At 42.9% G+C, this 144,179-nt stretch overlaps 1 protein-coding gene and 1 long non-coding RNA gene across 12 annotated transcripts in view; one reads left to right on the top strand and one right to left on the bottom strand.

The window, feature by feature from the left end:
- The window catches only part of LOC138633574 (uncharacterized), a 16,211-nt gene extending 1,001 nt beyond the window's left edge, over positions 1-15,210 (bottom strand). Inside the window, exons 1-4 of one of the 2 annotated variants that reach the window (XR_011311895.1) lie at positions 14,948-15,210; positions 9,572-9,866; positions 4,268-4,537; positions 1-837 (exon numbers count right to left, since the gene is read on the bottom strand). The exon at positions 1-837 is cut by the window's left edge and continues 1,001 nt beyond it. This is a non-coding gene — a long non-coding RNA (uncharacterized lncRNA). Of the gene's footprint in view, positions 838-4,267; positions 4,538-9,571; positions 9,867-9,960; positions 9,976-14,947 lie in introns of those variants that run through there. The other variant, XR_011311896.1, reaches the window with a different exon arrangement.
- A 25,251-nt stretch (positions 15,211-40,461) lies between these two features.
- Positions 40,462-143,449, top strand: mef2d (myocyte enhancer factor 2d). 10 transcript variants are annotated; one of them, XM_069719897.1, is made up of 13 exons: positions 40,462-40,704; positions 79,243-79,688; positions 89,252-89,455; positions 105,050-105,187; positions 112,474-112,699; positions 116,184-116,240; positions 124,986-125,164; positions 127,181-127,201; positions 130,808-130,925; positions 131,391-131,562; positions 133,366-133,434; positions 138,066-138,116; positions 141,722-143,449. In XM_069719897.1, the coding sequence occupies exons 2-13, from the start codon at positions 79,635-79,637 to the stop codon at positions 142,161-142,163; spliced, it is 1,731 nt and encodes a 576-aa protein (XP_069575998.1). In that variant the 5' UTR covers positions 40,462-40,704; positions 79,243-79,634; the 3' UTR covers positions 142,164-143,449. The 10 variants fall into 10 exon arrangements, with proteins under 10 accessions (XP_069575998.1, XP_069575996.1, XP_069575999.1 ...); XM_069719895.1 differs by having other exon boundaries at positions 127,181-127,210; XM_069719898.1 differs by lacking the exon at positions 105,050-105,187 and adding an exon at positions 104,793-104,918 and having other exon boundaries at positions 127,181-127,210.
- Positions 143,450-144,179: the final 730 nt, after the last annotated feature.

The following is a 144,179-nucleotide window of genomic DNA, read 5'->3' as shown; positions in this document are numbered from 1 at the left end:
TGACTGTAATATCTCTTTCAATATATTAACAACGGGAGCGTAGGCTCCTCAGAAATCATTTCTCTCAATGTCGTCTGAAAGAATGTCTATAAAACCGGTAGCCCAAAAAAAAAATTAAATAAAAGGTCCAACGTAACGATGAAAGGGTCTTTACCCAATACAAAAAAAAAGGGAAGAACAGTTGCATAGAGTATAAAGACGACAGCTCACTCCTTCGCCACTGTGTCGGCCGACACATGGAGCTGTCCAATCGCAGTGCAGTATTATTCACCGCTGCCGTGGGTCTCACATTCACGTGTCTTTTCGAGTCCTAGCAACTACAACAAAAACGGAGCAAAAACGTGGGCTACGCCTCATCGAATACAACCTACAGCAAGTGGAGCCTATGTGAGTTAGAGGGAACAATTACACTGCTTCCTGTCTAGGTTACATTGTTTATGGGCAAATATACAAGATAATAATTACAAAATTCAGTGACACACCTTAAAAAAAAAAAAAAAGTACAAATAATTGAATAAAGTAATACATCAGTCACAATCGTGGACCAGTTCGTCCAGCTGACGTTCTGTCCCGAGTCCCTGCAGTCGCAGTCCAAAAGGCGTTCACAAACGGGCCGGGTTGACTGTCGGGGTCGAACAACGCGTCAACACGGCAGCGTCGAGGAGACGCCAAAACAGAGCTCCGACGTCGCGGCAGGGATCACCGTGCGGGCCGCGGGCGCCCGACGCCGTCCCCCGTTTACTCCGGCCCGAAGGCAGCAAACGAAGGAGGAGTCCCCGCTGTCCCTCCATCGTTTGTTCCGCCCGGCCCGAATCCTCCCGAACCGCCGACATTCACCTGCGAAAGAGAAAAGACGACGTCAGGCCAACAGAAACACGCCGCGGGGCCAGTTGGGGATCGGTATTTGAGACAGCGGACTTCCAATTTAGGCGAACCCGAAGCGGACTCGCCCTCGTCGATTTTTAAACACGGGCAACGAGTTATCGGAGGGTGTTCCTTGCGTGTGCTGCGTGCGGCCGAGGGTAAGCGCGGCTCCACGTACCAGCTGAAGGGGGGGGGGATGGATTGAGGCTGAAGTTGAAAGGCCTTAATGGGAGCCTGGTACGCCGCAAGCTGCTAATACAAAGAGGAAGCATGTGACGCACCCTAAGCTGGGCTGAGTTGGACTTCAGAAGGCTATCAAACCCCCCCGTGTGTGTGTGTGTGTGTGTGTGTGTGTGTGTGTGTGTGTGTGTGTGTGTGTGTGTGTGTGTGTGTGTGCGCGCGTTCCATTTTCAAGCAGCTCAGACGAGCAACTTAAAATATTACGGCGGGTCAGCGAGTTCAGAAACGGAGCAATAATGCAGCCGTGCGGCTTAACGGCGGAAATCAACAACCATCATGCTCATTAACACCGCCGGAGCTATTAGCAAGCGCCACGTTAGCCTTGGCATTTAGCATTACGGTGTTGTTTGGAAAGGGGGGGGAGGGAGAGGGGGGGGCGTTGGTGGCATAAAAGGCAGTTTCGGGTATTGGTGTCGCTTTGAGTTATTGGCATCATGGTCTTGTTTTGTAGAGAGGACTACAGTGAATAAGCTTGTTAATGGTAAATTTACAGCCCCAGCATGTGGCCTAATAAAACCAGGGGATAGAGAGGATGATGAGAATGATTGCCAGTGCCATTTTGTGTGTGTGTGTGTGTGTGTGTGTGTGTGTGTGTGTGTGTGTGTGTGTGTGTGTGTGTGTGTGTGTGTGTGTGTGTGTGTGTGAGATGGGGATGAAGAGGTGGGGCGGGGTGGGAGGATAGTTAGAGAAAGGGAGAGAGAAAAGTGGAAGGCGCCGGTAATTAAGAGTCTAAAAGAGTGTGAGAGAGGCGCACACCGCTCAAAGCAAACTTTGAGCCGAGATTCCTCACTTTTTATTTATGCACCCGCGACTCCAACCCCCCCCACCCCCCACCCCCACCCCCAACCCCCCTCCGGTCCCTCTTCACTCCTCCTCCCTCGCTCTTTTACTTGTCTCCCCATCGCTGAATGAATAGCTATCACGGTGCTATGGTGTCCCATCTAGCGGCAGACCCCCCCCCACCCCCTTCCCCTCATCCTCCAGCCTCTTTTTCTCAACCCCCCCCCCCCCCCCCCCCCTCCAGCACGGCTCTGAATAGGGAGCCGAATTGAGCAAACAGTCAGGCTGTCAGCTCAATAGGAGGTCTGGCCATGAACTTGAAGTCCTTCCCAGGCCCCCAGCCTCACATTAGGCTGGAAGGGGGGGTGGTGATGGTTGGAGGAGACAAGAGTGAAGGAGGGGATGGTAGTGATGGGGAGGGGGGGGGGGGGTTGCAGCCAGACTTTTTAGGGGGCCCCTACGTGCCAGTGTTGGGGGGGACCCCTGCCACAGAGGTTCCCAAGGCTGGTGCTCTTGCGGCAGCAATGGGGGCAGGGTGCCCCAGCTGCCTGCTAACCTTCCCCTCCCTCCGCAGCTCTCAGTCTGGGCAGGAGGGGTGCTGATGGTGGGGTTTGTTGCAGACAGGACAGTGTCTGCTCCCCTGCCAAAGCTCCCCTCGACCCACACACACACACACATACACACACACACACACACACACGATTACGCTGATCCAGACACAAGCTGCCGGCCGTGCCCACCCCCTCTCCTCCATCAGCTCCCAGCCCTCCCAGGCTTCTCATCATCTCATTAGCCAACTCCAGCCACTCCACTGTCTACTGTTTGCATTGTTTTGGGCTCTGCATAATTTACACAGTAAATTGAGAATGGCCCCGGCCCCCTTTTGCTCAATCTACCACCTGTTTATGGAGGCCTGGCCGTGATTAGTGCACTTTAGGGTTTGACACAGTTACCACAGCACTCATCAGGAAAGCCAAGCGACGCCTTCGCTTTTAAATCGTCAAAAATGCAAATGCGGAAAAGCTTGGAATGACCTAATTTGAGACGTGGTATCTTCGCGAGGTTTATTCTTTCTAAATAAAAGAAATCAGTGAAGAAGTTTTAGAAACAAAAATTTCGGTGAAATTAAACACTTTTCTTTCAAACTTTGACCAATAGATTTTGAGGTTCTGATAAATTTGTAAAACCTTAAACCTTTGATGACGGGATGCTTTCCTGTCTTTGGCAACAGTCTCTTTGTCTTTTCTCACCTTGACCCAACAGGGGGTAGCAGCAGTCTCTCTGTTACCCCCATATGGACTGGCACCCTACTGTAAGTTAGCACTAGTGTTGTCTCTGACCTACACACCACAGACACAAACAAAGGGAGCTCTCTGTTTCGAGGACAATGGCGTCCATTGTTTACCGGCTGCCTTACTTAATCAAGCCCAGCCGACGCTAATTGGTGTTTCGGTTTAAGCGGTTTTTCAAAAGTTGGGAGCTCCCCTGGTTGAAATAATGCCACTCGCCCATGGAGAACAACACTCGACTTGCCTGAGCACCTGCTGCCCTCCCGATACTCGAGATACCCGAGACTCTCAGTTGTTCACTATCTCTTCTCTGTCTGCTTCTTTATGTCGGTTTTGTGATGTGCTGCAGTGTTCCTGTACGAGAATGTGGATAGTGATTCATAGATATTATCGCTTTCCACTCGACCGATGCGCCCGCCTTGACATTTTGTCTGACCTCAATTCAAGGAGTTGAAGAAAAACCAAAGAGATTTTTATTAATTCATGTAAAAGTCATTATTCTGTTAGAGCAGACCGCAAAAGAAAAAAAGAAAAAAATCCTTGAATGAAACTCTACCACCTTATTTTAGGTCTGCGGCCAAAATATAGCGCACAAATTCTTAAACTGCTCAACTATATTGAGTTGTGAATTGTGCCTCTTGTGTTTTCCAGAAGGCACAGCTTGTACTGTATCTCCAAAATGGCAGCCGCCGCCATGTCGGGGCACGCGTGTGAGGATTGGCATGAGAATTCCCAAACGGGAAAGAAAAAACCTGGTGCTTCGAGGACAGATGCCCACTGAAAGCCTCCTGAGAAAGGCATTGAGAGCAGAGTGATTTAATGTGAACGCACATACAAAAAAAAACACACTCCACCCCACATGGAGTCGCCCTCCCCTCCCTCCCCATCAGCACATCTCGTGAATCGTTGCAATTAACAAACATATCGGAGGCCATTAAAACGGAGGCTGTAGAGGAGGCGTGAGGGCACGGGGTGGTGTGGGGGGTGGGGAGGAAAGAAGATGGGATGGAGAGTCAGGTTGGTGCCGGGAGAAAAAAACAACAACAAAAAAAAAAAAAGCAGCATGGCGGGCGCGGTGGGTTTGGTGGTGTTACCTGCACTGACTGGTCTTTCTCACTTCCATTTCATGCCAGCGTTGCTCTAAGATGGTGGCGCGGGCTGCGTTTTCGCTGTACAGGAAAAAGGGGCAGTCTGCTTGAGGATGGAGTGGAGGAGGAAGGGAGGAGGAGGAGGAGGAGGAGGGAAGAGGCGATGCAGTGGAGGGCGAGGAGAGAGGGAGGGCAGAATCAACAGCAACCCCTCCTCCTCCTTATTCTCTGTTTTTCGGTCTTCTTTTGCCAGCTCTCCTTCAGTGGTGTGGTAGCCTGCACAGAAAAACAGGGAAGGGGAAAAAAAAAAAAAAAAAAAATTACAGGGTAAGAGGAGAACATTTTTTAAGAAACATAGTTTATCCATCAAAACGCACATGTGTAGTTCACAGAAGCATACAAACCAAGCCATCCATACACATGAATGCGTGTATACACACACACACACACACACACACACACACACACACACACACACACACACGCACACCTTTTCATGTCTGTTCTCATGGTACAGTCTGCCCCTGAGCATGCAAATTACTTTCATTATGCAAATGCATGCAAATCAGAACCAACCATCTGAGAATCAAGGGTGGGAAAGAAGAAGAAGAAAAAAAAAAAAACTCGACACAGATTGAATGAAAGAATGAAAGAGAAAAAAAGGGACAAGAGAAAAATCCTTTTGAGTGGCGGGAGGCGGTAAGTTAGGTAAACGCTCTGTGGAAAACAACGGTAGCCCAATTGGGCAAACACGATTACCTTCTTTTATGTCTGTGACTCAATTTTTGTTATTTAATTTACTTCATCCTTGTCATTTTACAGGATGCAAGTTTCTTTTGATGTCAAAGGCTGTCCAAGCACAGACACTGCGTTGCTTAAATCCAAGAACACCGATGATGCTCTAAATTCCCGTCGCCGCGCACGCTGCATCTGACAGCTGCAGATAAGCACTAGCTGCTTTTTCAATATAGGTAGAATTGCAAGCAGCTGTTCAGTAACTCACCAGTTAAGCTAACTTGGATTTGATGTAGCTTCAGTAAATCCACGTGCATTTCTTTTAGCCTCAACAGCTGACTCAAAGCCTGCGCTCTCAGTTCAAGTACTGAGTAGTAGTCTTACTGCAGCCTTTCTCGTTATAGGATGCTCCGTGGTTCGTACGCGCCTCACTTCAAAACAATGAGCATGATTAGCTTTAAGCAAGCCATCCGGTGGCTAAATGCGATTAGCGTGAACACGGATCGACCACATTAGACGAAATTCTTAATTGTTTAAAATGAGCGTGACAATCCATTCCCTCAATTACCCCACACCTGCACACGAAAACCTGCGAGTCGAAAAACCGACGTAGCACAATGCACCCAGCTTGCCAAGTTCAATATTCACAAGCAGGTGGAGTCTGTATCTCGCAGGTTTGAGCTGCACAGTTCCCGAACCTTCTATTCAAAGTAATCAACAAAGAAAGCTGACTAATCGGTGAGCTGAGCGAGCTGTCTGATTTTGCTAATACTCTGAGCACAGCAGAAAGGATCCTCCATTAGCCAGCGGGAGGAAAGGAGACAGCTTTTGTCTCTGGGTGTCAGTAGGGGAAGGCTACATCTGAAATGGGAATAAGGTGGTAAAAACCAGGGGTGACTTGGAGTATGAGAGAGTTGGGGTGTGTAAGCAGGGAGGGGAAGGACTACAGGGGTGGGGTACTACTGAATGGTGGCAAACCTCTCCTAATTGGCACTTGACATTTTTTTGCCATTGGCACTGGAGTGGGCCAGCTTTCAAGCCCTCTCCGGGTCCTTGTTGGAAAAGTGCCTTATGCAAATATGGCGAATGGGCTCTATTGTGAAGCCTCTGATATTAACAGCTCACGCAACAATGAAATTGTGTGCTTACTCTGGGCTGTAGGTGTGTGAGAGAGAGCTAGACAATGGCAGCGGGAGCAGCTTCAGTCTGAACAGACCCTCCATCCGATGCTTTGCCAAGTCATTTCACCAGAATGGGCTTTTCTGAGGACCGAGGCTCTCGGTAAAAGCTTTATTAATGACTGAAACAAACAAATGCATGCACTGTTTTGCTCTGGCTCTGAGAGCGTCTCTGTTTGTACTGCTGCTGAATGGCTTGATTTATTGTGGCTGAAAATACTGAAGGTATGGATAGAAAAGGCTTCGCTCGTTCTCTTTGAAAGATAGTCCCCCTCTTAAAACATCACTGTCTCAGTTCTAAATGTGAAAATGTATTCATGCTTCAGTGCCGTGCCGCACTCCCTCTGATATTTCTTTCTTTCTTCTCTGTGTGCCCGCATTGTTTACCCTTAACTTGCTCCCTTGGGTGAGCACTGCTCGAGATCTAAAGATATCTGCAGAATCCCTTTAGAGAGAACTTGGCAAATCACGGGAGAAATGTGGCAAACCGCAGCTTGATTTTCAAAAGCCGTGAAAAATGATAAGAGGACGGTGCTGGACTGAAAACTTCTAAATCGACTGAAGGTCTGAAGCGTTCTTGTCGTCTAAAAAAACCCCAAAAAAAAACCCCTCATCTCATCTTTATCTCCACACAGCTGAAAACCAACAGGGAAGCAAAGAGAGTAACGGGTCAGACAACAGCAGCCACCCCCCCCACCCCCTCCGTGTGGTCCAAGCACAGTCAAAGTACACCTGTTACTGCTAAGTTGCCAAACTTAATCTCCTTTGTCTGGAGAGGCCCATTGACTTCTGCAACTGCCTAAGATACATTCATTTCTCTGTGAGCATAAGGGAAGGAGGGGGGAGGAGGGGGGGAGATGCCAGTGTTGTAGAAAAATAACAGGGTCTGGCCTCAGCCTCTGTCCCAACAGTGAAGCCATTTTCCAAGCCCTGTTGGTGTGTTCCCTCAAGAGAAAGAGAGGCAGAGAAAAGGGGGCAAGAATCACTGGGTCTTATTCAGAGAACTGTCTGGCTGCTCGGACCCGGCAGGCCTGAAAGGGAGGCAAAGGGGCGCATTGTCCCTCTGTGACAAGTGGACTAGCTCTATTGACTGTAAAGTCTACTGGTGGGGGGGAAAGTAGGACCCGACCACAATGGCTGTTTTTCTATTTGACACTTGGAGTCTAAATCTGCTTGCCCAGTGCATGAAAGCTAAGACAACCCCACCACCCTCCTCCTTCTCTTTCTCTTTCCTCTCCCCGCCTTCTTTTCCTTCTCTACCCTTTCTCTTTGGCCTCTCTTTCTATTTCAGACACTGCCATGGGACACAGAGGAGGAGAGAGAGAGAGAGAGAGAGAGAGAGCAAAGGCCCTAAGGTGGTTTTGAGGAACTCTCCCATCTCTGTTGCCGTTTTTCGGGCAGGCATAAGCTAAGATGGTTTCTACTCCGGGGTCCCCAGTGTGAAGTGTTAGTGATATAACTGTGCCACACACCGAGCCAGAACAAAGCATTTGCACCATGACATGCGTCTCCCAGGGCACTGCTTCGGGTATAAACACAATCTGTCCAAGACTGCAGTTCCCACTTAGCCCCAACCCCGGTAACTGACACAAAAGAAAAGAAGCAAAGAGAGGCAACTTATCTCTACAGTGCTCTCAAAACCTGCGCAGCAGCTCATACCTGTTAGATGCTGAATTCATAAATGCAAAGGACACCTGCGCAGAGAGACAAGTGCTTGCATTTTGGCCCGGGAACGATCATTAATCTGTCACGTACAATAGCAGATCAAAGCAATGCCATGCTCGTACATCTCTACTCTGTAATAAAAACACATCAGCAGTGGTAGGTAGCAGCACAACAGAGAAGGAGCCAGGTACTTCTGTGTGCCATCCAAGAAAGTGACATCTCCGGCTGTCACTTCCTGTCAAGGCCCTCGTTCCTCTCTCTTACTAGCCGAGCCCAGAGCTCAAATGTCACACTCAGCACCTGCAATGCAGCAGGCAGGCGCAACCGCAGGGCTTGAAGCGATTGACATTGTGAGGTGAGGTTGCCACACAAGCTTTTAGGGATTTCACATCAGCCCCGCACAACTGTTTAGAAATTTGAACCACGGCAAGCGGAATATATCCAAACCCAAAGGGTGACGTTTTAGTTGAGCCATGTTGAGACAGCAAAACCACCATGTGAAATATGTATTACAATTGGAGTTCACTGCTAGCTATGTAGCACCAGAGCCTGGAGACCTTGCGAACAATCCTTAGTGGCCTTTCTCAGCAGGAGTGACCCTCTAGCTTAGATGGGCAGAACAGAAATCACACCTTCAATCAGCCATCAGAGGCCTTGAGGTTGAAGATCTGATTGACCAATTACTCCTCACCACGAGCCCAGGCAAAGAACCCAAAGGGTGAGATTGTTCTCCCTTCTCTCACTCATGGTTCTCGTCATTGGGGGTACTTTCTGCTTGATTGCCCCTGGACCACTCCCCCCTCTGAGCCTTGCAAGCACACACAGCAGCATTCAGCGAGATCCCGTCAGGCCTTTTCCACATGGTAGCACCTCATGCAATGGAGGCTTTGCCACGGCCCATTCACGACCAAGCCAACTGTCACGTCAAATCAAACAACGGCCAGGACCCCAAATCAAACAGCTTTTCATGCAAAAGGGGCGAAAGAAGTAGGTGGGAAGGAAAAAAAAAAAAAAAATCAACAACGGCTAACTTAACAAAACTGGCCTCAAATAAATTCTTGTCTCTTCGCTTACGTGCCAGCGGGGCATTGGGGGGCCAGATTAACTCGGAGGGAGCATTCTTAACTCACACAATCCCATCCAAGTTGGAACATATGTATAATTTATAGCACCGTATGCAGCTACTATGATATAAAAGGCCCACATTCTTTTCCTTGTGCATGTTCTCTTGATGCCAAAGTTGCAAGCGGTAAATCTGAAATTCCTGGAACCAAATAAATACAGCCTTGACCAAACTAGCCAGCAAACTGATTAACCAACACAGAGTTGTTAAACGACTTGTCAGAGTCCACCGGCTTTGGTGAATCGGTGTGGGTCTTTTTCAGCAGGCCCGTCACTCCCCGGCCATGTGATACTAAGACTAAGCCCCTGCATGCAGCCCCACACACACAAGGATCATGGGGCTTATTAGATTAAAAATGATCCTGTTGCACCAACCTTACTGTTATGGATCACTGCCACTGGCTGCAGAGAGCTGTGGGGAATATGGGCGGCAATGTCCCATTTATTTATATATGTTTAACAACGGTATTCCACTTTTCTAGCGGGTGATGGATCAAAACAGCAAATATAGACAGAGCCCCATGGTAGAACTGGGTTTAAATGGAGGCGCACATGTACTCACATACACATTCAATCAGTTACAGAACAGATACAGAAAAATCGTGTACACTACCTTTTGCTGCATTACGCTCCCATCTTCTTTAAAACGTTATCCATTTTCTTCTCGTGTTTCGCTTCTTCTGGCCGAGTTTGTGTTTTTTTGGGGGGTTTTTTTTGGGAGGAAGACGCATATGGGGTCTTGATGCCTTTTCAGGAGTGTAATGGGATTCTTGTTACTTTCGGTTATCTAGCTTTATGAAGAATGTACATCACTCATACAGCTAGATAACCAAAGATAACAACCAACCCCTAAGGCTACCCATCCTCTCAAGCCGCAGGCAAAGTAACATGGGCCAAGTTCTGACCTATAAGCAGAGGAGAAGGTTGTTAATAAAAATGTATATTATCATGTGGCTCCATCTCTTTGATTGCATATAATTTGAAGGATTACAAACTAACTTGGGATCGAGTTAAAATTTTAAAAAAAATCCAACGCCAACAAAGACGTTACTCTTGTGCCTTCGGGCCTTTTTTTTCCTGACTAAACCTACAGCAGCCCTTAAATGTCCTGACCCTTCATTCTGTGATGTCACCAAGTGGCCCCCCACCCCGCCTCAAACCACCTCAACCAATAGGAAACCTCCCTTTGTCCACCGGAAGGCTTTGATTGGCTTGTGAGTAATGCCTGTATATCAAAAACTCCACAAGTCAAACAATCAGCAAGAGGCACCAATTAAAAAAAAAAAAAAAAAAAAAGAGCATGAGTTGTCCAACCAGTCCAAACCGGCTGTGGCGCCAACCTTCCCATCTTCGGCCTGGCGCCCATCCCTATGGCGCACCCGCCTCACCCGCTGACTGGCTCCATAGGTGGGTGATGGCTTCAAACGCCGCCCCCTGCCATGACCCAAATGCATTTTTAAATTAAAAGAAGATCCTGGCTGTTTGACTACAAAAGAAACTGGTTTGTCTTCATTTACATTATCTGATGCCAAAGCGGTCGGCACAACGCTCGAGGTTTGGCGCCAAAGCCAGGGATGCAGGGGTTTACAATGCGCATGCACACACGTAAAGAAAAATGTTCTTACATAAGACGGAAACAACATGCGCTAGAAATAATACCCTTTAACATCCAAACGGGTCCAAAAAACTCGCAAAAATGAAGGCTAAACACACACGAAACACATCCTTATATGTGTGGGCGTAGACAATGCTGTAACACACACTCTCTCTCACACATGCGGTGGTGGCACATGGCACGAGGCCCCATCTAATTAAAGCTGCTCTGTGTGCCCAGATCCCTGTTGTGGCAGGCTCCTCCCCCACCAACGCCAAGTACCGACTGAAAGCAATGAGAGAGAAAGATGGAGATATACTGGGAGAGAGTGAGAGGGAGAGTGACAGAGGAGGGCGAGGCACAGAATATTCTCGCCCTCCATCACACACACCCAAAATCTGAACACTCATACACGACTTGACTGGCAACATACAGGCGTTAGCAGAAATGGCTATTTCCCCATTGGCAAACAACAAATCCTCTTGGCATTGTTCTCCCTCCAGGTTACAATAACTGCTATTATTCTTCTACACTGTCTGTAAGAAAAAGATGTAACGTTGCCAAAGCTGGAAAGCTGTCAAAGTAACAACGATCCCGATCTTCGTCAAGGTGCTTTGTTTCGATCCACGAGGACAAAGCGAGGCCCTCTAAGAGCAGAAACATGCCTCAACTCCCAGAATGCTGCTTCACTGGATCACACACACGCACGCACGCGCGCACACGCACACACACACACACACACACACACGTGTCACACACTGTGTGTACTTTCACGTGTTTAATGCATAATTGCAGACAGCATCAGACACTCACCCAGGCTTTCGCTATGAATGCACAGATACATGCAGTCATGCATACACTCACAGCTGCAGTCACACATGTGAAAATATAAACAGGTTTACTTCATAAAAAGCTCAGTAAGACAGTTTACTATTTTAAATAATTCATATTTCCCCGTAGAAAATGTTAAAAGACAAATTTTTCCACATATTAAGAAAATAGCCTGATTACATAATAGTACAATTTCAGTGTTCTTTCTGTGTCATTGTATTTTATAGTATTTAAAGCTACAACAAAAACCGACAGCATTTTTTAAATTTCAAATATAAAAATACATATTGTTTTCAAAGCTTAAAAATGTTTTATCTAATCTATTTAAATACTGTTTCATTCACCTTACTATTAATTTAGTGCTTAATGTATTTTTTTAAATTCCTCAGTAATTTGTCACAATATTATTTCATATGCCAACGGTACAATATCAACATAAAAACTTGTATTCTGTGCAGCACGTGCTGTGAGTTATATGACTCCTTTATAGTGCAAATATATTTTCACAATTTCCAAGCTGGAAAAAGAGGAAAATAATTATATGTGGATTGCAGTTATTTCCCCATTATCATTAATAGTCCCTTCATTACCACTGTCTTATTTGTGAGTGTGCTGCAGTTTATGTCATTCTATTAGGCTGATACAGTTCAAATATTTTTCTGTTAGTTTTTTTTACCCCATAATGTCTGTCTTTCATGAATCAAAAGCATAAGAAAATGAAGCTTGTGGAGATTTTTAAGTGTCTCTGTTCTGCAAAAGTTAAAAAAAAAATTAGATTAACAAAATCATAATGTTACAATTACATCACCTCTTTTCTTTGACTCACATGAGCTCAGAAAAAAAAAAAAAATCTCCAAACACATTTAAAGCATCAATTGAGCCCATTTAAACAAATCTCATCAGGCCATGCCATTGGCCAAGACTTGCATGACGTCAACAAATCTGCCACATCCAAATGGAAAAAAAATATACAAAGGTGCAGAGCTGATTAGCAGGAAAATGATTCCTATTATGACGTCTTATCCGATTACAACCACGTGATACATTCCGAGTAAAATGCTTCTTTTTATGCTATTTTATGTCACAGGTTGAATTTTCATGAGTGCTGCGTCTTGAGACAACAAAGGCAATTACGCAGGAGTTTTACGCATGACAAAAAGCATTTTACGCACGAGGTAAAGCCATATTTTAAGGTGAATACAGAAAGAACAGAGATGGCACACTGAGGTGAGGCAGACCTGTTGGCAACACACTGTGGATCTGTGCTGAGCAGACACACAAAATGTGTTAACAGTAACACTGTGTACGTGTGTGTGCAACTCATTAGCTGGATATGACGTGTTGTAGAAATTATGCAATTAATTGTCTGCAATTGACGTGTGCGAGGAACCTAACATCCCTGACGTGATATGTAATTTACAAACTAGTTTGTGTCGTGACATTATATTTGGCTTCAAGTGTTTTCATCATTTCGTGGTAAAATCTTGAACTTAACGTTTCTATTTGATCCTCCGTGTTAATTAAGTCGACACTTTCCTTTACAACTATAATTAAATGCAGGACGTAACTTTACGATAACTTACTATTTTTCTAACCCAGATATCCCATAGTTGTGATGTGAGTAACAGTGGGAGCTGTAGCCCATATTACCTACAGTAAGCCTCGTGTTGTGAGGCCGCTGAATGTCTCCCCAGGGATCCCTGGAAAAAAGAGACGATCGTTTTATTCTTCAAATTGACTACACAGCCAGATCGCCCCATTTTGCATGTCGTAGACTTCTTTTTTTAACAATAAAAACGGTCAGTAAATTCTATTTTCCTCCAAGAAGGAAAAAAAACAAGTTCTTTAAAAACATAATGATAATTGGCGTGAAAAGGTGTCGCCCAGACTTCAGCTGTGCGGACCGCGTGATGCTTCAGGAGTATTAACACAGAACATTACTATTATCGTGGATTTTCAAAATAAAATAACACACAATCTCCTGTCTACTTCTGTGAACATTAATGACTGTAGTCAGTGGATGATGCAAAATTAGTTCTCTAAAATACACTGTAATGGCACACACAACTTTATCTGTGTGTGTGTGTGTGTGTGTGTGTGTGTGTGTGTGTGTGTGTGTGTGTGTGTGTGTGTGTGTGTGTGTGTGTGTGTGTGTGTGTGTGTGTGTGGTGCAACCAGTTCAGTAAATAAATAAATAAATACTTAAAAATTATATTACCTACATTTTCCCTAAATTAAAGCAGAAACTTGCATATTTAAGGTGAATCTGATCATTTTGTGCAAACGTTGCTTTCATTTCCAGATTAACCCTCTGCCTCTCCTCACGCATTGCATACTTAAATTAATACTCTCACGTCCATCATGTGAAACGTTGCATAATCCTAGATTTTTTTTTTGTTTTTTTGTTTTAAATGTTTTGCTTCCAACCCCCCCCTCAAAGCTCCAACAGCCTCCGTTTTTCTCCCCCGGTGTGTCCGGGGGGGGTGCACACGTGTTCTCGGCATCAGGCCTGCTCGGTGCACACGTGTGGACTGGATATTTGGCCTTGTGATGCCTTTATCCGCCAACTATGGGTGTGAACGCCACCACTTTGTCTTATTACGCATGCATTGCAGGTCTGTCTGCTGGTAATCCACATATCTGAGCCACATAGCCGCACAGAGTCCTGCAAGAGCTTAATTTGGGGGAAAAAAGAAGAAGACAAAAACGGGTTTCTTTCTTTCCCCACATCCTGATTGTGTCAGATTTTGTAGGTTTTTTTGTTGTTTTTTGTTTTTAAATTTTGGTGCCATGTGTTACCTGCCTGCATCTCCCGATGCAGCGGCGAGCAGAGCTGGATAAGTGACCCTGCTAAGTGCCCGGAGGTGTGTATGAGAAATGAAATCAAGGCTGGAAGCGCCTTTTGGCCTTTGTGACTCCCTGTGAATGGCGCATATGAAGCCTGGGCATAATGCGTCAGTGAGGCTGTGGAAAAAGAGGAGTTTTCCCCTTAAATAGACACAAACAAGGTCTAAATTACAAGTTGCTCTGTGTATTTCATCATTCACACACACTGTGCATGTTCACATGTGACCTTTCTCTGGACCTGTGCAATACTCCAATCTCCACTTAAGACATTAATTAATTATAAATAAAAAAAAAAAATACTCAATCTTTAGAGCATATGATGCAGACTGAAAATATAACATGAACTAAAAGACCAAATGTGCTGAGCCATATGTTGCCATCTCGTATTCGCCCTCAACAGCTGCCGTTCTGATTGAAATATCACCTCTATACTTTACACCCCTCACAGCATCCGGATGCAACGGACAAGAAATCCGAAATCATATTAAATTCAGAGCCGAGGACCTGCTGCTCAAACACTCAGCGCCTGAATCCGGCTGCTGCCGCCGCCACATCCAGACGACATACGCATCCTGCTCCGTTATGTGTGCAGGTTGGCGACGTATATACGCGTCGCGCTTTCTTCCCGTTATTCTTAGCCGAAATTCCTGAAAATGCCTTCGCCTGTCCCCCTCCCGTTTTTGAAAGAAAACACAGATTATGTTTCATACTCACGCCGTCGCCTGCTCGTCGCTGCGGCGTCCGCTCTCCAAAACCGAGAAGCGTGCGGCTCGGCAGAAGCAGACCAACTGAGTCGCTGGAGGCTGGACCGCACGGTCTTCATGGCTGCGGCTGGCCGTGACGTCTCTCTGGCTCCATCCATTCAGCTTCCCTCGGACGGGTTTTCCCCCTTTTTTATTATCATCCCCATTATTTCTCTCGGAGGTGGATCTCGCCTCCCCTCCCTCCTGCCCGCGCCGTCCCCCGCACGCTCGCCATTCCTCGCGTCAGATGCAATATGAACTTAAAACATGCTTGCTCTAAAAACATATACCACCACCAAGACCCTCCCCTTTATGACACGATGCAGGTCTGTTTTTGTCTCCACCCTCTAAAAAAAAAATATATTAAAAAAAAAAATGAACGCATATACGTGGTCGTGAATAAGCAAGCTCAAGTTCTCTGCCCTCGTGGATCACAATCCTGGAAACTAATCATCTCAGTTCATTGTGGATGTTTTCATTTAATTTCATATTTGAGACTTAACCAACAGAATTAGCAAAATATGTTCCATCACTCTCATATAGTATGAACCCTGATGACCAGAATCACAATCAATTCCTTAATTACGCATAAATTGGCACCAAGAGCGCCTCCACACACTCAGCATCCCCTCTGCTGCCTCTATTGTGGATCTATTCGGGAGACTCACGTATCAAGTGTGTCGTTTTGAGCCCCGTTTTTGGGGACCATGTGGGATTATAAAAAGTTTCGTGTAATCTTGTCTGGCTACTAGTATTCGTTTGACACAAAGCCCCCGGCGGAGACTGCGGCCTCCGCTCATGCGCCTGGATCAAGTGCGCACATCCACTATTCTCATTGTCTGCTTCTTTGATACAGAGGAGTCCAGGAATGTGACCAGGGGGTGAAGACCGTGCAAATCAGCTTTTACTGTCACCGCCGAGCCCAGAGCCCCGCAGACAAGAGCCAAGAAAGGGGGTCTGGGTCACTTGATTATCATAATAATCAGATCGCGGGGATAAAAATCTCCTTTGAATAAATTACTGCTTCAATAGGAGGCGCGACTGCCAAAGAGACAACTTTGTCAGCCCCCAGTTTGTTGTCGGGGGGTTCTCTCGCTGCCTACCAATGTCCCGGGCTCCCCTTTTTTTTTTCTTTCTCTCCAAATTTTGGACGCTTTCCTGGAGATCAAACTCTAAATACGGCTACTGTTTCTTCTCTCCTCCCCTCCTCGCGCCCTCGCCGATGCCTGGTTACCGAGTCCGGGCGGGCAGGCAGGCGGGCAGGTCTCGAAGCTCCTCTTGGGAAAGCGAAGTGGTTGGTGGTGGCTAATGGGGCTAAGGACCGGGCACAATAGGGGCTGGGTGCAACCATCCAGCCGCCCCCTTCCACCCCCCCACCCCTTTACCCCCATCACTTCTCCTCATACCCCCCCCCCCCCACACACACACACACACACCCATCAACCCCTTTCCCTTATTCCACCATCGGCTGCATGGGAACCCGGGCACCAGTGGCCGCTTAGCATTGTGGTGGCACATCCCAAGTTCATTAGCACCCATCAGGCCGTTCCTGCAGGCCGTGGCGGTTAAATCCCCCTCAGCACCACCACCACCGCCACCTCCTCCATCCTTCCAGTTTACTCTGCAAAGGCCTGAGTTTCTGGTCCAGTTCTCACGTGATTCTAGATGAAACTTTTCTGGGATTGTAAGTGAATTCATCTCAATTTTAAAGCCTAAAAATGACAAAATGACCAAATAATTTTCAAATTGAATTATTTTAGCATCCAACTACGACGGCAGCAACTGTGCCATTAACTGTAATTTGGAAATTGTTTTGCATGAACTTGCAATTTAAGACTACAACCGTAAATTGAAACTACAACTAAAACTTAAAATGTAAAAAATTTTCAAAATAAAACTCCACAATAGCTGTTTTTAAGTAACTTTAAATGCCTGAATGAAAAAAGGTTCTTTTACAACTTTAAACTTCTGTATTCATAATCTGACCTCAGCACCAAAAGTATTAAATATTAAGCTAAAGCATTAACCCGTGAGTAGGATTTTCAGGGTATAGCTTATCGGAGCACAGCTGATATTACTTTATGGATTGTTGAATCTATAATCATGCACATTTTGCATGAACAATCCTGAACTGCAAAGTATACATAAAGTAAAAACATTTCATCACTGAAGTTAAACGATCATTTGATTTTTGTGGGAAATTAATGTTGACATATTTTGACACTTGACTGTCATTTGTGTAATTTTCAAGCAAAATATCAAACAATTGACGTGTCCAACTTCTAAAATATGAGAATTTGCTGCTTTTCTGTGTCGTAATCTGAAGAGTTTGGGATTATGGACTAAATAACCTGCATAAATAGCCTGCATTTTAAATGATCTTATTGGGCACATTTTTTTTTTATTATATTCTGCAATTTAAAGAAAAAATAAATAAATCAATAGATAAAGAATATAATCATCGCACCAATCAAAAACAAATGTCCGTTGCAGTCAGAACTGTTGTTGTATAAATAACACACACAGAAATACAGTTATTAGGCATGCAGGACAGCTATAGCCAGATTACACAGACTGAGTGTGATGTGTTGAGCTGCGTTTGAGTTTCCAGGGAGATCAGAACCACACTTATGATTCAGATAAATTGTATGACTCATTCAGCAGATTTACAGCTCTTCACAGGAGCAACATGAGGGTCACCGGCATCTCTGGTGGTGAGTGACAGCAAAACCAGCCACGACCAGGAGATGCAAGAATCTTCCCCAATTTCTTCACTGTTTCCTAAAATCTACACTTTAGAAGCAAACGTCTGCATATATGCAAACATTTAATAGACGATGCAAAACACTGTATGGAGTCTAAGCGGTGGGAAATGGATGCATGGTTAAACATGATCCTATTAAACCACTAAGTCATAAAAAGTGCCTCAGTCATAATCAACAAAAAACACGGTACGCCCACACATCTCCCACACGCCTCTGATACTATATGTTGCTGCAAATCTAGAGATTCTCCTTCCCCACCCTCCAAAAAAAAAAAAAAAAAAAAAAAATCCATCTCGAAAGAGACAAGCAAAAACAAAAACAAAAAAAAAGCAAGTCAGAGTCACACAAAATACTTAGCTGTGTCTGAAAGAGTAACTGTAAACATGTGACAGGCAGCAAGACACACTACCGGCTTCAAAGAGGCGACAGGGTTGAATTCATGATTTCAGGTTCAGACATTCGAATGACAGGCGTTCTTGTTATTTTGTCCACCCTTCGCAAGCTATCTTAATCTCATCTCTTTTTGATAATTAAACATGTAACGGGGTATAATTCAAAATCCACCTAAAAGTAGGCGAATTTGTGTTTTGCATTGTATCTCACACAACGTTTACTTAAGAGGTAGCTGCCGTCTTTGTCCCTCGACTGAAAGACGTATCAATGGATGAAGGTTTCTTCCTGTCCTGCATCTGATGCTTTTTGTTTTTTTTTCCCCTAAACGGGTTGTTGTTTTGTTTACATTTGGATCTCAGATTGTGTGTGAAGCAGGATGCGTTTACAGCCCACACACACACACACACACACACACACACTCTACACCGACCTAAAAAACCTGAACGAGCCAGTTCAGCTGTTGACCAGCATGTAAAACACTCCCATGAATGAGAACAGAGGGCCAAAAAAAAAAAAAGAAAAAAGAGGGAGCTGAGGCAACGCTGCAGAGACAGAAAGCAAAATGTAGATAATGTTTCAGATTTTGTTGTCTTTTGTTGGTTTGTTGCTCTGAACTCTTTTCCCAGGCATCTTTAAGGAATAAATGTTTTCCTATCAGCTTTTACAGGTCGTAGATTCAACCATGTGACACGCGTTATAGAGACATACATGTCACATTTGAGCTTTTTTTCCACGCACATGTATCTAATAGAGTCTCTTGATTTGAAATGTAAGAGAAGGTTGAATAATTTTTTGCCAAATAAGAAAGATTTTATGTCGAGGTTTCACTGACTTCTTTGTTAGAATACACCACTTTAAAATGAATAATTTCCCCCGATTTCTTTTTTTTTTATTTATATGAAAAATTACTTTTATTTTGAGATCTGGCTTTTAGAGGTTAAACTGCATTCAGAGCTCCAGCTCAAAACATCACACACACACACACACACACACACACACACACACACACACACACACACACACACACACACACACACACACACACACACACACACACACACACACACACACACACACACACACACACACACACACACACACACAAGAATCCAGAAAGGACTCCTTTTCCTCGTTTTGTAAAAATGAAGCTTGTTTGGTTCAGGATTTGGACTCCAAACATTCGGCCGAGTAATCCACGAGTTAGCGCAACAAATGTGGTTCCGTCTGTTTAAAACTGAAGTTTATTGGCTCAGACGTTTATTGTTGGTCGTCTCACGTTAAGCTGAGAATTGGCTCTATTTGTGTTAATACATTTCAGAATTGGTGTTTTGTGAATTAAAATTGAGATTAAGTCATAAAATAACATTTTTCTGCGAGTTTTGCGGGTGGTTCATCAGATACAGCACAAATGGCACCTTTGACTGGTTTGTGTAAAACCAGCAGGGGTCAAATGTACCTCATATTGCCTTTTGTCTGAGTTCTATTTGACTCATTTGTCATAATGTTTTGTATTTACAGCTCTCCATGGAACAAATCTCTAGACTAAAGAATGTGAGTGGTTGTTTTCAAGTAGATGAAAGAGTTACCCTGAACACCTCTTTGAGACTAAAGTGATTAAATCCTAACAAAGAAACATCGCACCCTGCAGCCTCACATCTTTAAAATGTGCTGTTTGGAAGCTCTACTTTTGAACACCGAGTCGACAAGTAACACTTTATATATTTTTGGCCTTCATCCATCCTGATCGTCGTGAGCAAAGGCTCCATTTACAAAAGAATCGTACTGATACCTGTTGTGCGGCCGCCTGCACATGCAGGTGAGCCGCCGCAGCTCCTGTTGCCAAGTGTGCCCCCCCCCCTCCTCCTCTCCCACACGCACACACCCCAACCCCACTCCCCACCCTGTCTCCCAGTTCAACATCCCAGTGTGCCCAGTACATCAGTGTCCCAGTGTCAGAGACGTGCTCTGCAACTCAAAGCTCCGGATCTTTTGTCCCTCCAAATCTGCCCATATTGTTGCAGCTCTGTGGGGGCCAAACAGCCTCCTTGTGCCAAAACCAGACAGACTACCCCCTCTACACACACACACACACACACACACACACACACACACACACACACACACACACACACACACACACACACACACACACACACACACACACACACACACACACACACACACACACACATGCCCACCACCATCTTTCTAAATAGTTCATTAAGCTGGGAGCAGCGGTGTGCTGGCAAATAAGAAAGCAGGGGTGAACAAAGACAAAGGAAAACAATCAGAATATATGGGAAACACTGAATTTTCCTTTTGTTTTTAATTGAATATATCATTTTAAATTCAAACCTGATTGCTCTGACGTCTTAAATCATGTAGATTTGGGTCATAAATATTTTTTTGTCAGGGTGGGCGGGCGGGGGGGGGGGGGGGGGGGTCAAACCTTTTGTTTCTCCCATGAGAGCAAGAGCTTCTCACAAAGCCGAAGTTTTTGTTATTTAAAAAAAAAAAAAAAAAAAAAAAAAGTCTTTAATTATCTTTGACTCCCGCTAGAAGAAGCTGGGATCCTCAAACCGCTGCTTCCTTCATGCGCTGCCATTTTGCATTTCCATCTCGCGTGCTCACGTCGCATCAGAGGAGCTGCGAGGCTTTGACAGGCATCTGTGGGTGTGAGAGCTGCGGACGACCAGACTCACCTCGAAGTTAGAAATCTCCTCCAGCATCCTTTAAAAAAAAAAAAAAAAAGAAGAAGAAGAAGAAGAGGAGAAGCGGGGCTTCTCTGCGGCGCTGAGCAGCAAAATCAAAAGGCTTTTGTTGATGCCACAGATAAACGCGGCCCTGTTTAAAAAAAAAAAAAAAAAAAAAAAAAAAATTCTCCCACTCTTTCTAAATGTGACATAAAGCTCCAGCAGGATTCCTGTCGGATGAGCTGCTGGAAATAAAAGAGAAGTCCGCTTTTGTTTTTAGAAATGAAGGGGGGGGGGGAAGGAAAAAAAAAAAGCATCCTGTAAAGCATGCAGTAACAAAAAACATGGCGGATTGAAAAATCTCCCACGCCAGAGTCATTACGCCTGCAATTAGAAAGTCATTTGCATAAATGCTAATGAGTCAGAAATTCATGTCGGCACTGGAGGGAAACGAGGGGATTTTTTTTTTTTCCTTTTTTTTTTTTTTTTTTTTTTTATGTGTGGACTTTGAAGAGGAAGAAGAAGGATTTTCACACGAATGGTAGAGAGGCCTTAGGAGGATTTTATTTTCCCAAATGATTCACATTTGGGGGGGTGGGGGTGGGGGGTGGTGGGTGGGTGGGGGCTAAAAGCGCCCGCAGTCACTTATTAAAGCAGGATGTTTGAATTATCGATTTACAGGCTGTAAGATACACTTAACATCCTTATCATTTTACAGGTTTTTTTTTTTGCATCAACACACACTCATCCTGTTCAAGGCTTCATATACAGACGAGACCAAAATGAGTTCAGGAAGCGGCAGAGCCTCAGTTGAGTTTAGCACCATAAATCATGAGCAGTTAACCATGTCTCACTTTTAAGTTTATTTAAAAAAAAAAAAAAAAAATTAAATTGGGAGATTTTATTTTTGCGTTTTTTTGCAGAAATAGATTTTAAACATTTAAGAAAAGCATACACCCGCCAAAATGGAAGATACCAATGCTTAATTTTATTCTACATAAGAGGTTTGTGGCCATGAAATTTGTATGTTTTTAAAAGCAGAAATGGAAATATTTATAATGATGTTTACCATTACTGTAATAGATAAAGACGATATCAAGCACCATGCTGCTGCAAACACTTGATCAGATGAAGAAAATATGCAGGCCAGATATCTCTTTTGAAAGATGTATTTGTATTTTCATCAATTCAATAATTTGCACACAATCATATGGAGTTTTGAGGATCCTTTTTGGGGAACGCTGGTTTTATTTGTTTAACCTTTTGGCAGCTCTTTCTGAGAAGTCATCTTCTCCCAAAAGCTTAAAAGCTGCAACTAATGTCTTTATTAAAGGTTAATAAATCATTTACTAGTGCTTTAAGGATCAGTTACACATCAGTTGAAAGCCATTAACAGGGTTGCCAAGTTGTGAAAACTCCCTCTGGCTGCTGTTGCATCCTTTCTATTTGCTAACAGTTACAAACGTGGAGGATGAGTTGATACATATGTGAGGGGTTTCACACCAACCAGCCATCAATCTGCAGTTGGAGATGTAGATGAAGAGATTTTGTTTGACATTTTAAAACGTTTATTTATTTATTTTTAATCATATGTAAGTGGTCCATCAAAGTTTTTTTTTTTTTACTGATTTCTCAAAAAGACAAATGTCCTGCTGGAGGATTTAAAAAAAAAAAAAAAAACTGCTGGAGGAATTTTTCAGAATCTGGCAGCCCAATAGATGTTCTTATTGGCAGCTTCTAACTGATCTAAAAGCATTAATTAATTATTCATTAACATCAGTAAAGCTATTTTTTTTAAGCTTTATAAATGCTGACTTATTAGAAAATTGTTAATTTACTGTTTGTCTGTTGACATGTTATATTTAATGGCTAATTTGACATTGGAAATATAAACTACACATTATAACCCTCCCACATATGGACTTTGTTGCACATTGGTTGTATTTAATTGCATACAATTGTAGATATACTTATAATAAAGTGACCAAGGAGGGTTTTTTTTTTTTAAATACAGGTTTGACGTTGTCATGGTGGTCCTGTTGTCTGCATTTCTGTAAGAAAATGACAATCAGATACATTGAGTATGTAGTAAATGCAGTACGTACTGTCTTGCGGATGACTCCTGCTGCTGGTCTGCATGTCACCTCCACCTCCACCTCCACCTGCAGCAGCAGCAGCAGCCCATCAATGTCTGCATGAAGCTGCAGCAGGTCACAGGTTGCAGGTTAAGGTTTTAATTCTCTAGCTTCGTTGTATTTATTCCTGTTTAGGGGATTTCTGTCACTGATGATGAGACGATGCTTAATGCGAAACTAATTGATGCTCTCGCAATGCGGACATGCGCAGTGAAGCTGTGAATCCATATCCAGATAGAGGCCGTGCGCACGCAGAGGGAAGCGTTGAGGGGAGTGTGTGTGTGTGTGTGTGTGTGTGTGTGGAGGAATGACTCGCGGGTTCGTGTGTGCGTTTGTTGGAAATGCAATGTAAAGGAATTGAAATGTTAATAGTTCCTTCATGAAACAGTTTTACATTATTATCTAACGCACCTCCATGCTGGACCTACTGTATTTGTATTAGCTAAATTGGGGGGAAATCATCTCGGAACTGGTTGCCTTACTTCCATCAAGACATGCAAAAATGTTTTTTTTTTTAATTTCTTTCTTCTATTAACAATAATTATAAATGTCCAAAAACAAAAATACTATTTATAACGATAAACTGCAGACGATTGCTGCAGTGAGTCAGCAGGCTGGGAGGAAGAGGAGGAGAGTTGGAGTTGATGTTTTACAATTTCAGCCAAACGTTCACTAAAGATCTGAACGACAGGCTTTTTCACTCCATAAGGAATTTGACAAGACCTACTTCTTTTTTTTTTAATTATTTTACATGACACCACTGAAATCGACTGATTGATTCTAAAGTCTTTTTATAACTTTTTTTTTTTTTTAATTTTTTTTTTTTAGGCCCGCGGGCTTTTTTAAAGATGACTAAGAAAGAGAAACAACCTCCTCGACTCATACTTTTTCTTTCTTAAAGGAAAAAAAAAATCCCAAATCTCGAAACTTTATTTTCCCGTCTTATTAAGATCAAGTTAATGTAAAACATGAGAGGGAAAAGTTATCAGCCCACAGTATCCTCCAGTCCACCGTCACGTTATCTCATCATATTTAAGCTATTTACAACCTCCGTATGCTTGAAAAGCTTGAGAAGACTGATGCATTAAAAGTAGCGATTTAAGGGGCCGTTAATTTACTCCTTGTGTGCAAAGATTAATAGATGATTTAAAGTGTATTTCTAAAGGTTTGTCCCATAATTAAAGGACCCGTTAACGGTTATTTTATTCAGGCGGTTTTCAGGTCAGGAGAAATTGCTTGAGAAAACTTATGGAAACATTGTGAAGGAGTGGTTTTTTTTTAGTTTTTTTTTTTTTAGAACAGTTTCATCTGACTGTACACACAATTCACGAAGCTGCATGAGAAGATATGTAAACTAAAATGTCTTACTTTGCCTGAAGTCTCTGAGAAACACAACCGTGTAACGAAATAAAGCAACCTGTTGGCCTAATTTTATGAAATATTCAGCGGTGGGGAGTTTTGGTTGTCGGGCAGCTCGTTGGAAACCAGAGATAATTAACTATCCAATCAGAGAGGAGCTGATCGATCAGATCAAGTCGCGCTGTCAGAGCAAATAATACATCTTTTTTTCTGCAACAAATGGAGGAACACTTCTACAAAGACAAAAAAAAAAAAAATCTACTGCTTTCATGACCACACACGGTTTCTGCTCTTGTAAATAAACCGAGTATATCTTAAAACGTAACGACATAAATAAAGTCCTGAGAGGAAGATCTGCTTTGGGTCCGTCCACTTCTCAAAGTTTAAACGAAAAATCCCGCAAGTAACCGAGCTGCTTGTCCCCAAATAAAACAGAAGGTTGAATTAAAACCAGCAGCAGCAAAAAAAAAAAAAATCTTACATATTAAAGCATATTTCCTTTCTTTAGTAAAGGAAAAACGGTGTTAAAGCCCAAATTCAAAGAGTTCAAAGAAAAGCCTCAAGCAAATACCTCACTACACGTTACATCGGATATGAAATAGTTCAAATTTTGAAGGGCTAAAGGGCCACAACATTTTTTTTTAAATTTGTGCAGAAATCAACCCACTTCGTTCTCATTCCATCATTTGATCTTTTTCTTTTGATATTTTTTTTTTAATAAATATTCGCTCATATAAGTTGCTAAACAGCCATTTCAGAGGGTTAAATACGAGTAGAGTTTTAAAGAGGCAAGAACTTACACAACAAAACGAAATTAAATGAAATACTTCCAAAGTAACCAGAAAGTCTGGGCCGCCAAGATAAGACGGAAATGTTTCTAAACGAAGTGTTCGTCTCATTAAAACCTCCGGGATGTTTTCACTGTTTAAATCTTGATTAAAATGAAGCCAAAATCGTTGGGTTTTATTTCATTATTTTATTTTATTTTACTTTTTTTTGTATACAAAATTTAAACATCTTCTGTGCACATTTAAAAAAAAAAAATTAAAAAAAATTCAACATATCCATAATCCTTTCAGATAAATCTGATGTCATTCAAATTAACTGTTAAAAGTATATAAACGTTAACAACCGGAGGAAAGAAATGTCTGAGGCGGATTACTGGTCGAGGAAAAAAAAAAAAAAAAGAAATCACACACATACACTCACACACAATTAGACACACACACACACACACACACACACACACACACACACACACACACACACACACACACACACACACACACACACACACACACGCACAAATGCATGGTGCATTTGCATGTTGTATCCCACGGTGGAAATTACAATGGAGAGCAATTAATATGCGCATAAATTAAAAGTGAGAGGGGTTTCTGAATTCCAGGAACAGGCAGTCATCCAAAGAGGAGGAGAGAGGAGAGAAAAGGGGCTCTGTTCACACGGGACAGCGAGAGGAGGAGGAGGAGGAGGAGGAGGACGAGGAGGAGAGGGAGGATGGAGAGATGGAGGAAGAGGATGATGGAGAGGAGAAATGAAAGGAGGAAGAGGAGGAGGTGAAGGAAAAGGAGACAAACGGAGAGGAGGAAAGGATGGAAGTGGATGAAGGAGAATTAGAGACGAGCTGATGATTATAAAAGAGAAAAGGTTCTTTTATGTAACATTTTGTATGTGTCAGGGATGTTTAGTTCTGATGGGTGCGTGTTTTGTATCATTTTGTTCCAAATATAATATTTAACATCATACCTCATGTGAAGAGTGTGTCTGAGCTTTTAAAATGGACGTGTATGAGAAGAGTTAACAGACGGATTATTTAAAGGATGCTAACTGTCACATGAAAGAACGATTTTTTTTTTTTTTTTAAATTCGGAATAATCTCATGAATAATCAGTTTAGAAGAGTACGTTATGGCCGTCCAGTAATATTAAAGATGATGCTGTAGAAACCACCAGCAACTCTCATCCCCTGCATCCGCCTGTCATCGTGTTTTCACATCATTAACTTTCAATGGAAAGACCAGTAATTATACACAGCAGATTACTGGTCATGCTCCAAAACCAGCAACTACAGTAGCTACTGTATGTGACCAGAAGTTCGGATTTGAGCTCCCTTTACTCTTTACCTCCATCTGTAACACAAAATGTGACGGATATGGGGTGATATTCTGCTGCATTCTTGAGTTAGTATCTATGCACTTTATATTTTTTCTGTAATATTGTAATGTCTTTCTTTCATGTAGCCTACAAGCTTTCATTTCTGATGAGTTTTTCTAGATGGACAATTATACATGTATAAATAAAATACATTGTAGATTGTATATTTGCAAAACTTGCAAACAAAGAACTTTAGGTTAAATGAAGGCTGGGCATTAAAGCGCACGACACACACAAGACTATACCTGATGTGCTGTTTTATTTTCACTCATTGATGCTCTTTTGTCACCTTGAGGATGGCTTGTGGTCTGTCATGTTATTAGTATTTGTGTGGTAAACGTTTTGAAATATGTTTGACCCAATGATAGATCCAACAGATCTTTTTCACAGCAGGAAAAACTGGTCAAATTTATAATGTGTAAAAAAAAAAGAAAAAAAAAAAGATTTTATTTATGAGCCATTGTGCTATTATTCATGGAGGGGTCACTGTCAGAGTTTGATGTCCACACTTGATGGAACTGAGGCACCATGAACAAAATTAGTTTTTTTCTCTGTGCTTTTCCTGCAACGGCAGGTTAAACTGTAACTGCTGTGAAAAAAAAAAAAAAAAATCAATAGACATGAAAACATAGTCTATTTAAATGCATTTATGATTTGGAGTCAGTGTGCAGCCATTACTCTTTTCATTAGTATAATATCTTGGCATTTATTCAATAGCGATTTGACATAAGGATCTTTAAAAAAATACAGCTTCAGATACCTTCCTTTGAGCTCTCCCTGATTTCACGAATTCATAAATTCCATACAGAACTGCTTTAACATCTCAGGCCCCCCCGTCCCTGAAGGATTCTTGCTGTTGATGAAACTCTTCATCATTCTCAGTTTCATCAAAAGACCCCTCTGAGTAAAGGGATTTGTTTGGGAACTCCTCAGGGGCCAACACATCTTAAAGAAACCCTTAAAGATGCTTCAATGTAACCTGAGGAAATCTCTAAAATAAAAGGAGTTCAACAAGGAACAAAGCTGCTCTGAGAGTCCTACACACACACTCAACACAATCTCTTGGTTAACCTGTAAAGACAAAGTAACTCAGAGTATCCTTAATGATAAAATCAGCCTTTTAACTGGCACCAACCAGCAGTAACACATGCAGCCAGTCAGAGGCAGTCACTGCTTTGACCTCATAAATTAATATGAAAGGTGCAATAAAATTAAATACAACCAAGAAATGCCAGACATGGGAGTTTATCACCTTTCCATCAATAATCATCTGAATGTGGTTCTGAAATGCAACAACAAAAAAGGCTGCACATATCATATTGTGGCATTTAAAAAAACAAAGGTTTAGCTGGCTGGTCTTACAGAAGTAACACAGGTGCACGCTGCCCCCTACAGGACAGACAGTGGATAGACAATTCAGTCCATTTTTAGATTTATGTCTCCCTCTAGTGGCCGCTTGTTCTTACTACAAACATTTTATTGTAGGAATTGATGAGCTGCAACAACTGAGATAATAAAAGCACTGCTAAAGGTAATCCCACAAAGATGACTAATAGTATTATCAAACTAATACCAATTAACATTGAAATACTTCCACCAGTTGTTCCTACACTTATAATAATCTGTGCTACAATGAGCGCTGCTGTAAGAATCACTTCTTAACAATTATACACACACAACAAACTCTGTCCTTAAACCCTGGATTTAGAAACGGAGGAATTCTCCAAAGAACCCAGATAACAAGAAAAAAATAAAAAATAAAAGAGATACACACACACACACACACACAAGGAAAATGTCAGACCTACCGTTCACAAATACAGAAGAAACAAAACACACACAGAGAAGGAGACAGAGACGAGGACAAAACTGTCACAATTTAGAGCGAGATAGAAGAGGAGAGGTTGAGTCTCCTGAAGGACAAAACTACAGATCCAAAACATCTAGAATGAGACACTTGACGGTCCACCACAGAGGAGCCCGAGAACCACAGACCACCTTGAAACAACCGAAATTAAAGAACAACCCCCCCCCTAAAAACTAAACTAAAACAACCCTCTATGAACCAAACACTCCGTAAAGCAACACAGTTTGTGACTGTATATATTCCACAAAGAATTTATACTGTCACTCAAATGCATTGTGATTGTGACCTGCACCTCGCACATTATACATTTGAGTTGTTGTTGTTGTTGTTGTTGTATTCCTGTTTCCTCAGAAAGAAATCCGGCTTTGTCTGACACACACTCTCAAAAACATGGACGGTGTTGCGGCATAAACATGAAAGACGAGGCTGCGGTTGAATCCACTGTTCAAAAGATTTTATCTGTATTTTTCTTATCAGTTTCATATCATGGGTTCTAATCCCACGTTTTCAGGATCAATACCGAGGTTACCTTTCTGTGTATATTTGGAGTGTGGCGTTCAGTTTTATTCTGCTATTTCTATCTCTTAACATTACACCATTATACATTATGTATTATACCTGATTAATTTGTCTATTCATTATGGACACGGTAATCTTTCCTCAGCATAGAGGCCAGCGGCCCATCTTTGTCTGAAAATTCTGATAGAAATCGTGTTAGAAAACCTCATACTGAAACTTGACAGTAATTGCACTGCTAAGGAGAGAGAGATAGGGAAACAAGTTAATGCCCACCACAGATGCTTGCTTCTCTTTTATTCAGTTATTTGTACAGGTGTGATAATGGGTGACGGGGCTCACTGGGGCTGAATATGTATGAGATTTTTGTGCTTTATGTTACTGCACACCACATCTTTTGCACCTCCTGGAAGAACCTAACAATACCCCAGATTATAACCCCCCTCCCCTCCCCCGTGATCCCACGCTCTAATGTCGTGAAATGGTCCTGAATGTGGTGAGCACTGCAGTTGATGTGACTTGAAACTGACAAACGTATTAGACTACATAGTTAATGGGAAAATATCACTTGATTCATATAAATGGATTATTTAGATTACTAAAGAACATCTGGAGCAGTATTCCATCTCTACACATACAATCTCAGTTTTGAGACCGAAGCTGCCTGTCACAATTATGTCACTTTACGACAAATCAGAAAAGACAGTCCACAGCTTTGCCTGTCTGCCAATAAGCGTTGATTTCAGTTTGATCCCCTCTTCATCTCTCAGCAGGTCTCAGATCTAAATTATCAGTGTCTTGTTGAGAGCGCCGGCATTCGCCGAGGCTGAGATCAGAAAACCCGACCGCTCGGCTCCAACCCTGCACACCCGGGCTCCTCCCGGCCCTCCCTGTTAATCTGCTCTGTAACTCTTCTCTCCTGATTGCCACACTTTAGCCCTAATTGAGGGGGGCAGGCTTGAGGAGCTGTGTGGGCGTTTGTTGGCTCCGTTGCCATGGACACTGAGCGTTGCTAGGTAGCCAGTGGGATGCTGTGGAAGCGGAGTGCAGCGGAGCAACGGGTCACCGTGGAGAGAGGGATGCGCACCCACACACCCCTCAAACACACACACACACACACACACACACACACACACACACACACACACACACACACACACACACACACACACACACACACACACAGACCAACACACAGCACGGGGGTGGGGGGGGGTGATAGAGAAGCAAATAAGCAAGGTAGAGATCGATTTAATGAAAAAAAATACCTTAGTACTAATTGATTGTCTGCTGTGAGCACCAGCAATTATTCAATATTGCAATTTGCACCATTAAAAAAAAGAAATCTAGAAATAGGACTCAGAGGAAAAAAATAGGACTTCATTGGAATAGAAAAAACGTCTTATTTACTATGGCAGTGATGCTGGAGCCCAATGTAATAACATCCAGTAAAAATACCAGCCTGTCACCTAGAATTTAGACCTTTCGCATTTATATAGTGATCAGTAAGAAAACTCCTCCACCCATGTCAATTCAAATATCCAAAAGTGAGATTATTGTCCAGAGAAAGCTAGTCATATTTTTTTTTTCCCATCAAACATACCTCTGCTTTTCTTTACGTTTGTAATGTTTTTATGACTCCAGAAAATGAAGCACAGTCTACTTCTGAGCCGTCTTCACGTGATGTTTCAGTTTAAAATGCGTCTCTTTGAAAAGTTTACACGTGAAACAAGCCAATGTTATCTTAACATTGGGTTGGGTATATTACTGCTTTAGGTATATCCCAGTATGGACCTCAGAAGTCGCCTAACAGCAGCTGGCTGAGTGCATCATTTTGTGGGGTTCGAGACTATTTCAGTATATTCAAATGAATTGTAACTCTCACAACTTCAGAGTGTGAAAACCAATTTAACAGCTGCATTATTTTTATTTATTTATTTATTTATATGTTACAGCAACATGACATTGTCTTCCAATTGTGCACCTCGTGACTATAAATCACATTTGCTTTCCATCTTCTCATCGTTTCTGCTCGTCCACTCTTCACCGTCACGCCCACCTCACCTGCTCCTTCATCTCCACACCTGCAGCCGCTCTGCTCATCAGCCCCGTCAGTATATATACACACACACACACCTCCTCACATCTAGTGCAAGTCACAATAACAAAACACGTGTTCGCACACTTACCTGCGTAATGCGTGAATTTCGACGGGGTAAGTTGTCCGTTGTCCACCGACCGGAAATTACTAATTAAATGCGTCACTCGCGAATTATATCTTATTTCTTTGCTCACTTAAAAAAAAAAAAAAAAAAAAAAAATATATATATATATATATATATATATATATATATATATTTGACGTGTTTTCGTGCTTCAGCGCACATGAAACATTCTGGTGGTTTCTATCCCACGGCTGTATGGCGGTGCACACTTTTGTGTGGACGTGTATAAAACCATTTGTTGCTATCATGCAGCCACTTTAAGAAGTTTGAATGTGGGTGGTGGTCCCGCCCGCTTCCGCTACGTCACCAAGATGGCGACTGCTGAGAGTTAAGAGTGTGCAGACTGTAGGCCTTTATGAAACCACAATGTCCAGCACAACGAGCCTGCGGTGATGAACTCCAACAGCAAATATGCATAGTGTGAAAATATTAAATGTTAATGAAACCACAGTGACTGAAATGAATGTGTAGCGACTGCCTCCACAAGTTCTTCAACAACTAATTTCAATAGCGAGGGAGAGCAAAAGCCAAAAGCTCTTGGGGGTGGGGGGGGATCAAAGGCATATCACATTTTATGGTTCAATAAACAGGGAAAAAAGAAAGACCAAATAAGACTCCTTAAACCTGCAAAGTTGTCATCTGGCAAGCAAGACAAAAGGCACAAAGTAAAGAGAGAAATAAACAAGGAAGGGAGAAGATTAGGCCAGATAGATAACAGACAGATCAGGAAAGGGAAAATGTGAGAAGTGAACCTGGCAAGAGATAAAGGAAGATAAGGAATGACAGAGAGGAAAGTAGATAAGAGGTAAATAGAGAGAAAAGGGATGAGATTGTGGAGATTCAGACTGAGAGTGAGTAACGGGAATAAAAAAATAAATCTTAGTTGAGTTTACACTTGATTTGGCAGAATCTGTAAGCTTCTTTGTTTTGCAGTGACAGAATTACAAATGTGAATACTCCATCTCAGGAGTGGATGAAATCTAGACTTTAGCTACTTGGAGGAGAGGTGCACAAATTCTTAAGAGACAAAAAGGATCTAAAATACATTCCATAATGCCTAAACCTCTAGTCTTTAATCTGCTTAATAGTAATTTTATTATTTTGCAGATATTATTGTTAAAAACATAAAGCATCCATCATTTTGCAAGAATAAGCACAAGCTTGTCGAATACTGTCGCATCCAAAACAAAGAAAGTTTGCGCCAAACCTGGCCAAAGGGGCCCCAAATTCAGCAGCTGTAATTTAGAGGGTATAAAGGTGACAAAATTCTTGAATAATCTACAAAGTCCTCTTTTAAATCCCTTTTCTTGAATCCTCACTGTTCTCCAAACTTGTGTGTCCTTAGCTGACGTTTTACTAATTTCCTTTCTTTAGTTAGCCGCTCTAACAAGGTCACGAACTTAAGTCACAGCAATATCGTCACGGCAGAGTGACCCTTTGACCTTTCTTGGTGATTGTGATTTTAATACGTGAAAAAAATACCATGAAATTTGATGAAGATAGCCGTTTCCTCCTAAAGATGAACTGTAATAACTTTAATGATCCCTTAATGCCCCTTGTGCTGTTATCAAGTCCAAATTTTAATTTAGCATTTTGACTTTTTCCACCAATCTCAGCTGACACGTACGCCTCATGACGGTGAGGATCTTTTTTTTCATTTTTCAATACGGTTATCTGTTATGGCATCAGAATTATGGTTTCACATAGTCTTCTTTTATAAATGTAAACTCATTCTGCTGTTACACTCACTGTGAATCTACGCGTAGCATTAGTAAAATGGTTGAAATGAACATCTAAAAATGAAATCGTAAGACAGGAAATAGAAGAAGAGCGTTGTGTCTGATGTAATATGATGGTGGCTGCAAAAAAAAAAAGATGAACATAAGACTTTAGAATTTAATAGTATATAAGCACGGTTAAGCCTTAATGTAAGTTGTGGGTTATGTTCAGTAATGAAGTGTATTTTTACCACACTGCTGCCATGAAGGGCATCAAATGTGGATTATTACATCCCTAAAACCAGCCCCCTTTAAATGTACTATTTCATCCTGTTGGAGTAACTTTAGGAAAAGACAATAGTGTCAGTAAATTACTGATAGCTACTATCCGTACCTGTTTTTAAAGATTTACATCATCAGCGGGAACCAATGGGCTTCGATTGGAGAACCATACTGTTCAGGGTACATTAGAAAGTGGACTAATACATTGTTTGTTTTGGTCTTTTCATTATTATTCACAATAAGAAAAATTATAATAGGTCTTAAAAAGATAATGATAAAGAGGGCATGCAAAGATTACACAAACTGACCTGTGCTGATTCCAATATAATGGTGTAAACTGGCTGCATTGTTACATTACCAGCTTTCGTTTTTAATCTTTTGGTTATATTCTGCTTATAAATTGGATTGGTTTCGATCTTTTTGTCTGTCATACATGCAATTAATTGATAAATCTAATCACACTACGTTGATGCTAAATGAAGAGCTCCATGATATAATTGCTTATGAGATTTAAAATCGTGGAGGAGTCTGATATAAGACACTGAAAATTGGTTTTCTACTTGTTCTACAAAAAAAAGAAACCAGTCAACAAATTTTCTAATGGATCACAGAAAAATCCTTGTCATTCATTGTCTCACTCACCATCGTTATTTTTGATCGCACCCGAGAAGCAACCTCGCTCCGTGTTAAGAAACGACACCTGAGAAGGAGAGAAGCAACAGGTCAGCAGCTCTGACTGAGACAGACACCAACGAGTCCTCCGTCTGTGCAGCGATGTTTCACAGCACCACGGGACTGCGAGATCAAATGTGTGAAAATTCATGGCTAAAGTGTGAAGATCCATACTTAAAGATCAAGCTGTACCAGGTCATTGATGTCGGTGTCCTTATATGGCATCATCCCCATGGCTCCCGCCGTTTCTCATCTTATTTAATGTGAGATTCATACCAGTCTTGCTCTACTTTAGTTTTCCTGATGTTCTAAAACGTAACTCTCACTCTAACTGTGAAATTGTGGATGAAGCTTTCACATTAGCCTTCCAGCTTTACAATTATTTACATGGAGTAAAAAAATGGTGCTTCTTATCTCTGCTACCTGCTAACCTCTACATTCATGGGTTATGTTTGTTTTACTTTTGATAGCGGTATGATTACCCTTTAACTCTCTCTGTTCATGTTTATTTGATTTCTTGGCAGGTAGACTGCAGGCTGTGAGAATAATAACCATTTAACCCCTTATTGTATATTAATACCTGAATGTGTCACTGAATGCCAATATAACACCAGAATACAATTTACTTCTTGTTTACCTCGAAACAAAAGATAAAGAAAAGCAGTAGAAAACTGTAGAATTGGTCACCACAACATCAACCTCCTGTTTGCGAACACTGATAGTTATTTTTAGGGTTTTTATTGATATCTTTCACTGAAACTACTTCCTCCAGAGGAAATAGTCTCTACGAAAATTAGTTGACAGTAAAGTCTGTGGAAAATGCAAAGTTACCGGACATTGTTTCTATAATGACGCACCCAAATTAAAATATTCAAATATGTGTTACAAATGAAATTCCATTTACTTTCATTGTACAGTTGGCAGCAGAAGCTGTGGATATCTCTTAAGTTTGGTACATTAAACGAAATCTAAATGCACGGTTGGTGAATGAACATCTTTTTTGTATTTTGTGTGAACTCATCCTACAAATTTTAACCACATAATGCCCACTATCTTGACCATCTTTGCTGGTGATTAGGGCACCATATGATTAAAAACCGAGGGGTACGGGACCTTGTTTTGACCTGAGGACGGTGCCACATGAAAAGTTTGAGGATCACCAACAAATCATCCAGAGGAGGACACGCAAGTCCGGACCCCATTTTATCCATGCGTTATTTGTCTGGACATTTCAATTAAAACCACAAATGACCCCCATCTGGTAGTGAGGAAAGGTCGGTTGATTACCAAAGTGAATAATATCCTCTCAGAACCCCGAATGTCTTTACAAAATCTATTAAGAATACATTGAATAGTTGTTAATATCGTTCATTCTGGTCCAAAGTTGGAGACTAACCAACCAAATTCAAGTCCGAAGAGTCGCACCGTTGACGCGGTTAAACATCACCACTGAATTTACCATTTTTTCTGTAAATTTTCCACTCATATTTGGTACATGTTGCATCACAAATTTTGATTTTACAGCAACAGTCCAAGGAGCAGATTTATTACTCTGCAAGCTCCAAAGCATTGAGAAGATCATTTCTCATTCTGTCTTCATAACACGGAGCCCTGTTAACATTTTGGAGCTGTTTGCACAAACACGAAACCGCTCTCACTATTCTTCACGAACAGCTCACTCAAAATGCATCTCCCCTTGATTGCATAACAACGGGTCATTTTTGCAGTGTTCTCCAGCCACGGCGACCTCTTGCTCTCCCCGAACACATTACCAATCTCTGAGCGCTGTGCGTTGAATATTCAGGCTAGTGGACAGTATTTGGGGTTATCGAGTTCAATATGAACAGCTGCATCATACACAAGTGTGAGCTCAAGCCATAAAAAAAACAAAAAACGCCATGACCGCATCTTGATATTTTGTAGATACTGACATAACTTGGAGTAAAAACAATTCTTAAAAATTTCACGATATTACTAAAACACGTGATTTCAAGGATTCTTCTTTCTTTTCTACAAGTCCTGTCAATTAGAACATGCTTTAGTGTCAGCTAAGTTTGTAATGTCCCAACTACCATGTACAGCTTGTGCTTCATGAGAGAATTTCCAGTTTATCTAACTATAATAATAATCAGAAACATTTTGAATAGCCTACTTAATCGGTAGGTTATTCAGTAAAAGCATGGAAAGACTTGCACAAAAATTAACTTTTTTGTTTTACTTTTTACTGTTTGTAAAGAAAAGCTCTGATGCTGCAGTATAACAAAAAACTCTACATGAGGATCAGACTATTACACAAAGCCAGCTGTTATGGTTCTGCCTCTTCAGTTGTACATTCAATCTGGTGTCGTGCATTTGGGTCCTTCTCCCTTGTCCAACTGTGACACTGATATTCCTCAGTGGTACACCTCGTACTCCTTACTAGAGCAAAGGCTACAACATGCAGTATTTTTTTATAGTGTACTGGACAAGCGTATGTGCTCCAGACTACGTTAAAGTAACTGCAAACTATAGCATAAAGACTGCTGTCAGCCATTTTCAAAGAACATATTCTTTTAGAATCTTTGATTGAGATCCTGAACTAATGGCTAGATGTTTTACTATGACGTCATTGTCTCACCTGAGAGCCTGCAGTTTACCTAACTGCGTGTTTCACCAGAGCATTAGTGAAGCCCAGTACTGACGTTGGGTTTTGGTTCACAGTTGATGTCACAGTTCTCGGGTTTAGGTCAGGGCTCTGTGCAGATCAGTCAAGTTTTTCCTCTTCAAAGTGGAAAAAAAACAACAACCATTTCTTTACAGAGTGTAGCTCATGTGCGGAGGGACATAGCCATGTTGAAACAGGAGGGGGACAAATGTCCCTGCCCTGGAAATAATAACAGTCCCAGTCCAAAAGTAGACCAAAGTCTATGGACAGGTATCGCATGAAAATAATATGTCAGGTTACGCTGAATCAGCACTTCAAAAGAACGCTCCGAATTGCCTTTTAATGGCCGACTTAATCGGCTCTCTGGAGCTTTGTTTGACCTCATATGTAAATATATTAGAATTATGAAAGAGCACATCGTCAGAGCATTTTCTCAGCAGTAATGTGGCACCCGGCCTCTCTGTGCACCGTCGGTTAATTATGATCTAAAATATCATCTGTCTAAAATATCATCTGTCTAATCAACGGCTGTTAACTATGTTTCAACAGGGGGCGCCAAACTGTAGTTATTGATTGAGCAGCCAGAAACATGTTGCTGGCTGACATTATTTTGAGCAAAAAAAGAAAACAACTTTAAATGTCACTGCAATGAGATCTGTATGCTATATTTATGTCGAGGTTATACTTTTAAATTGATAACTTAAATACCAGCAGCACCAGTAACTCTGATTATGGCTGCCATTCACAGGAGCTTTGTTTCCTGCTATTTTGTTTTTGTTTTCTTACTCCAAACTCTGGCCTGGCTGTGATTGTTTGTTGTCATTTTTCCTGTGGCATTTCCCTGACCCCCGGGGGCTGACCGCTGCACTACCCAGCTGTACGAGCGGGACAGCGTGAGAGGAATAACAGCGGGACGTCCATCTGACTGCTGCAATTCTCCTAGAAAAAAACCACACTGTATAAGCTCCTTATGTAAAGCAGAAAACACTGTGTAATCTCTCTCTGTCGCTCCCTCCCTCTGTCTCCGTGTCTGAGCTGTTGTCACTATTACTACTACTACTTGTTGTTAATTCAAAACTTGGGTTCTCCCTTATTTTTCCACTTACATCAACAAGTCACTTAAGATGTCCAAATCTTGTGTTTTGAGGGACAAAAATCTGCGTTGCAGTAATAAAATGTACTGTTTTCCCTGCCCTCATCTTCCTCAGCATGTCAGCTTTTTACTCCCAATATTCTCACTCTTCATCACAAAGTGTCATCTGTGTCCCGAAACTGAAAAAACAACAACAACAGGGCATTTCATATTTATGGGGATTCATATCCAGATTTGTTATTATGGAGAACAGTTTCATGTTGCAGCAGTGTGAGGAGAGTCTGCTGCTTTCATGTGTTGCATTACTTTAAAAAACGTGACAGCCCAGTCCAGACTGAGGCACATTCCCCTCTGTGTGAAGAGCACACATCGCATTCAGGCATGTTCCTCACGCACAAACACACTCGCACACACTTGACATGTTCGAATGTGCAGATGGTATATAGTATATGTTACAAGCTTTGTTTGTCCATTTTTGGTTCTCTTCTTTATTGTTTCACAGCAGTCTGTAGATTATATAAGGATTCCTGACCTGACTTTGAACCCCTTTATTAGTTCTTTTATCGAGGTAGACCTGCCGTCTTGTTTCAAATGGCGTCTGCCCTGGCTTGCAGTGTTACATTTTAGTACATACACCACATCCCTGTTGCCGCTAGTGTTGTCTTTCAGTTTCCTCTCAGGTTTGACCTCGGTTCATATCCTGCGCGGGGCCTCTGAACAGCTGAGGCTGGCACTGCACATGCTTTTTGTATTAGACGGGAATAATTCCGTGGAGCTGGGCCGAGTAGCTGAGTAGAAAGTTTCAAAACTGGTAGTAATGGAAAGTAACCAAGTTTTTGTTCACAATTTGAGGTACTTTTTAGATAATTTTCCTGCTACTTTATAGTTTTACTCCATTACATTAAAAAATAAATACATTTAGAATTTGTTTTTAATTACATTTATCTGGAGTTATTTTGCAGATTTACAATGTACAAGTATGAACAGATGTGTGTATCAGGGCTTTTTGTTTACGTATTTCTACCTTCATTGATCACCTCAGACGTATCTTTAGCTCCACCTAAAACAGCCACAATGCTACTTACACATTGTTGCGTCAATATTAACATGAATAAAGTTCAACAGAATCAGATATCAATCACTTGTGGGCATTTTTCTGCAGGATAAGTACGTCTACTTTTGATACTTAAAGCATATTTTAATGCCAATACTTTCATTCTGAGTTTAAATGCAAGACTTAGTTGTAACTGACTATGGTTTGTTGTATTTGTACTTTCACTGAATGAAATGGTCCAAATACTTCTACTGCTGCAAGTTGAACTATGTAGGCTATTGTGTTCATATGTGTGATGAATGCCCACGTTAGTCAGTGTTATATCGTTTTTCAGATAATCAATTGCATATTGGTCATCAGTAAAATATAAAACAGTTTGTTTTTGTTTTGGGGAAGCATGTGGCTATACTTTGAGTCCTCAGTACTCTCTCATTTATTACCTTTATGCATATCTTAAAAAAAATACACTCAGTTGCTAGTTAATTAGGTACGCCGAGCTAAAACAAATGCAGCCTAATACATCAAATACAGACCAGCAATAAATTCTATTTTCATATGTTTGTAATGTTCAATTCTGGTTTAAATGGATTTTTGTTGGGGTGGACAATATAACAGAAATACCTGTCATTACGTAAAACAATTCAACAGCATAAACTGTCCAAGAAGTTGAATCAACACCTCTCTGAAATAGGTTTAACAAACCTGAACATTAGAATTTTCATTAGGTACTATTACTTCCTTTAACTTTTATTTTTACTTTCTGTTCTTGTTCATACAAAAAAAAAAAAAAAAAAAAATCTATATTTTCCTTGATATTATCTCTTCACGAACAGCCAAACTGTTTAATTGTTTGTTCATTGCTCGAGAGAGGTGCTAAAATAAAGAAACCTGTGGCCTGTTAAATCACTTCTGACTAACTCCGTCTGTGCTCAACTCTCTGAACTTCTCCACCTATTTTTGGAATTTGATCTGTTAAGTCATCTCGTGCACGAGCCTTATTACTTTAAATCTTCCCAGCCGAAACGTTTGCTTCGCACTGACGTAACGTGACGTCGTCCAACGCACACGCCGTGGAAACTGGAAATAGTAAAACGGTTTAAAATAGTACGACGGCGCGTCGGCTACGCACGGGATTCTCAAAAACTCGAGCTCGTGCCAAAGTAATTTTTCGGCCAGGTGTTGCTACTCGGCGGTTCTGCCACGCGCGGCACACTGACTGTATATGTCACTGTAACGTCACTATCTCCACCCCTCCACACCTCTCGACTGTAAACATCGTGTTCCTCCGCCATACACAGATACAAGATAAAGTAGGGCGGCGGATACTCGCACATCCCGACTCCCTTGACATCCAGTGAAAGTACAACTATGACCACTCGGCCAATTAAATATTTACGCTGTATTACTTATTTAAAAACACGAAGCATCTGGAAACAAAAAACGAAGAACGACGTAGCCCAGTAGTTGGGGCTAATTACTGGCCAGGGATACCAAACTGAGACACTGTTGTGTCCTCATCTACTGTGCAGGGCAAATGTACAACTTCTATATGTTCGCTATAAGTCAAGAAGATGACATTTAGTCATTTAAAATGTGGGACGTGTATTTATATATATATATATATATATATATTTTACCCGGAAATGATTGAGCGAAGTGCTCTTATTAGGAGATTGGGCTCGAAAAAAAAAAAAAAAAAAAAAATTATACAGCAACCGTGCTGAATAGATTTGCATCGAAAGTGGAGTCGCTGCTCTCAAAACATGACAAGCGGAGGGATATAAACTCTTAACACATGATGTCGCCATCAGCCCTTCCTACTTCGCAGCTCGCCGTCCTCCAACTCCGCGCTGACAATCTGATTGGTCGAAGCACCGCGTACGGCGGGAGTCCATTGGTCGTGCTCCTGTCAATCTCGAAGCAATGCCACTCAGGATAGATTAGGCACCATTTGCCATAACTAAATAGTTACATTGTACATCAAGTAGGAAGAATTACTTTAATTGGTAGCCCACCGCGCTCGGCGGAGAGTTACAGTTCGCCTTCGTGAAAACCGTCTGTATCTGCGTTTTGAACGCAACAAAGTGTGACGATTGAACCTCCCCGTCTCATCAAACAGATGTGGATCCACTGCTCGGGTAAGTCACTCTTCAAGCAGCTTGTGTCCGCATTTCACCGTTTGCCACATTTTTTTTTTTTCTTTCTGCCTCTTCCTGTGTTTTGGGGGCAGTTCTGTCAAACTGCGTTGTCCGCACGCCGTGTTGTTCTTGAGCTGTTTCGCACGTTCGGTCTCAGGAGTTGATAAGTGGCACCGTGTTGTGGTTCGGCGTTAAACTCCCGAGGAGGTTGTGCACGGCGCCCGCCGTAAATCCTCCCCAAGTCCCGGTTCGTGTTTCGTATCAAGAAGACCGGGCGCTTTACGTAGTTTGCTAAGTTAAACATCAGCGTTACGGTCCGAGCTCGCGCCTTCAATAAATAACATCTCGCGCAAGCCGGTGGGTTTGAGGGTTTTGAGGGTTGTGCGCAACAGTAATAACACTCCCATTAGGAGCTGTCAGAAACGATTTACGACAAGTGTCAGCCGGGTTTTGACGTGATTTCTCTTCATTTCTGCAAATGGATTTCATCTCAGGAAAAAAAAAAAAAAAAAAAAAAGCACATTTAGTTTATTGGCAACTTTTATCGCACCATCAATTTCGTTTACGCGGTAAATGACGGGTTTGCGGTGCAGAGAAAGTGGGCAGATAAAAAAAAAAAAAAAAGAAGAGAGAAGACCACTGCTTTTTGCCTCAGGAAAACTGTAGTCATTGGTGAAATTGTGTTTCTTTATCAGAACCACATTGGATGCTTTTCTTCATATCCTCTAAGCTATTGTGTCTGTTGAATTATTTTATGTCTCTTTCATGAGCCCATTTCCGACAATTGTGCCCTCATTGCTGTGCGTAATTGCTTCTCTCCCGGGAGAGAGTGCCATCAAACTTCTAATTTCCTCCTCAAACCCGGAAACCATTTTGCTCGTGGAAGCAGCCTGTAATGATGGCATCAATAAACCCAAATAAAGCTCCTGTCAACTCGGCTTTGAGTTTTCTTCGGGATAAGAAATGCCCCTTTCTGCTGAGGTCCCCCCCCCCCCCCCTCCCCCACCTCCAGCATCGGTTTGGCAGCATCTCGGAGAGGCAGGTGACTGGGATTAGAGGGCAGGAAGACAATGAGAATGTGTCTCTAGAGAGAAGTCTCGCATGTCAGGAGGCAGTGCAGGAACTGTTATCTATTACATCATTATCTAGTGCAGTAGAGGGATGAGCTGCGACACGGGCAGATGAGTGTCTCAACAACGCCTGCAGGTAAAGTCCAGGTTGCCAAAAAGGTGTCACAGGATCCCACGGGAGACAGTCCAGATAAGGGTGCTGAGCAGTGCTGGTGAGCGTCCCACCAGTCAGAGGAGAGCAGATTAGCTGTTCTTTGTGAGCCTTTAGAAGCTCAGGATAAGAAGAATGTTTGTCCCGATAAGACAGGTGCACGGGTGAACCGACTGATGCGATGGACGTTAAACCGGAAATACTTGTCCGATTTTAATCCACGACATGTAACCAAACTTAAAAACATGTCCTGCACATTTGCAACTGAATTCCTCATTTCAAGTGGCATCAGATCAGAGCCACAAATCCGAAACATAATCTTTCATATTCACTGAAGAATTACTGATAAAGATTATGTTCAGATAAACCTGTTTTACCTGAATCAAAAAGTGAGGTCGCACCACAGGAAGCGAAGAATTAGGGCTCTCAAGTGAAATCAGTTTCCAGGACGGAGTCAGAACTTCGTCCAGAAAACAGGCCTTGCCAACGTCAGATCTTTCCGTCATCCCCCTGCTTTACCTTTTGGTCTAAAGCTCAACATCTTAAAGCTGGTACGTGTTTGAAAGTTTTGCTGGTGTTTGAAGCGTTTTCAAGTTTCCCCTGTGCAGCTTTTTACAGTTCAAATCCGACCAAACAGAAGAAGACCTGCAGGTAGAACCATCCACAGTTTGGGCCCTCTGTTGTTGCACGTTATTTCCCTCCTTTCTCAGAAAGGGCTCAAATGGCCCAAAAAAATAATACTTGGGGGGGAAACAGAAAAATCAAGGTTTATGTCATCCCCCCCCCCCCCCTTTTGTTCTGAGGTGTGAGCACCATCCAGGGTTCGGCTGACAAACGGAAAAAAACCCCGCTCTGATGTCAAAGCTCGCGAGAACGTTGACAACCTCCTGCTCACACACACATCATCCAATCGCACTTATCTTATCTTGTTTTTCCATGTGAGACTTTTAAGACGTGACCATGCTGACTCTCCTCTATTGTGACCTAAATGCTGGCGTTATTAAAGACCTCGTATGACCGTCGTCGTCATCATCGTCGTCATCTCATTCAGATTCCACGGTTGTATTCTTTGTGCAATAGAGGGATGGCAGAAAACGCTGATGGCGCACTTAGGTGTGCAATGTGATACCTCTCTTTGCATTACGTTCATGCAGCAGAGTCCGTAAATCTCCGGAGGACTCTCCCACTTCACTCATGTACTCGCACAGGAACACAATCCATAAATTGAACAAAATATTGTAACTGGACTCGTTCAGTGAAAAAGGGGCTTAAGCTCCAGATAACTTATAGGCTCAGCTCTAGTAATGGGCTTTTGTGTCCCTGAGAACCGTGACTGCAGGCGAAGCTGCGCGCCGCGTTCTTATGGACAGACTAAAGCTCCACGCCAGGACAAAACTTAAGGAGACAGTTTTTCCTCGTGAAAGTCATCTTGAAATTAATTTCGCTGAACAACTATCCGAATTCACGGCCAGAGTTGTTCCGAAGAGACGGGATTGGATATTGGTTTTCCTTTTGCCGAAGCTCAGCCATGTGGTCCATCGCGTGCTCTGTTGGCTACAGTCAAAACACTGTGGGGGAAAAAAAAAAACACAAAAAAAACCCCACCCGCCCGCCCACCCACTCACCCCTCCCTCCATCCTCGCTTCTGCTAATTTGAGGAAGTACAATCATTCTCTCCTGGTGCAGCTTCCTGCTGAATTGCAAACACAGGCAGTCAGCCGTCGCGCTCTCCAGACATTACAGATATCGTCAGTGTCTGTCAGAGTCTAAACGCTGAACTGCACGTGTGGTCATGTATGTGTAGCAGCTTATAAAAGTTCTGTTTGAGGTCTCAGTGGGTTTTCTTGGATGTGTCACATCTGTAATAGCGCCAGTGTTTATGATGCCGCATTAGTGATTGTTTTCCCCGTTCAGTCAATTGATCTCTTTTTTTTTTTTTTTTGTCTAAACATCAGAAAATTGTGAATTATGCCAAACATAGCTCAGTGTGATGTCATTGAATACCTTTTTTTTTTTTTTTTTTTTTGTCTGTCTAGCAGTTGAAAACCCATATTAAGATTTTATCTTCTAAATTTACCCTTCTATACAACACTGAAAAGCTGCCAACCCTGTCATAGGAAAGGCTGGAACAAGCAAATGTTTGACAGTTTTGCTTGATCAACCTGGTAGCTCATTCATTTTCACTGAGTCGACTTTGATTTGTGTGTTTACCTTTTTCAGCTGTAAGTGAGTCATATATCACGCACTGATTTAGATTTTTTATTTTTTTTTATTGTTACGTTGGTGGGTTTAGGTTCTGTCAGGGAGTGTTTTTTTCATTGGTAAAAAAAAAAAAACAATCTTTATTTATGAGACCAATTACTAATAAATCTCAGTCGAGAAGTTAATGCAGGTCATTGTTGACCTTGTAAACAGCAATCTCACAGCAATCTCGGTAAAAATCAGAAGCTGCCCCGGAGCTTTTCATCGTAGCGGATGATCTTCCTCAGCAGATGGTTTACCCATATTTCAGATGTTCAAATTTCTATTCTTTTCTGGGCACTTTAAGGATTCCTCGTCAACTAAGTTCTTTAAATGGTGATCTTTTGAGTCTTGTTGTTTTAGCTTCAAGATATGTATGAATTATGGGACAAAAGCTCTTGGAAACAGATTAAAAGAAAGGAAGAAATGAGTAGAATTAGAATGATCAACAGATTGATTGTAAATAGAAGTAATCGTTAGTTGGAGGCCTAGATATGATGGAATGCTATTAAATGCCACCTACTGGCGTTGGTATATTGAATGAATCTAAAGAGCAAGTGAGCAGCGGTATATTCATTCCCTGACAGAATTGCCAGAGCTCCCCATTAGTCAAGACCCTCCAGACTTTCACAGTGAAACCCAGGACTTTGCCGTCCACTAACTGAGGTCTAATTTTCATTAATCAATTTGTTTGCTGGCCAGACCGAGTATTGATGGGCTTTAATCATCGCTGAAGCCGAGGCCACATTAGCTAGCGAGAGCAGAAAATTACATCAGCGTGCTGCGGAACTTCAAAAAAAAAAAAAAAAGAAGCTCGTTTCACATTTCAACTCCCGAGAAAACTGGACGGAAGAGGAGCCGGTCGGCGTCGAATAGAGGCGAGCTGCTGCTGCCGTGTTGTGGAGGACGAGTCACCTGCCACCTCATTGATTTGTCTGTTTACCTTTTCAACTCAGCCCCAGCCTCGTACAGTCGAACGGCGTCAGCGTTTTCCCGCGTGTCCGCCTGCAGCTGACCCGTGCTCCCGTCCCACGACGGCAGAGAAACCTTTCTTGTGAGCCGGGTTAGACAAGCGTGGCCCTTTTTACCGCTGTCAAACTGAAAGCCTCGCACCGCGAGCCGTGCTCCTTTTCAAAACGGACAGAGCATTTCGGCAGAAAGGAGCAATTACTACCTGCTCTGGTCGTGTTGCTTTCACGGCCTCCTTTGTGTGCCGATTCCAGGGCAGATTTTGTCCACGGCTCTTCCCACGCTGAGCGAGGAGAACAGGAAGAACTCAGCCGCACAGCAGGCCTGTGCCTTCTGCTATTATGGCTATGATTCAATCTTTGCCGGGCAACGCTTTACCCCGGCACACTGAAAGAGGAAAGAAATGTCCTCACTCCCTCTCTGTTAATGGAACTTAAAGCCAAAGGTGTTTTTGTACAAAGAGGAGACCATGAGCCACTTAATGTGCGAAGTAGCAGCAGTGAGCCTCACCTCAACAAACCACTCTCCCCCTACTGTGATTTCAAAATGGCCTCTCTCGTGTGCTTGCAGCCGGAGAAGCACCACGCAGGGTGGAGGAACCAGACCGGGCGAGATTTGCCTCTCCTGGTGCTGCTGATCGCACCTACTGTTTGTTTTCTTTGGCCTGAGCCGGAGTGGAAAAGTTCAGTGTGCCACGGTTTTGGATTTGATTCATTTTTGGATTTTTTTTATTTTTTTTTCTCCAGTTTAATTTACAAAGCAAAGAGAGGCTCGTCGAACGGACTGACGTGACTTTCGGTTCGCCGTCGCTCACGTTCGACAGCAAAAATGTAGTAAAACAGTTTAACTGGGAACGTGGGTGCATTTAACATTCAGTGTCAACATACTGCTACTACTGCTGCCGCTGTTGATTAATCAGTTGTTAATATGAACTGACAGCAAAAGATCAAACGTGTTTATATAGCTTGTTTGGATTTCAGTAGTGCCGAAACAATTAGCCAACTGTTCTATTAATACGGCAATGGAAAATTAATTGACAACAATTATCACTTGATTGATGGCTCAACAAAATAAATCCGTTTTCCTGGAGGCTGAGCAAACTGACTGCTGATGAAGACCACAACATGTGGCTAAAAGCCCTGGACAAGGGACTTTTTGTCAAACTCCTATTTCCAAGGTTAAGAAAGCTTGACAAATAGACATTTATCAGATAAAAGATAGTAAACAATTGTTGCTTCAGTGTTTTGCAGCTTTTCTGTATTTCTTATTATATAATATCCTTTTATTTTTTTTAAATAACAACAGGTGCTGTGAGTACATGCAGTAGACATTTAGACATTTTAGAGACCCTTCAGTAAATTAATCAACAAGGCAACCTCAAAAGAATAAATAATAGTAATGAATTAATGTAATTATTTTTTAGCTACAACGCAGTGTCTTAACTGGAGCAAATGTTGCTGATTATTAGAAGGAAACTTAGTGTTCCACCAGATAAAAGAAGCATTGTTAACACCATTTAACTTTTAATAAAGTGTTGTCCCTGGTTGGAACTGCTGGCTGTGTGAGAAATCGGGGAGAGTCGAACATACATCTGATTCTGGGATTTCTGGCAAAGTATGAAACTGCTCTGCTCTGCGCTCCACTGTAATTTACCAGCTTTTATTTTCCCACCAGCTGGGAACACTTGAAGGGGAAAAAAAAAAAAAAAATCTGAGCATCTGTCCAGGGTATGATTAGCTTTCGGTCCATTTTTCATGTGCTCGGCGTTCAAAGCATATCACCCTGCTGTAATACATGACTATATCCAACGCGGCATGCCAGTAAACTGATACATCGCTCTGATGAAGCACCCTTTGGGTTTGGGGATGTTCCCTCTTGGTGTATCACATATCTTGGAAGCTCATATTATCGCAGGTCTCAGTGAAGTCATTTGGTCTTACAGAGTTTTGAACATCATCAATCTCACCTTCCTAAAAACACCAAATCATAGCGCTTCAGAGGTCAAATCAACCACTGAATATGTAGAGATTGGTCCGTATAATGTTAAGATTCAGCCTGTCTCGGGATTAAAAAATATAAGTATTAAAAGAAAAAAAAGAAAAATTCTGCAAAGCAATGAATAAAAAAAAACCCGATATTCTTACCAAGTCTTATATTTGCATCGTAGTGAAATTTGTTCAGACTCGAAATGGCTTGTAGATGAAAGGATTAGGCAAGCGAATTCTGATTAACAACGTCATGTTTAAGCAAAAAAAATATCCCAAATTCTCAAATTCAAGTTTCTAAAATGTGAAAACATTTGTAGTTGTCTGTGATAGTAAAAGCAGTTTTTGTCTCTTAAAATGAAAAAGCACTTGATCGGAAGATGGCACCTTGAACTATGGCGAGTGTGTCGGATATGTTTTCATATTTGGTGTCACTGTATCGACCAAGTGTCTTTTAAGAAGAAGAGAAGCTGTGGCCGCAAGGCAACAAACTGCCTTACTTACACAGGACTAATCCCTGTCCTCCAGCAAGCTCTTAATTGAGCCATCATCAGCTGCTGATCTACGGGTTAAACATCAATTAAGGTAATGAGCAGATAGAGAGGAGGGAAGAAGAAGGGGCCGAGGGGGGTGGAGGGGGGGCTTCTGTCCGGAGGGCAGGGAGTTGATGCGAGCCCCACCCTGAGGAAAAGCTGAAGTGTGTGTGTGTTTTCTGTGAAGTGGCAGCTTGATGAGTGGAGTGATTTTTTTTTTTTTTTTTTCTTCTGAGGCATGGAGTGCAGTGTTGATTGTGGTGGTGCAGGATGGAGTCTGCTTCAAACAGCTTGATGGCGGTTTGTTGTTAGTTTAGCTGTGTTTGTGTTGGGCAGCCTGCAGTCTGGGTGAGCTCCTCAGCTGCTGCTGGACAGTCGGCAGGCTCGTTGGGTGATTTGTGCGAAGATCTGGCGAATCAAATTTTCAGCTAATGTGGAACCTTTACAGGTGTTATCCACGTTTTTTTTTTTTTTTTTTTTTACAGGTGTTATGTTATTCCTCGCACTGGTGTTAGACTTATCAGAGAAACGAACAAATTAGTGTGATCTGTGAGATTTTCTTGGAAATAAACCTCTGTTTTGTTGTGATGCCGCGCAATAGTGAAACTTATCACACAATTCTCATGAGGAGCAACTGATTATTTGGTCGGTAAAACTGCAGAAAATGGCCATCGCAGTATCCGATGTTATGTCTTCAAATGTCTTTGTTTAAGGTACCCTCCAAAATCTGAAATATTTCATAAAAAATGACATAGAATAGAGGAAAATACTGCAGATCTGGAACCAGATATATTCACTTTATGCCACTATTATAGTAAAATCCTAGTCATAGTTTAATAATACACCTTATGAAAAAGTAAAGCCATTGATTGGCGTTGAACTTATGAATAAAAAAAAATAAAATCCATTTCTGTTTGTTATTTAGGCTTTGTAAACAAAAAATGCACAGGGCAGATATGACATGAATAACTTGTATCTACAAACCCAAATACTGAAATATACAAAGAAATTATTGACAATGACAGGCACCATTAACCAAAATAAACAATGTACGATGAGCTATAAGCTACAGCAGGAGAAAGGGGTCGCAACGAGATGATGTCATTAAAAGAGCGCCAGTCAAACCCGGAAAATGACATGGAAATATTTCTGTTGAATGGAAACTATCCTCACAGTTATGCAAAATAACGGCGGTGAGCTCTAATAATTGTGATCAGAAGACTATTTAATAAGTGTGACAGGCCAGTGTTTTTAATGACAAATTATATTCATTATGTAATTGTTCCAGCATCAGTCACCATTCAGCTGGACAAAGTTCAATAATATTATTCATTAGGGTTTGTTAGAACCAGACAGAGACGACACTGAAAGCACCACAATCCTTAAATAACACTTGTGATCTAAAATCGTGTTGTTGTTTTTTTTTTTTAATTGTAGCTACTGCTTTTTAATGAGATGAATATATTATGAATTAGATATTTGAACTAATTTTTTTTTATCTTCTTGTGAGTATGTTGATTTCAACATCAATAGGTTTTTTTGTAATATTAATTTTGTCATCACGTCTGTTCTTCTGTGCGGTTCAAAACATTCAGCCTGCAGATGTTTTTTTTTTTTTTTGTGTGTGTGTTTTTTTCACTTCGGAAAACTTCTCTGCAAAGAAGTGATGTGTTTTATCTTCCTGGTTTGTCTGACACGAACAGAAAAAAGATCTGCAGGTAGCATAGACTCTGTGGTTGAAGAGGCAAAGCGAAAGTGCACCAATTACAGAAACCGCAGCTTCATCAAAAGAAAATCCAACAAGGAGGAGACTTCATTCCCACCCACACTTTTTGACTGACAGGTGATCTCTGGAAGTGCAGAACAACACAACAGTGAGTGCAACAAGGACCGAGACAAAAAAAAAATTAAAAAGCAGTCTCGCAAATTACCACTTGAAATTCAGTTTTTCATCATATCCGTCTTCGCCGAGAGCTTTTGAGCAAATTAATTATAAAATTTTAAAAGCCTTTTGTGCAAACAGATCACATTTATCTGTAAGGAGGGATGTGTTCAAGAGTATTGTCCCTCTCCTGAGAGTGTTACTGTTGGTTTATTTAAATAACAGCCAGCCGGCGTCGGAAAGGGAATCATCAGACGGCCTCTGGTGTGTTTACGTTGTGATAGCAGGAACCACCATTTGATATTATTAAAGCCACTTAAATCCTAATTATTTAAGATGATCATTAGCGAAGCCTCCTTGGGTTTTCGGTGCTGCAACATACTGCAATTTATCTTTCTTTGACTGAATTCTTAGATGCTGTTGTATCACTGTCTGAGGGGGTCAATGAAATGTCAAACACGTCCGCATGTAGCCATTTGGAGCACTTTCGCCATGTTAAAATGGGCATTCAATATTTAACAAACACAGATGATTCAATCTTCAAATACATCCCTATTTTATAAGCGGGACTTTTAAGATGACTCAGATTTAAAAGAATCCTAAAATGTGCTTCACTTTCATGTCAGCAGGCTTTTTTTTTTTTTTTTCCCTTCTTCTCATCTACTCAGCGGCGACCATTTTCCCTGTTGGAATGAAACTTTTAAAGTTCTAATTTCGAATGCAAAACTGTCATCGTCAATCACACATAGATGCAATTTCCTTCTAAAAGACCTGGTGTGCTCTTGTTTTTCCAAAACTCACCTGAAAGTTAAAAGCCAGATATGTCATCCGGGTGGTGGCTTAACTTAACATGAGCAGCCCTCGGTCACTTTGTGCCGTAGGTAACGGAAGTAGTAGTCGTTTGCGATCAGAAGAACGTATCCAGGAAAACTGAAACTTTTTTCAGGGAATCGGGAAAGTCCAAGAAGTACCTATGAATGAAACAGAAGCCCCGACACCGCCGCGATATGTCTTCCGATTCCTTCACATGCAGGCAGCCAGGTTGTTGAGATAATATTTTTTGACACTAGTGATTCAACAACTCATCAAGCCGGCGTCATAGTAGTGAGATGGACAAAACCCCCTTTTCTTATTTAATAAAAGCTGTATTTTTGAGATTAGATATTGTTTTAACAAAATCAGCCATGAACTTCCACCTGCAGCTCTAACTCCTCCCCTTTCTGTGCTAAGCCACTCCCACCAGGTGAGCACGGCCGTGTACTCAAACTTCAATCGTCATGTTGTTTTCTCTAAAACAGAGCTGATATTGATACGTGTTTAGTCACGCTCTCTTTTTAGACCTGATAACTCTTGTCTTTCTTCCTTGGGTTGCTTTGCAGTTTATGGCAGCCGGTGCCAATGCTGGAATGGCAACTTTTTCTCCAGCCTATAGGAACGCCCTCTCTCCAAAATGACCCGCGACCGGTAAACTAAAGTCTCCATCGCTGGCTAGATTTCCAAAGACCTGAAGACGAAGCCAAGAGGAGGGGCAGAAGTCTAGTGGTCTCTCGCACCATTGGAATTACAATATTCTAAAAGGTTACGATGGAATGTTTTGCCTAGCCCTGATTTAATTATAACAAAACTGGCAAAATTATGATTAATTCATAGAATCAATAAAAAGGATCAGGAAATCAGGCTTTTGGTAGAAGATAGTTTTTGATAGTCCGCTCTAGAAGCTTTGCACTCGGCACCAAAACACTGCTGAGATGCGACTCCCACCTCCCTTACAAATGTGTTAAGCTTTGGATGAGGACAGCCAAGCATTTGTGGTGACGTTGTATTTCGATTCTTGAGTTTGAGCTCTTCCTATGATTGAATTATGAAGTTGAATTAATACATTATCAATCTGGTTTGCCTGATTTTGTAAAAACGCAGACGTTTGAATCGGTTGGGTCTCCTAAGTTCCTGTGACCGTTGCCCATCGAAGTGGAGAGAGTCAGTAGAACATTTCGTAAACTGTCTCTCTATCCTTATTTATTCGGTCCGATCAGCGAAATATGATGCGAAACATTAGGATGTTATGTTGGTATGAAAACAACCTGATATGTCGTGGCTCTCCGGGCGAGCGCCGGCTGCCGGTCTCGGCTTTCAAGGCGAGTGTCGCACGCTGGCTCTGAACTTAAAGAGAAAGTACCAAATCCCTGTTTGCCTAAATTCTCTCTCTCTCTCTCTCTCCGTTGACTGTCACCTCAACCTGACTTATAATCAGCCCTCCTGTGGTTCACCACACTTTCCCTTCATCTCCCACACACACAGATAGCAGCAGAGAATTCCTCTTCCCGGATGATGGATTCTGGGGAAGTAGGGCAGCAGGGTGGCCTGGACTTTAAAGACACCGTCTCGTAATCTGAAAGGTCGCGGGATTCGGCTCGATGCCGAAGGTCCACCTGCTCACCAGCCCTGAAAAAAAATACACTGGTCTGCTTTTCAGTGATGACTTGCATGTGTAATAATATCAATAGATTAGTGAGTTCACATGGTCTGTTCTCTGTGTTACTTAGAATCATTCTATGAAGACCTGTTATGTAAAAGTTAAACAGAAATGAGAAAAAAACAAAAAAATAAAACCCAGAGTGGTAAATCCCTCAGTTGTTGGTTTTTGCTAAAAATACCTTGTTCAAGGCGCTAAATATATCCGGTCCGCCTCGGAAGAAATTGCTGGAAAAACCAGTTTTGGAGCCAAAATGGAAATCTGTGCTGACCTCGTTTTGACTACCAGGTGGAAACAGATGAGCAAAAGAAAACACAGAATCCACGTAACATTTTATTTTGATCGGGGATTTTGGAATCTGCAGGAATCTGTCCCTCTCATTACATTTCATCTCCGGGTGTCTGTCATGTTTTGGGATCTGGCGCTGCTCCCTTTCGCAGTCGGTCCGCTTTCGCGTGCGGCACTTGATCCAGATTAAGTTGTATTTTTCCTTCTTTTAATATACTCTTTACCGACCAAAGAGGCCACCCGATGCAAAGCTAGCCAAATGGACAATGTGTCTGGTTTGTGGTGGGAACGGAGGCCAGCGGTCCTGGATCGAGACGCGACGCGGCGCGGCGCGGCGTCTATGTAGGTTAAATGCAACTTAAACCCAACACAATTTGCGGGATTAACCTTTAATAACAGGAGCTTGAGCGACGAGTCGCAGCACTCTCGGGGGTTGCGGCGCTGCACAAAACCAAGCCGGGCTTGACCTTGACAGGGCCGTAGTTTCAAAATCCACTTACATTCAATTTGAATCCATTTAGTTCAGCTTCTGACAACCTTCAGCAACACGGCCTTTTATTCAAAAGTGTCTGATATTCTCAATAGTCTTGGAGTTGAAACAAAAAAAGAATGGAAAAGTAATAAACCAAATGAACAGACCTAAAACGTACAAGCGGAAACCGACTCTTCCCGACGTATGAGTCTCTAATATGAATTGCATTTCTGTTGCGTTTATCAATACGTACATCTGATATCAATACTGCAGCCTTCATACACATTTGATTGACATATACAACATGCGATACTTTCAATGTGGGAGACTTTATTGATCTGATTCAGAAAACCTTTACTTGCCCTCATCCGTACAAAGGTCAGAGTTGATTGTTATTTTAGCTTGGCTATGGAACCATAACCTCAGAGGTCAGAGTGGTTTAGTGTCGTGCTCAAGGGCAATACAGAAGAACACTTGTTTGTCAGCTCGAGGCTCGAATACCGAACTTAAGGTTCACCACGATGCCCTGTTTTTATATCGGTGTCGTCGGGGTGACCTCGTTGTCCCCTGCATCACATGCACAGTACGTGAAACATTTCATAACTCCAAACTCCACATTTGTTATAGCAGAGCTGGTATCGGAGGTTACGAACACTGCCAGAGATGCAGTAAGAGCAGCAGATACCAGGAGGATTACTGGGAATCAGAACCAACAAGAGCCAGCAATCGACAGCATTATGTTCAGCTTAGATTAAGGCTTCGCTGGTCAATGACTCAAGCTGCAGTCTCCACTGAGCACACCGGAGGTTCACCGGAGGTCTACCTGGTATTGTTGCCAGAGAGCTCTGAGAACACAGCCTCACAAAAGATTCAAGAAAAGGAAGAAGTGAGTGGAAAAAGAAGAAAAAGCAGGGACATGGATCAAGGAGCGCCTGCACACCTACGAGACCGGAGGAAGCTGGAAGAGAAAAAGCAATGTACAAGAGAAGTTTTTTTATTTATTTTTTTTCTCCTTCAAAATGCCATGCATCTGTTTTAGAAAAAGTGTACTACCTCAGATGCATCATTCAGTATTCAGAAAAACACATCACTCTGCCTCCAGAAGCAGAAATGTTTCATAATCACGAGTCTTTTGCTGGCTCAAAAACCTGAATGCTAACTCGTATTTTAAGTTGCTTTTGCCAGGAATTGTCTTGTTACAGCGAATGCCAAAAATGTGAACCGTTTTGCTGCAGAGAAAGAGACCGAAGAAATGCTGAAAGGAAAGGATACTCACACTTCTGTGATGAAGGACTAAATTAGAGCTGCGATCATTAGTTTATTGACAGAAAATTAATGGCTTGCTCTTTTAAAAAAAATACATTAATCATTTTCAAGTAATTTTTTTATGATTTAAAAAAAAAAAAAAAAATCTCATTCGATGTATATTTTTGGATTATTTCATCCTCCATGATAACAAAACGGAATATTTTTTGATCTGTTGGCTAGGACAAAACAAGAGATTATTTGGCTGCACTTTTTTGGACATTTTCAAAACCAGCAGATTATCAATTTATCAAAAAAAAACTATTGACAGAATAAGAGTTAATGAAAAATAATTGTCAGTTGTAGCCCTACTTTAAAAAGGTCTCCTTGTTACGTTATAATCCTCTATTACACATGCGTCATGACCGTCTCTTCACCGTCTGAACCTTTTCTTCTGCTTGAATTTCAACAGATTTAGATTTTGGCTTCCCCACATTCCTTCAGATTCTGTCTGACACGAGGCGTCTACCTAATTACCAGCAGGCTCACTTCTTCTCATTACTGTCTTGTTTCCTCTTTGTTAATGTTGGCTCAGCCGGGCTGCCGCGATGCCAAAACGTATGATGATCATCGCAGACAAATGACGTGAAATTAACTCGGTCACCGCGGTGCTTTTTTGTTTTGAGAATCAAAAGGGAAGTGTCAGGCGGGCGAGCGGCACTTGAGGATCTGAATCGGTGCCACAGATCCGAGTGTGGGTCCAGATTGGAATTGGAGGGAAACTGTGACTTCAGTCAGCGTTTCTTTTTTGCCAATCACACTGAAGGAAGGAGAAAAAAAATAGTGATCTTTGTGAGAAGGGGGGTGTGGGATTGGGAGACTTTCAGTTGTCGGTTGTGAACGCAGCCCAAGTGCAGTGCCGTGCCACCATACTGACGGGGTTACGATGGCGTGAGAGCAGGGGCTCCTGGCCAGCACTCCGGCACAGCTGAAATAGCAAGCAGCAGAGCCAGGAGCTGAAACGCTACACCCAGGCTTCTCACACTCCCCTCTGCTCTCACTAAACCTCTCTCCCTCTCTCTCTCTCTCTGTGTGTCTTGTCTTCTCACCTTTCTTACTCACCCTTCGTTTCTTTTGATCTGAAATTTCTGCCGTTTTCTTGCTCTTCGTTATTATCATCTCGCCTACCAGTCGTCCCCCACCCCCGCCGCCCTCCCCCTCCACCGTCAAATTCCTCCCACGCTTCTCATCCACTTCCAGTAATGCGCAGCGAGAGGTTACGGCCTCATTTGAATATTTGAATGTATATCAACTTCCTCCTCGCTGGGGCGTGGCACCGTTTTACAGTCACACATCTGTGGCCGCGTTATGGGACCATCTGCGCAGGGCTCATTAAGATAGCCACAAGCGAACGTGGAGAAAGAGTACGTTGAGATGAAGGGAAGGGAGGGGGTGGAGGGGGGGGGGGAGGGGAGGGGAGTACAAGAGGGAGGCTGCTTATTCATCCTTGTTCGTCTTCTGTTGTAGAATATAGCCATAAAGAGTTGGGACTCGTTCCAGGGAGAGAAGAAGTGGGAGAGGGGAGGAGGAGCGAGGGAAAAAAAAAAAAATCCCCTTTCCACCCTTCCAGAGTTGCATATTTCCTTATGCTTGTGTATTTGCGTGTGATGTTGCTATGACTCCAGGCATGTGTACTGTACGTGTCTTCATGCGTGAACACACACACACACGTATCAGATCACGTGTGGAAGAATTATTGAGGTATGTCGTGTATTTTTACTAGAATAGTTCTGCTTCATTTTTGATAAATCTTTACGATTTTACAGTTTTACGACAGAAATGTAAAGACGAATGGAGCTCAGTGGGGTCCGCTCTACAGCACAAAGTCTTGGGTTGGGTATCATTTGAAACTCGGGTGTCATATTAGCAAAAGAAAAACTGACATTGTTGTCAATGTCTTACTTTAAAAGAAAAAAAACAAACTTGAAAAGAATAGTTTCACATTTTGGGCTTTATGTTTATTTGCTTCCTGCTGATCGATACTACGTTCACGTATATCTCCAAAATATGAAGGCACAGACACGACAGTGAGCTCGGCTTCGCGCAAAGATGAGAATCGGGGAAAACTGCTTTGTCTGAAGCTGAGAATATCTGCCTGCGTACATCTCTAAAAATGGTAATTCACCATTACACGGAGAGTGTGATTTCCAGAACTCATTTATAACTCGTTCTTGGTCTGGCGCTATGAGTTCTGTCATCATGGTAAGGTTGCCAGGCAACCAGCAGAGGATGAGATTGATCTTCTCATCCAATTCTTGGCAAGAAAGCCAATAAGTATGTTTCGCAAAACGTCAAACTGTTCCTTTAAATAATGAAGTACAATGCAGGAAGAGCTTTAAAAAAAAAAAAAAACTTTGTGATCCACTGAAAAATACAAGGATGCTGCTTCAGGTGGGATTTAGATTAGAGAGTTCAATGAAGACCAGCAGGTAATTTTGGGTGTAATGAGTGTTGGGGAGAGGCTGAAAAATGCACAACTGGCGTGCAGCGGAATGGATTAAAATCACTGACCAGGGCAGGGGGGATTAAAATCACCCCTCTGCCCCCGGGGAAATAAGTCCCATCCAAATGAGACTCGACATTCAGTCGTACTTCAATGTTGACAGATTTCTCAGATGTATGTTCAGAAGAAGAAGAATTGTTACTCGATTAATACTCATTAAATATGGCTATGGTTCCCAATCAGAAACTCTCAAGACATCTGAACTTTGAGTTTAAAAGCCATTTTTGGATTTGAAAACGGTAGTTTGACAAAAGGCAAAATATTACTAACCAATTCACTGGCTTGTTGGGAGCTTTTGGTCGGGCATCACACCTAAGCATTTCCCCGGTAGAAGGTGGGTTGGGCCATCTGTTGAAGACTGCGAGATGTTGTCGAAAGCTCCAGAAATAGCTATACGATGTTTAAATCTATCTTAATTCCTTGTATGTGATTTTTTTTTTTTTTTTTTTTTTTTTTTTTTTTTGGATAACTTTTTGTTGCAGTGTCCAGTATATCCAAGTTTGTGTTCACTCTCGATGGTAAATCGGGCTCCGTGTTGCTGTATTTACACTTTAACACAGAGGAAAGGGTTAGTCTTTTTGAGTGTGGAGTACCTCGTAGTCAAGTAAGTAATATTTTTCTTTCTTTTGGAGCTATTAAAAAGGTCTTAGAAGTCACTAAATTTATGCTCAGAATGTGTGCAGATACCCTGATGGCTCTTTAAAGTGCAGCTGAAATCCATTTCCCTGCTCTGATGTACAAACCCAGCTCACGGCGTCAGCGAGGAGGGTGTTTTTTTTTTTTAATTTTATTTTTTTCTTCTGTTTTTTTTTTTTCGCGGGCAAAAGCACAGCCGTGTTTTCAGTCGATAGAGAGTGTACTTGTTTTCTGGCGGGCCGTGTCAGTGCAGGCATTAGATAACGTTTTATTTGATGGTGTTCAATGGCTGACTCGTCCTCACCTCTCGCCCAGGCCTCTCCTGCTCTCCAGCCCACACGCGCTCCCATGTTAAAAAAAAACAACACACACACACACACACACACAGACATCCACCCACTGACACACACACACACACACACACACACACACACACACACACACACACACACACACACACACACACACACACACACACACACACACACACACACACACACACACACACACACACACACACACACACAAAGCGCATACACTCCTGCTCTTCTCTGCATCCTTCCTCTGGAGGATTCTGGCAGTTGTTTATGTTATTGAACTGGTTATCACATTACAGCTGGAACACCACCAGGCTCGGAGAGAAAGAGTCCTCGCGCTTTCTCAAGAAAAGAAAAGAAAGGGAGCGAGAGCGCACGGGAGGGGGGGGGGGAACAAGAGCAGAGGGAAGACTAGCTGAGGGTACGTTTAAAATGTTTTTGCTCACCAGCACCACCGCGTTTCTTTACGAAACACCGACTGTGAACTTTACAGAGCATTTTTGATCGCAGTTATTGGCGCTTTGACGGCGAGTCCTCCAAACGAAATAACCGAAACGGGTTGTTTGTCCAAGCGTTTGATTAATGTGGCTGTTTTCTGATCTGTGGTTAAGTTTGGGTTTAGTTCATTTACTGTGTCAGGGTTAGGGAAAGTTTATAGTCGTGCTTTAAAAGAAACACATGTTAGTTGTTGGTTTAAACAGAGGTCTCTGGAGTCATAGACTCTAATTACTCATCACCCTCTCCTCCCCCACCAACCTCCTCCCTGAAGATTTGAGTTATGATAACTCTTTAACCAAAAGCCAACATTATTTGGCTCCATATAGGATCTAAAGATGAGTTTCATGGAGTTTTTCCGATGGGCAACCCTGACAAAAAAATGTCACTTGGACAGAAAACTCACGTGATGTAAACGCATACGTACGTGATTTTGCACATGTAGAATATGTGTATTTTGTCCATGGAAACATGTGGTTTTGGAACATTTTAGTGTCGTAATGTGGGAAGCCCGTGTACATTCCCGTGTAAAAAAAAAAAAAAAGGTTTTCCACATGTTTTCCCATTTTATCATATGTTGCAACATGTGGTAAACATGGGTCATGTGTATTATCACGTGTCCAATGTGGGAAACAGGTGTTTGTTTCTGTAAAGGAAAACACATGATGCATTTTTAGTACAACCAGCTTCAGGAAACCAATGAAAAACAGGCGACAGACCGAAGACAACCAAATCAAACAAACCGAAGCACAAATAGGAACTAATGTAAGTGAGATAAGTGAAAGCAATAAACATTTCTTGCTTGAAAACAGGACTGGGGCGAGCCCTAGTCCATGTCCCAACTGTGTATTAAAAGCTAGGGGGCTTTTAATTTGAAACAAGGGCTTTTAACTTGTAATGGATACAGGAAGTTTGGGCATTTGGCCAATAGATAGGGTAACTCAGTCGGTCAGTCAGTCAGTCACACGGCATTAAAGCAACCAATGGTGTAGCTTTAAAATGAGGTTCAATCATGCTTCCAAATGCCCCTAATAAATGACAAACTCGTACTGTGATTGGATTAATTTAGACTTGGACTTTATTGATCCCACAGTGGGGAAATTCAGTCACCCGACCGTGTTTTGGTTTCCTAACCTTAACCAAATTCATTTTGTGCCTAAACTCAGCCAAACTGGAACTATACAATTGTCAGAGCAGATTTCTGCAAAGGCGATTTGTAATTGTGTTGGAAGGCACAGGAAAAAAAATTGTGTCATCCTTCTGTTTTCCTGCCAACTGTGGCATCAGATCAGAAAACGTTTCTAACTCACTCGCTTTTTATTTGTGGATTTCTGGAGGGGCAGTTACAAACGACACATATTGACATTTAATTTAAGTGGCTTATTGCAGCCTCCAACATTTCTCAGAGACTCGATTCAAAACTTTCCCACACAGTCTTCATCTTCTCTGCTGAGGTCGTGTTTATTGTAAAGCTTCGGCAGCATTGTTTTGTGCAGGTGCCCACCCCTTGTGTTTAAGGGGGACAGCTCACGATTATTGCCTTTTAGTGGACATTTTAGCCCATAGCAACATGAAAAATACAGTTGTTGTTGTTTTTTTTATCATTGATAGGTAAAAAGTTGTCTTTTGTTTTGGTCATTTACAACCTTAACTCATTTCTCAGAGGAGTTACACAGAAAGTACGTGATATTTGAGCTCCATGCTTTTCCAAAAACAAGCAAGAAAACAATTGTTTATTCTGCTTATGTGTTCACCGTCGATTGAGCTATACTGTCAAATGAAAATGAATGTTGATAAATCCTTTCCTGTCACAGTAAGCAGCAGTTTTAGTGGTACCTTGTGAACAATGAGAGAAGAAAACAATTTGGTGGTTAAAAAAACTCTGCACTAGAAGTTCTGGAAACTTCTTTTTTGCTCTGTTTTGCACACCCAGCAAGAATACATAATCCAGAGATGTATTTTCTTTTTCTTCTCTCCCTCTCACCCCATGGTTTTCTCATTCAATCCAAAGAAGTGCTGTGCTTTCAAATCCCTTCTCTTCTTCTTCCTCAGCTTTGCTCCTTTTTTTTTTTTTTTACAAACAGATACTCGTCGTCCTAAATATCCCGCCTGCGTTTCACCACAATTCACTTTGCTGAGAACTTTGTCTGACAAAAGCGTTTGGAGGATGTTCGTGAGGGGCGGCGTCTCCTGATTCCCGAAAAAGACCTCTCTGTCTCCGTCAAAGGGAGAATCTCATTTTTTGTATATTTATTTTTTTTTCCTCAAAAAAAAAAAAAAAAGTTTCAACTATCGAGAAAACATTAATACTGCGTTGTGATAAAAGAAGCCGACGCAGCGCTCGATTATCTCTTGATTTAAGCGCGACCTCCGGATTATGAGGTCCGCATACGGTCAAACTGTCATCGTGATTGTACGCCAGCTGTGATTGAAGTGAAAACCTGGGTATTGTGGGTTAAAATGATGATGGATTAACATGACGGCACGTTTTGTTTTTTTCCGCCTCGCTGTAATGCTAGCACCGGCTTCACCGAAGCAAAGCAAAGGAGCTTAGTGCTTTTAGCCCCGTAGTCCCGGTGTACGGGAGCATCTGTTGTTACGGTCGGACACGGCGTACACACACGCACGCACGCGCACGCACACACGCACACACACACACTCGAGCCACTCAAAACACATGCTGGAGTGTCATAAAGCCTTGTTTTAATGCACTGAGGGGAGAGTGAGTGTGTGTGTGTGTGTGTGTGTGTGTGTGTGTGTGTGTGTGTGTGTGTGTGTGTGTGTGTGTGTGTGTGTGTGTGTGTGTGTGTGTGAGTAGGTGGGTGATACAGTATGAAGGAAGGCTTTTCACAGAGGACAATTCCTCTGGAGTCACAACAGGTGTGTGTGCATGTGTATATGTGTGTGTGGATTGCAGAGGGGGAATTATGAGCTGGCCACTAAAAGGAGGAGGAGGAGGAGGAGGAGGGAGGAAGGGAGGGAGGGAAAGGTTGGAGGGCTTATGAAGGGTCCCCTCTGCCCCACCTGTAGCCTGTCAGCTGTTGTAAGCCTGTTAAAACGTCAGCTGTTTCTGAGGAGAAGTGTGTGTTTGGGGTGTGTGTGTGTGTGTGTGTGTGTGTGTGTGTGTGTGTGTGTGTGTGTGTGTGTGTGTGTGTGTGTGTGTGTGTGTGTGTGTGCGTGCGTGCTTATGTGTTAGTCAAAGTCAGGGAGCTCGTGGAGGTTGTGTGTGTGTGTGTGTGTGTGTGTGGGGGGGTGCTCCGTGTGGCCCCCTCACCGCCTCATTGCACATCAAACGCCTTGTCGCCTTTAGGGGGGGGGATTTGTTTGTGCACAACAACAGCGCCTCACGCCTGCCGTGGAGCGCCACGGCGGTCCCGCTTGGCTCGGCCTCTTTCACGCTCATCGTAGCCCGAGTCAAGGGCTTAGTTTTGCGAAGTTGACGACCGCCAGAGTGAGAGCGAGATACGTAAAAGGAGAGCGCCTCGAAAATCTCGTTTCATCAGGCCTTCATCAGGTATAAATAATAATAATCCTTATATCTGTTGGTCAGCGGTCACATGATAAGTACGGACCAATGAGCTGTCACCCAGTACACGGGGAGCAGGTAAAAGACACATGATGGGAAACATAATGTCACGGACTGTAAAGCAGATACAGATATTAAAAAAAAAAAAAAAAATCTTAAAATCTCTTGCAATATCTCTTAAAATACATTTAAACATTAAGTGTCAAGTAACATTTAAACCGACCCAGTTGTCCAAAGAGGAAAAAGAAAAAAGTGGGCGGCTCTGATTTTTCAATTCAAACTGTTTGATCCCCAAACTGAAGAGCACCGGAGGGACGACACGTCACGCACCCGAGCAGAACTCCACGCCGACAGTTTTTGACTACGAATTTCATAGTTCGAAATCTCGAACGCGCGACGATGCCGGCCGGGTTTCACCTTCAGCGCCGTGCAGCGGTACAGTTTTTGGTTGGTGCGTCAAGGTCGTGTTTTGTTTCTGTAAACAAAAACAAGCCGGCGGAAATGATGGCAGCAACTGTTGCAGATTTGCGGATGAAGATCTCGACTTGTGGCACCTCCTGCCAACAAGCTCAGTGGACTGTTTAAAACACTGGTATAACAAGACATCCACTGCACTTCCACTATTGTTTACCCGCCATCAGATCTCGCAGTGCATTCGATTGCGGGGTAACCATAGCAACACGGCCTCTGCTTCCGACACTCATTGTTAAGATGAACACAGCGAAGGGTTAAGCTGAAGACAAACAAACTTTTAAGAGCGGATGACAGTTTGAAAAACAGCTTTTCTTTCTGCCTGTGATATACAGACGGGCACTTTTTTTGTTGTTGTTGTTGTTTTTTTTTTTTTGTTAACTTACTTTGAAGAATATCAATGTGGATTTCTACAAAACTCTTGTTTCATTGAACAAAAGAAGCCCAAGTTTTCAAATGTCAAATCTCGTCTAAAGTCAGGCAGCCGCACAAGGCCTTTACCTAACTTAAACAAAAATAGGAAAAGACCGTGATTCAAATCTCGGCTGATGGTCCGACTCGACAGCTGTTTTTTATTTTATTTATTTATTATTATTTTTTTTAACTTTTATTTGTTCTGTCTGCCGTTCTGTTCATGTTAGCTGATTCATTGTCGGAGAGTGGGATTTATAGTGTTTCAGTTTGCTTCAGCCGATCATTAGCGAGTGAACCATTACGCCGCTGGCGAGGAAACTCTGTTGCTCGGGAGCTGTTAACTTCGAAATCAAACGTATATCTGCAAAGTTCCTGCACAGCTGCAGAACACTTTCATGCTCCATCATTTTCTCTGTCACTGTTTGTCTTGTGAGAAGATGAAGTCCTCCCTCTTAAATCCTGCCTGTTAAACTCCGGTTGGTCGGCTATTTCCGCTGGAAATGAAAGGACGGTGTACGTTTCCAGGTTATTATGACGGCATGAATTATCTTATTTTCGCACGGCAACATACTTTTCTTATCCAGTCGTATCTATCTCCAAGAAGCTTTTCGAGTTAGTTTGTATTCAGAGAATCTTGCTTTGGCTTCAGCTTTTCTAAAGAGGACAAATACACCGTTTGCGCCTTCTACGCTCTCAGACGATGCTTTTATCCAGTTTAAAGCGAGTGCAGAAGTATAATGAGCTTAAATTCCCAAATCGCCAACACGACCAGCAACCAATTGTACGCAGCTTTGTGAACGGAGGTAATAAAGGTGTTCCTTTTAAAACGGGTGGAGCGTTTAAGAGACCAGTTTTCCTCCTCAAAACATCTCGGTCTCAGACAGCTCTTTAACACCGATGAACATTTGATTCCAGGCGTCTGCTCTTATTTTTCTGGGCGTAAGCTGAATGTCTGCTGTCTCTGCGCGCTCCCTCTCCAGTCGGTCATGCTGGCGTGGGAGTCACAGGTGTTGAGTGATTTATGGCTTTAATTTACTTGATAGATTAAAATATTATACGGCAACAAGCGCAGGGTATTAATTAGGATAACACAGCGAGCTCCTGTTTTACGTTAAGGCACTTGGCAGGCGGACGGAAAACGCTTACTGCTACACTTAACACGTCGGGAAAGGTGCACCGTACAAAGTATCGCATCTTAAATGATATCGGTTTCCCTTCTGAAATGAAAAAACAAAACAAAACAAAACAAAACAAAAACCTTGACGTTCACAATCTATCCTGGAAAAAAGTTCCTGCGTCGGCAGTCGACGGCGACGGCTTGGGAAAGCGGAGAGGCTCGTAGCTGCAGACGGGCATTCTGGGAGAGCGGGGGTGGGGGGGGAGAAGGAGGGAGGGGGGAGTGGGAGGGGTTGTGGCCTTTGTGGTGCCAGCTGAGTGAGGCAGACAGTTGAAGGGAACAGGTTGCTGTGTCTGTTCAAGCTCATCTTGCTGCTCTTGACCTTTAACCTTTAGCTGTGACAGCTCCAGCGGCTGGGAGAGTCCAACTATTTTTTTTTTTTCCTTCCCCCCTCCCGGTCGGGAGAGCGAGCGCTCGATGACACGCAGACGAGCACAGCGGCGCTCAGAACCGCGGTGTTAAACATATCGTGACGGTGTCCCAGTGCAAATGGCACGCTGTTTAAAAGAAAAAAAGAAATGACATAAGCTTATTTGATTAACCGCATATCCCTGAATTGTGTGACTTTGTTAAACAATACCACCACCCTGGACACGTTTTGGTTTTTCCGTGGACACGTTGCCCTTGATTCGAAGGAGGATGGGAATTCTGAGTTATTAGAAATATTATTGAGAACTCGATTAAACAATTTAGCAATTGACAAATAATTCATTGGCAATTTGCCCTAGTTGCTATAGCGTCAGATACGCTTTGTCATTCAGTATATTTGATAACTTGACATCCATACTGGTTTCTGAATGATAGTTGTTGTTGTTTTTTTTTAATACCAATTTAATAAAATCCATTTGAAGAAAAATAAAATTACACGACACGTTTAGGTACAAATCTTTAGTTCTCTGGCTGCAATTAACAGATGTCCCCTAAACGCCGCACATGCAGGTTGTTGCTAGATGCTACAACTTACTGATGTTCCCCAAACGCCTCACATGCTATCAATAGACGCTAGCCTAGCTGGCTGCGGACATGGAAGCCTTCAGTGTCTGTAATTACTGCAGCACGCACAACTCGGAGAGACGAATCGAGCGAAATGACTTTGAAATGAGTGAAATAAGGCGTTCTGAAGTTCAGTTCACTTGAGCGATTTCATCCATACGGACGCCCAAGTAGAGACTTTTAAAACGAAAAAAAAAAAAAAAAAACGTGTTGGCACGGATGCCGCTTTTGGATCGAAGTTCGGAACCGAATTTGAACCGAATTTGATACCAGGTACGGCGGATGAAATTGAGTCAGCGCTGTAAAAGTATCAAAGTTAGTTAGAGGCATTACAATCTGTATCGTGTGAACTATTCTCAGACCCCCGATATGGAAAAAGAAGACACAAAATCCATCGACTTGTCGTGTTTTTTTTTTTGGTGATGGTGCAGAAATAAGTGGGAGTCAAACGGACTTAAAAAAATGGTTTTGATCCTCCAAAGAACTCTTTGGTCTGTTTTCACAGGAATCTGCAAACATGCGAGTATCTTAACACGAAGAGGCAAGTAAAACGAAGATCTGCTGGCACGGATGCCGTGGAGTAATGAGACAGGCTAGTTGCGTGGCTATGTATTTTCTCATGGAAATGTGCGTCCTTTGAGCTTTTTATTATTCTGCGAGATTTGTCGAGAGGGTGACCAAAAAAAAAAAAAAAAAAAAAAAAAGAAATGCGGAGAATTCCTCAATAATGTAGGTCATGCAAGAGAGAGAAAAGCTCACGCTAGTGCCACACCAGAGAAAAGCTTTGTCACTTTTTTTTTTTTAATTTACCCCGTCCTCGGGAGGGAGGCAGATTTGCATAATCGGGGTATTCACTGTCAAACCCTTGAAAGCATATCATGTTTATTCACAAACCTATTAGTCATTTGGTACAAAGACAAAGTACCAAATAAGCCCGTCTTCAACAAAACCTCTCGAGTTCTCTTTGTCGCAGCACCTCGCTCAGGTGGCGCACCTTTCACGTGGAACAAATGCGCACCAAAAACAAAAAACAACAAAAAAAAAAAACGACAACAAATCTTTCTGCCTTCCCCGCGACTCCTGCCGAGGATTTGCAGCTACACGGATGGATGTTTATCATTGCGGGAGCTGTAGCTTATACGCCTTTGTGTTTTCCTTTCAACATAAATACACTTGCCTCTGGGCAAAGGAGCCGCTTCCTCTCACTGCTCTGTTAAGAAGAGAGAATAGATCTCCTTTTTCGCTCTGTGTTTGTGCCTCCCCCACCTCTCCTCGGTGCCCGATCCCCACCGCGTGCAGCCAGCACCGCGCAGTCTTGGCCCATGCTTGTGTCAGGAAGAGCGGAGGTAGGCTCATAGATCCCCTGTTTTAGGCTCGGGGCCAACACCGTGTGTTGAACACGGAGGGGCCCCCAGGCAGTCATGCACACGGATGACAAATGTAGATGGCAAGCGGAGTGGGGTGGGGGGTGGGGGGGGAGCTGGAGAAGGGGCAGAGAGATAAGGCCAATCTGAGCACTGGTGTTTGTTGTGGATGTAATTGTGTCCTCAGCGCTCTGACATTAGGATTGTTGTGTTTAGTGGCGGCGTATATTTTGTTCCCATCCATGCGCAGATTTCGCTGCTCGAAGAATTATCCATATAAGTTGCTGCTTGAAGATGAAATTAGCCTTTGGAATTTTTGCCCTTTGTTTAAACCCGCCGGGCTCCGGGCACATACGTGCCCGCGCCCCGTACATACATGTGCTGCGTCGCGCGGAAACTCAATGACACGACTGCTTAGCGGACTCCCGGCCTTCCATTTCCCACACCCTCCAGGCCCCCTCGGAGATTTCAAGGTCAGGAAAGGGCACGGGCTGAGATTCATTTCTTGGGAAGCGGAACCACTGTCGCGGACGGTCACATAGAAGCGAGTCTCTCCTTTTACAGTCCTGCTCCGCGGTCGCTTCGACTGTTTCCCTCCCAAGTTCAGGTCTACGAGGGTTTTTTTTTTTTTTCTTTGTTTTTTGTTTTTCCCGTTTTTTTTTTTTTTTTCTTTTGATTTCCAAAGCTTCGGACGTGGCGTCAGATCGGAGCCGTCAGCAGCTGTCTTCATCGGAGCTGACAGGGGAGGTGGAGATGTGGCGGTGGAGCCGTCGAGGTTTGACAGCAGCGGAGTCACTTTAAAAATCGAATGTCGAAGGGGCCTGGCCGAACGGCACGAGACATTACCGGTGCGTTGAACACTCCCGACAGCTGAGCATGCGAGTGTGTGTGCGAGTGTGTGTGCGTGCGTGTGTGTGTGTGTGTGTGTGTAGATTTTGAGGGTAGGATGGGGGGGCCTTGAAGGTTCCAGTGGAACAAAAGGTATGTAGGCAGCTGCCATCCTGCTGCCAGCAGCTCATGATCCAAATGGAAGATGTACACACACGCGTGCACAGATTGGTGCGCAACAAGGATCTGACACACTCAGCAAGGCAGTCGGTGACTCCCTCACTCTTCGCACACGCACTTCTTCAAAGTTCCTATTTCTGTCCAGCCAACACTAAAACCTTACAGATATTTTGTTTTGGATATAAAACGGATAAAAGTCATAAATATGCCCAATGTGAGAAGCTGAAGTCAAAGAGTATATTTGCTCAATAACTCAGTCATGAAATATTAAAATTGTTGGCAGTTAATTACCTTTTGATTAATCAGCTGAGGATTTCAGCATTACACCTGGTTGGAAATCAAGTTTTATTACTTTTTTCATCACATTTCCTCACATTCATGTCTTGTTGACAGCACAGTTTAAGTCTATTGAGAAAAGTCGTTATAGAATTGCCACATGACAGATAAACATTGACAAAGCTAATATTATTCACTCCTCAAGAAAGTTTCAGGAGTCTTCAGGTATATATTTTTTTCACTCTCTGGAAACAGAACAGAAACTGGTTGATGTGGTCGGCTGTAATAATTGATAAATGAACAAAAACTCAATAGGGAGCAGTTTTTATGGTGAAAGTATAATGTGGATTTCAACTTTTTCTGACTGTTTTGTTTGTTTTTGAAATTCATTGCGATTATTGATATAATACCAAAATTTCATTTAGATTTTTATACTGTTGCGCAAACAAACATATTAAATAATGACTCGAATACGAACAAAATGACCAAAAATTATGGACAAGGTTCGACGTAAACTAAGTGGGTACTTGGCTGAAAATTGGCTGAAATGGGGGGGGGGGGGGGGACAACAACGTTAATGTTCCTTTAAAGGGCCGACCGACAAGCAACTCATTTGCTAACATGGACACTGATGAATTGGTGGCAGTTGCTGAAGGCATATTAGGGCAAAGGGTGACTTGGGAGGGGTATTCCAGTGAGGAGGGAGGAGACGAGTGTGCTGTGTGACTGGTAGGGGTGTGTGTGTGTGTGTGTGTGGGGGGGGGGGGTCGATGACAAGAAGCAGCAGCAGCAGCATGGGGGGGGGGGTCCGGTGAGAAGGGTAATTTGGGGCGTCCAGAGTGAGGCGTTCCAACCAGCAGTTGTCACTTCAGCAGACGATGGTCGAGTGGCACATGTGCTGCTCTGAGTTGGACCCTCTTCTTTCTCTTCAGGACTGTATCCCTCTCTGATCTTTCACTTGGACTATCTCGCACCCGGAGCTCTGTAACTCTCCTCAATCCAGAATCCAGACGGGGTTTTTTTTTTTTTTTTTTTTGGCCTCTTGCCACCTTTAATCTTTTGACGGTAAGAGTGACCCGTTCAAGACGTGGCAGCTGAGTGTGTGTGGGTGTGTGTGTGTGTGTGCGGGTGTGTGTGTGTGTGTGTGTGTGTGTGTGTGTGTGTGCGTGCGTGCGTTTGTGTTTCCACTGATGTAATTGGTTTGAACTGACTGGAACTGCCGCGTCACTTAAAACCATAATTACTTCAAGAGAAAATGCCATAATTGACGTCCTCTCCTCTGGCTAAAACTAACATTTTTCAACTTTCTCATGGTTGAGTTACGCTGAAGTTGCGAGGGAAGACGGTCTCGGAAATGTTTGGGAGCTTTCCGAGCTCTCTAATCGCTCCAGGAGGCCATCACTGCCGGCGCCTCTGAGGACTTTTTACGAGGTAGATAGCGAGGTGACTTGCTGTGTGGCCTGTTGTCCGTCGTCGGCCGCCGAGCTGACACCTTCCCCTGCCTCAAGCCGTCTGAGGGGGTGCGGGTGTGGAGGTGGGGGTGGGGGGAGGGGTGATTAATGGTCGATAGCCCGTGTTGTCGTGCGGCCAGTAACGTCACACCTGTTCTTTTTCTTTTCCCGAATTGAAGGCTTACGTGACGCTCGTGCCCTTGACACCTGTTGAAACCGTGTCGTGTACTTTTGAATGTGGACAAATGTAATGCCTTAAATATGCCTTCAGACGGTTTTCTTTGACAACCGTGATTGCTCTGGTTATATCACGGTCACTCAAACGGAAGGTAAATACCAGGAAGTTGAGCTATTCCTTTTTGAGATCTATTTCTTTTATACATGTAATTGGTTTGTCTGGCACTGTGTCTTCCACAGAAGAAAACGAAAATCTGAAACGTGATCGATCGTACTCTCAAACTCCAGTTATGCGAAAGATTATTACATGAATCCTCTTATGTGCTACGGTGGTGTTGGCTGCCAGCGTTTCATTTTGAAGTTTTCTTTGCTCATCACGTTTACAATATTGTTACACGCTCTGTTTCCCACAAGTTTTTGCCGCGTCGCCTGCTGCGTTTCCGAAACCCGCTCGGTGGAAGAGCGGCCGGACTCGCGGGGTCTCCAAGCAGCTGCTCGACACTTGTTTTGAAGGGTATCTTGACAACAAAGCCGCGCTGGCTCCATCTCCTGTGGCCAGATTGAAAGATGCCTCTCTGAGCTGAGGGACCTCGTGCTTCCTAATGACCACATGAATAGACAATCATGACTGAGTTGGTTTATTCTGTATCTCTGTAGGAAACAAAAAAAAGAAAAAAAAAAAAGAAAGATTTCCTCAGGGAGGGTTAATCTGTTGAAAGGATCACAGTGCACTTCTCAGAACAGTGAAGTGTGTGTGTGTGTGTGTGTGTGTGTGTGTGTGTGTGTGTGTGTGTGTGTGTGTGTGTGTGTGTGTGTGTGTGTGTGTGTGTGTGTATATATATGTGTGTGTGTGTGTGTGTGTGTGTGCGCGCCAGACTCTGTGGAGTGTTTATTATTATTGAGTGCCTTCAGCATACTTGCGCTGCCCACATTTCATAGTTAATGATGGATAAAGCTCAGCAAACATTTGCGGTGGAGACTATAGATAGGAAGGTATGTGGCTAAAAACAACAGCACTCCTCCCACTCAACTGCATTCACAAAAAATAAACCTGATGGTGCTGATGATTTAAAAAAAAATAAAAAATAAAAAAAAAGTTCTATATTTAAATGTCTGTCTTGATCTTGCCCGTCTGGCTCTTGTGTGTGAGGTCTCATTGATGAGAACATGTTCGACTGGTGACCTCTGTCCTCGAGTGCCACATTGATGTCATTAGTGTTTTGTCTAGAGGGCATTTTTCCTCTGTCACAGACCTTTTGTTGTCGCGCTGCAGTAGATTGAAGATGATGGGAAAAGCTGCGAGGGAGGACGCGGTCTTCGAAAGCTCACTTTACAACTCCAGAGTTACATTCCGAAAACACGGCACTGATAAAACAAAAATAAGATTGTAGGGATAATAAATAGTCTTATCTATAAGACGAATAAAGGCCAAAGCTGTGAGTTTGACTTGAACTTAATTAAATATTTCCATTGTAACTGTAATTTTTAGACCTAACTGTGGACGTATAATCAAAGGTGATCAGAAAACACTGTAACGATTAGTTAATTATTTAATTATATTATTCTTAGTTTGTCATCTAAAACATAAAAAAAAAAAAAAAATGTCTGGCAAAAACACTGAACGTCTAAGGGTGCATCGATCTTCATATGTCTTGTTTTGTTGAAGAAATTACATTTACAATAATATATAACATTAGAATAACTGGGACAAATACTTTCATTGATCAACTAATTAGTTAGATAATTAACAGTTGATTGACAGAAAATGTAATGGGTGGCAGGTTTTGTTGACATTTCAGACATCAGTCTGCTCCTCGAAAGTCATTTGATAGACTAGATTTCATTAAATTCACCTGAAAAATAATCAACAGCTTGATCAATACTGAGAATAGTCAGCGGTTGCAGCTCTACGTCGAGGCAGGACAAGCAACTGTCGAACTTGTGACGGCTCACAGATCGATGGAAACACCCTGCTACCACGTAATCAACTCAAATTCTATTACAGCGCTGCGATGTGCTGATTCTTTTCATAGGACAGGTTCTCCTCCAACAAACTACTGAGGAAAAAAAGAAATAATTCCTTTTCAAACTGTAAAATCTCTCCCTGTCATTGTCACCACTGGCTCCTCCAATCGGCTCGCAGCTCTCGGGGATGGGTGTGCCTCCGAGCACGTCAAGATGTGCTCACCTATTGGCTGTGATGTAACCTGACAGGTAAAACTGCATACTGTAGTCCGTGGCGATGATGCAGTGACAGGAACAAGTCTCGCAGTCTATAACACGCCACAGTGAAAGTATTGTGCGGCCTACCAACGAGTCCTCTCCGCTCCACATGCTGCTGGACAAAAGGCCTCTTTGTGTGTGTCCGTGTGTGCGCTCACATACGTACATGCATGAGTGTATTATGGGTATTATCAGGGTAATTTCTTTTCGCTGTATTCATGCCAGAGGCTACGAGCACGAACAGTAGATCGGTGATAGTTCGGGGCGCCCCGTGTTAAATGCGTGGGTGTGTGTTATTCTGGGTGTGCGCGCAGTTGTTTGTTTTTATATACGTGTTAGGGAGAGTGTGTGTGTGTGTGTGTGTGTGTGTCCGTCCGTGCTCGGGCAGACTGCGTTATTGATAGCAGCACCCGGCAACGCGGCCATAATTCACGAGCCAAGAGGCGCAGATCTCTTTACCGCCCCTCCCATCCCATCTCCTCCCATCCCCCCACCCTCAAACCACCACCACCAACACCGCCGCCACCATCACCACCTCAGAAGTGCTGCCCTTGCACTCCATCGGCCCTCCCCTCTCTCCCCCACCTCTCCAAAGTCTCACCCATGATTGGTTAAGAGGAGAAGTAGGAGGGGGTGGAGGGAGGGAGGGGGCGGGAAGGAGGGGGGGGGGCGATCATATTCCACTGCCAGGGTTGGCAGCGGAGACGCACAGGCACAATCACAATCATAAGCCAGGCTTCAGATATTAGGCCAGCAGCTCCCTCCTCCACCTCCCCTCCACCTCACTTCCCCTCCTCCGCTATTTGTCACAATGCCCTCCCCTTCACTCCACCTGCTTGATGCTCCTGGTACAAAATCACCCATCGGGGTTTTTTCGTCGTCGTCGTCGTCGTTGTTGTTGTTGTTGTTAATATCGCAAAGATGGCTCGCCGGGGTGACCTGAAGCCCCCGAAGATTGTGGCGGGAGCTGTATCCAACGGTTGCCCGGGAACATGAGGCAACAGGCTGTAAATATCACACAGCTGGTGCTGGCGGAGCACCGTCAAGGTTGGGCCGCAAACCGAGCCTCGCCCGGCTCAAATTAAGGTTGTTTTTTTTCAGTGGCCAGGTTACCCCCCCTATCACTCCCCCCCCCACACACACACACACACACTCCCCCACTCCCCTCAACCTCAGCTCCATCAGCAGGCTCTGTCTGTCTCCCAATGAGGAACAAATCTGTTAGACTTCTCATCATCCCCCTCCCTTACAAATCACCAATTCGTGATTGTAATGCATCTTGAAGCTGGCGAGCTGTGAATGAACCTTAATGCCTCTAATGTTGACAGTAGATTTTATGCGCAGATATTTGCGGCTGGAGCATTCCTGCAATTTAGAGAAGCACTTTCATAAAGTTTAAGGACGCGCGAAGAACAGAGGAAAAAGATGGAGAGGTCCGTTTTATAAGTGGGCTTTCGGAGGAAATGCAGCACGATAACCAAAAACCTTGTTTTGTCTTACCAGCAGTCGAAACCCAAACTTGAGCCCGTGAATGTTTTAATACTTTAATCAAAACTAAGAGAAACAGTTTGTCGGTTATTAAAAGTGGTTAAATACATTTTCTGTTTATCTATTAAGTGATTAAATCCTCAGTCTTTCGAGCATATAAGATCATGCAAACGAGGATGTGCGGTGTACATTCCAGCTGCAGCATCTTGTGCTTTTTAAAGAGGCTGGAAAGTTTGTTCCCATTAGATCACTCCTCAGGTCTTCCCCAGCTTTTCTGTCGTTGGTCAAATAAAAAAAATAAAAAAACATCGCCACGACAACCTCAGACACTTACTGACTTGATTTCGTGTGATTCCCAAATGCACGGAGCGTCTGATGGCGTCCTTTTTGTCTTCTTGCGTTTTCGTTGGTCACGTCGGGCCAGTGTGAGCGAACACTGAGTGATGAATGAATATTGGTGAGGTATCGATCGGCGCCGACCTCAAACTGAGGGACAGATCAGTCATTTTCACAGCCTGCTCCAGGGGTCACGACTCCGGCAGCTGCATCCAGGCTGACCGCCCTCTTCTTGAAACCCGAAGCCCTCGACTTCTCCGCAGATCTCCGGGTGACCTCTGTGTTGCCGGCAGGGCCTGCTAACATTTCTCATATGTTTGAATGCAACTTTGATACAATCTGTGCAACTAATTGGACTCTCCAGACCAGTTTGCTTTCGAGCGCCGTGTGCAACATGCGATAGCAAAAAAAAGCTGGTTTGGGTTCCTCCCCATTATGTTGCGCTATTGCTAATATTTTTCTATGCATATTTCCTGGATTGACGGAGACACTTTAGATTCAAATTTGGTTTGCTTTAATGAAACAGAAGTTGCTTGTAGAAGCAATTTTTGGCTTCAAGAATATCCAAAACATAACATGACGGCGATGGAGCATACAACTGTCACAAAAAAAAAAAGAGGAGATATGGTATTTCAATATGTCCTTAGATACGTGGTCTACCACGCCATCCTGACGTTACACAGACGAAATGTGATGCGAAGTGGAAGCTGTACAATTTAATTCAGTTCAATTTGATCAGATTTCATGCCTTTCTTAACTTTTACTTGTACTTAACATTAAAATACATGAGCATTTACTGGCAGTAGCTTGAAAACAATCAATATTCCCTCACTGTGTTGGATTAGCCAGAAGCCACGTGCCCCCCGAAAGAGCCAACTACCACGTCAGCATTAGTAAACTATGGCCGGTGATTCACAGGGCAACTTTTTTTGGAGGATGCGTTCTTCACTTAAATGCCGCTGGCTGATGATTGTGTGCTTCGGTTCAGGTTCAGTTTTTTTTGTTTTGTTTTTTTTACGAGTTTTAATGGGTGCATAATAAGAGAGTTTGTTGCTTCAGTAATTTCCTTTGAACAGACCCAGAGACAGTGTGCTGTGGAAGTTGTTGGCAGCAGCAGTGTTAGTATTTAGTACTGAAGTGTTGAGCTACTTGTTTTGATAACTTAATGATATTTGGCCGTTTTGTACTGAATTTGGTCCCGATCCGTTTATTGCGATACGTCTGTCTCTGAATTAAATCAATTTTCTCATCCGCTAATCTTTACACCCAGACTGGATATTAAAAAAAAAAAAAAATCACTTGCCTCACCACAACTGGCACATGCATACACTTGTGTTTCAGACAGTTCTCATGACATTGCCAGATTTTGAATCCATTAACCTGTCGAGAAAGAAGTTGGCGTAATCAAAGTTTGGGCTCGTATATAGACAGCACTGCAGTAGGGAGGGGGCACCATTTTCAAATATTCAAATAGTCATTATAATCCCAAAAATCGATCAGTGTACGCGACTATCGTTCTTCCTTATGTCCCCTGTTGTTACCAGCGCCTGGTTGTCATGCGTCACTCCCGTCAGAAGGTGGCGCTAATGCGCGTAAAAGCCGCCCGCCAGCCGCCGTTATAATAACATAAGGAGAAGAAGAACACGCTGCTTCCAGGGGTCCGGAGCTCTGCAGGTAAAGCTGTGCCGCTATTAGACGTCCCCGGTGCGAACGCGGGGAAACGTGCACAAGACATCAATATTTCGATATTCAATATTTGATTAAAAATCAAATGGTTACGAGCGCATTTCGAAGAGTATTTTTTGCTTGACGTGCCCGTCCCTGGTCGGCGGATGTCGGTGCCGAGTGGGAAAAGTGAATGATTTCTCAGTAGTCCTCTGGCATGGCTCCAGCTGCCCGGAACCATCCCCCCTCCCCCTCCGCCTCATCCCCCTTCCTCCACCCTCTTCCCCCCTCCTCCCCTCCCTCCCCTCGACTATCAGCCCCCTACCGCTGACTGTTATCTCTCTGCTCCAGGCTGCTCCAGCGCCACTTAACACGCCAGGGCAGTAAAGGATGGACACGCAGGAAGAACAGACACACATGCTCAGGCCTGACCACTATATATTGATGCTTCAGTCTTCCATTAGACACATATCATATGGGCACACTGATAAACGCTCCTCTAAAATGACGAAAAATTATTTTAATATAACGACTAATATGTTGGTTTTTTTTTGGTCCAACATAAATAAATAAGGAACCCTTAGTCAGCTTGGAAATCATAACAAAATGGCACTCATAACTGCAGAAGTTTCATAAGAATCATCATATTTGAAGTTTTCTTCAGTATCAAAATAATCCTGGGAAAGTTGTCTGTACATTGCAAATGAAAACTGCTTATGGAAGATATTTTTAATGGTGCCAATTTGGCACTCACCAAAAGAAATGAGTAAAAAAAAATGAGTGCTCAAGATGGGAAATAAACGCTCTGCCATAGATCCATAGCAATATATCAATAATCAATAAAACATATTTTTCATTTGAATTTGAGCCTATTTCAGAGTTCTGCTTTATTATCACATATTACTGACCTATAATCAACTCGGCTCTAGCGTGCACTCACATGGCCTCATCGTCATCTGCTTACATCACAGCTTCCCCTGTGAAAGCTGTGATGCCATATTGACGCAGATCACGTCTAACCCAAACACCCGGTTCTCCTTCGGTATTCTGTGGCATGCAAGTGTGTTTTTGTTTGTTTGTGTGTGTGTGTGTGTGTGTGTGTGTGTGTGTGTGTGTGTGTGTGTGTGTGTGTGTGTGTGTGTGTGTGTGTGTGTGTGTGTGTGTGTGTGTGTGTGTGTGTCATGACTCAGTCACAGCCCCGTGCTCCTCCCCTGCAGGTGCTGACACATTCAGCCCAGAGCAGAAACATTGGTGGCGATGTATCAGTAATATCGAGGCCAGCGTTAGCCGGGGGGACGGTAAGGCAGGTTGTCAGGAGGAAGGTCAGCAGTTCACCAACCTCGACTGGCTGGGAAAATCTGGATGACGTGCCCTTTAGCAAGTCACTTAACCCTTGATTGCCCAGAGGACGCTTTCCCGCCCGTTGTCCGACTGTAGAGGATTTGGGTCGTGGCGGGGAGCTTCCAGCTGCAACTAACTGTAAAGCAAGTTATTGGAGAAGTAGAACATCCTTGTCTACTTCCTCCTCATAAATAAATGGTAAAATCACAATATTACCCTCGCAGCTCGTCGCTTTCCACCCACATCTCTGGACTAGAAGATTGAAGCTTTGAAATGCTTAACGTACACAACAACAGATGTTAGGGATAATGATGCGATGCAACATTTTTCAAACTGTTCTAATATGGACTAATCTTTGTTGCCGGCTGCCCCAAAGCTATGACCTGACGTGTCCCCTCTAAAGCTTAGTGGACACATTTTGTACAGTAATAGTATTTTTCTTTTTTTACACCGTTTCTGTGCGACGATGTTAATGTCCATGCTCTGTAAATTGGTTTAATGCTATTATTTTGCATTACTTAATCCCAACATGCACTATCTGCTTCACATTTTGCCGATTCTTTTATTTGTGCGACAGTCCGTTTGAGTAGATTTAATTCTTCATTGCATTGTCAGGTTATATAGAGAGCACTACAAGATAGATGTCTACATATTTTAGATGTTTTTAGATACAAATGTGCGTGAAAACATCTCACATTAGAAGGGTAAGAGGCATCACAGAGCTTTATCAACATCGAGTTGCCCAGTGTGTCCGCAGGGATGATGAATTTTTCATCAAACACTGACAGCCTGTAATATTCTAGCAGCTGTACTTAGGAACTGGAGAAGTTTAGTGCATGTAGCAGCTGTACTTTTCATGTTTGTTCAATTTCCTCAAAAGTTCTGTATTCCTTTAACTTCAATTTCTTAACTCCAGCTGCTATAAAATGTACAATTATTATTATTATTATTATTTTACAATTATAGCCTTTTGAGAAATAAAACCATTTAAATGCATTTAGGCGTTCCCCAGGGTCCTAATCTGGGTCCACCATAGATTCCTAATTATCAGCGTTTATCTGTTCATTGTCCAGATCCTCTCTCTATCGCTCTCGCCTGCTCAGCGAGGCAGCAGACACACTCCAGGCCCTCCCGCTTCCCATGTGAGAGCAGAGATTCTGCCTGACATCAGACATGGGAAGCGAGCCGCAGCAGCATGAAGGGTAAAAGGTCGGGACTTGACCACCCTGGGCAGATAAAGCAGCCTTTTCATGTGTGATCAGCCCACAGCCCAAAGACAAAATCCCTCAGTTCGCTGCCTTTGAACTTCACTGCAACTGGAGCGAGTCCCCCCCCCCACCCCATGCTTGTTCCGTGGCTAACAAAGGCTACGAGAGAATATGAGTGCACACCTCGTTATTATTTTGTTCAAATATGAATGAATGTACGACACATCAGAAACACCTACTCTTCCCAGAAGTACACTAATGAGGTGATCCAGGTAGAATTCATTATCCCTCACTGGTCTTTTCTATTCAATTCCTGCCAGTCAAATAAGAGAAGAAGAAGAAGAAGAAGAAGATGAGCAGAATTAGAGGAGCTAGAGATAGATTTTTTGGGGGAAAATTGTTGTGCTGAAGGGGCTGGAACCAAAATACGTGAAAGATGTTGCCAATACCGTACATTCAGTTCCCGCAGCGCACACAGTAGATTGCTCCATGTAGAAAACCAGGCTCAGGCAGCCTCCAGTTCTCCATCGAGCCTTTTTACAAAGCAATTATGACACTCATAACACCCTCTTCCTTCAACCCCCCCCACACTCTCTCTCCCATCAGTGCATAATTCATAAGCAACTCATTGCCAAAGCTAAGCCAATTGCATCCTCACTAAACGAGCATGCAGCGCCCACAGCGGCACAAAAGGAACGTCAGTCTCATGACAGACTATTTCACGTCCTTTGTTTCGTAAGAATGGAGGTAAATAGAGGGCGTTCTCCCGCCGCCGCTCTCCCAGGTAGAGGGAATGCAAACAATGCAGAGGAGCTGGTGTCGTGTCTGTATACTCAAGGCTTTCCAGATGCTTCAGCTCTGTAATGCTGCCACTTGGCTACCACTGTCTGTGTGTGTGTGTGTGTGTGTGTGTGTGTGTGTGTGTGTGTGTGTGTGTGTGTGTGTGCGCGCACGCTGTGCTGTGTGTAAACACAGTCTGTATGTATATATATAGAGCGCTATTTTTAAAAGCTGAACCACAAATAGTAGTAACGGGGCCTAAAACGGTCCTCGCCTCTGTTGCCGTTCCTGGGCTCCTGCCGTCTCATTCATTCATGAGTTTGCATGAATTTGCAGAAAGACTGGGGGCTTTTCTACTTTCTGTCTTGCTCTTTTTTGAAATTCTGAATTCATAATGAACCCCGTCCTCTGTTTCTGATCAGGCACCGTGGCGTATCGCAGACCACCCTTATTTCACGGTTAGTTAGATGGATGACTGCATTAGACACACATTTTTACACTCTTCATTTCTCTCTGTGTTGCGCGGAATTAGGTCAGCGCTCTGTTTAGGTAATAAGGCATAATGATATTACTGGACAGAAAACTGCGTTGGCCAGCCCTCTTTAAATACCGAGTGTCACCGGTGGAAAATCTGCCGACTCATCCCGCTTTGTGGACATGTGAGGTATCTCTTCCTCAGAGTCTGGAAAATCTAAGAGTGCTGAAAATTGCCTCTCGGTCCTAATGATCATATAAAGATGAGAATAATTTCCGTACGTGTACGGCTGATTGTCGTCCTGCCTGCTCACAATTGACACAGATGCTGTTAAACGCAGATTCCTGTAGAGGAAATATCGCAGTGCAACACAATTGTTTTTGAAAAAGTAAAATATGTAGAATGCGCAGACACCGTGGCTGCTCTCTGTTGTGCCTCCGATTGGGGGAATCACATTCGGCGTGTTAGGGCGGCCGAGGCCGGGCAGCCGGTTGCCGTGGGCGACCAGCAGATCAGTGATGTGGCGGTGATGCCTCTAATGAAGCTGACACAGCACAGCCTCCCTCCTCGCGGGCCCCTGAGGGCCTCTTGCTCTGCATGTAGCGCCACAAACACCCCCCCCCCTCCCCCTTACTCCTCCCTCTTCGGGTTCATCCAAATGTGCTTCTGATTTGATGGCGCCTCAAATGCATTGCTGCATCATTTATTCCCTCGTATATGTTCGGTCAAGGCAAACACAGTGTTTGGAGAAGCTAAATTGGGTCACAGTATACAAACAAAGCCTCTCTGCCCTTTTCAGAGTCTCTCTCTCCCCGTCTGATGAATGCCTCTGTGTTGTTTTCCAGGAGCTGCCCAGCTGAGGTGAAGGGGAGGGCAGAAGATCCCAGTTCAGCCTGAGTGTGGATGACCTGCCCCCAGAAACAGGACCATGATCTGAAGACGGTGTTGCACACAGAACCCCGTTCTTCCTCTCCTCCTTCTCCCTCTTTTTTTTTTTTTTCATTTAAAATCTTTCTTCTTTTTTTTTTTTTTTTTTTTTTTTTTTTTTCTTTTCTTTTCTTTTTTTTTTTTTCAACCTATTTTCGCTGCCCGGGTGCTTCAAACAGAGTCAGTGTTGCACAGAGAGGGCGAACCTGAAAGTGACTGAAAACTTAAAGAGGAAGAGATACAACGACAGCCATCTGTGACCTCAGACCTTGCCACTCCCCCCATCTCCTCCCACTGCAACACCAGAACCATGGGGAGGAAAAAGATCCAGATTCAGAGGATCACCGACGAACGCAACAGACAGGTCAGAACCAACAACACGAGCCAACCCAACACTAGTTGAATTCGTATGAACTTCTGATTGATCGCACTTTCAGCTGAATCATACTTTCACAAAATTAAGCAACTTATTGGAGGTAAAGGAGACGAATTAAATAATGAAAGTAGCAAGGAAACACCAACTGATATGGTCGGTAAGGATGAACATACATACATATATAGGACTGGTTAATCATTTGATATAATCATTTATTGACATCCAGCAGTATCATGTCACGTATACACTTTTGAAAATTCTGTTGTTTAAAGTAATTATACATACGTCGTAATTTTTGGTTGTTGCAATCATTCAAATGCACATCAGTTCAATCCTGTATAAATATAAGTTTCACCTTTCACATGAACATACTGTTCTTAAATAACATCGCTAACAAGGGCTAAGTCAGCATTTCTGTGTGCAGAGCTGGATTTATTCTTGGCACGGGAGTTTAAAGTCAATAGATACCTCCGTTTTGATTTATCATATCACCGTGTGGGATTTATTCTGCTAATATAAAAAAAAAAAAAGGCTGCATGTGAGCTGGCTGAAGCGACGATGGGAAGATTTCACTCATTATTTCATCATATTTACTTTCAACAATCCCCGCTACTGATCGAAAGTTGTGGAAAACACAAGCTGCCCATCGCAGTTTCTTGTGCTCTCCGTGTATCATATCAGCAGAAACGAGATTTACAAATACACAAATATTTGTTTTAATTTCTAAATTCAAACAGCATGATCCACTCTGGAGCATTAAACTACTCGTAAGTAGCCAGCTGTTGTATCGTTTTACTGGCTTGATCTCTCCGTTTTCCTCTCATCCTTCCTGCTTAGCTGTAAGACAGGAACAATCACTTTTCACTCCTCCACGATTTAATTCTATTGTGGTGACAGAAAACTTCAATCCTACCAGTGATAGTAATTACTCCTCAATAGCCAACCACTAGTGTAGCTCTAAAACAATGAATAAATTAAATAAAACCCCACGAAATGACACCTTTCACCATCAAAATTTGAGTTTTTTTTTTTTTTTTTGGTCTGATAGTGTGGAAAGTCGTGAAGAGCTGCATAACAGAATGACTTTATTTCCATTTAAGTTAGCATCGGGCTAAACTTGAAGTTCACCAGTGGATGTCTCCAGTGAGCTTGCTCTCCCAGTAGAAGGCATGCATTCACCCGGCCAGGGGTGGAATGTCAAACCCGACAACAGATGCAAAAACTTCTCTGTACTGTGAACACGGTGTGAACTTTTAATTCATGCGATATCAAATTCCCACAGGGATCCTCCCTGTTTTCACATGTAGCATAAACAACACAGTAGCTGTTCTCTGAGCACTTTCACAACACAACAATACAACGGCATTGTGTTTTATGAAGCTCATATGACTCTGCGGAGCCATCATGGGGTTTTCTCAGAGCCTCCCCTCCACCCCCCCTCCACCCCCACCATTGGAAAAAGAGCAAGAAAGTATGATACCACCCCCCCCACACACACACACACCCAAACAAAAAAAAAACAGCCCCAGTGCCTATGGTTGCATCAGTGGCATTGTCAGAGAGGATGAAAGGGTAAATGATCCATCTAAAATGAGTCAACTGGTAAATGGGCTTCGCTCCATTGAGCAGATTGAGTAATGGATTTGACGTGCCCACCTTCAAAAGCCGAGCGAGAGAAGGAAAAACAAGACGGGAGAGAGACGGCGGTAGGAAGAGAAACAAGGTGCCGGGCTGAATAAGACCTGAGTGGTGTGAGCGCTTGGTGGCCGTAGGGTTTGGAAAATCATCCTCGGTTTTCTCCTCATCAATCTGAGCAGGTTCTGTTTCTCTAAAGGAGAGGAAACGGCGCCCGCGGGGGGTCAGCGAAGTATGATGGCTTGTTATTCATCAGTTCACAATTGAACATAAAGGAGGAGGAGGGGGGACGGAGGGTGGCGTGGAAGGGGGGGGGGGGGGTTTGTAGCTATTCCTGGTCGGGCGAGCTCTGGTTAATGGAGCCTGGGTTTGTATCAGGTGTCGTACAGTTTGTCAATAAGGCGACGCCCTCGGTGGAAATACACGGTCACAATGTCAGTCAAAGATCACTCATCGACCACGATCAGACAGTTAACCGGCAGAAAATGGTTTCCAAATCACCGCTAGGCGTGGTGACATTTTTGACACCTGTATTGAACTCAAAACCGCACTCGGTATTTACTTTTTTTTTTTAACTGATGTTCTCACTCAAAGCAAAACAGGATTCGGCATCAGCAACGTTCGGCGCGTGAAGTTTACGGGGGATTGAGCCTGGTGGATAATTAAAGTGGTTTTTACATGCTTTTACTCTGTGTTGCTTCAGCTAATGAACAGTGCAGCCTCTGAAAGGAAATCAAATGAATTTTGGAGTACATGGAGCCCGTCACCCTCCTACATGTTGATTCAGAGATGCTGCCATAAGCTCCGCAAAATAAACAGCATTCAGAGAGTGGGCCACGGCTGGAAACATGACAGCATCTCAAATACCACGTTTCTTATTCGGAGACAAAAACACCCGGTGAAAGCAGTAGAGAACAGGACGGGTAGTGTTGGAAGGCTCCGATGGATTTTTATTTTTATTTCTGGATGGTGTTGGTCGTATCGAAGATATCAGAGTCAACTTTTTGTTTTTTAGAAGGACGATGCGAGGAGAAGAAAGATTTCCTTTCAGAAATCAAAGAATCCTGAATCAGTAACCACATTGATGCCAAGTTGTAGAAAGTCCAGCATAATCCAAGAAGTATGTGAAATATCGGGTTGTTTTGGGGAAAGAAATTCAAACTAACAAGCATGTGGGCATAAAAAGGGAAACGGAGAAGTAGACTAAAACTCCTGGGAAGCATTTCGGTACAAAATATCCAATAACACTTGCCTGGCTGTGCCGACTGACTGAATACAGTCTGGGAACTCGGCTCGTATTAGCGTTTGCACAGCCAGTCTGAAGGGTGGACCAATCAGCGACCAGTGTCGGGTGGTGAACTGCGTTTGTCCCGCCCCCTCCTTCACTGTGATTGGACGATTGGCGACAGCTATAAGCACGTCGTTAATATTTTTCAACTCTCGCTGACCGTAAAGAAAAAAAAAAAATCGCCAAATGTTCAGCGTTCAGTGGAGAATTAAACCGTCAGCACCTCGTCAAGCTGCCGGTGTTCATTAAAACAACTAAATAAAATATGCACTGGTTATTACTTATTCTCAAATATTTAGATTCAAATTCTGGTTCAGTTTTGGGGTCAATTCCCTAACTATGGTGCAGAGTTTTGCTTCTGATTTCAAGAATATAAAGATTGATTTTAATTAGGGCCCCAGCACCGATGGTGCGAAAGCCCTATTGTTATTCAAGCGATTATTATTATTATTCGTAAACAACTGCATTTTTGGTGACTTTATCATACTCAAAAACTCCTGAAAGTTGGTACACGCGTCTGTCCCGACGAAAAATTTTGTATTTTAGTGGAGTCACATGTGGCCGTGGCCTAATGACTCGCTAGCGCCCCCTAAACAGATGGCCCACCGGCTACATTTACCTACATGTGCGAAATTTGGTGGACATGTGTATCACACCGAGATGTACGAAAAAACTTCCAATGCACGTCAACTCAACAGGAGGTCCACCATTTCGAATTTAGTCGCCATTTTTGGCGATTCACATGTTGTACTTCAATGAACTCCTCCGACAGATTTTGTCTGACCGACTTGAAATTTAGTCTGTGCACTCTTAACATGTTTGGAATTAAAAGTTATCATAAGAATTCGTTTTCGTCAATCGGTGTGCCCGTGGCGTGCCGGCCAAAAAGTGACCCAAAAGTCATACTATAGCATGTTGTCTAAAATGTGATAAAAAAAAAAAAGTCATACCAAGGTCATGTCAAAAAGTTTCCCAAAAATGACTTTTGGGTCACATTTTGCTATAGCATGACTTTTTTTTTTTTTTTTCATAATTTGGACGACATGCCATAGAATGATTTGTTTTAAAAGTCATGTCAAAGGAAGGGCTCAAACCCCCAACCTTCCAGCTGAGAGGCAGCATTTCTAACTGCTGCACCACCAATCTTCCCAGGAGTGAGTCTTCATTGTGAGAAATCTTTGGCTCACTGCAACCTATAACTCCACCGTCCACAAATGTTCATTGAAATGCAACCAAAATTTCCACAGACATTCTTTGGATAGTAGATATACGTGTTTTCAAGGGGGTCTGCAGTGATATTAAATATCTTCCTGTAATGTGTAGTGTATGTAAATTTTTTTCAATTTCTCCAAACGTTTCAACTTCACTAAAAGTTGAATCACCATCAACAGGCCAAGGTGGAATTTGAACCATTAATATCAACCTTGGTGCGTTTCTAATGCAGTCAACAACAATACAAAACAAAAACTCAAACAAAAATAAAAAACAATAACAAAAAATAAAGGGTGTCTAAATCTTCTTGGATTTCTGTCCAAACTATCACAAACTTTATCCCCCAAAATCCCATTAATACATTTTAATGCTATAGTATTAAAATCAGAGGCGCTCCCCCTTTTACAACTGTGAGGTTGCGAAATTCATTCAAAAATGACCCAGAATTTGAGCATGAACTGATTTAAGCTCCAGATTGTCAAATTGGTTTTCCACAAAGTGTGGTATTTCGTTTATGTCTGCCGTGAGCGATGCACACACCAGAATTTTTTAAGCTCTTGGATGTCTCGTACTGAAATGCACTTTTTGAAGTTGCCGTATCTCCTTCAGTTTTTTTGTCCAGAGGGTTATACCTTTGACGTTTTATCACAGAACCAGAAGATTTCTGATGCTGTTTCTTCATTTTTCTGTACTGATAACTTCATCTGGAGACTTTTCGAGGCCTTCCAACCAACAGGAATACCAGGTGACAGCGGATTTTTATTTCTGAGAGTCAGGGTGCCTGAAATAACCTCTCCCACCATGCAACCCCCCGTGTTGAGGATGTCATTAAAAGAAAATGGTGAAAAGGCAATTTACAGCTGGGAAAAAAAATTCCCTTTGTAACTCAACACTCCCCACATGGCAAACCAGTCGAAGCAGTTTTACTTGTGTTACATTACACAGAAAAGTAAGGCTGATGTAGCAGCCACTTCTAAAAAAAAAAGGTATCTTTGTTATTGATACTTGAAAACTGATACCAGTGTGGCAATATTCGGTGTCTCGTTTTAACTGTTCAGACCCGATTGTGTGAGCGAGCCTGTACGGTAGCAAAGTAAAGAGAAGCTTTGGCTACAGGAAACAGCGAGAGGACAACCACGTCAAGACACACACACACACACACACACACACACACACACACACACACACATGCACGCAAATAAAATCACTCGCCCCCTTTTCTTTCTTTCTTTCTTCCTTTCTTTCTTTCTTTCTCTCTCTCTCTCTCTCTCTCTCTCTCTCTCTCTCTCTCTCTCTCTCTCTCTCTCTCTCTTCCTCCCTCTTCACTGAGGATGTCTTATTCTTCAGTTGCCATTGGTTACCCGGCAATTCCGCTCTTAATGTCAATTACCTCCATCTTGTTTATGCTTTGTGGTAAACATCGGGATTGATGCTCAGACCCAAAGTCATTTCCCCGCCACCCACTTTTTTTTAAGTTAAAAAAAAAAGAAAAAAAGAAGAAGAAAGAAAAACTGGTTTTGTTGGGATGTTGAGACTAATTTTGTTTGTTTTCGGTGCTGCTGGTTGACCTTATAATTTGTTAGGAGAGCAGTTGTTGTTGTTTGCCCTGGCTTGTCTCTTCATCACCAACCGGTCTTGTCATCCTGCACGGCCGTAATTTCCTCCCTTTCCAACATCGCCACATAATTTATCTGCTCATTCTGTGTGTGTGTGTGTGTGTGTGTGTGTGTGTGTGTGTGTGTGTGTGCGCGTGTGTGTGAGAGAGGAAGAGGAGGGGGGAAAGATATGTAGATAGGCAGAGAGATAAAGATGGGGCGGCAGGGGGGGGGGGCGAGGGAGGTAAGATGATGGTAGCCGTGGGTGATGAGGTGGGAAATGGGGGGTGGAGGGGACGCGGGAGGGGGAGTCGGTTGCCCATGGATACGACCCCGATATAATTTGATTTGTGGCAGCAGGAAGCAATGAGTGAGCGAGCGCGAAAGGGAGGAGGAGAGGGGGGTGGGGGGGATGTGGAAAAAAGAAGCGAGAGAGAAGAGAGGAAGAGAAAAGGAGGGTGAGAAATTGAGAGAGGGAGAAGGAGGGATGAGCGAGGCTTAAAGATGCCGGCTGGCGGAGCAGAAAGGAGGAAGACAGAGGAGAGGTGGAGTGATCTCGGGAGCGAAAAGATGGAGAGATTGGAGGTCTCCCATGGCTGCTCTTCTTGCTTTCATCCTCAATGTCTCTATCTTATCTCCGCCTCTCTATCTTTTCTTTCCTTATTCAATTCATGTCAATTACAGTTTCAGTTCAGAACTGCGCTGCCAGCAACCGTGCAAGCCAGAGAATTACGGTCCGTATCAAGGCAGGTAAACACCAGGAGAAATATCAGTATATCAGTAATACAGTCATTTGCTGACAGTATTACGACAGTATAGCATAATTAACCATAAATAGAAACACCTCACCGGCCTCTAAACTCTGTTTTACTTCTCTCAACTTAATCAACGTGAAAATATTGCTTACGTGTTTGTATGTGTAATGTCTGAAATACATAAAAAAGTATTTCACTTTTAAACTTAAGGACAAATCTAATTAGTAGGCCTACACATTACTCAATATTAGTGTTAGCGCATTATTTATTTCCCCATCTGTATTCCTCTAACATCCACCGCTACTTTCACTCTGATTGGTTAGTACTTTTTACCTTCGTTGCTTGGGTTGGTCAGGTTAATGAGGGCGTGAGATGTTTAGGGATAAGCTGGTGCAAGATTGGATCAGCAGCAGGGACGTGCTGCCTGTGATTGGTTGTTACAGTGTGGCTGGGGCAAGTTTAGGGTTAAGATTACAACCAAACAACAACAAAGCAGTTTAGAGACCTCTGGCTGATCCAAAGTAGCACCAACGTCCGTCGCATTATCAGCATGCTACACAACACAAATTACAGTTAAGTATGGTGGGCATGTGATTAGTTTTTGAAGGTTTTCTCACAAAGTATTGGACAATGATATTTTGATAAAGGTGCTGGATAAAAAGTCAGAGGACCTTCAAAGTCAGTCGAATTTATCCTGTTGACTGTAATCCATTCAACAGTAGTTAATATCAGAAATGTCAGCATCATGGTGGCACCATAGGAAACGTCACAATGTTAATAGAATGGATCCTTTAAAACTCACAAATTCATCTAATTATGAAATAAATAAAATGTTTAAATATTTTTGCTCCGAACCAGAAATGTCATACTTAAAAAAAAAAAATATCTGACTTGCACACTTTCCAAAACAAAGAACTTTCTTAGAACAACAAGTATTACATGTTTAAAGACCATTTAAGGTAAAAAAAAAAAAAAAAGAAAAAAAAAGAAAAAAAGTTTTGGATCAAATAAAGTAGTGCAGAAAACTGTTGCAACTTCAGGTCACAACTCCAATCAGAGATTGGCAGGTTCACTGGTTTACGTCTTATGGAAAATGTGTTGATGTCACTCGTGGGTGTGCCCTGACGTGCGGCATGCTTCAAACCTCTCGGCTCCTTTTGCACCGCCTGTGTTCGCACATACTTTAACTTCCACTCGTCTGATCTCAAACACCAGATATTGTCGCACCCTCGTACCTGAAATCTTTTCCTCTGCTAATCTGTTTTCTCCCCGGGTGTGTTTGTGTTCGTGCAATCCTGTGTGTTCAATCCAAACGAAGGCAAATCTCCCTGGATTGTGGATACCAGTTGGTTGTGGCAGGGAAGCGCTTCTAAAGCCAACCGGCAGACAACAAGGGATCCTGTGCTTCAGCAACACTCCCAGTTCTGTTCCGCTTGTTCACAACTGAGGGGGCTTGTACGAGAGTGTGTGTGTGTGTGTGTGTGTGTGTGTTTGTGGGGAGGGAGGGGGAATAACGTGTGACAGAAGGAGAGTGTGGAAGAGAGAGTGTGTGACATAGAAAGAGGGCATGGAAAAGAGCATAACAGAGTGTGAAAACGACGGGGAGAGCGAATGTGACGGCAGCGAGAGGAGCGTGTGCGTGGAGGGAAGTGAAAGCCAGTGTGTGCGCAAAATACAAAAACTGAGTACTTGAGAGCGAGCGCGTTTAGACACTAGAAGGCTTTTTCCTAAAAACGTCTCTATCTTTAAAAGCACCGTACTTTTATGTAATAAATCTTGCCTTGTCTCAAAAAGCTCAAATGAGGGTTTGTGTTCAACAGAGGATAAGGAGAAGTGAACGTCTCTGGTCCTGGATGATATGAAGTCCAGCCTTCGGGGAACAGTTTAACATTTTGGGGAAATATGTTTTTTATTTTACTTCCCTGCCAAGATTGAGATTGAGAGTCACAGAGAGGTCAGAGAGTTTACTGTAAAACTATGACCTGTCATTTTATCCTCCTTAAACACATAAGTAGGGCGGCAAACAATGATTACATAGGATGAGCTGTTGATTATTTTCGCGAGTGACCAATTTGCTGTTTGGAGCCAATGATGAAACCAGTGTTTCCCAAAGCCTACATTGTAACCTAAAATGTCTCATTTTGTACCAGCTAACAGTCCACAATTAATAGATATTCAGTTTATGATCTTATTGGACACAAAATAAAAAACAAAACAAATCAGAAAATATATACATTTAAGAAGCTTGAATCTGAGAATTTTTGCACTTTTTCATGGAAAAATTACTCAAAACGATCAGTGACCAAAATACTCTGTAATTATTCTATTTATCAATTTATTGTTGCAGCTCTACAAACAAGTCGTGACATGATAATCAGGAAGCGTTAGAGTTGCTTTGGACAGATCCCAGCTGTTGGCCCGTTTCTTCTTTCAGTTTATGATCATCAGTTGCATGAATTTGACTTTTAATGAGTAAGTGAACAAATGAAAAAAAGCCTTAATGTCTGGTTGAAGTGGAGGGAAAGAGAAACGCTTATCAGTCTCTCATTTTACAAACTTATAAACTTATAAACTGTTAGCTTGAGAGAAATTTGTGTCCCCCTGAAAATGAACATAGCTTTTTTTGTTGTTTTTTAACAAATCTGTAATTCCTTCGGTCTCCAGAGGCCCAGCCCAGCTCTGGGGCCCACATCATGAAACATTCAGGGCAATCGGGCCATTTTGAGACATATTTCTCTGAATACAAGAGAAAAAAAAAAGCTAAACGGCTGAGATTATTCCTTTACTTTCATTCACTTAAACTTTTTTTTTTTTTTTTTTTTTTTTTTAAAAAGAGTAGTGCTCCTTAAGAAAATGACACTTCAATCTCTTTTAGAAAAATATGGACTTTTCAGTGTTTTGCAGCATTTATTATTGATTCGAAATAAAAGATTTACTTGCATTGTATTAAATCTCTCTTGGTTCACTTATCCAATTTTCTTTCTTTCCCCCTTCCCTCTCCTGCCCCCGTCCTCCTGCCCCACCCCCACCACCACCACCACCACCACCACCCTCTACCCCCACCAGGTGACATTCACCAAGCGGAAGTTCGGTCTGATGAAGAAGGCGTACGAGCTGAGTGTCCTGTGCGACTGTGAGATCGCTCTCATTATCTTCAACCACTCCAACAAGCTGTTCCAGTACGCCAGCACCGACATGGACAAGGTCCTGCTCAAGTACACCGAGTACAATGAGCCCCACGAGAGCCGGACTAACGCCGACATCATCGAGGTAAAGCGCGGAGACGGGAGGGAAGGGCAGTGGGGTGTAACAGCGGGAAACAACTGTATTTTTATACCCCTCGCTGGGTGTAGAACAAAGTGACACTGATTTGATCCTGATTTAGCGCTCACGTGAAAAAAAAATCCACTTGTCAGATTCTCTATTTATGTTGGTATCAACGCTTTTTAAACATTTCCTGTCACTGATGCCGTCTTTTTTGCGTATATGAACGTTAGAAAGTTGTTCTGTGTTGATGCTCCCTCCTACTTGGTACTTAGTTTGTTCCCCAGTGGGATCATTAATATTTATTCTTAACGAATCTAATCTAGCCCTCTCCAGACTCAGATTCAGACTTAATTAAGTCTCGTCCAGTTTATTAAGGCCAGTTCAGTTCATTGCTGTCTGGTCTGGTTAACCGTTCCTACCATCTCTGGTCCAGAAGAGTCTGAAGTTGATCCTTACATGCAGTGTTGGTCTGTATAGCTTGAGCTTACTTTTATTGAGAAGAGAATCTGTTATGCTTTTTGGTATTTTCTGTCATACATTTAACGTTACGATGTGGAATGTTTGTATCAAACGTGGGCAAAGTTTCGAATATTGAGGTAAAAGTATGAAAAAGTAACTCAGGCACAGACTTCAAACTCTAAACACTCAGTTCACGATGAGCTTTTTACCAAACGGAGACATCCTGCTGTAATTTTTGTTGCTGCCGGCGTTTGTGATGCTCACTCTCTTATTCCGGCTCAGATTCGGCCTCGAATGCGTACAGATGGATTTGAGGAGGTTGCCATTTCCAATCAAGAACGAGAAATTGCATTGGTTATTGATTGGACGAGGCCGGCGTCACCAGCACTGGGGTGCTGCCGCTCCGCCGGCTTCCTGGAAGTTGTCCAATCAGAGGCCAGTGACCTGGTTGGGAAGAGGATGAACTGGGGTGGGGGGTGGGGGGTGGGGGGGCTGCATATCGGGCAACACATTTCCTTTCTTGCCGAGAGGTAGAATACAAGATGGAAATCACTCTTTGGGCTCGAGCCAGGATGCGATTACCTTAGCGTAGCATAAACACTGGAGGCAGGGGGAAACGGCTAGCCTGACTCGGTCCAAAGTTTTAAAAAAAAAACATGTTATATCTTGTTTATTTTACCTCTTGAAAAGGCAAAATATAAAAGAAGTAGTGGTTTTCTGGGGGTTATGTTAGCTTCTGGCGATGGAAGCAAATTCAAATGATCTAATGATTATGCAATAGAGTGGCTATAAATTAGCAATTAAGAAGCTACAGATTGTTACACATTGTATTTTAATTCATCAATTCATCGTAAAAAAAACAAAACCTTTTTTTAATTTATTTGGATATTTTATTTATTTGTACTCAAGTAAGGTCTTCGATTTTTTTTTTTTTTAATGTCCTATAACATACGTCACTTAAATCCTCGACCCCAGTATTTCAGTATATTTTAGTCCAGTTCAGTGCTTTCCAGTCTAGTCCAGTTCTGTCCAGATTGTCCCGGTTCTGTCCAGATTGTCCCGGTCCGGTCCAGAAACACTGAGTCCAGTTCATCCCAGTGTTGTTTAAGGCCAGATTCTGGCTCAGTGCCACCTATCTTACAGCGAGGGCAGAGGTAGGGACAGCTGGGCCTCCATCCACCCCTCGCCTCCTCACCCCCTTACCCACCCCTCTGGCATCGGCCACATTGTTACCCAGAGACCTCTCCAAAACAACAACAACAGCATCGAGCCAAATGACGGCGCCTGGGATCAATTGCAAAACCACCTCGGACACAAAATGGCCACAAGAAGGAGGAAGAGCCTGTCAAAGAGAAATGATGTTTGCTAATTTACAAGCGGACTAGAGGAGAGGTCGGAGATGAGGTTAGGAGAGAAGGTGTGAGGGCAATCACCGAGCTCGGTATTTATGTTTTTGTAATGGGAATCCATGTGTTTCCTAACGTCTTTCCTCCCAGTGGGGAAAAAGCTTCGCTGGAGCTTGTCAGGCGAACACAGAGCACATTCACATGCCTTGCTGACCCTTTTATACATAATGGCCCTCTCATGAATTGAACACGAGATGGTTAGGTATGATTCAGCGAGCCGTGTACACTGCAGTACAGCACTTACGCTTCATATGGAGCGCTGACTTAAAGCCGGATCTTGCCGGGCTTTGAATATTTCTCTCACCATGGATGCAGGACTCAGCGGTCGGTCGACCATGAACGCTGTCAACCTAAAGTCACCGCCGCGTGTTTTACTGTCATGGTCAATGATCAGGCTACAGTCATGTTAACCAAAAACACTCACAGCAAAGCAGAGAGGGTTTCAGAAAAACGAGATGACCGGCTTCAGAATGGATTCAAGCCATTAAGGTTGGGCGCTGACATAACCCGTTTTGTTTCAACTTCAATTTTTCAGCCTGAAATGTTGTCAAATTGGCCTTATCATTTTGGAACAAAACCCTGTGTTGGCAATGAGCTAAACTGAGAACAGGAAAATATGAATTGCATGGGAGTGATTCCCCATGACTGCTTTTATCATCTGCTGAATGACAACCTGCGAAAAGAATTGAGAGTAATCCTACAGAAATAAATATTACTTCCAACCTTTTGCTCTCCACTAGTTTTTCGATTCACTGTATTTATGAAGTAGGCGATACTGAGCTGCGTCCCAGGAGTGTTGAACTTTGACAGCAAATGATGAGTTTTATTTCCCCCTTTTCAGGCTGTTATATCAGATACGTTATTGGAAGAAACCCAGAGGCTGCAAACATTGTTTGATTCATCTCGCGAACCCCTGGGACGCCCATGTGACCTCTCACTGCTGCTTTAAGGCATCCTTCTCCTCACAAGTTCTCTGAAGCGATCAACAAACGGCTAAATCAATCGCCGGCTAAATCAATCGCCAGCGAAAGTTGTTGACTGGAGGTCTTTCAAGTACAGCTGATGGCCATTTTCCACCGCAGGAACGTTTGAAGGAACCCAGGAACTTACTGGCAGGAACCATCATCTAATTTTAGTTCCAGGGCCCCGAAAAAGTCTCAAATGTAGGTTTGTACTGTATCAGCCGGAATGCAACCCTGAGTATACTCTGATTATAAGACGTCAAAAACCCCTTTTCAATAGTTTGAGTAAGAACTATAAACGATAAAAACACCTTCGGCCTGTTTGGAAACTTTTTTCCTCGTTTTTTGAGGGTCTTTATACTTTGTTTTTCATAGTGCTTCAAATAAAGCAGAATGTAAATCCCACATTAGGACTCAGAAGCTCCTTTTCATTCGTTTTTCCAGTGACAAACAGGTTAATCATGGCCAGACTAACACTTTCAGCGCTTGAATCACACCAGGACTAAATTGAATTGCAAAATAATTGATGTCCAAATCGGACTTTATCTAAATTTGTTCTTGAAATACGTGAGTTGAGCGCATGGGGCTTCGTTATTATTACTTGAAAAGGGGCATGAGGTCTTTGCAGCTAAAGCAGAATGCATCTAAGGGGAATTTCCTCCAATATGGGCTCCAATAAGTGCAGTAATTGCTGAAATCTCAGGGAAAGTGTTGGTGAAGCAGTTTCGTCCTGTGAGTGGGCTGAAGGTAAGACAGAGGTAGCAGAGTTTGGGGGCCCTATTTTTCTCCTCCACCTCTCTGTCTGTCACATTCTCTCTTCCTTTTTTACAGTCCTTCCAGGCTTCTCTTCCTCCTAATCTCCTGATTCACTCGGTCACGACAATTTCTCCCTTCTTTCCCCGTCCTTCTCTTTCTGTCTGTCTCAGAGTGTCAGCAGTAAAGCCTTTCTGTGGGCTGTATCTCCAGCTGCAGATGGCTCTTAAGTGTATGCAAGTGTGTCTGTATATGTGTATATTTGTGCGTGTGTGTGTGTGTGTGTGTGTGTGTGTGTGTGTGTGTGTGTGTGTGTGTGTGTGTGTGTGTGTGTGTGTGTGTGTGTGTGTGTGTGTGTGTGTGTGTGTGTGTGTGTCGTGGCAGGGCGTTGGGCTGCTCCGGGCCACATCAGCTCAAGCTCCACTGGCTCTGTTTGTGTGCGTACATGTGTTTGTGTTTTCAAGTGTGTCGCTCTGTCTCTTCCTCTCTCTTTATGCATGTTCATTAGTGTGTGTGTATATGTGTGTAGTATATGTGTGTGTGTGTATATGTGCGTGTGTGTGTGTGTGCGTGCATAAGTCCACCTCTCTCTCCTCTTCTGTTTGCATGCTCTGCAGTGGCCCATGAGAACGCCTCATACAATATTCAGACTTGGTGAGCCTCTTGGTTGTGTGTGTGTGTGTGTGTGTGTGTGTGTGTGTGTGTGTGTGTGTGTGTGTGTGTGTGTGTGTGTGTGTGTGTGTGTGTGTTTCCCACATGAGAGCTTCCCTCCTACACTGGCCTTTATACCCCCCCATATCACTCCTTCCCTCCCAACTCTCTCACCCGTCCTCTCTGTAGGCCAGGAGGCTTGAGTAACATTCTCCAGCGTTTGTCCTTAGCTGTCCCGTTCGCCAGATGTGCTGCAGCACACACCTCCTTCTTAAGCGGGTGTTAGTGTCGTCTGCCCCCGCCATTTTCCATTAATCCTTGTTATTTTGCATTTGCAGTATGGCATCATGAATCATTACAACTGCAAAAAAAAAAAAAAAAAAAAAAAAGACATCAAAAGCAAAATACTGCAAATAGCTACAAAAACTGCTATTGAAACAATATTTAAGACTCTCGTATTGTGTAATATTTAAAACTATGTATGCAAAATCTAAATTTGAAATGGACAAGGCAAATATAGCCATCGTATAAATGTAGTGGAGTCAAATGTGTAAGTTTTAGCTCTGAAACTGAGCAAAAAGGTAAAACAAATCCTACAAAAAAAGAGTTTTTCTTACTTTTCAACAGATCTCATAAAAACACCCAGAAACATGTTATTTTGTCTCAAAATATTTCCTGACCTTTTCTTGGCCTGTCTGTGACTACTGAAGATGTTCATTTTTAGAAACAGCTCACAAATATATACATTGGAGCTATATGGCACAGAGGAATAAGATGTATCAGGCTTCGGATGCCCACATTGTTAGTAGGACACATTGTGTGTTGGTTCAGCTCAGCTCATGGGATGTGTTGACGGTAAGAAAAATACAGAATATCACCAGACTTATCTTTTAATAGAATACCGGAGGAGAACATGTACTACTTTTATTCACCTCAACTGAAAACAAAACTAGATCTTAATCCAAGATAAGCCGTTATTGAGATTTCGTTGAATATTTTCTGGTGAGATTTACTTCCGCATTAAAAGCGTTTTAAAGCTTTATGTCTTCACTTCCTCGGAAAGCTTTTACCGCGAAACACTGACAGGAAGTGTTGAGTTTTATTACCGGCTGCTTTACTCAGAAAAAACTGAAAAGTAAAAACAATCTGAATTTCTTCATTACACATTTTTACCAAGCTTTTACATAAACAAGTTCCAGTCTGCTTGAACAGACCAGCTGCTATTTCAAATTCAGGACTTTGTGCGTGAACAGCCCAGTATCACGACAAAGCGTGAAATAGACACGCCTGTCTGGTACAGCAAAACGTGAGATAGCCACGCTTTGGGCGGTCTAGCCTTGAAAGTTACACGTTTTCCTGCAGTTAAAAAACCTCTGTTGCGTGAACTCGGTCACGATCCCGCGTCACGTGACATTTACGTGCGTGTAAGTTTCACGCTTACAAAATGTGCAACTTTCATGCCTAGGGTTTCTGAGGACAGTCTTTTATTTTGAGGATGAGTTTGTTACTTTCACTTGTGATTAATGATAATACCAGCAGTCTAGTTTTTCCCGGCACTTCATTTCTCTGAATTCTTCTCTTTTTTTTTTTTTTTTTTTTTTTTTTTTTCGGGTCACGTGAACGCATGTTGTACATTTGAAGCAGGCTGTGACTGGTCAAATGTAACACAAAGGCAAAACATACGGTCTTGGGGATTTCAGTGCTAACCCAGTAGAGTGGAACAGCCAGTGTGACAGAACAGATGAATTATACAATAATTATTAAAGAGAGAGAGAGAGAGAGAGAGAGAGAGAGAGAGAGAGAGAGAGAGAGAGAGAGAGAGAGAGAGAGAGAGAGAGAGAGAGAGAGAGAGAGAGAGAGAGAGAGAGAGAGAGAGAGAGAGAGAGAGAGAGAGAGAGAGAGAGAGAGAGAGAGAGAGAGAGAGAGAGAGAGAGAGAGAGAGAGAGAGAGAGAGAGAGAGAGAGAGAGAGAGAGAGAGAGAGAGAGAGAGAGAGAGAGAGAGAGAGAGAGAGAGAGAGAGAGAGAGAGAGAGAGAGAGAGAGAGAGAGAGAGAGAGAGAGAGAGAGAGAGAGAGAGAGAGAGAGAGAGAGAGAGAGAGAGAGAGAGAGAGAGAGAGAGAGAGAGAGAGAGAGAGAGATTATCTGCACTGGCACTTGGTGTAACGTTACTGACCGAGGACCGAGCTGAGACATACCGAGTGACAGGGAGAGGAGGAGGAGGAGGAAGAGGAAGAGGGAGAAGGGGATAATTGGATAGTCACAAAATGTGCACATTTGCTGCTCTGCCTCTGTGAGTCTCTCCAAGCAAGTGCTTTTGAGTATAAATTATGAAGTGAGGATATAGTCACGCAGGCCCACAGACAGACAGACAGACACACACACACACACGCGCGCACTCATACATGCACATAAATACACACTTATGTTTATGCTTGGTGTATGTCACACTGAATGTACCAGACATGCATGGGGCGATGTCCTTGAATACTTAGAAACATTTAAGTTTACATTGAAGTGTGTGTGTGTGTGTGTGTGTGTGTGTGTGTGTGTGTGTGTGTGTGTGTGTGTGTGTGTGTGTGTGTGTGTGTGTGTGTGTGTGTGTGTGTGTGTGTGTTCTCGGTATTCCTCACACGGTCGGACATTGCTTCACTCCAGCGTGAGGCAATACATATGCACACACAGCCTCTCTCTGAGATGCACGTGCGGCTTGGAAGTGTGTGTGTGTGTGTGTGTGTGTGTGTGTGTGTGTGTGTGTGTGTGTGTGTGTGTGTGTGTGTGTGTGTGTGTGTGTGTGTGTGTGTGTGTGTGTGTGTGTGTGTGTGTGTGTCTGCGAGCGTGTGTGTGTGTGGGCAGCCTGCCTCTCCTGTCAGAATGTGTTAATTCGCTTGACTGCAGATCCCAATCAGGGCGAAGAAAGGAAGAGAGCTAGAAAGGGAACGCAAGCAAGCGAAACGCTAAAAGAGTGGCGATGAATGGCCAGGGAGAGAAAGCAAGATGGGCGGAGAAGGGGGATGCCCTTTTTTCTTTAAGCGGCTCAAGGAAGGCCGATCTCACCGGCGAGCTGCGCTGCAGGGGCTTAAGGACTTTGGGCACCGCCCCGGTCGTCCTGGGTCGCAGCCAGGGGAGCTTCACGTATCGCAAAGCAGCACTCGACTGTACTCGTCCAGTAAGGAACTGCTTCTGTTGGCAGCCATAATAAGCCTCAACACTTCAAGCAAACACTGTACGACCTGTAGGAAATACATCCGTCTCCAGACTTGTGCAACCCTCCCCACACACACACACACACACACACACACACCCTCTCCTCCACCCGCACAGGTTGGAGGAGATGCCTTTGTTGCCCTGGAGATTCTCCTCCTCAGATAATCCTCCTATGCTATCAGAACTCTGAAGACTTCCTGCTAAGACCTGTCATAGCCTAAGGTCCTAATCTGGACTATAAGGTCACAGGGAGGCCCGCACGCTTTACACGATTGGTCAGCAGAGGTCAGCTGACCACTCTCACTAAGACAAGTTTAGGTGCTTTGCATGACATCACACACATATTACACGTTAGTTATTTCAAAGCTTATTTTCATATTTCATATGTATTTAAGTATCAGCAAATTTTACAGTTTGACTTCCTCTAGCAGAAAAATAAATTATATATACTGATTTAGAGTTGTGGATATGTGACACTAAACATGACTGTGATGTGATGACTGTAAAAAAGATTTTACAGATATATTACTCAATTGATTTAAATCAGAAAATGAAATAAAATTCAATTTTAGCAACAATTTTGATTCATAGGCAAGATACAAAATTAAGGTATAATTTGTTAATGCCTCAGAATGAACCAAAAGTGAGATGAACGGTTCATTGGAAATTATTGTACGTTGACAGAACACCGTTCTTCTGCAGCGTGTCAAGGTGAAGGAACACACAAAGATGTCTTTAGGGTGGATGTTATTTTTCCACAAATTCAGAGCCTTCAGTTCACAACTGGAATCGTCACCTTTCTCCCAAATTATTTTACAGCCCCGCACTTAAAAGGGAAGTCCTTGATTTATGAATTTGTGACTCACTTCTGGATTGAGTCATATTACAGCGATAACGATGAACTAAACCAAAAGGATCTCCTACCCACCTTTTTGTCGAGCCTTAATCAGTTCAGCTAAACCAAGTGGCAAACCTATCTTTGGGGCAAGATATCTAAATAATTAAAGAATTCAGAAGGACTGCCAGAACACTGATTAGAAGGAGGGAATTTAGATAACGAATGGTTCTATTAGACTCAGAGATGTTGTGGAGCCAGCCCCTAGTGGCCCTCAGTGGTATTGCACTTTAAGGCTCTTCCACGTCGGCTTCGCTTTCCAAACCACGAGACAACGATCACTTTTATAGGAAAGTAAACGTTCGGCAATCGGGCCCGAGACGTCATCTGTCTTGGCTGACAGGCCATCTCTCGCCAAAGAGAGATGTCAAACTCAGTCGGTGTTTACTCCTGTGGCAAGCAATCCATTCAGAGGTCTCCTGAGAAGCAGCGAGACCGACCACAGGTCTGTTCATTTCATGGATAAATAATCCCAGTCTAAAAACTAAAACTGAATTTTCCATTAAATATGCAAAACCAGTGTCCAAATGTTATTTAACGTGCAGATTTTTATTATTCATAAGATGTAATCTTACTTAATGAGACCTTTACAAGCCAACAATAGACAAAGAGGACTTGATGAGATCGAGATATTTTTCAGTGTTATTTACTTTCACGTGAATGCGTCATGAATTCTCTACAGAACTAGACAAAAGGAACACAGTTAATTTCAAAGTAAAATTGACAAGAGAGTTGCCAGATACGGTTATTTAATTGTCTTTTCTGGACACTTTACAATAGCGTGTGTGTGTGTGTGTGTGTGTGTGTGTGTGTGTGTGTGTGTGTGTGTGTGTGTGTGTGTGTGTGTGTGTGTGTGTGTGTGTGTGTGTGTGTGTGTGTGTGTGTGTGACTAGCAATGAGACCGTTTCCTGAAGTCTCACAGCTTGGTAGGTTTGCGACAAGAGAAACAACAAATGCTGATCTATAATGCAACATCTGAGGAGCCTGGCAGCTGGTGGCAATGACGTTGATTTAGTTCCAACGATGGAGGCGGCGGTAGAGTTTTGGCGCACAGCGTCCTTCCTATAGGGGTCAATTTTTGTTTGCTGAAAGGCTGCTCCCATTTATTTAAGATTAACCAGAGGCCCATTTGGATGCGACAACAGGAAGAAATTGGCAGTGGAGCGTGCCCAGAACAAATATTCACACTGTGACTTTTTTTAGTCTGGTCATAGATAGAACACATACACACATGTAAATTAAGTAAAAGACTTATTTCTGCAGAACTTTTCAAAGCAAAAGTTGCAAAGTGCTTCAAAATAAACACAATTAGGCACAAATGATTCCATTATGACACATAATACAGAAATAGAAATGGCTTTAAACAAGAGGCAAAACATCACTGAAGAAAAAGTTCACACGCTGAGGCACGCATACAAACACAATTTAGCAGTTGTAGGCACGATCGCGCACCGTTTCTCGTAGAAAGGAAGGAGAAAGAGGACGACAAAGAGAAACTGATGAAAACAGAAAGACTTAAGAAAAAGAAGTGGGAAAATAGCCGAGTACATTTTAGCGAAGCAAGAGTTTCAAATGTTGCCTGAATACCATCAGTTTTCCAATAACTGAATTGGATACATGCAGTGAACCAAATTTGGATGCGAATTGTTCTCATGAATAAGCCACAAGACTTTTCAGTCTGACGGGGCGTTTAATGTCGCATTTCAACACGTGTGTAAAGGTTTTTATACCCATTCCTAGAACAGGGTAAAGGATGAACAGCAAGAGCAGGAAAGAGAGAAAGAGAGAGAATGAAAATTACAACAGGAAAGCTCTGGGAACGAGAGACAGAGGAGGGCAAAAGAGGACACGGAGAGAGAGAGAGTGTGTGTGTGTGTGTGTGTGGTGGCAAAGAAACTGAAGCAGATGAGAGAGAGAAGGTGGATGAGAGGAAACGAGCAACCAGGGACGGTCGCATATGGAGACATTACAATCGAGAGAGAGAGGGAGAGATGTTCAGGGCGGAAAAACACAGAAGGACAAGTGCGAGACTTTGCACTTTTTCCGCGAGGGAGCGAGAGCTGCGTTAAAGGTGGTGGGCCGAGATATGAGAGGGCGACAGAAAGACAAAAAAAAAAGAGAGGAAAAGCAGCAGCAGCAGCAGCAGTGGCAGCGTTTCATGGAGAGCTGGAAACAGAGGGCGGGCGGACAGGCGGGTGGGCGAGCAAAAGCGAGCCAGAGGGGAAGGGAGGAAGGGAGGGAGGGAGAGAGGGAGGGAGGGAGAGAGAGGCGGGGCTTGTGAGCAGCCACAGCCAGTTAGCGGCCGGCGTGGTGCTCTGCAGGGTGAATCTTACCCTGGCAACACAATGGAGCGAGAGAGAGAGAGAGAGAGAGAGAGAGGGAGGCAGCGGACAGGTGAACAGATGGCTGACTGACTGAGAGACAAGCTGATCAGTGTGTGTGTGTGTGTGTGTGTGTGTGTGTGTGTGTGTGTGTTAGAGAGAGAGAGAGAGAGAGAGAGAGATGCCCATGTTTGCCCTGTAATGTTCACAATATATCAGTTGAGTTTACATGAGAGAAAAGACAAGAGAGACAAGCCTGTGATGTCCAAAAAATAACGTGTGTGTGTGTGTGTGTGTGTGTGTGTGTGTGTGTGTGTGTGTGTGTGTGTGTGTGTGTGTGTGTGTGTGTGTGTGTGTGTGTGTGTGTGTGTGTGTGTGTGTGTGTGAAAGCAAGTCGTGACAGTGCGAGAAGGAAGCGCACCGTGAGTCTGTTTGCATCCATATGTGAGTGTGTGTGCATTTTCTCTGTCACTTTTAATGTGAGATTCCAACTGCAAGAGGGGGAAAAAAAAAATAATTAAATATCTGATCTGTCCAAATTGAAAATTAAATGGGTCGTGCCTTTCACTCCCTTTTTTTTTTTTTTTAATGCATGTCATTCTGACCAATGCATGACCTGCTTGTTTGGCAGAAATTGGAGTACGTTATGGAGCCGGATCGGCAATTATGAAACCAGGCTTTAAAAAGTCATGCGCGGAAGCATTTATTTCATATATTGAAAAAAAATGCGGATAAAGGTGAGGTGGTTTGCCATTAATAAAAAAAAACACGCAGAACCTGCCCACAGAGCATGTTTCTGCTGTTTGAACTATAGCATCGAATCTCAGTCTGTCTAACACGGTCTGATCTGTATTTTGTTGTTTGATAGCGGCAAACAGCTTTTAGGTGCATTACTGCCACCTTGTGGTGGGAGGAAAAAAAAGGTGAAACGAGACGATAGTCGTATAAACTATTCAATTCTTGATTTGTATTTATTTTTATTTTTTTTAAGGACTATTCAAACATTTTAAAAATATAACAATTGTGGGGATTTGAGCTTTTTCTTTTGTAATAGGTGACCAATCATTGTGGGCCTAATGATGGTCCACTGACCTCTATCACCTCACAGCCCGGCACTGTTACAGATGGATTCCTGCTATAACCGTCTCATCTTTAATAAACTGTATTGCAGTTTTACAGGGATATGAAAAATTATGTTTGCAATAGTATTGAGTTTACCCTCCAAAAAAGTGGTTTAGCAGACTGTTTACAATCCGTCTGATCGTCTTGTTGCTCGTGTTTCTTTGCATGTCTTGGGTTTGTTGTCGCCCAGATCTTTCTCTGGTGAGTGCAAAGTCATTGTAGCCGGCAGAAATGATGACCGGATGCGTGAAAGTAAGTCCCAGTTTTTGTGGATAGGTCAGAATTGGGGTTTATTATTTAGTTTATGGTTGTGATTGTTAAAATTACACTCAGAAGAAATGCCAACGCCACAATTATGTCTGTGATGGTCCTCTCAACAAGAAATGTGTGTCATTACGTGTGAACAGTGCACCGACGTGGCTGCGGTGTCATCCCGGCTTTGTTTGCGGGCTCTTCATCTCTTTGCGTCCTGACAGTCGGGGCAGGAGGTCCACGCCTCGATCACGTCCTCCACGCAGCCCTCTGTCACATGCCGTCATTGTCATGTTGAAAGTTGTTCTATTTGTATTTATTTTATTATTTTTACGGTTCTTTTGTTCTCAAATTTTTTTTTTTAGGTCAGCACACACACACACACACACACACACACACATATCTGCACTCCAACTGCCACCGTGGAGTGTGTTTTCTATGAACTGTGGACAACAAAGGGTGCGGCGGTGGCATCTCCTGCGCGTTAAATTTGCATTAAGCTGCAGATCAGAGCGCCGACTTGTTCTGCCGAGACCGAACAGCTGAATCAGGAGACTGTCTCGGTGTTGGAACAAATCTTTCCAATAACCCGTTGCTGCTGGTATGAAAGGCAGCTTTGACACTGCGATAATAATAATGGCTTTGAGTTTTTAATGAGATTTGTATCAAAGAGCACTATTGTTATTAACACGGAGAGTCTCTTTACCCTTACATCCAAATGGCATCATTACCCTCTTGCCCTCACCTGTTTTGAGGATCCGAGGCTAATTGATCCAAAATGAAAAAAGAATCTCCGTCTCTGCCTCCTCGGGGTTTATGTGGAGCTCTTGCAGGTACGACTTCCCGCCGGCCCCACTTCCGAGAGCCGAATTGCACGCGGTTGAATCATTCTCACTTACCGGTGATTGTGCACAGTGGGAGTCGTGGAACATGTGCTTATGTTTTAATCAGACCGCCACTAGACTGCAGTCACACCTGACACAGCGGGCGGTTGTTAATTAAAGAAAATATAGGGTGTGTGAAATATTGAATACAATGCTGGAATAGTTGGTGGCTTATAGGTAATATATTAGAAGGTGCACTGTAAAACTTTCCTTCGTTTAAAGTTTTCGCTGTAACTGAGTCTCAAAGGAATATATCAGTGGTTTATTTTTAGCCCCGCGAGTACAAAACACGTGCACTGTATATTTTTGTGCTTACAATTTGCAAATGGATACTGGAAAGTTTTGATTTTTCTACGTATTTTCCGACCATTTCTGCAACCGGGGGTTTTCCAAACGGGATGAAGTAAGCAGAGTCTGAGTCGTGTTGTCCATCACAATCAAGGTTGCAATTATCAATATGTTGTTACACTCTCCCCCTCTAAACTGCATGAAAATGAAAGATTTGTACCGGACTAATGGGTAACGTCATTTTCCTTTTCTTAAAATAGATTTTATGAAATTGGTATTGAGAAAACAATAAGTCAGGAACCTGCATCAAAGTCAAAGGCATCAGCACCAGTGTCTGTATCAAAAATGGTTGAATTGTATCTGACAAAACTCTGAATTTCTGTTTAAGCTCTGTTCAGCTCATAGTTCTCAGTGTTTCCAGCTGCAGCCGGAAGCTGTTTTCATCAAACAAGCTCTCTAAACACACAGCACACTGTTGAACACCAAACAGCAGACAGACACAGTTAGCGGCTAGCTGGTGAAGAAAAGGGCACGTAAAGCAGCTCGAGAGGAGACCTGTGGCCAGAATAAAAAGGAGATTGAACGTTGCACTGCGTCCTCTGCATGACTTCTCAATAACGACCTCATTAGTTCATTATGTTCGTGTTGTGTTTACACCTTGATCCGTTGCCCACAAGCCAGCACAATAAGCAATTATTGCTGCTCTTAGTTTCAAGTGTCTGCTACTTACCCAGGGTCCAAAAATGTATGAAACCCAGTGATTCCCCCCAGAATGCATTTCAAATTCTTAAACACAAAATGTTTCGCCCCGGTGTGAAGTACGACATGATTTGTTGTCAAATTAGTTTTAGTATTACTACCAGCATCCAGTTTTATTCATTTCTTGTTTTGAGATGTTGAGGTCATTTATAAAAATAAATTTGAAAGCAGTTGGTTTTTTATTGAAGACAGGTTAAATTATACCGGCAGATTTTTTTTTTTTTTTTTTACTTCTTCCAAGAAAATAGTGTTTTTAGGACTCAATTACAAATGGAAACGACTTAATAGGATGATGGAGATTTCATTTTATTTTTTGCAGTGTGCTGTAGTCTATTTTCTCTTTCTGATTGATTTCAAGGCGAGGGATTTCTTTCTTTCTGAACGACTCAGAGCTAAAGCTCGTATTTGGACCGCAGAAGGTTCTCCAGCTCCATTTTGCTGCGAGGATCTATCAGCTTGGCTCTGTGGTCAAGGGCCCACCAGGCAAAGCTACTTAACAGCAAATCTTGTTTAGCAGAATCCTCTCAAAATAAGAGCCTTTCTCTCTCTCTCCCTCCCCCCCCCTCCCCTCCAGCCTCCCTCCTTCTCTTCTCGCCCTTTCCAAAGTGTGCTAACAATGACACAACCTGACTGCCGTTAGCCGCGGCGCTAACACCACCGTGTGCTTCCGAGCTCACCCTGCACCGTTTCACTTTGCTCGACCACTTTCGTAAGCGCAAAGCTTCACACCAATTACCGACACCGTTGATTAGCCGACGTGTGCGGAGGTGCGAGGCCTCACCGTGTCTTCTGACATGCAGGTTCGGTTCACGCGTGGCTTATTGCGAGTGCCCCGGGCCGTACGTTTGGGGGCCGCTTGTTTTCTCAGACCGCATCCTTGATTTCAAAGCTTTCTCCGTTTGGAATTAGAGTCAGGTTTTTTTTGTGTTTTTTTTTTTTTTTTTTTCAAACCTTTTAATCCATGACCTCCTGAGAGCACCTGCCGGGTGAGCAAGTGCAGATTGGGTGGTAATAGCTTGCTTTCACGTGGGCGGCAGACACTACGAACGTTGACCTCACGACTCGATCGAGGATTATCAGAGGTTGAGAATGTGTTTTCCGTAAGCCTGCTTTTTCTATTTGTAGAAGATGCCACTAGAAAAAAAAACCTCTTCTTATGTCATCGCCGGGGTCAAACTGTTCCATCTGACCTTTGCCGCTTCATATTTTATACAATCAACAGTGTAGGAGTCGGCAACATAGTGTGCAAATCGAGAAGTTCGTTTGTGTTTGAGAAATGAAAGAAATGGTTTCACTAAATGTGTCTAATTCCAAAATGTGCATGGAAACTGACATGTAAATGTGCCTCCTCCTTCTCCTCCTCTACCCCTCTCTGGCCGCTTCAGACGTTGCGAAAGAAAGGCTTTAACGGCTGCAACAGCCCAGAGCCCGACGGCGACGACTCCATCGACCAAAGCCCGCTAAATGACCGCAAGAACGAGGACCTGGACAGCCTCTTCAAACGCTACGGCGTGAGTACCATCACACTTTTGTCACCTTATCTAACCTACCCTTTCTTTTCCTCTTCTTCTTCTCTGTCTCTATCTACCTCCCTCTCTCTTTACTCTCTCTGCCTTCTTTTTCTTTTGTTTGGGGAACGAAGGCTCTGAACAAGAAAGAGCACCGGGACTCTGAGAGCCCAGACCCCGAGGAGCCCTTCTCCCTCACCCCCCGCACTGAAGAGAAATACAAAAAAATTGACGAGGAGTTTGATAAAATGATGCAGAACTATAGGCTGTCAGTGAGTACCTCCCACCACTCTGTGTAACCCCGTCCCCTCCCCCCCTCCTCATGTTGGTACCTTGCTGCTGCCGCTGACCGGACAACCGGAGGTTTCTCCGGCTGCTGACGGCGGCCTGACTTACTCACAGAGCACTCGCCTTCACCATCACCCCCCCACCCCTTTACCTCCGCCACCTCACCTCTTACCATCAGCACCTATCCCCACCCACCAAATCACAACCCCACCCAATCGATGGTGTGTGCCTGAGCACGAAAAGCAAGGCAGGGGCGGCCGAGTTGACCGGCTCAAGGGAACACTTTTTAAAACTAGAGGGTTACAACTAAGGAGTATTCATTATTATTATATCATCAATTCATCTGATTGAAATGAAAACAAAAAAAACAATCACGACACGGTGAAGAAGGTCTGATACAAAAAGCTGGAAACCAAAGTGATTTTAGAAATGCTTTTTTTCATCCAATTACACACAATCACATAAGACGAAGGTCAGTCAATTAGCCAAATTATCATTCCAGCTTTACTTAAAACAAAATTTTACTGCAAAATTCTCTTCTGTAAACAATGTTTTTCAACTTGTTTCCACAACAAGTAACACAAAATGCCTTGATTTGATTGATGCCACCTTTTTTTTTTTTTTTTCCATTTCAAGACCATTTCCAGACATTTTTTGAAACATCTTTTTTGCACTGGAAACAGTGGAAGACAATTCTGTACGGACAGATTTTTTTTTTAGGACTCATAAAAAGACAAATAAGATGTCAATTTTTTTGTTTGCCATGCTGCAGATGTGTAACTTTGAGAGTCAGACAGAAAAAAAAAAATCCTTTAAAAAGAAACACAGCAGAACACCGAATAGGGCATGCTTTACTGTGATTTTTCATCTGAAGTTACAGTCATCACAATGAAGAGCATCCCCAGGAGTATCATGGCTTTAATACACTGTTTCTGATGCCTCTGCAAGTTCACTAATGTACAAGAATAGACAACAGAGGGAGAGGAGTGCTAACTAGGTCCCTAGTTTTCACAAAAGTTGGCATAGCAACCGACGTTGCGAGGGGAAGTCATGTTTTATGGTAATAATCAACACGTTTGGAGCATGCCTTTGAGCGGTCGGATTGCTTGGCTGAAAGTACCGATTGTGTAATACTTAGCAACATTAAAGAAATAAGCGTGCAATTGCAGACGCAGTGTATGCACCAGGGCTGATTCTTTTATTCTTTTTTTTTTTTCCTGACATCATTTGGAAAACACAAACAAAGCCAGGGTGCAGTTGGTACCTGGCTGTTATTAACAGTACTACTGAGGTCAGTGTAGTCCTGCTCCTCCGGCTGGACCTGCTCCTGACACTATCCAGGTTCTGCTGCCTCCTGACTGGCGCTCTGCCAAAGCCCTTTTACCGCTCCACTCCTTTGCCAAATCTCCGTGATTCATTTTTTTTTCCCTCTGTGCTCAATAATGCCATTAATGTCACTTTAATGAGCAGCACTTAATCTACAGCCCCTTCTTCCTGTCCCGCCTGCCCTTCTGATTGGTCACTTGGGATGGGACACAATCAGTGCTGCGGGAGAGTTGGGCAGCAGCCACTCCTATAATGTTACACCTTAAAGGTCTTATTTTTACTTAATGTCATTTAATTTAGTTAAATTCGGGGATGTATCCGTTTGAAGAACGCTCTCTCAGTTAGTGCTAATAATCATAACCGAAATGATGGACACGAATAAGAATCGATTGGAAAAAACAAAACTATTTATTTCCTTTAAAATATTGCTGCCACAAAAGCAGTGTCAGATGCTAATGTAAATAGTAATTATGCGAACATCTCTCATACATCAGAATGAGCCTGACTGAGCAAACGAGCCGCCTCTCACTTTAATCAGTTCAATGAATTTCTCTCCTCCTGAGTTTGACCCAGCCTCTATCAGCCTCTCCGTGCTCCGGGAGCTCTTAAAAGCTTTTCTCAGAAGAGAAAGCCGCGGCAGAAGAAGAATAGAATTCAATCTGGAGAGCCGCAGCTCTCGGCGCAAATCGATTGGACGTTGGCCGAACGCCGCTAGCGTCCCCCACCACCGCCAATGCTGCTGCTGCCTCCCCCTCCCCCCCCCACCCCACCCCAACCACCCACCCAACCACCCACCCACCTCCGAGTGCCTCAGCCAGTCAGCCAGCCTGCCTATCTACCTGCCTGGCTTGCTCAGCACACCTTCCACGGGCAAATGGAAGCATACACAGCGCCACCCACCACTCCTCCCCTCAGCATCATAATCCCCAGCGTGACAGCTAGGGGCCGGGATATACAAGCTTAATCCCACTTGTACTAAAATACCTCCTGAGGTAGGGAGAGAGTGGTGAGAGAGAACGGGCAGGACACTTGGCTAGACGAGCCCCGAGCTAACGTATCCGTTCCTGCTGCACTGGCACTGTGTGGTAGGCGAGGAGAAAGGGAGCTTTTTATTTTATTTTTTTTCTAACCGCAGGGTTCCTGGTTTGATCCTTTTTCTGGCTCTGAGATTCTGGGTCGGGAAATTGAATAAGAAATAGATTTCTTCCTTTTAACAACCACCTCCATGGTGCCCTTGAGCGAGCAGCTGAATGTTTTGTCTCCTGTAAAGGCTCGGTATAAATGTCAAAGAGTGAAACACGGTGTTATTGAAACGACTGCACACTTAATCACATCTAATTTAGGCCCTCGATAATCAGTAAAAATCGCTGTTTAATACACTCAAAAGCACATTTAGTTCATAAAGTCAAACGTAAAACATTCATTATAGGAATAATTTGAACCCAAAAAATATTCAGGACTTCTTTTTTTGATTCAGTTTTGATTAAAATTTCCCAAAAAGTATTTAAATTTCACATGCTTATAATTAAAAAATAATAATAATAATAATAATTTAATAAAATTCATAAGCATTTCTTCAAGGGTTTAATTATTTCCAAAGTTAAACCAATAAATTTGGATTTGTAGTTGTACTACACTGTCTGTCTGCAGTCATGTATATGGATAAAAAAAATACCCTCAATGGAATATTATAGTGTCATACTGAGTACCATTAATCGACTGTTTGTGCTGAACGTTTCCTGTAAGGAGAATAAAAACCCCATATAAGAATATGTTTTCATCAATAACGCCCCTTAAATATGATGCGATTATTTGCGGGGTGGATTCACTCAGGTGTTGTAACTACGTGCTGGGTGACACTAAGGTCCCCTGATGATGCATTATGTTCACCATGAAAGCATCAGAAAATCTACGCATTGCTATTAATAGTTTGCCGATAAAACAGCCTTCATTTGAATTAGACTCAGACCTCGTGGAGAAGGTGAGCAGTGAGTCACTCGCTCTGTTTTTTTGTTTGTTGTTGTTTGTTTTTGGATTAAATATTAGTAAAGTTAGAGAGGGATGATTGGGGGAGGGTTTCAAGCACAGAACCAAAAAAACAACCCAAAACTAATTTACTGGTCAACTGCAGTGACACCTAAAGGTTACCAAAACACTTTCCCAACGCTTGCGTCTGTGCTCGGGTCCACAGCTGCTAACAAATAAGATGCGACAAATGTGAAGTTGAAAAGGGAAAATGAAACAAAAAAAGAAAAACTTTCAAAGGCTTTCAGGACAAGAGGGAGGGGAAAGGAAACTAGGCCATGAGTTTAATTCATTCTGATTTACCCTTGCATCCAGGAAACACACCCTTGTCGAGAGAGCTCCTCTGAGGGAAAATAGGTTAGCGTTCTCTCCCTTCTTTTTGTTCGCTTCACGGAGAAGAAGCCTTGAGCTTCCTCACACGAGCCCCCGGAAAAGCTCCTAGTCAATTATTTACCTAACAGTTTCTTTTTCTTTTTTTGTCCTGTTTTTTTTTTTCTATGGTCCCCATCGTCTTTGGTAGATCTGCAGGATCACGAGCAGTAACCCTCCAGACAGTTAACCCGTCCTCTCCACAATTAGGAGCATTGGTGTTAAATGGAGTTGGAGTGGGCAGATGTAAATTCACTTGTACTTCGCCAAAGACACAGATTAATTCCCAATGTAGCACAGTGAAGAACAGGGTGAGGACAAATTAAAAATTCATTAATTCACAATTCATTATTCATCAAATTTGATCTGTGTGGCTACTAAAACTGAGTCTCTTTTATTTTCATTTATATACTCAGGATTTTGTTTTCCTCTATGGTTATCAAGGGGCAAATTTAAACTGAAAAATGGTGGAATAAAAATTAATGATAATAATAATTATATATGTAATTGTCACGCTGTCTTCAGTGATAGTTGCTGCGCTCTATTCCAATATTCATCCTCCAGTTAATTATTTATTTGTAATTTCTCGTAAAGACCACGTCACGTCTCTTTCGGTTTACTTTGTGTTTCATAAAAAGTCACAACAGTCCTCGGGTGAAACTAACTTGAAGATATTTTCAATAAAACTTTGATGGAAGATCACATGCCAGTCAAAACTCCCAAAATGTCCATGTTAGTTTATTTAGTTTTGGATGCGATGAAGTCAGACGTTCATCAAAAGTAAATTTTGTTTACTGCGTGTTTTCTGAAGACGTCCTTCAGCTAAGATCTCAAACTTGTCCTTCGCTTGTCAAAATTCTCTCAATAAGAGCTGAATAGTATAAATGTGTTAGGCTTTTAAAAAAATAAAATAAAAACGCCACCTCGCTCCCAAACCCTACGAGGATAAATCCTTTCTCGAGCTGTATGCTCCGCGCTCTCACACCTCCGCCCCCTGGGCATTAACCCCCCATTTACTCCCCCCCCCCCCCTCCCAATTCACCCCTCCATTTTATCCATCCCCTCCCTTTCCCCTCTGCTTGGCCAGTGTGCAGTGGTGCAGTGCTGTTAGCCGCCATCGTCACTCTCCCTGGTCACCACTTACAGCTCTGTCTCGACACTCTCCTTTGCAAACTTCCTGTTTGCAGTCCGACGGGTGAATTTTAAATTCTCGCAGTTGGAAAGTGTAATCTACTAGTTGTTGCAAGGACAACTTTTATAATTTTTTTTTGTCAGTTTATAAGATAAACCATTCTTACAGGACATACATTTTTGAAGGGCTTCGGTGAAAAGAATTGTAACCTGGTGCTAGTTTTAGTGGTGGTGGGGAGGAAGACACAACTTTCTCTCAGTACACCACCAGTCTTTGCGTGGGAAAAAAAATTGGAAGTTGGAAAACATATAGGAGAATAAACCTTAAAGAAATAAACCAAAATTCCCATTTGCCTTATAATTAGGACAAAAAAAACTGTAAACTTTACCATCAGTTATTTGTAAATTCATTAATTGGAAAAAAAAAAGTTTTACCACATATAATAGCATCTACTTTAGTTTTTTCACATCTAAATTTGGCTTATTTTTATGTCCTTCCTTCCTTGTTGTCTCCAAAAGAAAAAGAAAAATTACCAAACATTGCAGAAGGAAAAGTGGTAGAGATCAAGGGCAGGAAGGTGCCCTCGTCCTCCTCAGCGTTAAACTGGGTCCCAGGCAGTTTGAGTACAGTACAGTGCAGCGCTGGCCCATATTCTAAATATAGAAGTCCTTATTTCAGATTGAGTTGGAACAGGGTGAAATGGGTCGGATGGCTGGACAACCCGAGGTCCTTGCCCTTGATTTTTTTTTTTTTTTCATCACCGAGGGGGCTGCCTGGTCATTTACGCTCATCGACTTGGGTGACGAGGAAGATCATTAAAAACAAATTAAAATGAGCAAAAAGTTCAGCGTGAATTAATGTTGAGGTACATTTTTTTTTTTTTTTTTTGTGAAGCGAGCCCCTGCAGGATGTTTCCTAACGTTCCCGGTGATGAGCACATGTCGGACGGGGGTGATGGGATGTTGCTGGAATGTGACATGCACGCTATGAAATGTCACCAATAACCCGATGCAATAACCCCGCTGTTGCGCCAAGAGTTTTAACCTGGCATGAGAAGTGAAAGGCGACACAGCTTTTTGGCCTTTCCACCAAGTCACCTTGCATGCTGAAACTGAGCGTGTGTGTGTGTGTGTGTGTGTGTGTGTGTGTGTGTGTGTGTGTGCGTGCGCGTTTGAGAGGAGTGCACATGTGTGTTTTTTTTCCTATTTGAAGAGTTGATTTTCAAAGCACAAACATGTGTTTTCGTTTGAAAGGACAGTTTCCAGTGTTTTATTTATTTCGTCTGACATGCCTGATGATATTTTTGATTTCCTGAATGAATCTCGACAAAAACAGAGGATCCATCACTACCTGGAAGGTCAATCTGAAAACGTGTGATTCTCTTTGGAAAATCGACAGTAATAATGTAAAACATGATTTTATAATGAGTTAATATATGCAAAACCTGTCATATGTTATTTTAAGTTGGCTGTTTAGTCTGCAGGATCCGGTTCATAATAGTGTCGCCATCATTGTGGCCACTAAAGTCCTGAAAAGTTCTCTTTCCACTCCAGAGATCTCTTTTCTGCATGTCAGTCTTTAAATGCAAATCAGCTTGTTTCAAGTATTTTCTCTAATTTTCTTGTATACTATTTTTATTCTTGTGCAGTGACCTGTTTTTTGTTTAAGGAGGCAAACCCTCAGATCTGAGAAGTTATTGGAATAAGTTGATTTCTGTTTTTCATTAGATTCTTTCACATATACTGGCAGAAATTACTTAATAAGATGTAAATGTCAACCATTTTGAAAGAATTAACAAGTTTCCTGTAAACATTTTTTGGCAAGGGCAGACATTTAAAAACATTTAAAAAAAATGAAATCACCTTGTAGTCATTTTGAACTCTAACTGAACCCCAAAAGTCTTATTTTCTTGAAACGAGTGTAAAAATCACCCACTGTGAATAAAACATTAAGCTGCACTACAAAGTCTTCAACAAAATTCTTCAAACAATAATTTATGTAAAAAGCAGAATTTTTCATTTTCATTTAAGAAAATATGTTTTTAATACTCCATAAGACAAATATGACCGGATAAGAGGGAGATTTCATGTTTTTATTTTTTACATACTTTTGTCGCAGTTAGCAGAAGGCTACTATACTAGAACACAAAAGTCTGACGTGTTTTTTAAGAGTTTTAACTTGTTTTTGAAAGACTTTTAGTGTGTGTGTGTGTGTGTGTGTGTGTGTGTGTGTGTGTGTGTGTGTGTGTGTGTGTGTGTGTGTGTGTGTGTGTGTGTGTGTGTGTCTCACCTGCAGGCTTGTTTGCACTGCTGCTGATCACTAACTGATGGACCTGTCCATTTACTTTATATGTGAGCGTGTAATAGGTGTGTACATCGCCACCCTCTAAGCTCCGCCCTCTTCCTGTCTCTCCACCAGTCTACAGTCCCACAGCCCACCTTCTCCATGCCAGTCACCGTGCCAGTATCCAGCCAGAACGCGGCGGCGGCCCTCCAGTTCAGCAACAACCCATCCGGCGCCCTGGTCACCACCACCTCCTTCGTCACCTCCACCCTCACAGATCCCCGCCTCCTGTCGCCACAGCAACCAGCTTTGCAGAGGAACACCGTGTCACCAGGGTTGCCACAGCGACCGGCCAGCGCAGGTAAGAGACGGGGTGAAACACGGCGGGAGCGCTTTGGCTTCACGTAGTCGTGTAAATCAATAACCTGTGGCATTTTCACATGAATAAAAATCCAATTTCAATACTCGCTGCTGATTGATCCAGCCAGGACGATATTGATTTTCCATTGGCAAGTTCTAAACACAAAGGCATTTGGCTTTTTTTCCTCCGATGCCTCGCAGTTGATGAGTTTTGCATTTCAAGAGCAACAACAGTTTGAGATACAGAAGCATGATAAAATCTAAGTTTTTCAAAAGGAAACTGAAGAAAAAAAACACTTCACTCTGTCACAATTTGACTGACAGGTGATGGAGACAAAATGGGGTTTTCAAAAAAATGAACAAATTCAATGATTTAAAGGATGTTCACATTTTCTTTTCTTTTTTTTCCCAAGCCTTTGTGTTGTTCCTTTATGTGGAACAAACATCAATGCAAGACATTCTTTTAATGGGATACAACTTTTCTACCATCATCCTTTTCTCCCACACGTCACCGATGTCTGTCACACATTGTGGATTTCATCAAATAATCTCAAGCTGAAACATTTAAAAAAAAAAAGGGCTTTAAGTAACTACATGGCCACTGTAAACTCTGCTTTAAATGTGGGTCATGCTGCGTTGAATGCTGATTAGCAGCATCTGTCAACACTCTCGTGTTGTGTGCTGTTTATGTGGCTCAAATCCCCGTTCAAACTTGCGACTGCTGTTCCTGTGTCGGTACAGTTTCTCTGGGTTTGGCCTACTTTTTGTACGGTTTGTCTTTGTCATTTTCCCAAATTGTGCATCCCTTTGACGTGAAATAATTCTAATTTGAGTTTGCTGGCCATGTCTACGTGTCCAAAGGGATGATTTCGAAACCCGTCTCCCGCCACTGAAATGGTTTGAGCCATCTTTTATAGAGACTGTTGTCATGGCGATGTTGTTACTCAAAGACTCTTTTTTTTTTTTTCTTTCCCATGAAGTGCACCCTCTGTACGTTGAAGCGCAGTTTATGTAACGGCAGGGTTATATACGGAGCGCCTTGTGAGTCGACAAGCGGCAGAAAACGAGCGAAGAAGTGAGTCTGTGTGTCGACGTTCTGTCGTGCTCGCTCGCCCTCGGTAACTCCCTCTCGCTCAAATAAGTGCACGCTGCTCATAATGACAGACATCCATCATTTCTTTTTTTTTTGACCGCGGCTGGTGCGCTCCTGCGTGCGCCCGCGGCCTCTGCGCGGCGAACCAATCCTTCACCCTCTGACTAAAAGGATTTGTGCCCCATTTTTGCGTCTCAGACAAGGTTACTTATCAAGCTTTGTTCCGACCATCGTAATCTCATTGTAAGTCAGAATTAGGTGATGTAACGCGCAACAAATGCATTACGGCATCTTTCATAACATGCCGTTCTCTGAGGCAAGTGGGTTTCACGTAGCAGTTAATGGACGCCCCCGCCCCCTCACCCGCCCTGCTCCCCTGCCCCCTCCGGGCCCCCTCCTTCTCCTCCTAACCTCGGCAGAGCAAATGCTCCCGGTGGTGTGGGATGCATAGCAGGGTACGGCAGAGATGTATTGGGTTCGTCGTCTTTGCTTGTTGGTGGGGTTTTTTTTTTTTTTTTTTTCCCCCTGTGTCTGCCCGGCCAGATATTTTTCAGTCACCCCTAATGACCCGGAGTTTCTGCCTTTCTGAAGAGCGTTTGAGCCAACAAAAAAAAAACCTGAACGTGCACCAAAAGAGGGAAAATAAGAGTCAGCACAGAAAAATGCTTTCTGCTCATTTGAGGGGGAAAAAAAAAAAAACGAGCTTAATGTTTTCTAGAATGAAGATAAAAGTGTGTATGGCTATTGTACTGCAAACAAGCACGGCTGTTTTCTGTGTTGAGGGAGCAAAACACATCATCATTTTAAAGCAGTAGTAATTTCTTTTTATTTGTTTTGAAAGCATTAGGACACGCTGTAAACACAACATTGACTTGTTGTCACCTTATAAAGTTTATATTACACATGTGCTATCAAACAGATGCCTATTTAAACATGTGGTAGGCACAGAAATATTCACTCTGTTTTGGTGAGACGGAAACTAAGCAGTAAAAACTGTGGACCATGAAACCAAACTCAGAAGCTGAAAGACACTAAAAGCCCCCATAAAACCGAGGGCAGAGTTCATAATTCACTGTAGGTTTGTCTTTGGAATTGCATATGGTTATTTAATCCATTGTTTATATATATATATATATATATATATATATATACATATTAAAAATGTTTTGTACCTTTATTAAATATTCAAAAGCTATACTTTTTCATTATTAAGTGCTTAATCAGATTTATGTTTTACTTTTTATCTCATTTATCTTTATTAAAACTACACATATATATATATATATATATATATAAAAAAAAAAACCTTTTTTTTATATTATAGCAGTAGACTTTATTTAATATATTTTAATAAATGAGAATGACAAAATGTTTGAATGTTTATAGTCCCCGAAATAAAGCTTTGTGTCGTCAGCTGGTTTCATCTACGCTCTAAATCACTGACTTGTTCACGCAGCGTTGGCCACCAGCTGAAGAGTAACATGCAGTTTGTATATTACATTACATTTGTATAAATCATACTCACGAACTTTCCTGTTTTCATTATTATTCTGCTGATTGCCAACGCCAGCACTTGTTGTTGACCCAACTCCCCTCAGCCTCCTCCCGATGTGGCCGAGGCTTCGGTATTGGTGTCTTGCTAAGCTCCAGTGTGGAGAGTATTACAGGGGTATTAGTTCTCTCTAATAAAATCCTCAATGCTGCTCAGTGTTGGAGCTTTTTGTCCACCAACTCCTAGCTGCAAAAAAACATTTTCAATAAAGGGTCGATGCATCAACACACGTCTGAACAAACAAAACAAAAAACTTTTAAGAAAATTTGAATCTACCCGGATAGGTCTTTATTTTACAGACTATTTTTTTTTTTATGTCTAGAAATGATACCCAGCATTACTTCAAACACCAAATACACAACACATAAAACAGATAAAAATAAGAAAGATGATTTTAATTGACAAAATACAGTCAAACGGATAGTTAAATTGGCATTTAAACAGTTGAGTATTAATGTTGACAGTTTTACATTTTTTTTTTTAAACAATCTTTTATTTCTAAAGACCTGCAGGTGAACATGTGCCGTCATTTATTTAAAATGAGTCTGACATTTTTTTTTTGCCCTCAAAATATAACATAAGTACCATCGAAAACTGATTAAAACCAGCACTTGGATATTAACTGGAAATGCAGAATTGAAAACAATTATGGTCCTCTAGAGTGAAATGAGTGTCGATAGTAGTGGCACTTCTATTTAATGTCGTACTTGATTTAACGATATTTTTCTAAATGAGACATTAGCATTTTTTTGTATTTAATAGTGCTGTTCAGATGAACTGATTGACACAAGATCATTTTAGTGTTGTCATACTTTTAACGATGGTGTTTTCCTCTCTTAGGTGCTCTGCTAGGAGGAGATTTGGGGAACTCGAATGGAGCGTGCCCGAGTCCAGTCCGTAAGTAAATCTTTTTCTATCTCGTTGCTTCACATTTTCGGGAGAAATTAGTACAAATATACACACACACGCTTCAATATGTCGTCCACCCTGCTCGCTCACTCTCTCTCTCTCTCTCTCTCTCTCTCTCTCTCTCTCTCTCTCTCTCTCTCTCTCTCTCTCTCCGTATCCCAGCTGGACTTTTTTTTTTTTTTTAAGGGAAATAATTTTTGAGTCTGACTTACAGACAGAGCAATGCAGAACATTTAAACGTGTGCCAACGGGCTCGGCCGCGTGCGCACGGCTCACACACTGACTCAAACACGGTCTCGCACACACACACACACACCACACAGACGTGCGCACGAGCACCTGTTGACTGGCGACAGCTGAGGGTCACAGTACGAGCCGCTTGTAAACAGTCCAAAGAACAGAATGGGTTTCGGGTTGTGAGACTGAAACACAAGGAGACACTTTGAAAAGAGGAAAAGAAACTGACAGAAATGACAGAACAACTTGTACGAAGCGCCTCAGCTGGTTTTGTTTTGCTGCTGTTTACAGACGTGTGACTTGGAAAACAGAAGTAAATTCAGCGTGCTTTAAAACCTGGACAGTATTACGAACCCGGTTTGGAGTGTACCCGCTGTTATGTGACAAATGCTTCTGAAAATGAGCTCAACATTTCGTCCCTGGAAGTTTTGTCAGCCACCGAAATGAAGTTTAGGAATGATTTATGCGTTTGACGCGAATTGTAATGTCACGTTAACTTTTTTCCTGGGTTTCCTCGGTAACACATTTTTGTGCGACTTCGACCAGAAATACAAAAGATTCTACTAAAGATGAAGTTCTGCAAGTAGTAAATATATTTTGTTCCACCAACAATTGACATATGAAGTCCAAAAAAAATCAGCCTGTTGGACAGTTTTAATTTCTTTGGGCATTTTTGGTAGAAAATATTTTGACATGGTTGAAACTGACTGAAGATAACACTGCGACACCCTGCTGTTCAAACTGAATAACTATCTCGTTCCACTTCATTAATTCAGGCTGACACTGTGTTAGCATTAGCTTGTTCCAAATTTGGAAGAAGTTATTTAGCTTTCTTTTGCTCGAAACAATCAGTCGTGAGTCTCACTCATGTTATTTTCAGTTCTCGGGAGTCCTGTACCGCAATCTGGCAATTAATTCAAAATGAAATGGGAGTGCAGAAGTAAAACTATTTCTGGTCCCTCGTGAAGTTCAAAGTATTTTTTTTCTATAACATTAAATATTCATGGATAACTTAGAGAATAAATCAAAGGTATAAAAACAGGTTTAGTTTTTTTGTGAAGAGTTTAAGACTTCAAAAACAAACCACCAGCTGTCATCATGTCCTAATTTGAATATTGCTAAATCCTGATTGGTGTTCAGAAGTACTGGAATCTCATCCACTTCAAACGTAGCATCACTTGGCTAGATTTATCTCAAATGTGCTGTGTCAGTCAGAGCCGGAGAACGATCTGGCTGCACTCGTATAAATCACTCTGGTGGAGGAGAGACAAACACTCTGGCTTGTTGGTACTCTGTAAACCAATCACGATCGTCTTGGGCGGAGCCAAGCTCGCGATGCAGCGACGGTGCCTTTTTCTAAAATAGTGTTGGCGGGAGCTCGTGTTGGTGGAACATTTTCAGCGTGTAGGCGACTCGCTTGGAAAATGTTGTTGATGTTTCCTGTCACGCTGAGATTTTAAAACTCAAACACACAGATAGTGGAAGGGAGAGCAAAATGCCGACTCAAATGGTCGATCAGTTGCGGGTTTATACTCACAGTCTACATCCATAGAGTCAAACTGCTTCAAATACATCACAAGCAAACAAGAGAAAGAAAGAAATACAAAATTCTCTCATGAGAAACAACCTTTTGTTCATGTATTACTATGACTCATAGTAAGAAGTGGATTCATAACATACTTTCTCAGGGACGTTCTCCTCAACAATTTTTACATTCAAATTTGACATTCCCATTGTGTACACATAGAAGGGGATGTAACTGTGGTTTTCCATTGATTATAAATGTGTTGGGTTTTTTTAAATGCAACATTAAACACAGTATCTGTGTTCAAGTTGAAGTTTCAGCAAACTGTAAAGTGGAAAAGAAACTGCAAGGTTGCCGAGTGCAGAAAGTGCTTGAATACATTTTGAAAGGGTAATGCGATAGGTTACTTCATATACATACAGTAGCCAGTTATGTGCAGCACATATGTCTATATTAATCCGGCGCTACAAAGCTATAATTGGCGGATGTTTTGTTTCTAACCAGTAGAGACAGGCTTTCGTGAACACAAACACAAGAACAGACTGAACAAATCACAGGTGCGACTCACTAATTGTTAACCAGCCAAGCATAAATAAAATAATGTCAGTCCCATTTAGAATTTGAAGCCAGCTTGTTTAAAATGAGTCGGGAAAAAAATTCCCTCCAATCGCGGCGTTCGACTAATTATCCGCAACTCGGCGATAGTTTACAACCAGACTCATTAATGTCACGTTTTTTTTTTTTCTGCAACAATGGCACCAAACAGAGCCGTCTGTTTGACTCTGCTCAACTCGGCTGCTTCCCGTCTTCACCCACCACCACTCACCACCCCTCCCTCATTGCTCTATCTACACCTTCTCCACCCTGTCACCCCCCACCCCCTTTTCATCCTGTCTCTCTCAGCTGTTCCCCCTCGTCTTCTCCTCTCTAGAATAATCTGCCTGCCCCACCCCACCCCACCTCACTCATCACCACCACCACCCCCCACCCCCATCCAACTGTCCCTTGTCTTGGCACCGGACTCTCCTCAGAGGTGACTTTGACACTGGCCAGAGCTCTCCCCTTAAATCCCATTAGCCGGGGACAGATACTGCCAGCCAGCCTGTAGTAATAGATATGGTGGGAAGGTGTGTTTCTTTTTCTTTTCTTTTTTTCTTTCTTCCTATATATTCTCCTGATAAACGTATCGTCTCGGGGTAAGGTGGGCCAAAACCAATCGATACGTTCGTATTAACTTCCCCGCACTGTATGGGAGGAATACGCCGAAGCCAAGTTTCAATATTGATATTAGTTTTTCAAGGCTATTAATGAAAGAGTCTGTACTTTCTATCCAGCGGTGTTCTTAGAAGTCAGCCTTGATCAATATAAAGGCGTTGCACTGTAGTTTTGACTCATAATTGAGTTGCAATTTGATGTTATAAATTGGGAGTTCTTCTTTTAAATGGTAATTTAATGCAGTAAATTTCCTTGTCAACCTTTTTAAAGAGTACATATTCAGCAGAGAGGAGCGGTATGGATCTGCTTGTCGTTGTGAATGGAGGTTGGACCATTTATGTACGTTTCGGTCTGGATGAATGTGACGATCAGGATTCCTCTGGCTCTCGCTGTAACGGCGTCACGACTTCCTTCATGTGTCGAAACATAAAACCTCGTCATCCCAGAGCACCAGCTCAGGTGACCTGATCCACCCGCATGGCTGACCCCCGCTCTTCATCTCTTTACTCTTTCTACCGTTTCCTCTCTCTTTTTTTCCATTAATCTTTTGCTTTTCCTCCTCTTCCTTTCTTCTCTCTTTTCTCCGAATTCCTGTTTTCCTCTTACTTTTCTTCTGCTCTCCTCACCCCAATTTTTCTGTTCCTTTTTTTTTTTTTTTTTTTCTTCCACTCTTTCTATTCATATTTCTTCCTCTCTTCCGACCTCATATTCCCACTCCTTTAGCCATTTCATTTCATCCTCTTCCTTTCCCTCCTTCTTCTTCTTCTTCACCGTCTCCTCTTCCTCCTCTCCTCTCTTCTGCTTTTATTGTCTCATCCGTTCTCTCCCACCTTCTCCTTTCCTCTACTCCCCTTATCTTTTCTCCTCCCTTCTTCTTCTCTCTTTCTCCCTCCTCCTCCTCCTCATCTTCCTCTCTTGGATCTGTCGTTCTCAGCTGTTGTCCAGGGAGTCAGGGCACTGGGAATGTCACCATTGACGTCACCCGGCATTCCACACATTCCCACGCCCGGCCTCACGTAATAGGAGACATCACACACACACACACACACACACACACTGAGGACACACATATACACTCATACACTGAGACGAGCACATGTAAAAGATGATAAAAAGTTCATGCAAACAGACTCGTCAATATAAATACAGCCACAGACGTATCAGAGTTTCTGTGACTCACTCACTCAGAATAGGACTTACTGTATGTTCATGTGAGATGCAAAGAGTCTGTGTCAATCACACACACACACACACACACACACACACACACACACACACACACACACACACACACACACACACACACACACACACACACACACACACACACACAAGTTTTCCAATGTAATCACCTCACAGTTTGGCATGATACAAAGTATGAAGTCAAAAACAGCTCAAAACTTAAGCTGTTTTAACAAAGTTCTATCAATATAAACTTCTTGTTAGATTTTTATGTAAAACACAATCTCTGCGTGAAAAAGTGACACTTTTTTTTCTATTATGTTTCATACAACCCAATAATATACTTATATACTTAACTGTGCCCCAAATCTTCCTGGCCTCCGAGTAAGATGCAGAAGCAGTATATGTCTTTTTTTTTGTTACACTTGCCTATAATGCAATTCAATTGAGGTGAATGGGTTCTTGTCTGTGTTGTTCACATATGGAAGAATTTAAGTACTTCCAGTAAAAACAGTCAACCAGGATATGAATGATTGCTGTTGCTGGGTTTTTTTTTCCACCTCCAATTCTTCACTGCTTGTTGAACGAAAAACGGATATTTGAGTCCCTTTCATTGTGTTGGGTTGAGGCAGAAGTGTCTGAGATGTTTATCTCCAAACCTCAGCAGATTAAAACCAAATTTATCTTCATTGCAACATACCACTGACGCGATGTGATTATTGTAATTTGGTTGAAATCGCTTTTTTTTTCTTCTTTTTCTTTTTAACATCTGCATATGCATGTGTATATATATCTAGTACGCATGTGAACAATTATAGGTGACTTCTGATACCTCTAAGTTCACAGCGTTACTAGATGTTATACCAAAACAAACGGAACCTTTTGAGGATCCATGCTGATTCATTAATATGTTTGATGTCACATTTATATGTCAGACTATATCTTTCCACAATTTATTGTTGCATCCCGTAAATGTGCACGCTTATTCTCAGACAGGAATGCAGCTGGGGTCTCGTAAAAATTACTTTAGCGAACATAGAAAGACACAAAAATGCTTAAACTATCTGCATCTGTAAATTCTAGCTAATCCAGTACTCGTGCGATAAAATGTAAACACATGCAAAGATGCCAGTGCTGCAGACTGTGTTGATTCACACGGTGTATGTGTTTATGTGTGTGTGTGTGTGTGTGTGTGTGTGTGTGTGTGTGTGTGTGTGTGTGTGTGTGTGTGTGTGGTGTGTGTAACTCTTATAACTGGGAGTCACCACAAAGCAACCACCTTCTTTCTCTTCCCACAAACAGGAACTCAACTCAACCAGCCACAGATTCCCATCAGACAGTGACACACATGGGCTCATTATGCAACATGCACACAAACACACACACACATGCACAAACACATACGGAGGGTCGCAGCATTTCCCAGAAGCACCTGATGCTGGGAGGATTCAGTGGCTGTCAGCGGGTGACCTCATTGGTCAGATGTCTGCTGAGAAACAACTTCTCTTCCTCTTTACCCCCCTCCCCCACCCTCCTTCCTTTACCTTCTTCCTATCTCCCTATCTCCATTTCCTACCTCTTGCCTCCAACCTCAAATCTTCCAATTCCTTTCTTTCCCACCTCTTCCTGTCTTTCTATCTCATCCCTTCATCCCTACTTTCCCTCTCCCATACCTTTCCATTGTTTTGTTTTCCTCTCTGCCTTTCAGTACCTTCTTCTGATCCTTCAGTCATTTCCTACCTCCTTTCTTGCTTCCAATCCTTCCTCCCCTTCCCTAGTTCCCTCCTTCTTAGCTGCATTTCTTTGTCATTTGACCGACCGTTCCTCTTTGTCCCGCTGAACTCTTATCTTCCTCTCATTTAAGAATCTGATGTTTGAAGTCTCATCTTTTAATTTTTTTTTAGTTTTCCTTTTGGTTAATGGATAATGGTTGACTTTAGGGGGAATAAAGTTAACTTACTAAACAGTAACTTCAAATGAACTTTCCTCTGTACAGCGTTTAAACCTCCTCCTCCTGGCTCCCTTGGGCTTCTTTGTCGATATCGTCCACACTGAATGGTTTAGGGCCAAAATACATTCCTGATCTGCTGTCCCTGTTAGAATCCATCCAGACCCCTCAGATCATCTGGGACAGGTCTGTTTAATGTCCCCCGAGTCAAAACTAAACACGGTGAAGGGGCACTTTTTTTTCTCCACCTATTGGAACAAGCAAGGTCTGCACCAACGTCAGTTCTTTTAAATCAGGGCTTAGGCTTTAGCTACAGTTCTCCTGTCTAATCCACTTCATTCTATTTCATCTCATTATCTTTTATTTTACTCTTTTTAAAACTAGTTTGTGTCCTTAAATATAGTCTTTTTACATTCCTTTATGTTTATTTCAGAAGTCGTCTGGATGCCTTTTGTGTCTTATGTTCTGTGTTCTCTCTCCTTTACCTCCTTTTTACCCCTCATGTACTCCTTCCTTTACTCTCGCTGTGTTTTTTTCTCCTTCCCGCCTTTCTGCCCGGTCACCCTCCCATTGAGCTGATAACAGAGGTAGTGTTCGCTTGTTGTTGTTGTTGTCAGGTTTCGTTTATGGGCTGTGTGTGTGTGTGTGTGTGTGTGTGTGTGTGTGTGTGTGTGTGTGTGTGTGTGTGTGTGTGTGTGTGTGTGTGTGTGTGTGTGTGTGTGTGTGTGTGTGTGTGTGTGATTGAGATGAAGCAGAGTCACATGCCGCTGTCGTCTGGAGGCGGCGTCATGGAGAACTGCTATCTGCTATCACACACACACCCTCTCTCAGCCTGTCTAAGGGGAATACAGCATTTGCGCACGCGCGCGTGTGTGTGTGCGTGCGTGCGTGCGTGCGTGCGTGCGTGTGTTTGTCAGGGCTGGGAAAGTCCCTGCTGTCCCCCTTTCATACACTCTGTGACTGAGTCTCTGTTTGAGTCGACTTGTCTTCTAACCTCAGCAGCACGAACAGGCTGCTGTCTGCTGGAGTCTTGTTGTCATGACACCCAGACACTCGCGCCCATCCCACACTTCTTTTTCCAAACAAGTTAAGTGAATATTAGTCGAGGAAACTATGTTTCAACAAATATATTAAATACGCCTGAATGAGTTCCACTGTTGTCACCAGACTATTAAAACCTCATGAGTGAGACACCGTGTTGCTCTGGGTGACATGTTCCTTCAAACGCACACTGTAGTTTATTTTGACTCAATCCCACATATGCTGTCCTGCTGCCCCAAATACTCACTAGAGCTCCAGAATGAGGATTAATCCGCCTCTGAAAGTAGTCCCTATCAAAAGGCTTTTTTTTTTTCTTCCTGTTTGAGTAACATTTGTTAAAAAATACAGGAATGTAAATTACGGTCTTGTTTTATTTATTTTTTTAACAAAACTGCATTTTGTAAACTGATTTTTAAAGAATTTAAAGCCTCCGTGAGAACCACTGTGTTTGGGGCTGAAAGCCACAGATATTAAGGTCAGAAAGTATTGCGGTGTCAGTTGTTTTTCACTTTTTCTAGATTTCTTGATGATAAAAATATGTATAGAATACCACTACTCGTTCTTTGAGTCATAATAGCTTTGATTTCTTAAAACGTGTAAAAAAATAGCCAGTTGGATCATTGCAGTCTGTTTCACGCATCCCCTACTACATTATGAGTATTTTTTTCTGCCCTATTCTGTGTGTTTTCAATGTGTTGACACACATTTCTTGAGTGAAGACAGGTCAGCAGTTCATCATAGGTCTAACACTGAAAGACCGACAATCACTCGCGCTTACTTTCACACCTACAGCCCATTTAGAATCACCAATTAAGCGAGTACGTGTGTCTTTGGACTTTGTGAGGAAGCCGGAGCACCCGGAGAAACCCACACATACACAAGAAGAACATGTAAACTACACGCTAAAAGGCGCCCGGCCGACCAGCAGGTTCGAACCCTGAATCTTCTCGCTGTGAGGTGACAGTGCTAACTATTGTCAACAAGGTGAAAAAGGGCTCTGAATTAACTCGTTTATATAGGCAGTGTTGGAATTCGATGCGATAATTTCCCTGCGTTGGAGCATTTTTCACTGGTTTGTGTACGAATGAAAACTGACTTGACAGGGAGGATCATTTTTACAGTGTAAGATGGAAGGAGTCCAGAGACATTTGTGTGTTTTTGTTTTCACCGAGCGTCGAGACGGGTTAAACAAAAAAGAAAAAGACGTGCAGAGAGACAGACAGAGTGGAAATAAAATAGTTCTGGAGAGAGCGTGACACGGTTTTGATGTGAAGGAGCTGCTGAAAATCTGAACGCCGCCCAAAAGAGGAAAAAAAAAAAAAACACTGTTTGAGCTGCAGAAATGATGAGGAGCATGTGGTGTGACAGAGCGATCCAACTCGCTAATGAGAACACACACACACACACACACACGTACGCACAAAGAGAGCTGAATACACACACTCAGGCAGACACGCACAGACAGTGACTAGTTCACAGGTAGATACAGATACTAAAAACATCAAAACAGACAAACACACACAACCTCCTCCTACTCTTCCTCTTCACTAAACCTCGCTCTCTCTCTGTTTGTGTCTCTCTCCAGCTAATGGCTACATCAGTGCCAGGGCCTCCCCGGGCCTGCTCTCCGTATCCAACGGCAACAGCCTGGGGAAAGTAGTCCCGGCTAAGTCTCCACCTCCACCCAGCCCTCAGATGGTCAACAGCCGCAAGCCGGACCTGAGGGTCATCACTTCACAGGGTGGCAAGAGCCTCATGCAGCTGGTGAGGAGAACAGAACCAAGCGGGAACTGAACTTTAGTTTGAGTCAGAGTTAGTCGACATTGATTAGTGTGGTGTCTGCTAAATTATCAAGGCAATACTATGGCTTAAAATTAAGCTTTAGAAGGATTCAGGCATTTTAATTGGTTTAAGATGTGCTGCACAATGAAGGTATATTTGTGTCTTTATTATGCAAGCAAAAACATAAGAAAACAGTTTTGAAAGCAAATTTCTTGCACTGCAATCAAAAATCAAGTCTCTCAGTAAATATATGAACTGAGATTAAAATTATTTGCATTGCAAACAACTTTTCTCTCTGCAGTTTTGGTCACGGAATTCAGAATTTTTACTTTTACATTTTGGTTGCAGAGCAAAAACATTTGTTAGCAAATCCAAAGCATTTCTTTGCAAATCAAAAACTTTTGATTGTGAATCAACAACTTGGGCGAGTTGTTGTCGTGGGTGGGCCACATGCAGAGTTTCTATTGGTGTTTTTTGTTTTGTTTGCATATTAAAGACACAAGAATACCTCGTGCTCCCGCAATGGTTTGAAAATGATTGTTTTTGTTTTGATAACCAGCATTAGTCATCTTTTTTCCCCTCTTACTTGTTGTGGTGATTTTGGTATTGTTTTTCTTATTGCAATGGGCCTCATGCAACAACCACTGAAATGAGGAGATTTTGGAGTTTCCTGGCCCGTTAAAGTCATGCACACACAGCCTGGGTCTCCCCACGACGGGAGGGAGAGACTTGATTAATTTAAATTTAAACGTGTTACCAAAATATATTTTGGCATGAAAACTACAGTAGGACAGTTCTCCGTTTCCAGAAGCTGCTTCAGGATCTCTGTGTAAGTCATTGTCCAGCTGGACATCCTCTCTGCCTGCAGCAGCATGTGTCATATCATGAAAATGTATTTCCATGACTGCCACTTCCTCTTAACTGCTTTCCATTTTAGTCACGGACCGCTGTGTTTTCAGAAGATGTGTTTTGGTATTCAACTTAATACCAAACCATTTTGACCTTATCTGTGCCAAGTTTGTGAGGACATTGTATTGACAGCTGCAGTAATATTATATTATTATCATCATTTATCTATTGACGAGGCTAAGCTTGTAATGTTTTTATTTGATTAAGTTCTAACAGCAGGACTCACTTTAGCTGTATTAAAAGCCCCTTTTTGCGAATTTAAACAGTTTACAGTTTACTTGTGTGGTAATTTAGGGCCAATAATTAATGATACTTAATGATACACATGCCCACTAATAAGCTCACATTCAACAAGCTGAAACAAGCAATTTATTACAAGTTAGTACAGGGAGAGAGTTTGTGAACAAAACTTTGAGCATTTAAAATAACAAGGTTTGTGATAAGAATACAAAAATACTTTTGCATGAGGCCCATTAAGTAAAAACTTATGGATTTCAGTATACTGTCACACAGCCCTTTCACTACTGGTATTATGGTATTATAATCAGTCCACGTTTAAGAATATAAACTACACATCTGCACCTTCATCTCTACACGTGCTTCTAAATTTGTGATGACATGATTTAGATTTCCACTGCCAGAAACTGAAGAAAATCAAAGTCCATAGATTGTTTATAATGAAGTTAACTTGGCTCACAAAGTAGAAGTCACAGGATGTATAGACAAAACCCGAAGCAGACTTCTTGGAGAAGTTTAAAAGCATTTCATATCTTTTTCTTTTTTTTCTTCACTACAATTCGTCATCTGGATCCAATTGTCCTTCAGTCACACATCAATCAGTTTGTGCTGCATTTAGACTTCTTTGTTCAGTTTGAAAACTGAAGGCCCAAAATTCAGTCACATATAAATGCAAATATTCTGGAAGTAACCATACTGCTTCTTTCTCGATTAAAAAAAAAAAAAAAAAAACCCAAAAACAAAACAACAACAACAAAATGTATATATTTTGACAGCAGTTAGTTTTTACAGAAGCTTAACAGTCCTGTGTGTTTTTACCCCCCCTCCCCCCCTCTTCCCCCGGCCGTGCAGACAGAGGAAGAGCTGGAGTTGGTGAGTGAGGTGAATAGACTTCTAGAGCTTTAGCCTCATGGATGTGGTGTCAAACTCTGTGTGATCCCACCGAGCATGAGTGTGACACCGTCAGCAAAAATGCATCCCATCGGGGGTTGACTCAGCGGCCCCGGTGCTGCGACGAGAGTAGAAGTAAAAGCCGCTGGAGCATCAGAGCAACGTACAAACGGTGGACAAATCACCCGGTCGCCTTCGGTTTCCTGAATGACTGTGACTGCGTGCAGGATTCACTACGGGCTGGGCTCCAACCGGGTCTGTCGTCCCAGTGGAGCTGCGGGACTGCAATTCAGTTCGATTCGATTCAATTTTATTTAGAGAGAAATCCAACAATCCCCCCTTGAGCAGGAACGTGGCGACAGCGAGAGAGGAGAAACTTTCTTTTAACGGGAAGAACCAGACCCAGTGGTGGGCGGCCATCTGCCTCGATCGGTGGAGTGAGCTGAGAGCGAAAAGAGAAATTATGAAAAACAATAAAGACTGGGTAGGTTGGCGAGGCCAGTAACTGCAGATCAAAAACATGCTGCTCCAGAGCCAGAGATACCTGCAGGAAGGTTGACTCCTGAAAGACTAACCTTCAACTTCAAATCTTGCTTGAAAAGTCACCGACCAATACAGAATGAATAAGACAGGGTGGCCTAGCATGGCCATACATGTCTCATACTTAAGCAATAGGCCTCTGCATTGAGAGTTAATATCACATTAATTAGAAACACTTCATCCAAAGTGACTTATAGTTAAACCAAAATTGAAAGTGCATTCTTTTAAACAAATAATTAAATATATATTGAATGCAAGAAATGAAAGTAGTCTGAAACGCTTTTTGGCAGATTTGTTCTCACTGATCGAACCATCTCTGACGGACTTTGCTATTTGCATTCAAAGAATTTTTCCTGCAGCAGAGTTTGACTTGGAAATATACTGATTTGCATTCTTCAAGAGAGTTTGGTGAGAATATTGAACCTCTCTCATGAAGCTACAGCTAACAGAATGCTAATGGTAGCCTCACGTTGACCGATGTGATATGAAGCTATCATGTGTATTACCTTTGCATAAAGACTGGGGACAGATGGGAACTGGTTCCATGATGACACACAACAGTAATAAAAATCCTCAGAGCAGCTCTAAAACTCACAAAGTAGCATAAAATGTCTTGCGTACAAACGACAAATGACATTTTTCACTGTTATATGTATTCTCTTGGCTGGGACGAGCATCAAACTTCAGACATGAGAGTAATTATCAATCTACTCAATTAATACTCTGCACGACAGCAAGTTTATATTTCCCAAAGTGACAAAGTCTTGATTTGGACTTTACTTTAAAAAAAAAAAAATTTAAAAAGTCATTTTTTCACAAATAGGAATTAAACCAACCAAGAGTCATTTTCTTCCTACTTCTGACTTGATGAGCGTAAACAAGCGATATGATTGATCTAAATGACATAGACACTCACTTTAAGCTCAAATTGAATTCCATCTATCTAAATGTCAGTCCTGTTCCTGTGTTAAACTCCAAGTGTAGGAGGCAAAACACTACATATATATATATATATATATATATATTATTTTTCTTTCCCTAAGACACAGTTATTGTGTCCTTTCAAACTAAAATATACTAAAGAGAAAACAATCTGCTGTTTTTGGCAGCCGCATTATACAAATTTCTGCCCCAACCACCAGTATATATTAGAGTTTTATGTTTTAGAAGCAAAACCTGAACAAAAAAATGCCAGAAGTGTTGTTGTTGTTTTTTTCAGAAAATTATTACTAAAGATAATTTATGGTACTGTAGAGCCCAGCCTAAAGTGACATTTGTGCAGCACAAATAGACTGCAGAGAGGAAATATTGAGGGAACCGGAGCGACCAGCTGACTCTCTGCTGTGTGTGAAAGCTGCTCAGCATGTGCATGTTTGGTTTCATCTGAGTGTCGATGCTACAAGGATCAGAGTGAGGAAAGCTCACAAAGTCTCCAACCTGGAACGCAGATGGACATGTTAGACTCACATGAGCTGACCTCTTCAGTCCTCCACACACACGCACACACACACGCACGCACGCACACACACACACACACACACACACACATTTACACAAACGCATGCATGTTGACATTGTCATGATATTCCTTTCGCATAAATACACACACACACACACACACACACACACACACACACACACACACACACACACACACACACACACACACACACACACACCTTACTTTGTGTATCCATTCCTTGCATACCTCTCCGCACACAGTTTTTCAATACAAACACATTCCTACTCCTTCCACACACACACACACACACACACACACACACACACACACACACACACACACACACACACACACACACACACACACACACACACACACACACACACACACCACGCTCTCATCCCCACTCATCTCTCCTCCGTCAACCTTGTCGATGCATGCGTTCCTGTCAGCATGATTCTCCAGCACAGCGATGCCTCTCATAACACCTTCCGCCGTGACGCTAAATAACACAAGCGCCCGGCCCTGCCGACAGCGTTGCCGTGCCAACGCCACCTTGAGACGCGAGAAATTTCTCATCTTGCACGCCGATGTTCAAGTGTCACAGAAAAGTTAAACACCTCAGAGAGAACTGAGGTGCTTGGGTTTTATGTTTTTTTTTCTTGCAGTGAGCTGAGACGCTTCTGGCTGCGGCACGATGAATAAAACATCTTCCGCTGGCCTGCACAGACACACGGAGTGAACTAACCGTTCATTAGATCATACTTCAGTTATCAGGTCCTCGTTGGATTTGTGCTGTTGTATTTTCCTTGTTTTGACAAAACCTCAAAAGCGTCAGGGGAACCGAGGGTTGAAAGCTAATCCGAGTTGCTTCACTTCTGCTTTGTTAAAGCAGAAAGCACAATGAAATCACAGATAACGTATTTGTTTTCATTTCGGCTGGAAGTAGAACAAGCTGTGTTTGGAGTGAAATATTTCAGTAGTAACTGAATTGTTCTTGGTCACATTGCAAAGCCTCTGCAGCCACTCTGCCGTACAGCGGGAAGCACATGCTAACCATTATCGTTATTGCTGTTGAAAACGGATGAAGTCATGTGCCGTGAACTTCTGCACTCGGTCCATATAAGGAGAAAAAGACGTGACTCGTTGTGGAGCCCGACCAGGCTTTCTCACGACGCGGAGCCACAACACTGGATCCGTGGATCCAACGAAGAAAGGGTTTAGTTGTAGATCTCGGACAAATGTTTTAGCCAGAAAAGTTACTTTTCAAATCCTGTGTAGGTAAACAGAAATTCCTTTTTACACTTCAACATCCAAACCTTTCAGTTACAATTACATCAGCGACACATTGCCACAGGAAAACACGTCTGAGCATCAATTAACGACACTGTGCGCAGAGGAGATGCAGATAATTGTGCCAAGAGTCAATTTTAAACTCCCTTTGATTGGATATGTTTTTATATATTCAATTCTCCGTTAGCTGACGACCACCTAGAACTGCAGACCCCACTATTAGAGCCCCTGTGGCAGCAGTCGCCTCTTCCACTGATACAGCTTCCTATGTCTGTCTCTCTTTGTCTTCCCAGAATGCTCAGCGGTTAGGTGGCTCCCAGGTGCCCCAGTCACTCACCACACCGGTGGTCTCCGTGGCAACACCCAGTCTCCTGGCACCCTTCTCCGGCATGCAGACGGCCTACAACACCGGTAAGACGTCGAAGGCAGCCCCACCCCCCCACCCCCCCATCCCCGCCCCCCCGCTCCACCTGCAGAAAGACAGGACATTTCAGCGGCTCAAACCAAATCTGTCTGTTTACATTAGAGGAAGGGAAAAAAAAAAAAAAAGCACGACTTCAACCGGGCCTGAATTTAAACATCATGCCAAATAAAGGATACAGTCCATATTAGGTTATGAAAAATCTTGAGAAAAACTTGAAAACCTTGCAGTGTGATGCCACAAACCACTATGAATATTCACTTTGTTCATTGTGTGAGAGCTTCTGGAATGATTCCACTTCAAAAGGTCTCCATTAATATGGATTAGCCCTGATTAATATTGATGCGCCAGAAAGTTGTATGATGTAAAACAATCTCCCCCCCCCCCCCCCGCCACCCTCGCCCCTCCGTCTCCCTCTCTCTTTTCTTTCTCCCTCTCCATCCCTTAAATCCCAGAGTACCAGCTGACGAGTGCAGATCTCACGGCGCTCCAGACGTTCACACCACCGGGGCTGGTGCCTGGCAACATGGCTGCCTGGCAACAGCAACCGGCAGTCTCCCAGCAACAACAACAACAGCAGCAGCAACAGCAACAGCAGCTGAGCTTGGCGTCGCTCAGTAACTTGGTGTAAGCTCCCTTTTTCTTTCCCATAACAAACTCATAAATTTACCCAGATTTTCCCAATTTCCTGACCTTTGACCTTTTAACAACCGACCAGACCTTTTTTTTTTTTTTTTTTTTTTTTACAACAGCCACACGTGTCAGCTGATTTAATAGAACCGACCATAACACATGCACATAAAACACTGGAAGCACCTCTCCCATACAAAGCCGTAGCATCACCCCAGCTGCGGTTGATTCATCTTTGCGGTGACCTAGATACTCCCCCCGCCCACCCGCTCAGCTCCGAATCCCACTGCAGTCCCACTCCGATTTAGCTCCTGGTAGCGAGGCTAGGCTGCTGGCCATGTTATCCGGCACACGAGATTTAAACCTCTAAAAGGTGGACGCAACCTTTAAAATTAAAAAAAAAAAAAAAAAAGTATTTAGTTCTTCTTATTCTGCCAGCGAATAAATCATTACAAGGATGTGACACAGAACACACACAGGGCAGCCGCAACTCGTTGGTGATCAAACGTGTCCCTGTAGGTGGTCCGTGTACCCTGCAAGTGCAGTTCTGGTTAACTTTGCCAATTTAATTTGTTCTATATTAAAGCAAAAATGAATCCTGCCACTTACAGAGTCTGGACACATCGCTGCACCGCCGGCCCACCCACAGTGCTCTTTCCTCAGGACTACGTTGACCACGACTTCACCGTGACTCCCCTGTTAGTTCTGATATACCTGTTGAACAGCAGACTAGTTTATAATGATAATAATTAGAATGATAGTAATGCGTTTTAAAGGCCAAGTAATAGAAGTTGGAAAGTGTAGAATAAGTATAGGTCTGTGTCTGAAAGCTGAGATTTAAGTACTTATTAGCAAAGTCATTAGATTTAATTGCATTGCATGGTGAAACTTAGGGATATGAATTCAGAAAATTCCCATTACAGCCCTTCTTCAACCGACCAGACATCTAATCAGTAGGAGCAGTAAATACCTGAAAAGTATCTGAATTATGGGTTCTGATCCAAACAAGGGATGCTACTATAGACAACACTCACGCCAGTTTATACAAAACCAAATTCCATTCAATTTGATTTAAATAGCGCCAAATCACAACAGAAGTTATTTCAGGGCACTAAACATCAGTAACGTCATTACAACAGAAGTTTACAACATGATACAAAGGAACCCTTTAACAGAAACAAAAACCTCCAACAGAACCAGGCTCAGACCAAATCATCGTATTATATCTGATCACAGGACATTAAAAACAACTGTTTGTACTGTTTTTTGTATGTCGTCCAGCACCATACAAGGAATCAGATGAATTCATGGAAACGATTCCATAAAAAGGGCGTCTTAACTTCGAAGTAACTAAATCACTTTTGCAAAACACTGTTCAACAAGTGGGTCATTTCTTTCAATCCAGTTTATGTGTTTAACACGACTGTTCCTTGTGATAATTTGTCTCACGTCAGTTTGATGTACTGATTACCAGACCTTTGCTAACATGACCACAGTTTATCAGTGTTTTTGTTACTTTTAAAGTCCTTGTCAGCGAGGACTTGATGCTATTTTGCCGTATAGTTTAAAAATCCTTTAAAAAAAAAAAGTGAATATCTCAAAAATGATTGTCACACCTACAGCATGAAGCTAACCCTTACCTTACCTTACCCGAGCCTTATCAGTCGCTCTCTTGTCTTAGAAATGAAGCTAATAGTCTCTGTGTGACCAGTCTGGCTATGCTAGGCGAAACCTGTGGATGGGGGAGCGGCTTGTAACTGCCTCTTGTTTTGTCCTCCCTCCCCCCCTTTTTCTCCACAGCATGTGGGGTGCAGAGAAACAGAATGCAGAGATGGTTAACTGCATCTCCAATTTTGCTGCTAACCTGAGGTGAATGACATGATAGCGTCTAGTGCTACGCAGCTCTGCCATGCCACATAATCTGTCAAGTTGTTATACTTCTCTCTCACACACACACACACACTGAGCCACGAGCGTATTATAACTCAACAGTGTTTGACCAAAAATAACACCCAATAATTTAGAAGCAGTCACACGACAAACATGATATCAAGTCATCTTTTCTTTCCATTTGTATGTTGGATGTGATGCTTGTCGCTTTGCTGTGTCTCTTTCTCATTCCTCTCAAAAGCAAGTTGTTTTTTTGGGGTTTTTTTTTTTTCCTTTTCCCGGATTACCGGTTTACTCGTGTAATAGTTTTCATGCCACCTAAAGCTTTAGATCTGAAGCTCTTTGGAAGTGTCAAGAACAAAGAGGGAGACGCGGCGGTGTGACAGCAGCAGCACCTTGCTCGGTACTTCGAATGAAAGGAGTCTCTGGGTGCTGCTTCCAGTCCCCCCCACACTAAACCGCCGGCACCGCTGCTGCATTCAAATTTTTACTTCTCAGCCATTTGGCTGTCACTCTCAGCTGACAGACAGACATGAGATTCAACTCCTCAGGTACGTGTAGGCCTGGAATTCCTACAGTAGTGCGACTGAAAGCTAAATTTACATGGCGCTTAGCTGCCAGAGTCAGTTATTTAGAAAGAGCAGCGTTTATTGATTTGCTGTTTGGAATTTGAGGGAGTTTCATAATCAGCTAATAACCTCTAAAACTTTGATCCCATTTTTGGAATACACACTAAATAAAAAAAATTAAAAAAGCATTACACTATCACAGCTGCAAATGAGTCTCAGCATTAAGTTAATTTGAGATTGCACAGCTGCATAGAACCACCATCACTACAATTTATTTTTTTTTTAAACAGAAATGTGTTTAAAAAAAAAAGACACTTGGTATAATTCTAGCTGTCAGCAAAGAGGCTGTTATTTGTTCCTCTGTCTGCCGAGCTGCAAAAAACGTCCATAAAAATATGATAATAGGTTGTTTGTTATTGTATACAACAGCTGCGACTCCGGGGGGGGGTTGAGCATCTTTGAAAACGCGGCATATAGTTAACAGTCACCACCAACTCTCTCTCACACACACACACACACACACACACACACACACACACACACACACACACACACACACACACACACACACACACACACACACACACACACACACACACACACACACACACACACACACACACACACACACACACACCAGAACTCCTCATGTCCCCCTGCAAATGTTAACAAATGGCAGTCCAGATTGTATGAAAATCCTTCTGCAAACAGATCCGTTGGAACCGCTCAGAGACTCTGAAAAAGCAGCCAGCAGTCGTTTTCCCGGAGCGTCAGCTGCAACGATCCGACAACTGTTTCTATACTGAAGGCGACATGGAGTATTTCTCACATCTAGATTATCATTTACTTACTTAGCGCTCATACCGCTGCGAGTAATAACCTCAGAAATCATGTAAAATCGCAATTTCTCAGAGCCCAAAGTGATGTTTTCAAAGAGTTAACAAAAAGCTGCTGGAACCAGTGATTGTTTGGTATTTTTTGTATGGATATATGAAACAAGTATTCCCTCAAGCAATCATTTAATTGTTAACATATTTTAGTAACTTCCTGTACTGCACTGTAGACTGACTATTAATGTATGAATCAGATTGTTACGCCACTGAATTACACATAAACACCACAATTTCAGTTTGCTTGCTGCAAATGCAAATAAATGTAATAAATTAATCACCAATGTAATTCTAAAAGAAAAACATTGCAACTATTCACTGGTTCCATCGTCTCAAATGCGATTGCTGTGTGGTTTTCGGAGGTTTTTTTGCAGTATTGGCGAATGGACAAAACTATTGGACAAAACAAGACATTTGTAAACCTCAGCATGGGCTCTGGAATCTTGTGATCAGCATATAACAATTTTAGGGCCCATATTTTTTAGTAATAGTAATAATTTCCTTCAGAATCCCTGTTGGGCTTTAAGATACATTAAGAACAATAATCGTGATTTTTTTTTTTTTTTTTTTTTTTTCCTGTACAATATCCATTTTCATTCGTTTCCATAACCATGCAGCCCAGATGCTGATCGTGGCAGGGTTTCAGCACGCCGCAGTTTGACACCAGAATCAACACCGGGCAGGTTTACTGTGTTGTGTGTGGGATCATAATAACAGAATCGCTGTCACTGTAAACAAGCGAGCACAACAGAAATGTGGGAAGCTTTCCCAGAGCACCAAACTGTTCTCTACAGCACAACAACAAAAAAACAAAACAAAAACTACGCCGTCCTAGGACAGCATGGGCAAACACGAGGGCCCTTCTGCAGCCCAGACTGCTCCGCTTTGTTGTTGATTTCATCGCAGCGCGGCCTCACAGCGAGCAAACAAGCCCTTCCCAATCAAATGGTGATTGACGGCTTGGCCGCGAGCCTCGCCTTCGCTGTCGTCCACACTTTTGCTCGCCTCGGGCTCGGCGAGGAAATTATTTCTGTCATCTTACTTTCTCCCATCCCCCGTTTTTAATCATCCTTCTTTTTTTTAACCACTTCCGTCTTTCCGCTTATTTCCTGCTCTTTTTTTTTCTTTTTTTTTTTTGGAGGGGTTAGGAGGGGGGTGGGGGGTGTCGGGCTCGGTTAATTCGGCGTCCACCTGTTGACTCTCATCTTCCCCCTGACTCCCCAATCTAAATGTTAATGTCACGGCTGCACCCTGAGGAGCGTCTCTGCAGAGCCTCGGCTTCCAGCTTTGTTTGTGTGTTTATGTGGGGAAGCGCTCGCCGGGTCTTTGCAGGACGTGCTGTCATTGTTTGTTTCCTCGCTGAGTCGACGTGTTATCAGCAGACACGGCCTCCATTTGGGACACTTTCGCAGGAAATGAGCAGAGCCACTTTTAGGGATGCTGTTTGCTGATGCGCAAGTGTTGTTTTGTCCACTTGATCCATCCATGTCCTGTACATCGCTACAAATCTGTCAGTGTGGCGCTTACAGAATGGATACAAATGTTTTATTTGTGTTTCTAGTACTTATTTCACTGTTTTCTTGTCCCCCCTCTTCCCCCCCAAAAAAACAAAAAAAAAACACACTTTGTCCTTTTCTGTCTGTCTTTAAAAAAAAAAAAAAAAAAAAAAAAAAATGTAAATCTTGAAGAGACAAACATTTACAGACAGTTTGCTCAACACTTTGCTGAACTACTTACAAGACATGCAGTTCGTCAGCAGGACACAGTGCACACAATATCAGAGGCTGATCAGTACAACCTCTCAGTGAAATCAGTGTTTTCCACACTGCAGGTTAGAAATCACAGCGGCTACATTGGTCCAATCCCATTTCCCATCCCGTGGCCCTATCCCTCATATAGGAGGGCCCTCTACTGGCTAGTGGCCCTTCAGAACAGAGCTAGTAACCACTCGTTGCGTCAACAGTAGCTGCGAGTTCATTATGACTAAGTTTGCAATTCTCCGAAATTTTATAATTACATTTATGGACATATACAGCGTGATGACAAAATAGTGTATCGCAGAGAATCTGTTATTTTTGCTTAGAAACAAGACTCCATTCAATCTGTTTGAACCAGAAATAGCTTCATTATCCCCAAAACAGCACTTTCAGATTCCAAAAATCTACTTTAAAAAAAAATCTTTAAACTTTTCATGTTATGTTGCTTCAGTTTGTAAAACATTCTTCTGCCACTCTGTTTGGAGTCGGCTTCTCAAAGCACTTCAATTTGGACGGCCAGTTTAAGGGTTAGATGAGCATTATCCCTCCAGCCCTTCGAAAGAAACGGGACCCCCGACCGTACACGGGCCAAGTGGAAGGGCCAAGAGGGGGGATTGAGATTGGGCCATTATATTTCCATCTACCTGTAAAATAAGGTGTAGTCTGTTTATTCACCCATGGCACTGATTATAGGATGGTCACAGGTTAGCTTGTTAAAATGCAAAATGACTTAACATGCAGCTTTTCCTACAGGCGGTACCAAGCTCATTTTTGGGCATCAGATGGCCCCAACCCAATGGATTTTAATAAACATACCATTTTAGGTCTTCAAAGGCCAGAACATCAGACCAAAACAAAGATAAATATTTGTCCAGTCATGGCTGTCACTATAAATTCTGTATTCTGCAAATCATATTTCACATAAATTCCTCCCAAATTCACCAGTCAAACAGCAGTTACACCAGCAAATGTGAGCAGGTCAGAGGTCAAAAAGTCTCTAATGGCCTGTCTGAAACACACCAGACAATTTGTGGTATTATTCCTTTAATGACTAACCCGCACAGCAGATTCCCACCAGCTTGATCCCATCATGAGAAAAGTCAACTATTTCCAGTTTGTTGGAGCCGAGTGTATAAATGTGTTGGATGTGTTTGACTATCAAATTTGTGTCAGCGCAGGCTTTAACACATCCCGCAGCTCTGCCTCTAACAACATCTCAGCGTGACTGAAGCAGCTGTTGAGCCTTTTGTTATTGTTGTTTTGTTTTTTTCTAGTAACCATGTCTGGACTGACCACGACTGGCCTCCGTCTCACTGTTTCCTTGCTGTTTTAGCTTCTTTTCTTTTCTTTTTTTTTTAACTTGCTTGTCTCTTTTTTTCCACCTCCCTCCACAGCTTGGCCTCTCAGTCCAACTTGCTCTTTGGCAGGGAGGAGGGCCTCTGCTGGTACTGTACTCTTTACACTTCAGCCGCACAGCTACAGCTCGCTGATTTCCCAAAATATTTGCGGCGCGGAGGAACCTCAGCGCAGAAACTTAAAACTGGAAAGTTGCTGCTGAAATACGTGATTTTGATTATGTAACAACAACAACAAAAAAGAAAAGATTAAACGTGAACGATCCCTTCGGAGCAATTTGGCCACAACAGCAGTGATTAGTTGGGAGAAACAACAAATCAAAGACGGACAGAAAATGTATCAGTGTTAAGCTATTGGAGTGCTAAGCTAAGCTAAATAATGCTGACCAGTCTTTTTCCTTTCTTTATTTAAATTTGAAACACCTAACCCTCCCTCTGTGAGCAGTTTTCATACATTGCAACTCATTTACATGATTCTATTTTTAAGTTGTACACACTTATTTTATTTGGATGATGGTACTATTTTTGCAGCTAATCTAAACTTTTCATATCAGTCACTGAAAATATGACTGCTACTGTCTACGTGTGAGTGGATAACCACAAAATTAAAACAAGTTTAAAAGAGTTACTTCTGCAGTTACCCTCTAAAAACCATTGATTTAGTATGACATCTAGCTTCTGTAAAGTTAAACTCAAAAGAGACAGATTTAAAACCAAAAGAAGAGTCCAAAACTCTTCATTAACTATGCACCACAGTTTGTAACGTAGCTATTCTGTTAAGCTTAAATAGCATCATGTTTAATTTCTCAGTATTGAAAAAGTTCTCCCAGAGGACATGACACAGCTGTTTGTATAGGATAAGTAAGACTTTTAAACACCCAACAATACAAATAGAGTACTCATTTAAGAAAGTCTTCCAACAGTTAACTATCATTTGTCAGATCTAGCAATAAGCTGTTCATTATAAGACACTGTTGTAGGAAATGACAGCCTGCAGTAAAACAGTCTGATTTGAATTCAGGTGACGAAGGACTATTTTGCGTTCCTCCTTTATAATAAAAGCAAAGCATTTTGGGAAACTCGGCTGCAGCTCGCTACGCCGTACTGTAACCAAGTGTCTGCTTCTGGCTGTGCTCGCTGTGTTGTTAGTGCTCGCAGGGTAGCCTGCCGCTCTCGCCTTCATCACTGTCACCGGCCCGCTGACTCGGCCTTTTTCACTCGCCGTAGCAGCGGCACCCCCCGTGGCACCGCCATCCATCTACCTGCGCCGGGCCGGGGCCGCGACGCGTAGGTTTGATGAAGTGGGTACGGCAAGAGACGGAGCGAGCCTCGCTGCCACCGGGGGGATTTGTGTTTGTGTGTGAGAGCGCAGGAGGGAAGCAGCATTTGTATGTAAGGCGGCAAGAGTGCACAACTTTAAGTGTGTGTGTGTGTGTGTGTGTGTGTGTGTGTGTGTGTGTGTGTGTGTGTGTGTGTGTGTGTGTGTGCGCGCATACGTGTCTGAGCGGGAGAAGGACAGCGGTCCCATTTTAGTGCCACAGACCCAGGATCGCCTGGAGGAGTGCAATCTTACTGTAAATTCCCGTCTCAGTCTGCCACTAATTGAGGGAACATTAGAGATACAGGGCTGCAGATGGCTCATGATATGACATATTAGAACACACCCGAGGGGCGAAATGCAGTAATTGGGAGCTTGAAATTCAGATCTATAGTGTCAAGCATGGGTGGGTGGGGGGGGGGGGGAGAGAGAGAGAGAGAGAGAGAGAGAGAGAGGGAGGAAGAAATAGAACAAGCCCAATCCGAAAAATCATGTCGACACCGTCAAAGGAGCGAGCCGCAGTGCAGCGTCAACAGCCGGTGTCAGCCTCGGTGACAGGTTCGACTCAGCCTCCAGCCAGTACAGGAGAGGGAGGAGGGTGGAGGGTGGAGGAGGTGTTGACGGCAGAGTGCGAGGGCGGCTGATCAAAGAGTTGTGGCAGGTAGAAGCGCAGACGGTGACGCGGACGAAAGCTTTTTGGCACACGAGTCTTGTCCCGAGCGTCTTCGGTCACGGAGGCAGAAATGATCTTTAGAGCAGCGCAATCAAACCGCTGGAGTGTCTTCTTCTTCAGGCCGTGTTCGTCACACTTGCGAACATGTGTCAGTGGTGTAACTGGGTGCGCATCTCGTCCTAATCAGGAAACGTCGGTTGGAAAAATGTGTTAACTACATTCATCGAGAGAGCAGCAGAGAAGATTTTCGCTTGTTCGCCTTCATTAACTTGACGCCAATTAAGTGTGCCGTCGACCCAGGAAGACCCGAGATTGATTAGGTAGTACCACACTTTAACCATAAGGTGTCAGTAGCGGCTCGTCTGACCTGCGATACACGTTTACGTAGGGGAATCGGGACGTAAAGAGAGGACCGTCGGAGGTACGACGTAACCGCAGTGGCAAAATAAACTTCTGAAGTGAGTTTGAAAGCGTATTTCCTGATGGGCTGACGAACGCAGCGGCCAGCGGACACGGGGGGGTGCGCAGGAGCTTCGGCGGGATGCTTTCAGGCCCAGTGTCGAGTGGAGGTCGTCCGTGTTGTGGCAGCTTTCGGAGCCCAAAACACAATTATAGCCGTTATGCACATAAAACAGTCCAAAAAAAAAAAAAATAGACTTGAAGCACTCTGCTAAAGCAGGAGAAGTTAAACTCTCATTAATCTCATTGAAGTAACTGCTTTAATTCTGTGGGGTTTTTTTTTTCCCTGTTAAACGAATCGAGCCGCTGTTTGCACTTTTTCATTTGTTTTGACAACTTCCCGTTGTTCTAAAAATCCTTTTACCGGGTAATTTCCCATCTGATAAATCTTAAAACTTGTGATTTTTTTTTTTTTTTTTTTCTCTGTCGCTCAAACTGGATTGTAGTAACCTTTAACCGAGCTCGCGCCGTCGTATTTTCCCGACTGCTTTTAAAAGGCAGGGCTGTTCCTCGGTCGGCAGGTGAGAGGTGTGAAATAGCGTGTTGATCGCGGCGGTGATGGGTCGAGACCGCAGTCGGCCGGAAAAGACAAAGAGTCACAAAGAAAGGTGGAGAGTCGCATCCGACGACCGGTTCGCGGAGCGATCCTCTGGAAGAGTCGCCTTCTGTCACTGTGAAACCCGCGTGGCCTCAACGCCGAGTGAGCCTGTCGCCAGGGAGACAGCAATCTCAACCGACTGTCTGAAAGAAGACCCCGAAAAAGCCCAACGCGCAAGAATGTTTCGGCTGCATGGCTTACGGACTGTGCTTTCATGTGGCCTCGGATGTCGTCGTAATCTGTCCCGTGTGTCTCTGATCTCCGTGTGCTGAAGTCCACCCATGCCTACGTTTGCCGAGTTTATAGCATTGCCTGGTGTCTTGGGTCTTTGTCTTTTTCAATGGCGAGCTTTTCCAGTGTATGTTTATCTCAGTATTGTAATGTGTTCATTTGACAGCGACCATCCGTTGAATTTTTTTTTTTTTTTTTTACAGTACTGGCTAAACTTTGTGTTTCATCCCCCCCCCCATCTCCCTCCCCCGCAAATTTTTGTCTAATCAAGATCTGCTCCCGTGTAGTGTAGCGGTGTTGTGCAGGTCGTTTTTTTGTTGTTGTTGTTGTTGTTGTTTTGTTTTTCCGGTTACGTAGCGTCGTAACTCTTCTTGTTGTTTTTCTCTCCTCTTCCATCTCTCGCTTCGTCTCTGCAGGCCGGTGGGTCCCCTGACTCAGGGCGCCGCACTGACGGTCAACACCAACCCCAACATCAACATCAAGTCCGAGCCCGTCTCACCAAACCGAGACCGAAGCACTCCCAGCTCCATCGGCGGCGCCTGTGGCGGCGGAGGGGGCCAGGGTCAGGTCCAGGGACAAGGCCTGGTGTCGGTGGCCTACCCCGGGACCCTGCGCCTGGAGGTCGGGGGCCAAGGTCGCTCGCCCGTCGACAGCCTCAGCAGCAACGGCAGCTCGTACGAGGGCAGCGACCGGGACGACGGCACCCACGGTCGAGGCGGGGGCCCGGACTTCCACCACCAGGCCGGCGCCGGAGCCCAGCAGCCCACCATGGTCCTCCTGCGGCCCTCTTCGGCGGAGCCCCAGGAACAGGACGGGACCAACGTCAAGAGGATGAGATTGGATACGTGGGTCACATAAAGAGATGGAGGTGGAAGAGAGGGATGGACAGATGGAGGATGGAGATGTGTACTTGTGGCTTGTGTACATGCCCCCACCGGCCCCGACGCCCCCGATCTATCCCCCTTGCATACACACACACACGCGTAATAATATATACCCTCCATCGACCCAGTAAGCTACTGTCCACACAGGAAACGTTGACCACACACACACACACACACACACACACACACACGAGCATGCTAACACACTCTCATGTCGCACGTGTGGACACCGACGCTCACTTGTATTGCAACGTGCATTCACATTTGAACTCTGATGTATTCTCACTCACACACACACACACACACACACACAAACAAACGGGTCGAGCCACCAAACCAGGGATTATTTGTCAAAATATCGTTGGACTTTATTCAGCTGTATTTGAATAGGATTGTGTGGAGTGCGTTTGTAATCGGGCCACAGTGGCGAGTAAAACCCTAAATTTGGCCACACGGACTCGTACCTGACATGTTGACGGCCGCTGGCAGAACAAACTGGTTTCCCAGCATGCCCTGCATTCGGTTAGCGGCTGGTGGTATGCTCCCACATTCGTATCCTTACTGTCTGTTTATCCACAGTAGTTTTCTTTTTTTTTTCTTTTTTTTTTTCGGTTGGTTAAACAGTACGTATGGAAAACAGTGCTACCAAATGAGTCCGCGTCATTGTACACATCTGCCCGTCCGCGGTTGTATTGCTATCGCTCTAGATTTGTGTTTCTTTTCTAAGAGCCTGGGCGGTTTTGCTGATTTTGAAGCGTGGAGTTTTCGTCCTTCTGTCTTTTGACTGTTGACGTTTTAGAGTTTGGATTCGTTTTTCGGTTTTGAATATGAAGACACTAAAAAAAAAATTTAAAAAAAAAATTTAAAAAAAAAACTTGCCTCCCTTTCCCGGGCCGAGCCGGCGGCTACGTGCGTCGACAGGCCGGCACTTTCGGGCCCCCCCCACCGTACAAGAACGACGGACCGCCGCGGGTCTTTATTTAATCAGAACCACGCAGACTTAGCTGTAAAAACGAGGATGACGATTCGTTGCCGAGGTAAAAGACTGCTTTTCTTTGAATCAGGGACGAGCTGCAGCAGCTCCGCGACACGTGACGCAGATCCTCCTCGTTATGTCCACATCGTGTCAACTGCAGATGCTGAGAAAAGTGTGTGTGTTTGGTGTGTGTGTGTGTGTGTGTGTGTGTGTGTGTATGTGTGTATACGGGTTTGTTACCTCAACTGGTCTCTTCTTTTTTCTTTTTTTTTTTTTTTTTTTTTTAACAAAGTGATTTGGACAATTGTCATTTCTCAATTTCACACACCTGCAATGCACACAGCTGAAATTATTTTTGTGAAGCAACTCATGTTTTGAATAGATAGCTGATGTTCAAAGTGGGAGGAGGGGAAAAGGGGCGGGAGGGGGGGGAGGAGGGGAGGGTACCATGTATATAAGCAATCTGTAACCTTTGTGGCTTTTGTGTGACAGGGATAAGGTGTTTTTTTTGTTTTTTTTTTGAAGGTTGAAAATAGATCATATACAAGTATATATATTTAAACAGCTTCAGGCAGTAGCAAGGGCAGCTCTGCATCTGGGGCGAGAGACTTCAACAGACGACAGGGATTGTATATATAAACTATATATTCGGCAGGATATCCCTAAACGAAACAGAAAACGAGCAAACATTGATTCTCAGTGGATTGGTCTCTTTTTTTTTTTGTATTATTATTATTATTATTATTATTTATGCGTGTATATAAAGTGTAATATGGACGAGCCAAGAGAGGGTGCTGTAGAGGCAGAAAGGGAAGACGTAGCCGTGGCGACTCGGACTGTTTAGAGTGGGCAATGGTTAGGACTCTTGTCACTGATGGAGCGCACTTTACCTTACCTCCCACCTCTGACACCTTTACACGCACACACACACACACACACACACACACACACACACACACACACACACACACACACACACACACACACACACACACACACACACACACACACACA

Source organism: Brachyistius frenatus, unplaced genomic scaffold, assembly GCF_029030835.1.
Source record: "Brachyistius frenatus isolate BFR_SWC_R1_liver_20210118 unplaced genomic scaffold, ASM2903083v1 Contig_227, whole genome shotgun sequence".
Taxonomy (NCBI): domain Eukaryota; kingdom Metazoa; phylum Chordata; class Actinopteri; family Embiotocidae; genus Brachyistius; species Brachyistius frenatus.
The sequence above is the reverse complement of the archived record's forward strand: the minus strand, read 5'-3'. Positions and strand labels throughout refer to the sequence as shown.

Excerpts from the sequence above, each read along its gene's own strand:
- mef2d (XM_069719895.1), top strand. The coding sequence starts at position 79,635 with ATGGGGAGGAAAAAGATCCAGATTCAGAGGATCACCGACGAACGCAAC. Across the intron at positions 89,456-105,049 it reads CTAACGCCGACATCATCGAG|GCTCTGAACAAGAAAGAGCA; the intron begins GTAAAGCGCGGA and ends TGGGGAACGAAG. Across the intron at positions 127,211-130,807 it reads AGCTGGAGTTGGTGAGTGAG|AATGCTCAGCGGTTAGGTGG; the intron begins GTGAATAGACTT and ends TTGTCTTCCCAG.